A 144,179-nucleotide genomic window follows, 5' to 3' on the forward strand; every position below is an offset into this window, starting at 1 on the left:
GACCAGAATGATGGAGGAGGATAGTGAAGGTTCAAAAAAGGTCTTATATGGGATGATTAAAAGTTAGAGGAAGAACAGTATGACAGATTATGCTTGAATGGTGAACAAAAGTGAACAAGATTTAGAGAATAAGAAGGAACTCAAGAATATGTGGAAGGGGTATTTTGAATAACTCCTGAACCCGAATGGAGACCTGGATGAGGAGGAACAAGCTGAGGAGAAAAAAGAGGAGGAACAGCAAATAGAAAAAGACCTTACATGGGGAGAAGTGGAAGAGGCATTGAGCAAGATGAAGGGAGGGAAGTCACCAGGTCTAGATGAGCTAAGTGTAAAGATGGTGAGAGCAGCAGGAGAGGTGGGGATACAATGGCTATATCGAGTAATGAAAATAGTGTGGAGACAAGATGATCCCAGAAGACTGGAAAAGGGAATAATTGTCCTCCTCTATAAGAAGGAAAATGGAAAAGAGTGCAAGAACTATTGGGGGATAACATTGATGAGTCATTGTCCAAAGATTTTTGAGAAAATTTTGGAAGCACGAAATCCGGGCAAAATTAGAAGAAAGAATGAGAGAAGAGCAACATGGCTTCAGAACAGGAAGGTCCACAGTGGGTCTAATTTTTGCTGTAAGAAAACTGCAGGAACAGCACTATGAATATGGAATAGATCTACTAAGTGTCAGAAGCCTGATATGGAGCAAGGATGTACCCCAAATCACTAAAAATGTTATATACCAATCATACTATATCCTGATCCTGACATATGCATCAGAAACCTGGGTTATGAAAGGAAGGGAGAAAAGCAAAGTACAAGCTAGTGAGATGAAATTCTTGAGAAACAGTATTGGAGTGACAAAGATAGACAGGTTAAGAAATGAGAGGATCAGAGAATTAATTAAGGTGGAACCATTACAGGAGGAGATAGAGAAATCAAAGCTGAGATGGTATGGACACATTAAGAGAATGGGGGAGAAGAGGATACCCAGGGGAATACACGAGATGAAACTGAAAGGAAAGAGACCAAGAGGAAGACCGAGAGACAGCTGGCTGAAAGGAGTAGAGGAATGAGTCCAGAAGAAAGGAAAAGACTGGATGAAGGTGAAGACGGAGAGATGGTGGCAAGACAGAAGACGATGGAGAGGCCTATGTTCCATACAGACCTGGCCAGAGGCTGGAAACTGTCCAAGATGATGATGTGACAGTGGATGAAACATGGATTCATCACTACACACCTGAATCAAAACAGCAATCTATGCGGTGAATAAAAGCCAGTTCTTGAGCTCCATAGGAGGCAAGGATGGTGCCATAGGTGGGAAAAATCATGGCATCAGTGTTTTGGAATACAAAAGCAATTTTGTTGATTGACTATCTTGAAAAAGGTAAGACCATAACTGGAAGTACTACTGTAAAATTCTAACGAAACTGAGTGCAAGCATTCACAAGAACAGACCCAGTTTATAGAAGAATAAAATCATCTTCCATCAGGACACTGTACCTGCCCACAAAAGTGTCTTGGCAATGGGAAAATTGAGGGATTTGCATTATGAAGTTCTCAAACGACCCTACTCCCCAGATTTGGCCCCCTCAGACTTCCATCTGTTCTCAAAACTGAAAACATTTCTCGCTGATCAGCATTTTTCATCAACTCAAGAATCCATTGTGGCTGTATATGAGTATTTTGCAGCACTTCCAGAGGAACACCACAGGGAGGGGATAATGGCATTGGAACACTACAGGGTGAAATATATTGATATTAGAGGAGATTATGTTGAAAAATAAAACTTCTTTGAAAGTATAAACTGGTTTCACTATCATGCCGAGGACTTTTCAGGTCACCTTTGTGTTTCCATCATGAGTAGGCTTCTGTACTATCAGTTAAGGTAGTTTTCAGGAAAAAGTATTTAGTATTGTTTTATAGGATGTCTTGTCATTCCCATCAGTTATAAAACTGTGACTTTCACATTCAAATGTTTGATGATTAAGACCTTATGACTGGGGAACATTCATACTAATTAACTAAGTTTTTCTCTAAAGTGTTCATCTGGGGGTGAGTGTGGATGTTGATAGATGGAACCAGTTATAAGTTTATGCCCATCCTTGATGCTTGCCCAATCTATCTCTCACTCAGCTTCTGTTTCTACCTACATGGATTTGAGTTTCTTGTCTACTGTTGCAAAACATCACCTCCATTACTCATTAGCTGTTATTTCTATATATACTTAAATTTACTCCAACAATTTCACTGCTGTCAGTTTTGAGTTGTAACCAGCTTTGTGTACCTAGTGTTATATGAGCTTCATCACTTTTTAGGACTGTTTCAAACTCAAATTCTGGCACTTTGTTGTGAATACTTTAGCATTTAATCACTGGGATTTCGATAGTCTCATCTGTGGGAGGTGGAGAGGTGAGGGATTTCTTCGGATCTTACACTAATACTTTGGTTCCCCTTAAATTATCTTTATATTTGCTGTATTCAGTTGCATAAGCAGAGAAACCCTCATTTGTGACCCAACTTGACAGTAGCCTCTTGTGCTAGCACACCCCTGACCCATTTAGGGGGACCCTGCAGTTCTAAACCCTCTGTCACCTGTCTAGGAAGTCACAGCTTAGCTTATCTCATCACTCGTTCAAGTTTTCCAGCTGTCTCAGAAAAGTCACAGCTTAGCGTACCACATAATCTTTGGAGTCTCTGGTTCAAGCTTTCCAGCTGACTCAGAAAAAGGCAGGAGACGGGGAGAGGGATGCAGATGCATGGCTCGAGGCTCGGAGGGAGGCAGCCAGTTTGCTGGCCAGGAATGTGGGAGGGAGGGGTGGCAAGTACATGGGGTAAGCATGTGGTGCACAGTTGTCACAACTGGTGGGGAGCAGCACACACTGAAGGTAAGATGGGGGGAGGAGTTGACAGGATGGAAGACAGGGAAAACTGTTGGGTGGAGGGTGTGGGGGCATTGGGTTTCCGAAGATAGAGGCCAGGATGATTACTGTATTGGAGGATATGTTGCAAGGATACTTCCCATCTGCATAGTTTAGAGAAGCTGCTAGTGGATGGAAGGATCCACATGGCCCAGATTGTGAAACAGTCATTGAAATTGGAGCATGTTGTGCCAGTGTGTGGTCAACTCTGTCCTTAGCAACAGTTTGGTGGTGGGCACTGATTCGGGTGGACAGTCTGTCAGTGGTCATACTGACACAAAAAGCTGTGTAGAGTTTGCAGCAGAGCTGGTGTCTGACATGCCTGCTTTCATCAATGGCCTGGCCGCTGATGGGGTAGGATAAGCCTGTGACATGCCTAGAGTTAAAAGTGCTGTCAAAGCAACTGTGTCAGATATCAATTCTGCTACAAACACTGTACAACTTTTTATGTTGATATGAATACCAACCAGCTGTCCACCAGGATGGATGGCCACCACACACTGCTACCAAGAACAGAGTTGACCACACAATGTACAGCTGGGAAAAATAGGCTCAATTTCAATGGCTGCTTCACAACCCCGGGCCAACTGGACCCTCACTTCCACTATCAGATTCTCTAAACTAAGCAGATGGGAGTTATCTTTGCAACACATCCTCCTTTCCTGTAACTATCCAGGCTTCAATCTCCAGTAACTCACTGTCCCCACTCCCTCCACCCAATAGTTTCCCCAAGTTTGTCACCCCATCACAATTCATGTCCTCACATAATGTTCAGTGCACAATGCGCCCCATCATCTCTGACAGCTGTGCATCACATGTGTAGCCTATGCACCTGGCACCCCACCCTCCCCCAATCCTAGCCAGCAAATTGGCTGTCTCTCTCTGAGCTGCTAGCCACCTACCCTGAGTCCCTCTTCCTGCCTCTTTTCCTACCCACCCCGCCCAACACAATCTACACTACTGGCCATTAAAATTGCTACACCAAGAAGAAACACAGATGATAAATGGGTATTCATTGGACAAATATATTATACTAGAACTGACATGTGATTACATTTTCACGCAATTTGGGTGCGTAGATCCTGAGAAATCAGTACCCAGAACAACCACCTCTGGCCGTAATAACGGCCTTGATACGCCTGGGAATTGAGTCAAACAGAGCTTTGATGGCATGTACAGGTACAGCTGCCCATGCAGCTTCAACACAATACCACAGTTCATCAAGAGTAGTGACTGGCGTATTGTGATGAACCAGTTGCTCGGCCACCACTGACCAGACGTTTTCAGTTGGTGAGATATCTGGAGAATGTGCTGGCCAGGGCAGCAGTTGAACATTTTCTGTATCCAGAAAGGCCCATACAGGACCTGCAACATGAAGCCGTGCATTATCCTGCTGAATTGTAGGGTTTCGCAGGGATCGAATGAAGGGTAGAGCCATGGGTCGTAACACATCTGAAATGTAATGTCCACTGTTCAAAGTGCCGTCAATGCGAACAAGAGGTGACCGAGATGTGTAACTAATGGCACCCAATACCATCACGCCGGGTGATACGCCAGTATGGCAATGACGAATACACGCTTCCAATGTGCGTTCACTGCGACATCACCAAACACGGGTATGACCATCATGATGCTCTAAGCAGAACCTGGATTCATACGAGAAAATGACGTTTTGCCATTTGTGCACCCAGGTTTGTTGTTGAGTACACCATCGCAGGCCCTCCTGACTGTGATGCAGCATCAATGGTAACCGCAGCCATGGTCTCCGAGCTGATAGTCCATGCTGCTGCAAACGTCGTTGAATTGTTTATGCAGATGGTTGTCGTCTTGCAAACGTCCCCATCTGTTGACTCAGGGATTGAGACGTGGCTGCACGATCCATTACAGCCATGCGGATAAGATGTCTGTCATCTGGACTGCTAGTGATACGAGGCCATTGGGATCCAGCACGGCATTTCATATTACCCTCCTGAACCCACCGATTTCATATTCTGCTAACAGTCATTGGATCTCGACCAACGCAAGCAGCAATGTCGTGATACGAGAAACCGCAATCGCGATAGGCTACAATCCGACCTTAATCAAAGTTGGAAATGTGATGGTAACACATTTCTCCTTACACGAGGCATCACAACTACATTTCACCAGGCAACGCCGGCCAACTGCTGTTTGTGTATGAGAAATTGGGTGTAAACTTTCCTAGTGTCAGCACGTTGTAGGTGTTGCCACCGGTGCTAACCTTGTGTGAATGCTCTGAAAAGCTAATCATTTGCATATCACAGAATCTTCTTCCTGTCGGTTGAATTTTGTGTCTGTAGCACGTCATCTTCGTGGTGTAGCAATTTTTATGGCCAGTAGTGTAGTTCAGCTGCCAAGGTGAAATACTGGCACTCTTTGTTGAGCTAGCTCCATGTAGAGGCTTAGGCATGTATATGCAAGCATGTGTATGTGTGAGTATTTTATTTCAGCTCAAACAAGGATCACTCCAAAAACTATCAAGTTTTCTTTCTTTTTGTGTGTGCCTATCAATGACTCAATGCTCCTGCTTTTTGGTGAGCAGTCTTGTTTAATCCAGAAGTATTTAAATTCCAGTTTCTCTGAAATCTCATCCTATACAGTGAGACAGAGATTAACATACATAAGTGAAGGGTCTTAATACTGTTGATACTGTGTGATGAAACATTGGAAAAAGAATTCTAAATTATATGTAAGGGACTGTTAGTTAGCGTTAATTCATAATTGTAGATGAGAACATCTAAAGGCACTACTGGCCAGACTACAGTTTTGGTGGAAGAAAAACGCATATACCCTTTATGCACAATATGTAATGGTGGCATAAAAATTGTATTTCTTATGGCCATTTTGCTCAGCATTGTGTCCTTCCATATTCATCTGTTCATTGTCACTCTTGAAAAAATTCTAGACCCTTGCAGTGTACCCAAACACATTGTGTTACCAACTAAAAGAGATGTTTAGAAGTGACAGTAGCATACAGATGTTTTTGGCATGCAGTTGGGTTGGCTTGTATTTAATTTTGATGTGAGAAAGATTTTTGCATAAGTGTTGCTTAGCTCTTTTAAGATTTTCTTGGGTGCAACTTATCTTCCACCTCTACATATAAATTTAGTTAATGTTTTGCTCTTAAACATCACTGTTGCATAGGATCTTACATGGTCCAGTCACATTAATGTGACCACTTCCTATGTTCATTGTCAATGTGCAGTAACCACTCAGATGGCTGGTGGCAGCTTAGGAGAGGAGGGGCGGCAAGGAAAACAGTGCATTTCTCATTGTAATGTGGAAACGGAGTGATTTATCTGACATCTAAAAGGGCATGATCACTGGCTTTTGGGCCAAGCGTGGAAGTGTTTCTGAAAAGGCTAAGTTGGCAAATTGTTCGCATGCTGCATTGGCAAAATGATACTGACTAAAATCAGTGCCAAGCCGACTGTGGTGCACCATAGGCTGTAGATGACAGGGATGAAAGACAGCTGTGGAGATGATACGTGTGAATAGGTGTGCAACTGTTGAGCAACTGACCTCCCCAATGAATCAAGAGGCTACCAACAAAGTCTCCTCAACGACTGGTCAGTGAACATTGCTGTGTATGGTTCTCCACAGCAGGTGCCTGATTTCGTGTGCCCTTACTGACTGCCACTCATTGACAACAAAGGCTGAAATTTGCATGCCAGTGTTGCAACTGGAAGTCCACCGAGTAATGACAGGTGGCCTTTTCAGATGAATCATGTTTTATGCTCCATTCAGACATATGGTCATTGGCATGTGCAACATGAAATGTCAGAAAGCAAGCTCCCTGCATGTGTTATACACTGGGGAATGTTTTTGTGGCAGTCCCTGTGTGATATCATTCTGGAAGGCACAATGGATTAACACAAGCATGCATCTATCCTTGGAGACCATTTCCACCTCTATGTACAGTTTGTTTTTCCTTGCATGATGGCATCTACCAGCAGGGCAATGGACCATGTCACACAGCTGACAGTGTACACATGCGTTTTGAGGAGAACCAGGATGAGTTAAGTGTATTCCTATGGGCACCAAACTCTCCATATTTAAATCCAATTGAGAATCTGTGGGACCACTTCAATCGGGCTGTTCATGTCGCAGATTCTCTACTGAAAAACCTAGCACAGCTGTCCACAGCACAGGATTCAGCATGGCACCACATCCCTGTCAGTATTTTTGAAAACTTCATTGACTCTTTTCCTGCATGTTTCACAGTGGTCTCCAAAAGGTGATTATTCAGGCTTTCAACAGGTGTTCACATTAATGTGAGTGAACAGTGTACTATTATGATTATTATTCAAAATACACTGCCAGGAAAAAAAATGCAACATCCTTAAGGGCTGTGATCAGTGGCACCAGTGCATACTGAGGGGTTTTAGTGTTAGTGATTCATTTCTCACAGTCTCCAGTGACCAAATGGTGCTCAGGAGATCTGTCTGTGTGCCCTGTGTTTTGACTCTGCAGGCAGTAACTGTGCTGAGCTTAGAGGTGAACAGTGTCTGCAACATTCATTTTTAACATATAATTATGCAGCCCCAATGAGTACATAGTCCTGTTAAACAGCTTCAGTCATTGAAATGGGGCCACATTGTGAACCTGCTGGAGGCTAGATGGATGTAGCGATGGGCTGCTGCACATTTTTGGTATATTGTGTAAGTAGTGTGTCACTGCTTTTAATAGTGGTTTGTGGAACATTCCTACGCCTGTATATCAGGTTCTGGACTTCAAGATCAACACATTGTGCAAGCAGTTGTGGACAACTGAACATCACTCATGGACAAAATCTGGGTACATGCACCTGCTTTGTCATCAGGGACCATTGGGAACTGCATGCTTGTAGCAGGATTAAGATCATGTGTACCTCTGGCCAGGCTACCACTGACTCCATGACACTGCCAAGGAAGGCTACTCTGACGTTGTGGAAGAGTCAACTGGAGAGTGGACTGGCACTCTGTTGTCTTCAATGATTAGAGTAGATACTATCTGTATATGAATGATAGACATATGGACCTGGTGAGAATTCATTAAGCCACAACATGAAGGTCCCATCACATGCTACATGGCATATGAGCCATCAGTTAAACTCATGTTCCCATTTGATGTTTCTCCAGGGAAAGTAACCAGTGCCCGCTATGTTGTACAGGGTGTTATTCTCGTGCTACTATCACATCTTTGACAGGAAGGTGCAGAGCTTTTTCAGTAGGACAATTCACATCTGCATACAGGTGATGCAATGATGCATGCTCTTCAAAGTCTATGAGAACTGCCCTGGCCAGCAAAGTCATCAGATCTCTCACCAATTGAACACATATGGGACATGATGAAGCAGCAACCTACTTGTTTTCCAGGGCCTGTAAGAAGCATTGCCAAACTGCAACAAAGGCACAAGATGCTTGGGACAAACTAATGCAGGATCTCAGTTGGCATCTTTATAGTGATTTGCATGTGAGAATACATGTTTGTTTTGGCACCAATGGAGGGTACACTGTGTATTGATGTGACTGTTTGGGCATCCTTTACTGTGATGTGTGTTTCATTTTGTGTGAATTTGTTATCATATAGTCCTACAATGATGAAATAATTGTCACATTGCTTGTCAATAAAATGACATTGTCTTTGAGGGTGATCTAAGTTTACATGCTAGGAAGCATGTAAACTTAGATCCAAGACAACAGTCTACAAGACACACTCCCTGCAGCAAATGTGTTTACTGTATTTACAATATTAGTGCACAAATCATGAATAATACTTGTTATTTAAATCCTTATTGGAGGAGCTAAAGACATTACTTATCTGTTAACCAATAATGTTCTGGATCATGAGTAACCTATTGATGAATATTGTGGTTGAACATAAGGAAAGGTTTGTGCTTTGAATGATATACTGACATAGAACAAATAGTGCACTTGCAGATATCACTCCATTCATTGTTGTTATCCAATAAAGTGCGCTATATGATCAAAAGTATTAGGACACCTATTAGTGTACATTAATATGAGATGTGTCCACCCTTTGCCTTTATGAGTACTTGAATACTGTGGGGGACACTTTCGACGAGATTTCTGAATATTTGTAGAGGAATGGTAACCCATTCTTCATCAAGAGCTAAAACCAGAGGAGGTAGAGATGTTGGATGCTAGAGTCTGGCATGAAATCGATGTTCTGATGCATTTCAAAGGCCTTCCATTGGTTTCAGGTTAGGATTCTTAACAGGTCAGTCCATTTCAGGAACCAGTATGCATATGACAGTACCCAGTATCAATATGTTCCAGAAAGCTGTGTGTAAAAATGGGATTTTTACGGAGCTCATACCTCGGATTCTACTGGTGATAGAATGATAAGGTCAAGTGTTTTGAATGGCCTTTGGGGAAGGGACTACTGATATACCTAACAGGAGCATAATCTTACTGTAGTTATCCTACAGTACAGGGCCAAAATTTGAATTACACACTTTCTCCATTACGCAAATCATTTGGTACTTTTTCCATTAGATGTGGTCTGTGGTGTGCTTTAGGGGTCCTATGGAGGCAACATTTAGTTCATGGGCAGTTCCTGCAAAAAACAGATAAAAGCATTTTTCGTCTTTTTGTGTGTGTCAGAAGTGGATATCTAAATAACTTACCCCAGAAAACTGATCAGATTTTAACAGTATATTCTCTAGGCATTTATGTGCAAGTACCATCTTCCAACTTTTTTTTTTTAAAAAAAAAAAAAAAAAAAAAAAAAAAAAAAAAAAAAAAAAAAAAAAAAACACACCTGTTATCAAGAGCCAATCCAAAAATATGGTGTTTGGATACCAAAACCAAGCTGCAGATTCCAAGATGGCTATGCACAGCAAATGGCTTAAACTTTTATGATATATTCCTAAGATCCCAATCCCATACAACATTGAAAATTTTCTTGATATCCTTATCCATTTCCGAGATATAGAGGGTCAAAGTTACTGTTACTTGTATATGTAAAATATGCATATGAAATCCAGGGAGAGGCAAAAGCATAGTTCATAAAGTAACATAGCATGGACAAATATGCTGCACAGTGTCTCAGTTATCATCAGAAGGATTCCAAGAACCGCATATTTTAGAAGCAAAGCACAAGCAAAATTATTGTGCACATAAAATAAAGTCTGAGGTGTAAAATTAGTTTTGCATTTCAGTTTCACATAAGTAAACTGTCAAAATTTTACTCACCCATAAAGTTCATTTCATGTGAGTGACATGCCCTGCTGTAACAGGGAAAAGAAGGGAACCAGAGGAAAAATGCTTCTGTCAAGAGTACAAAAAGGTGGATATTCTCCTGTTTAAAGGACTGACTGAAAAATGGGGTGCCAGCTGCGTCATTCTACCTTCCTCAGCAATTTTAAAAATTTTCCCAAAATTTTGGCATGCGAACATATTCACACTTTTTATGAGAGAAAAGGAGACAGCAGCAGTGGGAAAGATACTGGAAGATAGTAAACAGTGGTTGGGTATAGAAATCGTGAAGCAGAGTATGGCAGAGAGAAACAGAGGGATACAGTAGCAATGAAACATAGTTGACAGTGACAAAACAGTGCTAGGAAAAGGGGACAATGCCAGTGGGAGAGGAATAAAGAGGAGTGGAAGTGGGTGAGAGCCAGTGATAATGAGAGACAGAGTCTATGATAATGACAATGAGGCAGAGACAGCAGCAGTGGGAAGGAAAGAAAGAAACAGTAGCAATAAGAAAGAGCAAGAGGGAGACAGCGACAGTGAGAGGAGATGGAAGTAGTAGTACAGAGTGAAGGAGACTGTAATTATGAGATGGGAGACAGTGACAGTTAGAGACATAAGGAGATAATGCCAGTGAATTGGACTGAATGGAGCAACTTACAATGGCAGACTAGTGGGTGTGAGCGAATTAAAATTAGGGGAGCTTCTGGGACTGAGGATTGTGTTGCATGTTAAAAAGGTTCAGGTATGTTCAAACGCCAAAATTGGTGGGAAAACTTTTAAAGGTGTGCAGGAAGATAGAATGAGGCAGCTGGTAACTCACTTTTCAGTCAGAGTCTTTTAAACAGGAGCATATTCCCCTTTTCTGTGCTCCTATAAGAACATTTTTCCACTGGTTTTATTATCCACAAATATTTACTTCACATATCCAGCTTTATGACAGGGTGTATTGTCATGCTGATACAATCATTTCTGGCAGCATTTTCTTAACTGTAATAAGGGAATCATGGTCCAACCACGAATAACACACCCATACTGTAACACTGGCGTTCTACGGATCGGAGTGTGGAATGTCACATCCCTTAATCAGGCAGGTAGGTTAGAAAATTTAAAAAGGGAAAGGGATCGGTTAAAGTTAGATGTAGTGGGAATTAGTGAAGTTCGGTGGCAGGAGGAACAAGACTTTTGGTCAGGCGAATACAGGGTTATAAATACAAAGTCAAATAGGGGTAATGCAGGAGTAGGTTTAATAATGAATAAAAAAATAGGAATGCGGGTAAGCTACTACAAACAGCATAGTGAACGCATTATTGTGGACAAGATAGACACAAAGCCCACGCCTACTACAGTAGTACAAGTTTATATGCCAACTAGCTCTGCAGATGACGAAGAAATTGAAGAAATGTATGACGAAATAAAAGAAATTATTCAGCTAGTGAAGGGAGACGAAAATTTAATAGTCATGGGTGACTGGAATTCGGTAGTAGGAAAAGGGAGAGAAGGAAATATAGTAGGTGAATACGGATTGGGGGTAAGAAATGAAAGAGGAAGCCACCTAGTAGAATTTTGCACAGAGCACAGCTTAATCATAGCTAACTCTTGGTTCAAGAATCATAAAAGAAGGTTGTATACATGGAAGAAGCCTGGAGATACTGACAGATTTCAGATAGATTATATAATGGTAAGACAGAGATTTAGGAACCAAGTTTTAAATTGTAAGACATTTCCAGGGGTATATGTGGACTCTGACCACAATCTATTGGTTATGAACTGTAGATTAAAACTGAAGAAACTGCAAGAAGGTGGGAATTTAAGGAGATGGGATCTGGATAAACTGACTAAACCAGAGGTTGTACAGAGTTTCAGGGAGAGTGTAAGGGAACAATTGGCAGGAGTGGGGGAAAGAAATACAGTAGAAGAAGAATGGGTAGCTTTGAGGGATGAACAGGGTGTATACGTGGACGAGAAAAAAAAAATTCCCGGATTTTTCCCGGATTTCCCGGTTAAAAATGGAATTTCTCCTGGATGAAAACACAGTTTTTCCGTGTTAAGTAGGAGCACAATTTTCCTCAGAACTGTGAAACTTATCAATCCTTTCAGTGGTTGTGGTTTTATACACTGGAGTAGAATTTCCAGGCACTTTAGAAAATGAAACTCAGGGGAAAAAATACATTTTTGGAAAGATGTCTGATGTGCAGCAACAGCCATACCGCATATTTTCGTATTATGAAAGTATAAATTCAAATTCCACCAAACACCACATGTTACTTTCTGAAGAACTGAAATAGAGATTACTATGCGCTTTTGTAAGCCAGTCGTAGCTCATCACAAACAATGTCGCCGGCCAATGACAGCGGATATTCAGAGCATAGCCAAAAGCAACATCACTGTTAAGTAGCGCTAACACACAAATAGGAAAAGATAATAGTTTAAATGAATATACATAGTGTTGCTACAAGAAAAGAAAAGCTTTTATGTATAATATTGGTCTCTACATAGTGTTACTACAAGAAAAGAAAAGCTTTTACGTATAATATTGGTCTCTAAGATTAATAACCTGCAAGAGAAGCTAAGCTTTCACACACAAATATTTTTTTTTTTATTTTTTTTTATTTTTTTTTTTTTATACATGATACACTTAAAGATATATCACACAAAGTGCCAGTAAAATTTTTAACAACGACATAAATGTCTGATCTTCTGGGCTTGAAAATATTGTAAATGGTTGTACTTTGAAAGTAACGCTTTTCAAAGAACCATTCCAAATATTTTCCCACGACCTGTTAGATTCGTTTCAGCAGTTGTCAGAGTGCCAGATAACAGGCGTCACCGTGCTTGCGCAGCTACAGTGACGCAGGTAGCCCGTACGTTCGTACGTGTAAAACATTAAAAGATCTTACATTATGTCATAAAAGAAATAAGACATTAAAGGATACTCCAAGAGCATCAGAATTTTGTGAACCACACTAAACTACATCATTCGGCTTAAAGTGCACATTTGTATGTCCAGATTCAGATGTAAATTTTCTTGGAGTACCAGTACTGTATTAATGTTTGGTTCCTTATGAAGGCATAATGCCACATGTGCTAGAAGATGAAAACGTGAACTTTAAATACAGTTAACAGTTGAAACTAGCCAATAGTGTGGAATTAAACACTTCATTTCAAATAAATTGACTGCCTCAGCAGAAAAGATCAACAAAAGTCAAATTTCTTTGACAAATCGACAAAAATAACTTCATTGTTGTGCAAGGCACTCAACACGTGACTGTCAAAAAGGTGGAAAGAAAATAAAATCTGAAACTAACAACATATTTTAGCCCTCTGTAATTATGTGAATGTATTTTAATTCACTTGATAGCTCCCGGCCAAGACACCCGTTTTGTTTTCATTTGACGTGAGAGCAATAAACGAAGAGGAAACAGCAAAATCACTTAACGTAAACACGGGTCACATGGAGACTACCACCTCCCCACTACCACTCAGACTGCTCTGTGCATCAGGTCCGGATCGACGATATTTCCAAACCGGGGCAATACTAGATAGTGGCGCTCCCCCTCCCTCGAGCGTTTGAGGTTGGACGCCAAAAATTTTAAAAAATCGACTTTTATAAAATATCTTCATTTTGTAGTGCACATATTTCTGAAGAGTCTGATACATGAAACATATATGCTCGAGGGAAAGTAAGACATGTTATTTGGTCTTAAGTGTGCCAAAGTGCAGTGCCATGGCTCTTCACACAGCATTCTTCTGTCGCACGTCTCTGAATTTCGCTCTGTGGAATTCAAACATATAATATTTTGTAATGGGTGTCATCAAACTATATTCAGGACAGTGGAATTTGCAATGTCCTGTGGTGCCTCTCCTGCTCCCAGTCGGCCAGTTTGACATCCTGCCCCTCTTTAAAATAATCTCGCAATTAATACGGGATGGGATTATTTGTAACCGGCAGAACAAGTACTCTTCAGAAAATTTGCAGTCTTTACAGCCTATTGGCTAATAACTTGCTGTTTTGTGTGACATAAAATTAAATATTGGATACATAAAATGAGTAAAGACAAGTGACAAGCAAGACAGTACACATTTCTTCAGTCCTTAATTTCTCTCTAACCTTGCTGCAGCTTTACATGGTGTCCTTTCCTTTTTGTGAAAGGATCTATTATCTCACCAAACTTCATCAAACGTTTTGCCACTTCAAAAAACGAAATTATGTTGTCTAATACTAAAAAAGCTGTTAATACAAATTGAACCCAAGACCAGGCGGAATATAATTCACGAAGTACCAATATCAAATTCCTATTAGGCCAACTACAAGCAAAAAGTTTTATGTTAGGAAATAGTTTCACATTTCATTCATACTCTCTAGCTTCTGAAGCATTAGATCGAGAAGTAGTAGTGCGAAATTTTTATATAAATTTGGAATCGTCATATTCTTCCATAATTTGTGTCCCCCCCCGTTTCTTCTCCTTCCTTGTTCTAACAAACAATCTTGTCATCTCTAATTCTGTAACTATTCCTGCCAGTGTCAAAACTTCTTCTCTGGTTAACTTCACTAACCCTGCCACAATCACCAGTTTAGTTAACCAGCATTTATTCTCCGGTTAGGCGTTATTACGTGTTCGTACAACGCGTTTTCTGCACTACTCCCAGAATAGAACTTTGGCGGCTGCTAGCTGGGGACTGTATAACTGGCCCTTAGTAGTGTGGCGGTCTGGCCAAAACTTTTCTGTCAAAATTTCATTTTCTTGGATACACGGAGGAGACAACACACAATCTTTGTTGCCTGTTATTCCTTCTATTCGTTTATTTCCACTCTGGTAGTCTGAATCTATGGAATTCGGTAGTAGTTATAGCAATGCTGATCATTTGCAGACCCAATGAACCACATAGACAGCGATTGGCATTCACCCATTCGGCTTTATTCCGCCCAGCTTGTATAGACCCGTCCCCTTTGGTCTGCAGGAAAGTTTATTTCTAGATGCGATGGGAATTCCCCTGGCAGAGACATCACGTACACTATGCATGCATTCAAAAATCAACTTGCGATTATTTCAGAAATTTGTTCAAAAATGTTCAAAAACCAACAGGGATGCGTTCAAAATCATATGAGTAATCGATATACCAACGAGCGCTGGATGCTAGGCGCTTTGTGAAACTAGGTATATTTCCTCAATAATATGAATTTGGCGCCTCCCTCCCCTTCCCCCACTGAAACTGTTGCCCGGGGCAGATACCCCTGTTTGCCCCTGCCCCCTAGTTCTGGGCCTGTTGCGCATAAGTGAATCTGGCAGCTTAGGCGCACCAGTAAAATTTTTCCGGATAGCATCTGGCTGCTTGCTGCTATTGCTTATACTGCTAACTGCCACACTTCTGTAGCCAGAAGCGGGAGAGGGTACTACTGAAACGCGACTCAAGTGTACATGTGAGTAAGTTCGCTCACAACTGCTCAAATGAATCTAATGTAAACAATTGTGACGTCACACTCATCAGAGGCAATTTGTTGTCATGAATAGTCTTCCTAAAGTCTTTGACACGTTTTGCTGTTGGCAAACGCTTGTATGAGCAATGTGTTTTGTTGTTGTATATGGTGCATTTCCTTTCCAACTTAAGTTTTATTTTCTTTTTTTTTTCTCTCGTTCGTTTTTTAATGCTGCAGTATTATTCTGCAGTAGCGAGATACAGTAATATTCTTTGTTAGAGTATTGGTTCTTACCAGTCAAAGTTACAAAAATTTAACTGAAAACTAAAACAATGAAAAATTCCCGGAATTCTAAAAAATTCCCGGGTTTTTCCCGGTTTTCTCCCGGATGAAAAAATTCCCGGATTTTTCCCGGATCTCCCGGGTCGTATACACCCTGGATGAAGTAGTGAAGGCAACAGAGGACCAAGTAGGTAAAAAGACGCGGGCTAGTAGAAATCCTTGGGTAACAGAAGAAATATTGAATTTAATTGATGAAAGGAGAAAAATATAAAAATGCAGTAAATGAAGCAGGCAAAAAGGAATACAAACGTCTCAAAAATGAGATCGACAGGAAGTGAAAAATAGCTAAGCAGGGATGACTAGAGGATAAATGTAAGGATGTGGAGGCTTATCTCACTAGGGGTAAGGTAGATACTGCCTACAGGATAATTAAAGAGACCTTTGGAGAAAAGAGAACCACTTGTATGAATATTAAGAGCTCAGATGGAAACCCAGTTCTAAGCAAAGAAGGGAAAGCAGAAAGGTGGAGGGAGTATATAGAGGGCCTATACAAGGGCGATGTACTTGAAGACAATATTATGGAAATGGAAGAGGATGTAGATGAAGATGAAATGGGAGATATGATACTGTGTGAAGAGTTTGACAGAGCACTGAAAGACCTGAGTTGAAACAAGGCCCCGGGAGTAGACAACATTCCATTAGAACTACTGACGGCCTTGGGAGAGCCAGTCCTGACAAAACTCTACCATCTGGTGAGCAAGATGTGTGAGACAGGCGAAATACCCTCAGACTTCAAGAAGAATATAATAATTCCAATCCCAAAGAAAGCAGGTGTTGACAGATGTGAAAATTACCAAACTATCAGTTTAATAAGTCACGGCTGCAAAATACTGACGCGAATTCTTTACAGATGAATGGAAAAACTAGTAGAAGCTGACCTAGGGGAAGATCAGTTTGGATTCTATGGAAATATTGGAACACGTGAGGCAATACTGACCCTACGACTTATCTTAGAAGCTAGATTAAGGAAAGGCAAACCTACGTTTCTAGCATTTGTAGACTTAGAGAAAGCTTTTGACAATGTTGACTGGAATACTCTCTTTCAAATTCTGAAGGTGGCAGGGGTAAAATATAGGGAGCGAAAGGCTATTTACAATTTGTATAGAAACCAAACGGCAGTTATAAGAGTTGAGGGGCATGAAAGGGAAGCAGTGGTTGGGAAGGGAGTGAGACAGGGTTGTAGCCTCTCCCCGATGTTATTCAATCTGTATATTGAGCAAGCAGTGAAGGAAACAAAAGAAAATTTCGGAGTAGGTATTAAAATCCATGGAGAAGAAATAAAAACTTTGAGGTTCACCGATGACATTGTAATTCTGTCAGAGACAGCAAATCGACTTGGAAGGGCAGTTGAATGGAATGGATAGTGTATTGAAAGGAGGATATAAGATGAACATCAACAAAAGCAAAACGAGGATAATGGAATGTAGCCGAATTAAGTCGGGTGATGCTGAGGGTATTAGATTAGGAAATGAGACACTTAAAGTAGTAAAGGAGTTTTGCTATTTGGGGAGCAAAATAACTGATGATGGTCGAAGTAAAGAGGATATAAGATGTAGACTGGCAATGGGAAGGAAAGCATTTCTGAAGAAGAGAAATTTGTTAACATCGAGTATAGATTTAAGTGTCAGGAAGTCGTTTCTGAAAGTATTTGTATGGAGTGTAGCCATGTATGGAAGTGAAACATGGACGATAAATAGTTTAGACAAGAAGAGAACAGAAGCTTTTGAAATGTGGTGCTACAGAAGAATGCTGAAGATTAGATGGGTAGATCATACAACTAATGAGGAGGTATTAAATAGGATTGGGGAAAAGAGAAGTTTGTGGCACAACTTGACTAGAAGAAGGGACCGGTTGGTAGGACATGTTCTGAGGCATCAAGGGATCACAAATTTAGCATTGGAGGGCAGCGTGGAGGGTAAAAATCGTAGAGGGAGACCAAGAGATGAATACACCAAGCAGATTCAGAAGGATTTAGGTTGCAGTAGGTACTGGGAGATGAAGAAGCTTGCACAAGATAGAGTAGCATGGAGAGCTGCATCAAACCAGTCTCAGGACTGAAGACCACAACAACAACAACAACAACTGTAACACTACCTCCTCCGTACTCACTTTTGCCACTACACTTTGATTGGATTGCCTTGGGGTATAGTGTGATTCATCACTCCAAATCTCACATTTCCAGCCATCCACTGTCCAGAGGCATCGCTCTTAACACCACCTCAAGCATCACTTAGTACTAATGATAAAAATGTATGACCTATGAGGAGCTGCTCAACCACTGTATCCCATTCTTTTAATTCCCTGCACACAGTCATCATACTCCCTGGACAGCTAGTCGCCCTATGCAACTCACTGATTTCATGTGATTTTTTACAACTGTCGTCTGCAGTCCTCACTACATGAGGACTGTCTGGTCTTGGTTTAACTATAGTTGTTCCTTCATGTCACCACTTCACAATCACATCACCATCAGTCAGCCTGGGCAGTTTTAGAGAAGTTAAAATATTCTTGATGGATTTATTAGTCAGATGACATCCAATTATTAGCCCACATTCGATGGCACCGAACTCTCCTGACTCACCCATTTTGCTGTTACTGCTTCTCTGTTGGCAACAAAATACCCCCCAGCTGCTTTTATACTGGTGGGTCTACCTCTCAGGACATCTATTGGTCATTTCTGCATTGTGTAGGAGTGACCAGATACTTGTGATCAAACAGTGTAGAGCAATCACTATATCTAATACAGCACACTATTCTCCAAGGAAACTACCCACTGGTTTCACAGTTTGTCTGAAGTGATGGTATAAATGAGTTAAAAGCTTTCCTCTCTTGCCTTTGTCTTAATAAATCCCTTTTATGTGAATGACGGCCCTGTCTAAGCACAATTTTAGATTACATTTAGTGGCTATAAAACAGACAAAGCTGTGTGGCAATACTTTTTATGCTTCATCAAACTGCACATACATTCTTCCAATATTAGTATGATCTCTGTTGAACAATATGAAGATTTTTTCATACTCCAGAAAATCTGTTTTATTCACTTGTGTAAATATATATACATATACATGTCACTTTACAATTATTTACAGTCTAAATAACAAGGCTTACAATAAACAGTACAATAACAAATGCAAGAAGCAATGTAGCAAATCTCCAATATTTGTTGAGTGTGTGAAGCAAAAAGCATCAGTGAAAAGATGATTAAAAATACTGTGGGAAGAATTTTATCAAAATGTTGTTTGTAGAACCACCGGTCTGTGAAACAACATGCGTCATCCTCAAACTCTTTGATAGAGTTTGGTCGTTCGTTGTACACATTTTTAATATCTCGAGGACTCATGGAAGTAGAAAAATAGAAAGTATGTTTATAAAATAGTTTGTTCCCATAACAGCTTCCACAGTTTCTACATATAACTATATGCCCAAAACATTATTTTCAGTTATATTTTTTAAAGCATAAATTTGCACTCTCAATGGCAGTGACATTTCTTGACAAGTGTGGCTGCTGTTGTATATGCCATACTCATAATCCTCAGACCTCTGGCTTCCATCATAAAGAGCTTGTAAAATGTCTATGGTCTTGACAATGTGTTGGATGCAAGTACATTTGTAGGTGAAAGTTGAGCTGGATTGATTTTTTTTTTTTTTTTTGGTAAGGGTCATTCAGGCTTTCTGCAGATACAGCTGTAACTATAGGTACCCCACTATTTTGCTTACCTTGAGTAAAAACAAAAAAACTGATTTTTAAGCTCCTGGCTTGGACTGGGTAGCAATTACAATTGTGTTGAGTTGGGGCAGTCTCAGTCATTTTGTTTTGCAAAATTTGCCACTACTACAATGATCTGTAAAAGTGTACCTAACAGCTGCAAAACTCTTTGATAGTCAGTTAACAGGCAGAAAATGTGCATCTATTTCAACAATATTAGATATGGCTCCTATTCTTAAATGAAAAGTATATTTTTGTTAGTATTCTTAAAAAATCCACAACAATGCATTAATATATTTATGCTAAGTTATAGTGCATGTGCTTATGGTGAAAAGTGTCACTGATGAAGTCTGGATTTGTAAATTATTATTGTCTTATGGTATGTGCTCTAATGCTGTCATGATGTATTTAAGTTACACAGTATGGCTGGAAATGTTAAGTACCCCAGTCCATATAATTTCCTGATTGGCTGATGCAATAACACAGTACTGCATGAACAGCTTTAGTGGCAGGAATTCATATAAAACTGACTGTTTGTTTTTTCATTTGATGTCTATCTGGAATCTGTTGTTAAGAACTAGGACTCACATTCTAATCCTACTGAATATCAATTGCAATGTGATTATGTATGCGTAGATGCATAAGTGCATAATTATACCCAGTATATCTGTGTGTGTGTGTGTGTGTGTGTGTGTGTGTGTGTGTGTGTGTGTGTGTGTGTGTGTGTGTGTGTGTGAGTGAGAGAGAGAGAGAGAGAGAGAGAGAGAGAGAGAGAGAGAGAGAGAGAGTTTTAGCGCTTAGAACATGGTGGTCAGGGAAACTGAATTTTCGGAATGCACGAACCATCATACAATACAACCTGCCCCAAAACTACTGTAAAAATAAGAAAAATATACAAAAACTTCTATTCAAAAATCCTGGAATACTTTAAGCATACAGTCACCAGTTTACAAAAACAGTCAATTAAGCTTTCACATTCATCCACAGTTTTTAACTTTCACCTAGAAATCATTCACAAACACAAAAAAGGAAAAAAGAAACAGCAACATCCCGGCATTTTTCGTACAGATTCAAGTCTTCTGACCACCGTGGTAAAGCAGAGTAGGTTCTGTTTAAGTAACTGAAAGTGTGTGAAACATGTCAGTATTCCATTAGGTATTTAATACAAAGGAAGACTGTAATGTTTTTCAAAATGAAAATTAAGCAATCACACTTTCAAATTCAGTGTGAATAATAAAACTGGAACAGTAAATCATAAGCGTAGTAACTGCACAAACAGTTCCCTGTTATTCCCTGTAGTCTTCAAATGATAGAGTATGAAATATTACGCCGGGATGGTATACTGGTGCATACATAGGAACTCTGGAAGCCTCAAGCCATGGTCAGAGTACCAGCACCCATTCCAAATCCCACCCCTTTAGGTCCAAACTTCCTTCCATAGCACCCACGGCAATAGATATCTCCATCAGGGCCATCATTGAGGTTGGTTGAATCAAGAGAACGACGACACTCGCCGCAGCTGAAGCAACGCCGATGCCAAATCTGTAAAAAACATTCCTTATTAAGCTTTACCAGTAAACATTAACAGTAATAATCACAATTTTTCAGTAATGGAAAGTAATTGTAGAGTGTAAATAATTTAGGAGCATAGGTAACAACTCACCACATAGTAGAAGTGTGAAATCACTGACAGGCACTTAAATGAGATTGAAAATTTGCTAGCTTTTGGACAAGCCCCATACCACACCCTCACAGACCCCTAAACCTTTCTCCAGCCCTAAGAACCAACTACAAAGCTGTTCACCACCCAAAATCATCCAGGACTCAAACAGCTAAACCATATCCTTGCCAGCGTTTTGACTATTTATCATCATGCACAAAAATGAGGGACAGGTACGCACAATCTGTTCCATCCCTCTACCATGTGTCCAGTCTATGAGATACCTCGGTACGTCCTCATGCCACCCTTGCTTCCCACCCCTTGTACATGGGTCTCAACCCTGTGGAAGATGCAGGTGCACGGCCTGTCCAGTACACCCACCCGGCACACCTTACTCAAGTTCCTCTAAAGGGTTCTACTATTCCATCAAATGTGGGCCGCCTGTGATAGCAGCCATGTCATATACTAGCTCTGCTCCAATTTCAGCACAGCATTTTATGTGAGTGTGACCACCAATCGGCTGGCTAGCCACCAAGTGAATGGCTTAAATTGCGGCCAAGAGTGAAGTTCACAATCCAGGGGCATAAAATGCTACTGGGTGCACCAGGTGCAATTTAATGCAATTTAAATGGCTGCTTCACAACCCATTCCACCTGATTCCCCCCACCCCCCATAGACTCACCCCCTTCTTTATTATGTAGATAGGAGTTATCCTTGTGACACACCCTTCTTTACTGCAGTCCTTTCCATCTGTCTCTCTGCCCCCCCCCCCCCCCCCCCCCCAAAGTTCCTAACTTCTTTCCATCTGCACCCTCTCCTTCCTCTCTTCTGTTAGGCCCTCCCAATCTTATCGTCATTGTGTGCTGCACAGACTCACTTGTGTCAGTGCCCATGTTGCATTTCTATCCTGTGGACCTACTGACAGCCTCCAAGCTGTCAGCTACCCTTCCCCAGCCGTCCCTCTCGGCACCTCTGTCCTGCCCTCTCCACTCCACCCAGCACATAGTCACATCACAAGCAAGCTGCAGGAGCTGTACAAAGTGTGCATGTGCATGTGTGTATGTGTGTGTGTGTGTGTGTGTGTGTGTGTGTGTGTGTGTGTGTGTGACAAAGAAAAAGATAGATAGATAGATAGTGAGAGAGAGAGAGAGAGAGAGAGAGAGAGAGAGAGAGAGAGGGGGGGGGGGGGGTGGAGAGGGGCGGGGGGGGGGGGGGACTCTTGATGATTCATGCCTCTACTATTTGGTGATTTGATTTTTTACCTTTGCTCATAAATAACAATTTTTTTGCCTAGCTATAAAAATTTGGATTAGAAATTAAAAGTTCAGTGAGAAGAAATATAAACTTTGATATTTGCTGATGACATTGTTATTCTGTCAGACAGCTCTTAGCAGAGTATTTGAACAGAATAGACAGTGTCTTGTGTGGCAGATATACAACGAACATCAAAAAAAGCAAAACTATGATAATGGAATGTAGTTAAATTAAATCAGGTGATGCTAAGGGAATCAGTTAAGGAAAGAGACACTTAAAGTAGTAGATGAGTTTTACTATTTGAGTAGCAAAATAACTGATGATGGCTGAAGTTGAGAGAATATGATATGTGGACTGGCAATGGCATGAAAAGCATTCATGAAGAGAAATTTGGTAATACTGAACACTGATTTAAGTGTTAAGAAGTCTTTTCCGAAGGTGTAAGTCTGGAGTGTAGTCATGTATGGAAGTGAAACACGGACAGTAAACAGTTTAGACAAAAAGAGAATAGAAGCTTTTGAAATGTGGTGCTACAGCTACAGAAGAATACTCAAGATTTGATAGGTTGATCATGCAACTAATGAGGGAGTACTGAATAGAATTTGGGAGACAAGAAATTTGTGCACAACTTGATTAAAAGAAGGCATCAGTTGATAGGACATATTCTGAGACATCAAGAGATCACCAATGTAGTATTGGAGAGGAGTGTGGGGGGTAAAAATCATAGAGGCAGATCAACAGATGAATACAGTAAGGAGATTCAGAAAGATGTTGGTTGCAGCAGTTATTCGGAGATGAAGAGTAGCATGGACAGCTGCATCAAACCAATCTTCAGGCTGAAGACCACAACAACAACAACAACAACAACATCTTGCATTCAGCTTACAAATTAAGGAGGGGTATCTACTTATAAACTGCAGACACATGAATGAATGGCTCAGGGCCACTAGAAACACAAATTAAAGATCGTGATTAAGTCTCTAGCTTTTTCTTAAGTTTCCTCATTAGGAAATAGGATCCACAAGAAATATGGCAGAAAAAGGTGAGATTTGAGGGAAACACTCAGAAGTAGTAATGCACAACCAGCCCAGATTCACACCTAACCTTCCAGTGAAGAACTATCAATAGTTCAACTATGGCCACTAAATTCTAAATAAATTGTAGGCTTGTGTGGAACTGGACTGAGGCGAAGTAATCATTTACATTGCCTGGCAAAGGAAATGAAGCAGTCAGAAGAGATGATATAAGTTTGTACATGTATGCACCATCTGCAGGTATGTAAATGATTAGAGTTGCAATTTTCTCTGACAGGTAGAATGGTCACCAGCGTGCATTAATATTGTTCATGTTTACTGTTCTTAGCAGGCCTGACAGGGTATATAAGGGGCGCGAACAGCTTCAGATGTCGAATGCCAATTGTGAAGGACCTGAACATCCTGTGTACTTGTGTGAGACAGTATTAATACTACTTGAGAGAGTGTAAAAGTGGTGTCATTGTAGGTCTCCATTTAGATGGCTGGCCAAATTGTGCAATATCCAGATATGTAGAAGATTTGGATGTGAGTGTGACTGAATGTTGGAACTGCACGGGAACTTGAGGGCTGACATACTCATCATCAAGGTTCTGGTCAACCACATCTAATCATCATAAGGGAGGATATTCTTCATATATGTGCCTGCAGTTTGAGAACAATTAATGGACTCCCTGTAACATTCTGTGTGATCCCACACCATTTGTCAGAGACCAGCAGCAGTCGGACTACAGAATTACTGCCCCATGTGCAGCCTGCCATTAACAACACACCACAAATGGCTGCATTTGGAGTGATGGCATACCAGGAAGCACGGACTGCTGGTGAATGGTTCAGCAAAGAATAGTGGTTCTATATTACCTCAGATGACCACATTAGTAAGCATGCAGTGACCTGGGCAGAAGGTCAAATTTTTCTAATGTTTTGGAGAGGCATAGCAGTCTTACTCTCGGCATCATGGTAGCCACTGGGTATGACTTAAGGTCATAGCTAGTAAGGATTGAGGGAACTGTGATAGTACAATGGTACATCATGGTCCTGCTGTGTCCTCCTGCACTACCCCACAATATTGTGGTGCAATTTTTTAACAGGACAATGTGTGTCCACACATAGCATGTCTTCATGAACTGTTTGCAAGATGTTCAGGTACTCCAGTTCTGTTCCCATTGGTTCTCAACTCAGTTTCAGTGCCAGTGTACAGGAGATTGTGGACCACTTACAGCAGTTGTGGACCAGCTTGCCTGAGGTGAAGATACAAAGTCTTTACAACATCCGCCCAAATCAGATTGGTGCATGCATCCAGGCTGGAGGAACTGCAGTGTCATACAGGTAAGTGAGCTCACACTGACAAGTTCCTTGTAAATTTGACTTGATTTTGTAATCACTGAAGTAACATCATATATCCTCTACACCCATGAAGTGTCATGTCCTCCTCCCCTTCTTTGTGATTCACTTTTTTCGTCAGGCAGTGTATATCATATGCTATGAAATTTCGGTCAAAGTAAATAGAATATTTGATATTATACTTACTCTGTTTTTACTTATCATCTGTTCAGCAGCAAACACAGCATAGCCACATCTCGGACAGCCTTTCCCTTCAGCTGCTTTAGGTCCAGATGTTGGTTTGGCATCAAAGCTAAAAATAATTACACACAATGAAATTCATAGCAAAACATTATTTTACAAAAATCCTGGTTAGCTAAATCATTCAAAATTTCTGGACTGTAAGGTAGAAAAGTTGCCCAGAACCAAAGGTCAAGAAAGATGCAAAAAGAGAGAATAACAAGAAAATTACCACTGAGATCAAATGAGCAACAGCTGGAATGTCATTGTCAATCTTCTGTTGTCTGTGGCTTTTGGGAAGATGCCTTGAAAATATTTCCCTCTTAATCCTGGCAATGTTCCATTATCCTTCTTTCAAGAATTTCATGTTTCCCAAAGTTAATGAAACTGTCAGTTTTTTTGTTAGTATTGTAAATTTGTTACCTTTTAAACAGCCTACATCTTTTATTTTTATTTGGCTATAAATGTTGGGAATGAAGGTGTTTTGTGGTTTGGAAAAATGCAAGTTATGTATAAATATTTGGTTGTTGCCTTGCATTCAGTTAGCTACCCACAATTATATCCATGTATTTCTGAGATTATAAATGCAAATAAAACTTAAAGATGTCAGTATTATTAATCAGCTTGTTGTCTACAGATATGTTTTTCCTGTAGAACAATACCACTGCTACTTTTGAAATTATATTTGTCATTTATTATCTGTAAACACCAATTGTCAAACAGATGGCTGAACATAGCCAAAATTATTTCATTTTGTAATGGACATACTTTTTAATTTGAACCCAAGAAAAGAACATCTTTAAAAGCAAACAAATTTGAAAGAAATATACACCATTCTCATGTTATGTTATGTTATGTTAACTGGGGACCAAGAAACGACGGAGAGGCTCTGTCCCTGCCACAGCTGCAGTGGTCTGCAACCCCACAATGACTATTGCAATCCACTTCACCCCTCCACCACCCCACACCGAACCCAGGGTTATTGTATGGTTTGGCCCCCGGTGGACCCCCCAGGGAATGTCTCACACCAGACGAGTGTAACCCATATGTTAGCGTGGTAGAGTAATGGTGGTGTATGCGTACGTGGAGAACTTGTTTGCGCACCAATCGCTGACATAGTGTAGCTTAGGCGGAATAAGGGAAACCAGCCCGCATTCGCTGAGGCACATGGAAAACCACCTAAAAACCATCCACAGACTGGCCGGCTCACTGGACCTCGCCACAAATCCGCTGGGCAGATTCGTGCCGGGGATCGGTGCTCCTTCACGCCTGGAAAGCCGTGTGTTAGACCGCACGGCCAACCGGGCGGGCCACCATTCTCATAAGTAAAACAACAAATCATTATCTAAAAAAGAAGAAAAGGGAGAACTCTAAAATTCTCTATTTTTTGTCACAAGAGCATCATTTGGACAAGTGTACCTGAGTCTGAAAAAATATATAAAGCAGTTCTATCGCAAACACATTGTCTTTCATGACTTAGAATCATTGTTTCTTCTACTTCTTTATACTGTAGGACTTTGTCAAGATACTTATTTTGCAATCTGTCAACTAAGTTGGTGATCAATGACACTTAACCTGTTGAAATTGTGCCTTATCTTTGTTACCAAGGTCTGATACAAGCTTCATTGTTGAAAATGATATTGAATGCATTTATTATTCATATTTCCAACAGAGAAAATGTGAGAGAAGGCTTTAAATATCATTCACTAGCTCAAGTTATTTCGTATCACTGTGCTGTTGAAACAAATTTGTGATTACTTTATAGTTGCTACTTTAGACAGTTACACCAATTGTGTTTACTGTGGCAATTTTATTCCTGCAATTGTTACATCTGAGATAATGAGGCAATAAAATACACAACGAACACTGATGGGTCCAAGACAACATATTTTTATCTTCCTTTTGTGTCTCATATATGAGTATTAAATGAGGTGACACAATGGTTAAGACAGAGGATTTAATTTTTTAAACAATGGGCTACATGATGTTCTTTTTTGGACTAAACACATTTCTTATGATTCTCTTTTGAAGTGTAAGTACCAACATCTCATTCATCTGCACAGTTCTAAAATTCTACAAATATAGACTAGATGATGCATGACATGAGCGGTGACTTACTATGGTGTTGTAATTTCTCCATCGGACACCAGTGTCGGTGCATGACCATAGCCAAAGCCCTTAGGACCAAATTTCTTTCCGTAACAAGCTCTGCAATAGATTTCTCGATCTGGTCCATCACATGCCAGTACAGAGTCCAGAGGTCGATGGCAAGCATTACAGTTGAAACATTTCTTGTGCCACATCTGTTAGGAGAAATAAATTTATCTCTATAGGACTATTTAAACACCCGAAAATAAAATCATTTTTCTCAAGTCTGTACATCTGTTATTGATAGAATTCTAGCATTTCTCCAGCCTACACATGTTTCTTAAGGAAAGAATATGTCATTCTTTCTGTTGTGTACAAAAAATGGATATCATTTAATCCATTGGTATATATTATGAAATTAGCATAGTTTTAGAAAATATAGATAACTGTGTAACTCAAAGAAGAGAATGCATGCTAACTGAATAGAATGTACTAGTTGGAGGATACGTTCCATCTCTGATCAGTCACTTCCAAGGTGCATGCATAAGGATCTTTGTGGTGTGTCAGCTTTTAGAGATGAATCGTTTCATTGTAATTATGCTCTCCCTGCACAAAGTAATGTTTTTATGAAGCATAACAATGATAAATAAATATGAGGAAAAGCATAGCAGTACAAAGACTTAATTAGCTTTGAGCTATTACTCTTTATGCACACACTTTACGAAAATGACCACACAGTCACTCAAACACCTACAGGTCAGTTCTTTGGGTATCACTGTGGCTGTTCGTAAGAAAATATGAATTTGAAGAGTAGTAACTTAAAAGCTTCTAGGCATCAACATCTGGTTGCTTTTCCTGATTTTAATTTATTGTTCCCATCCAGGCATTCATGTCATTGAAGTGAAAAGAGAGAGAGATATCATTTATGTACTGCTGCCAAAATCTGAGCAATTTGAGTGGCAGAGAGATTGATTCTGCAGTCATTTTAGCAGATGCTATAGGCAGACTACCATTTTCTATCAAATCTTAAATTAATAAATTCTTCAATGGTTTACCCTTCACTGGCACTTAACAAACAAAATCTCTGTAAAACACCAGGGCCCAGACAAATAAAATTCAAAATTTTACTGTAAGTTATACAGATAGATTATGAAATTGGAAAATAAATTTCTGGCCTTTAAACCAACTTAATGTATCATACAGATTGCTCAAAATTAGCCTTTTCACAAACAGAAGTCTCCAAAGATGAAAAGGTGGCAGACAAGAAGCCGGAACATGGCTTTTGTCTTCACTCTTCTCTTTTATTTTTAAAGAAATTTGTGGTATATATTTCTAAATAGATGGGGCTCAGTATCACCTTCTATATTGTAATAAGACTTTTTCTCTCTGAAATTGTTAACAACAACCACCCAAAACTGAGTTCCCAAAAAAGAAACTTCCTCTAGCAGCATTCAAGCAGTAATTATTTCCTGTTGTCTTGGTCATGAGAAAGGGGTTGAGTTGCCACTTTTGAAAGTGCTAGAGTTCTTCAGCAAATATTGACTGTATGTCTCTTGGTACTCAATTAAGGGAATAACATTCTAACTAAATTAGCAATTTTCTTTTCAAAAGAACATTAATAAGTCTTCCTGGTTGGACACAGTAAAACTGAGGTGATTGACATGGCATGCAAGTAAAGGAAATCTTAGGATTTGGGTTCAAACTGCAGTTTATCCTGAGATTTTTCTAGCATTTAATATGAGTTTCACTGATTCAGAATCTTGTGTATGTCTAAAAAATTGCAACATGTTCTATGGTTGAGACTGCAAGTACCAATTTTGCTCATCACTTCCATCTGCCCTTAATACACACTTTGATGTTCAAATCAACCTCCAGTTTGATGATAGCTTAACCTCTTCTTTGTTGTTACTTTATTTATTTTTTTCTCTCATACATTTACTCAGTTTTGTTAATTTACTCCTTATCCATAACTATCAGTTTCCATTTTTCAATTACGTGCTTTCATCAGCATTTCATTTTAATATTAATGACAGTACTATTTTACATCTGATAATAGAGATTATTTGCTTTTAAGCAATTTTACTAGCATGTTGTCTAATACTCTTTGAATAACTTATAGGGGTAAACATTGCACAATTAACACAATTTGTTAGTATCCTCATTCCTGTTGTTGAACCTGACAATGGGAACAGAATTGACACTCCACAAATGAATCCTTGTTTCTTGGAACTCTGAAGGAGACACTTCTTCAGTGCCACACTCCTGCCCAGTTCCCAAAATTTCTGTCCTTCTCCTAGCTCTCTGCCACCCTTCCTTGACCCCTGCCCTCCACTCTGCTTCCTTCCCATCCCCACTACCTTGTTGCTCTTATTCATTCTCTCCGATACCACCCCCACTGTAGTCAGATTTCAGCACAATGACACCGAAAATGGAAGTGTTCATATGTTCGTGTCTCTGTTTGATAACTCTGAACAAGGACACACTGATATACAATAATAAAACATCTCATAGAATTAGAAAGTCAAAACATCTTGAAGAGGCAAGGGATCCCAGTAACATTCAGAACAAACAACACAGTTAAAAAAAAGGCTAAGACCAGACAAAAGAACCTCAGACAAATTCAGCAATGCTGGAATATACCAACTTACATGTATCTCCTGTCAAGCCAAATACATAGGACATAGAAGCACAAATTCCTGAAAGAGGTACATAGAGCACAAGAGAGCTCTAAAGAGTGACAGCACATATTCCACTTCCACAGAACTCCTAATGAACAAAAACAATAACCCCACTAATATAGAAAGTGATCTACACATTCTGAAATGCAATAACAGTTTATACCAACACCTAACAATACAAGAAAATTATTACATACAAAAGGCTATAGTGGGAGGGAAAAATGTAATAATCACAAACACAACACTTTACAATAACATACTATTTACTATTCTGAGAGAACTGACGCTCGAAACAGAACAGAAAACTCCCCCATCACACAGAGAGGCATATATAAGGGGCAGAAGTCATTAGAACTCTCGTTACAATTTTCATAGCCTTCTTACAACATGCGATACATTTCTTGCGACACATGCGAACAGCAAGATCGTGTAATGTTTTGGATTATGAACGAAATGCAAAAGTTTTGTTTTTTTTGTGTGTATAAAAGTAGTGGCAAACTGTCCAATGAACGTGAGCACATAAAAACTGTGTAACAACCTAGTACACACCAAAACTGTATCTGCAACACTACTGCAATCCAAAGTGTATAACACTGACATACATAAGTTCACCTTCTTGTATTTGTTTACTAAAAGTCACTCTCAAAGTTGCAGATGACATGACGTATGCCGAGAAAAGGGGCAACAGAAAATTACAGAAAATATGTCTCAGACAGTGACAACAATTTTAAAACCATGCTGTGATGTACAGTAAATAATGTATTATGAAAGTATCTGCAGAAAAAAACAGACACTACACATGTAATAATGTTTTACAATGTTGTATAATTATGTTATTTCTGCATGTTTTAGAATTAAAGAACCCACTGATGATGGTGATATTTGTTGCTGAAACTAGTTTGGGGTCTAAATAAATAACAAAATTGTTTTGCATTGAGGTGGACCCACAATTCGCATATTGTTGTTATTGCTAACACTCGGTTTAAGATTCACAAAAGAAGGTTGTGTAACTGACCACAACTTATTGCTTATTAACTGTAGATTAAAACTGAAGAAATTGGAAAAAGGTCGGAAATTAATAAGATGGGACCTGGATATGCTGAAAGATAGAGGTACTCAAGGTACCCTCCGCCACACACCGTTAGGTGGCTTGCAGAGTATAGATGTAGAAAGAACCAGAGGTTGCTGAGAGTTTCAGAGAGAGCATTAGACAGTGGTTAACTAGAACATGGGAAAGGAATACAGTAAAAGTCACATGGGTAGCTGTAAGAAATGAAATAGGGAAGGCAGTGGAGGATCAAATAGGTAAAAATACAAGGTCTAGTAGAAATCCTTGGGTAACACAAGAGATATTAAATTTAACTGATGAAAGGAGAAAATATAAAAATGCAGCAAATGAAGCAGGCAAAACAGAATACAAACATTTAAAATATCATATTGACAGGAAGTGTAAAATGGCTCAGGAGGGATGGTTAGAGGGCAAATGTAAGGATTTAAAAACATGGAATTAGGTGAAAGATAGATATCGCAATAGGAAAACTAAGGTGGCCTTTGGGGAAAAGAGAATAGCTCTATGAATTTCAAGAGCTCAGATAAGAGACCAGTCCTGAGCAAGGAAGGGAAAGCTGGAAGGTGGAAGGGGTATACAGAGGTTGAAACAAACTTGAAGGCAGTATTATAGAAAGGGAAGCGGACACAGATGAAAATGAGATGGGAGATATGATAATGCGAGAAGAATTTCACATAGCTCTGAAAGATCTAAGATGAAACAAGGCCCTAGGAGTAGACAATATTCTGTCTGAACTACTGGCAGCCTTGGGAGAGCCAGCCTTGACAAAACTATTACATCTGGTGTACAAGATGTATGAGGCAGGCAAAATGCCCTCCAACTTCAAGAAGAATGTAATAATTCAAATTTCAAAGAAAACAATTACTGTCAGGTGTGAAAAATAACAAACTATCAGTTTAATAAGTCATGGCGGCAAAATACTAACACAAATTCTTTACAGAAGAATGGAAAAACTGGTAGAAGCCTTGTAGTAGACCAGTTTGGATTCTGGAGAAATGTAGGAACGTGCAGAACAACACTGTTCCTACGACATATCTTAGAAGATAGGTTAAGGAAAGGCAAACCTACATTTACAGCATTTGTAGACTTAGGGAAAGCTTTTGACAATGTTGACTGGAATAATTTATTTGATATTCTGAAGGTAGTAGGGGTAAAATACACAGACTGAAGGGCTATTTACGACCTGTACAGAAAACAGACAGCAGTAATAAGAGTCAAGGGGCACAAAAGGAAAGCAGTGGTTGGGAAGGGAGTGAGACAGGGTTGTAGCTTATCCTTGATGCTGTTCAATCTGAACATTGAACAAGAGGTAAAGGAAACCAAAGAAAAGTTTGGAGTACGAATAAAGTTCAGCGAAAAGAAATAAAAACTCTGAGGTTTGCTGAGGACATTGTAATGCTGTCAGACATAGCAAAGGACTTGGAAGAGCAGTTGAATGGAATAGACATTGTCTTGGAAGGAGGATATAAGATGAACATCAACAAAAGCAAAACATGGTTAATAGAACATAGTCAAATTAAATCAGTCGATGCTAAGTGAATTAGACTAGGAAATGAGGCACTTAAAGTAGCAGATGAATTTTGCTATTTGGGCAGCAAAATAACAGATGATAGTTGAAGTAGGGAGGATATGAAACATAGGCTGGAAATAGCATGAAGAGAAATTTGCTAAGGCTGTAGAAGAATGCCAAAGGTTAGATGGGTAGATCACATAACCAATGAGGAGGTACTGAATAGAATTGAGGAGACAAGAAGTTTGTGGCACGACTTGACCAAAACAAGGGGTCAGTTGATAGGACACATTCTGAGACATCAAAGGGTCGCTAACGTTTACAGTAAGCAGATTCAAAAGGATGTAGGTTGCAATAGCTATTTGGAGATGAAGAGACTCGCACAGGATAGAGTAGTATGGAGAACTGCATCAAACTAGTCTTTGGACTGAAGACCACAACAACAAGAACAACAATAAACACTCAGTGACTCAAGTAGTTGCCTTTGCTCTTTCAATTATATGCATATAATTAATATTTTGTGACAAAATGTTTTCAGTTGAAATGTGTTTTGTCATGCATACATCAAATAGAAATAAAATATTCTTCATTAAAATTTATCTGACATATTTTCCGGGTAATGTTGGGTTCAGGAACTTCTGAAACTACTATGGTGTTATATCACTGGATCTGAGCATCAGATTAAAATTTGTATCATGGTTACTGAGTGACAACAAACATCTCAATTCAAAACATGTTGCATACCGTTCCCTTTGCCAGTTGTTGTTCAGCGGCAAATACTGCACCTCCACACCTTGGACAGCCTTGGCCAGCTGGAGCCTTTATTGAAGTTGTGTCTGGGTTGTAGAATGGCCTTGATGCAGATATCTCCTCTTCCCTGTTGTGGAAAAATACTTGTAGTTAACAAAAATAAAACATGACCCACAGACAACAGTCTTACAGAATGCACATGTGTGAAAAACAAGTATAACAGTAATATCCTGCAACAAATCCATCAAATTAGTATTTTATTCCTATGAAAAGCTGCCTATAAGACACTAACTGTTCACAAATAATATAGGAACACAAAGGCAGTATTGTTTCTGTGACTTACCTTAGAAGATATGTTGAAGAAAGGTAAAACAATATTTAAAGCATGTGTAAATCTAGAGAAAGATTTTGACAATCTTGACTAGAATGTTCTATTCAAAATTCTGAATGTAGCAGGAACAAAATACAAGAAGTGAAAGATCATCCACAGCTTATACAAAAACCAGATGGCAGTTATAGGAGTTGAAGGACATAAAAGGGAAGCACTTATTGAGAAGGGAGTCAGACAGGATTGTACTTTATCCCCAGCATTATTCAGTCTCTACACTGAGAAAATAGTAAAGGAAACCAAGCAGATAACTGGAAAGGGAATTAAAGTTCATGAAGAAGAAATGAAAACTTTGATGTTTACCGATGAGATTGTACTTCCGTTCAGATGGTAAATGACTTGTAAAAAAATTGAACATAGTAGATACTGTCTTGAAATGATGTAATTAGATCAACATCAACAAAATTAAAACAAAGGTAATGGAATACAGTCAAATTAAATCTGACAATGCTGTGGGAATCAGGTTACAAAATGAGACACTAAAAGTAGTTTATGAGTTTTCCTATGTGGACAGAAAAATAATTGACAATGGCCAAAGTAGAGAGGATATAAAAGAACAACAACATGCTGAAGAAGGAACCCCTAGTTTGAAAAATTATCATTTCCATCACTTTCTTGTGTGTGTGTGTGTGTGTGTGTGTGTGTGTGTGTGTGTGCGTGCGTGCGCACATGTGTGTGTGTGGGTGCGACCACGCACGTACGTGCACACACACGCACGTGCACACGCACGCATGTACACGCCTAAGCTTGTTGCTGTTACCTTACAAGTAGCAGTTTTGTTTATTGCATTATATCCCCTGCACAGATATACTACAACATAAAGTGCAAGGCATGTCCAGAAAGTAAGTTTCCAAATTTTTTTAAAACAAAGAGAACATAGTTACATGAGAAACTTTATCGGAAACAGGTACAGCAATGTTTTGCTATTTTTTGACATAGCCACCAAAAGAATTGAGACACATGTCATAGTGTGGGATCAACTTTTGTATTCCTGTGTCATAGCTGCGCAGGGTAGCCGCGAGGTCTGAGGTGCCTTGTCACAGCCCGTGCGGCTCCCCCCCGTCGGAGGTTCGAGTCCTCCACTGGGCATGTGTTTGTGTGTGTGTGTGGTCCATGGTGTAAGTTAGTTTAAGTTCGATTAAGTAGTGTGTAGGCTTATGGTCCGATGACCTCAGCAGTTTGGTCCCATATGACCTTACCACAAATTTCCAATTTTTTATTCCTGTGTCATAGAAGTCTACCACCTGTAAATGAAACCAGCATGTGACAGTCGTCTTCAGCTCTTTATAATTGTCAAAATGCTGGCCAGAGAATAGAAATTTATTGAGGTATAAGACAAGATGGAAATAACTGGGAGCAAGATCAGGACTGTACACTGGATGATTAGACAGCTCCCAGTTGAACTTCTGGAAAACAACTGCTGCACACTGATCTGTATGGGGATGAGCATTGTCATGTAGCAACACGACACCTGCAGCAAGCATGCCTCTTGTTCTGAATGGCACTTCACAGTTTTCACAGTAATAGTCAGCATTCACTGTTTCGCCTCTGGGTAGGAAGTCTATGAGTCCAGAATGAGCTTCCTGTCCCAGAACCCTGTGCACATCATTTCCTGCACTAAAACAGTCTGTTTGAATTTCATTTTGACCAGAGATCCACTATGATGCCAATGCATTGACTGCTGCTCGGTTTCTGGGATCAAGTGAGAAATCCACATATCATTGCCTGTGACAATCCTGTTGAGGAACTCATCATGTCATCATGATACTGCTGCAGAAATGTCAGTGCTGCTCCAAAGTGTTTCATTTTGTGCTTTTTGGCATCCCTCTGGCACACAATTTCTTGAACAGCAGGTGCTGAATGACAATTTCAAGCAACAAGGATCATGATATATGCAGAAAATGGCTGCTGAGCTCTGTTATCATGAAGTGAGCTCCAGGTTGCACTGCCACACCAGCTCAGCTGTGTGACCATTGATGAAGGAATGTTGTTTACTGTACTTTTCACTATGAACAGTTTGATGATCCTCAGAAAAAAACCCTACAACAGAGACACACCATCTGTTTGCTCATGATGTTCTACCCATAGACCTGACGATGAATTTCAATGGGCACTATGTTTTATGCATTAAGGAACCTTATCACTGACCGAATCTCAAAGGCAGTGAGAGAAGGAATAACAGACACCATTTCAGGGCACTGCTGCACTGCTACTGGCACCAGGTGGGACGTGCCCGACGGGCATCTGATTGTCACGTCACAGATCTGTTGCACACGCCCAATTTTCCTGGCTAAATACGTCAGCTTTAAAGGGAACAACATCAGGAAACTTACTTTCTCAATGTGCCTCATATAATAAATCATTAATGCTTACGTTAAACCATCAGTCTGCAAAAATCCAGAGCCACAAGCAAATCCATAACCATGGGGACCAAACTTTTTTCCGTAACAAGTCTTACAGTAGACATCACGGTCTGGCCCATCACAGGCCAGGATGGAGTCCAAGGTTTTAGTGCAGTCACGACATTTAAAACACTTCCGGTGCCATTCCTGAATAAAGAAAATGAAACATTAGTTTATTAGTTACAAGACAGTATAACTGACATTTAGCAATGAGTAATTAGCAATCATTTGATATATTCTTTCATTTTTAGTGTTTAATTTTTTTAAAATCAAGACAGTTCAAGCTCAAGCATTATCTCAGTTACACTTGTGTTCTAATGAATGAACAATTCCAGCACTTTCCTGAAGTTATTTAATAAAATCGGAAAAGATCTAAATGAGAACAGCTGTACAGGGATTTGAATATGACTTCTCCCAAGCAGTCCACAATACATCATATTAGTTATGATTTATATTAATACACAGCAGTTGCAATACTATCCTTGAAAAAATTGTGGGAATCCTTGAACAATGAGTTTTTGTTAAAGGAATCTTGATGAGGAAGCTCCAAACAAATGATTGCTTTCCATGATATGAAATTAAATATGTATTTTGTCTACCTAGAATCAAACTTTTCTTACATTCGATACCAGAATTCCATTTTTGTTCTGGGGTTAGATGGTGTATAATCTCACAAAATGCTATTAATCAGGCTCAAGAAGGAACTGGATTTGCTGTACGTACTGTGAAAATTAGTCTTATTCAGTCTAAAAGTGTACTTTTATCAGTAGCAGTCATTACACAACTGGTGGACAATAATCATTATCAGGAAATATCTCCAGTATACTCTCAGTCAAGTAACTGACTCCTTCCCCCTCCACCCCAAAAAAACAAAAGAGCTAAGATCTGCCTAATGCTATCAGCAAAAATTTATAAAACTTTTATTCTCAAACACATCAAAGATATCGTGCAAAAATGTTCATGTTTGAATTTCATAGATTCTGGAACTTGATTGTCACAAAACCCTTGTAGCCCACCTGATATTTTAAGAAAGAAACAAATCAGATGAATTATTGGAAAAAAAGTTAACTATAGACTCATGTCCTTGGAAAGGGATGATATACAATATAGCAGTTATTCTCTAAATTTTGAGAGTGACCTTCAGCTTTTTTTTGTACTGTAACTGCACTGTGTGACTTTACTATTAGTTCTTTTCAGATTTGGTTCCATAGTAAGTTGAAATTTCTTTGAAAGACAACAATGTTTCCATTGAGATTGTATGTGAGCATAACTTCCCAACTAGGCCCAGAGGACTGTGTGATGCTGACCAGTCATTATTTTATTTTATGACTTGACATGCACAAAATTTTGTGTGATAATCATTATTTTATTATTTGACTTGCACGCCATATTGTTCTTGCACTGCTACTGATTTAGTCGTGTGCTTAAATAGAGATATATTGCACAAGTAAATGCCCTGGTTGTTGTTTGAGTGCAACATGACATGTATTCATGGATGTATCCACCTGAAAACGGCTATACGGCCAAATTTTGCCTATAATGGTTTGAATAAATCTATTGTGCAAACATACAGTCTCAGTACAAATTATACTGTGTTTCCTACTCTTTTTCCCTCTGACTATTACACCCATTCTTTCCTTCCCATTTGAACTGCTTTTTCTAAGGTGAGTATAGTAATAATGCCATGATACAATACTTACACGGCCCTTCGCAAGCACTTGTTCAGCTGCGTAAACAACACCACCACAACGAGGGCAACCTTTTCCTGGAGGTGCCTTGATCACAGCAGTATCAATCACAGTGGTCTTAGGTGCAGTTATTTCACTGGAAATGTAAGCAAACAAGTTTTTAATTGGCATAGTCACTGAATAATGTTCAACAAACATAATACTTATACTGGGTGGTACAGACTCTATTCTGCTGCATCATAGTCACGCATAATATGAAATGTATAAAGTATCAAAATATGAAATGTATAAAAAGTATCAATCTGACTAATCATATATGTTTGAATTTTCTGAGTATGTGCCTATATGTTGGATTGCATTGGATGCAGTTTTGGGGTACTATATATGAAGAACTTCATGTTAGAAAGCCACTTGAGGAAACTCATGTATGAATTACACTAATACATTCATTGATAATCTAACTTAGAAACTGTGATCAAAAGTGATAGACTGCTTTCTAATCTGTGAAATAATGTGTGGTATTTCAGTCTTAATCTTTACAACTAGAACATATGATTCTAGTAGTTTAACATTTCAGAATTTCTGCACTGCCAGATTTGCATTTGCTACATAATATTTTAATAAGCAAATCATGTTATCTATTTCTAATGAAATTTCAACATTGCTTTATATATTCTTTGCAAATATAATATAATAAATTGGAAATAGCTGAGATTAACACTGCAAAAATAGTTTTCAAGAGGACAGTGTTTGTTATGTACATATAATTACAAAAATGTTAGTTTTAAAATTACAGAATATGATTTATAAACATGAGTAAACATTTCATAATGACTATATCACAAAAGAAAGTTGATGTATGTTGTGAAATTAAAAAAAAAAAAAAAAATTATATATTTTAGGTGAAAAGTCCTAAAAAATCATTAAAATTTATGGCTACCATAGGGAAAACATGAATGTACACCATATATACAAAAAACTACCACACACTGAAAGGGGAGGAACTAACAAGAGAAGTGCAAAATGCAAAAGGAATGGCTGCATGCTAAGAAAAATTGTGCACCATACAAAATGCCCAACTTCATAAAAACATGAGGTCTATGATACACAAAAACAAAACTGAAAATGAAAAATCAATCAGAGGTGTTGACAGCAAAAATTTCTGTGATCTTGTGCTTCTGATAGCACACACCACAGGGTCTCAGTAATGCTGTATCTACAGAAAAGATCGTGATGTTGCATCCATGCAGCTTCTACTAGTTCCTTTAGGGGATTTTATCACATGAGCTACCTCTCATCTGTTATGTCTGATGTAAGACCAATTGTAAACCCTCCTCCATGCCCGACCCCTCGTGGACCAAAGCGTTTCCCATAGCAAACTGTGTGACAAAAAAGAGAAAAACTGCACTGTAATATAACTGGCAATAAAACTGCCTTCAGGTTCAGATTAGATCATTCCAGCCATAACTTCAGTGTTGTGTATGATTAATGATGAAATTATTGCAAATACGTGTTTCCAGAAACTGAAAGTTTGAATATTAAAAGTATGAGCTACCCAGCTGGAGTCATCTTCTTCTGAGCCATGAAGGACTTTTCACTCTTACTTGCTACATACCCATTAGCTACAGCATCGCTCTGTAGAGCACCACCTCCTTGGCCATATCCATAACCCTTGGGGCCGAATCTCTTACCATAGCAGACTGCAGGACAACATGATGTACATTAGAACCAATTAATACACTGATGTTCCTTTATACAGTAAACTTCATGCAGAATTATGAACAGATTTGTAAGCACTTACATAAAACATGAAAGCAGGCCTTAAGTCTGCATTTATGCTTTAGATGTTTAACATTATTAATAAGTTCTTCTGGACACTAAAATGTAACATTTTTGTGCATATCACTAATCTTTAAATACTGAACAATGGAAAATCCAGCATGGAATGTAACAATGTTATGAGAAGGAAAGTTGCTACTCACCATATAGTGGAGATGCTGAGTCTCACAATTAAAGCTTTTGGCCATTAAGGCCGTCAACATAGACATACATAAGCATGTGCCCCCCCCTCACACACACACACACACACATACACACACACACACACACACACACACACACACACACACACACAAATGGCATATGCGTGTGTGTGTGTGTGTGTGTGTGTGTGTGTGTGTGTGTGTTTGTATTGTTGATGAAGTCCTTACTGGCCAAAGCTTTAATTGTGAGAGTCTTTTTGTTGGCCTATCTGCGAGTAAGCATCTCCGCTATATGATGAGTAGCAACTTTCCTTCTTATAATACCTTTAAATATTGTTGTTACAAAAACAAATTAAATGCAGGCAACAGACTACCTATGTAAAAATATGTGTATATCAAACTGTTAGTTTCACAGAAACCAATGTTATGAAACTGTAAACAGAACAACAAAAGCACATCATACAAACAGCACACCAACAATGATTTTACACTCTGCTGTGTTCTCAATTGTAGCCTTACTACATTAAATCACATGTTTCTGTTAATTTAGTCAAAAATATGAAGCAATGTTCATTTTGTGAACACATCTTTTACATTCATTAAAGTGATGTGTGATAGTTGCAGAACTACATTACACAATTAAGTAAACAATATTAGCTACAACACCCACAAGTAATCTATGTACAGTTCTAGGTCCTAGTAGTTACAATGCACAGCAACACTCTTCACTAGATGAAAATATTAGGTCATTTCAGCACTGAACAAAGAGTATACATTGATCATGGGAATCACAGCTCCTACTCCTTACACACCTTTGCAGTAAATGTCCTTATCAGGTCCTTCACAACAATTGACAGAGTCCAGTCGTTTCGAACATTCTGCACATTTGAAGCATTCCCTGTGCCAACCCTTGAAAATAATGAATTCAGGAATGATAATTTAATGTTGTGGCAAAGATGTAATCAGTTTGATTACTTTTCTGGTAATCACACTGTAATGCAATAAATTCAAAGGGAAAGGTGTAATGGAAAGCCAATACTGTCCTGTTGAATTTTTTCTAAATAAATAGAAAGTTATGATGTACTTGTAAGAGGAGTTCTTCATGTATGTCATCTCCTTTCTTGATGTTCCTGTCTCCTAGAATGCTGGCCAAAATACAGTGAAAAGAGGAAGAAGAAGAACTCATTAGAAAAGCATCAGCACCCTGTTATAAAACCTATGGCTGGTTCATGTGAATACTCCAGCTTATTTTTAATCTGAAATATGTGCAGAAAATTTAAGGAAAAAGTTATGTGGCACACACAAAAACAACATTCACGTGTAAAAACTGTAGCTAAGCTGTGATACAGTTTAATGGTATACAGCTAAATCCTCAGTGGAAAACATTCAATTAAAAAAAATCACAAAGCATAAAGAATGCAGTGTCAAGCCAAAATTTCAGTTCACTGCTGGTCAGGATACAGATGGCTTGCAGTAATATTTTAGCACAAATAAATTGTATCAAAACACTCTTTTCGTCAGTTTTTGTGATTCCAGAAAATGTGAATGTATTTGCAAACATATCCTGCTCTCATAATTTCGGATGAGAAAAAGGAAGCCATTCTTTTATATACAGGGTATTCCAAGAGATATAAAAAGTACAGCATATGAAGTCTTGAAATGTGATTGCAATATTTATTTAGAATGGTATAATGATAGCAGTCTCAGAACTGTAAAGTGAAACACTGGGAAACTAATACTAACACCAATTTCACACATGAAAAGTAGAAATATAAAAATGAAGAGTTGCTGTTGGGGCAACAAATTTTTTTGTAAGATAATATAGAAACTCTTCCAGGAAAGGAGTTTGACATTAGCAAAAATTATGTGTCTGAGTGGCATGAAATATTAAATGCATCATAAAAATGACATGGTTGAATGTTAGCCATGAAACTGAATCAACAACTTTTTATCTGTTTGATGAGAGCATTGATGATGTGCAACACGCAAAGTGTTTTCTATAGCAACCTGTATCCTGAGTCAGCTTATTACAGGCCACAGACTGCAGCCTACCTTTACAGTAAATCTCTTTGTCTGGGCCATCATTGTGCGTGGTGGAGTCCAAGGCACGGCTGCATTGAATGCACTTGAAGCAGGTCTTATGCCAGCCCTGTTGTGTGGGGGGACATTCACATCTATATTGCACATAATGAACAACACTTGCAGCACTTCACACACTGGAAATTCTCAAATTATATGATTACAGCCTTCCTCTGCTCTGTATTTAAAATTACAGAAAAAAAACCAGTTCTTAAAGTTGAAGAGACATTTTTGGATATTTTGTAATTACACTCTTCACCTGATATTACTAATGGTAGTAAAAAATTGGAACAAATGTGAGTAACCCTAAAATTCATTGAATGACATTTTCATAATAGCACAGAATTACAAGATACAAGCATAAGTAGTAAAAATATATTCCTTTGGGGAAGATAAAGAATCATGTTTTTTTCTTAGTTTTAAGACAACAATGTTTACTTTAATAAAGGACCACCGAGCGAGGTGGCGCAGTGGTTAGCACACTGGACTCGCATTCGGAAGGACGACGGTTCAATCCCGCGTCCGGCCATCCTGATTTAGGTTTTCCGTGATTTCCCTAAATCGCTCCAGGCAAATGCCGGGATGGTTCCTTTGAAAGGGCACGGCCGACTTCCTTCCCCATCCTTCCCTAACCCTATGAGACCGATAACCTCGCTGTTTGGTCTCTTCCCCCAAACAACCAACCAACCAACCAATAAAGGACCAAATGTACGAAATTTATGATTAGCTGTAAATAATTTTCCTTAACAGAGAAGCATTCAAGAATGAATTGAATATGAAAGGAGCTGTAAACATGGGAAGCATAGTATAAAATAGGATAGCATGAAATAGGAAAAAGTACTTAAGTATGAATACTGACACTATGCAACTGTAAAGAATGTAAATCTTCTTACCACTGTGGTATAGGCATTTACTTAAGAAAAAGGGTTGAACATTTTCCACTCTCCAAAATCAGTATTTTGTTCTCACAGAGTTGGATTGGAAAAGGCAGAATGTGACAGGAGCAGAAAGCAATAAAATATAGTATGAAGATGGATTCCACCATTGGAATGTATACTGCAGAGAGAGGCTGGACAGCGAAGGGGGAGGCATGTTTATAGCGATAAAAAGTACAGTAGTATCTAAGGAAATTGAAGGAGATCCCAAATGTGAAATAATTTGGGTGATGGTCACGGTTAAAGCAGGCTCAAACATGGTAATTGGATGTCTCTATAGGCCCACTGGCTCAGCAGCTGTTGTGGCAGAGCACCTGCAGAAAACTTTGGAAAATATTTCGAGTAGATTTCCCGACCATGTTATAGTTCTGGGTGGGGATTTTAATTTGCCAAATATAGACTGGGAGACTCAAACATTTATAGTGGGTGGCAGGGCCAAATAATCCAGTGAAATCTTTTTAAGTGCATTATCTGAAAACTACCTTGAGCAGTTAAACAGAGAACTGACTCGTGGCGATAACATATTAGACCTTCTGGTGACAAAGAGACCTGAACTATTTGAAACAGTTAATGCAGAACAGGGAATTAGCGATCATAAAGCGGTTACTGCATCGATGATTTCAGCCATAAATAAAAATATTAAAAAAGGCAGGAAGATTTTTCTGTTCAGCAAAAGTGACAAAAAGCAGATTTCAGAGTACTTGACGGCTCAACACAAAAGTTTTGTCTCAAGTACAGATAGTGTTGAGGATCAGTGGACAAAGTTCAAAACCATTGTACAATATGCATGAGATGAGTATGCGCCAAGCAAGATCGTAAGAGATGGAAAAGAGCCCCCACGGTATAACAACCGAGCTAGAAAACCGCTGTGGAAGCAAAGGGAATTTCATAGCAAACATAAACATAGCCAAAGCCCTGCAAACAAAAATTACGTGAAACGAAATGTGATGTGAGGAGAGCTATGTGAGAGGCGTGCAACGAATTCGAAATTAAAGTTCTATGTACTTTCTTGGCAGAAAATCCTAAGAAATTTTGGTCTTAAGTCAAAGCGGTAGGTGGATCAAAACAGAATGTCCAGACACTCTGTGACCAAAATGGTACTGAAACAGAGGATGACAGACTAAAGCCCGAAATACTAAATGTCTTTTTCCAAAGTTGTTTCACAGAGGAAGACTGCACTGTAGTTCCCTCTCTAGATTGTCGCACAGATGACAAAATGGTAGATATTGAAATAGATGACAGAGATATAGAGAAACAATTAAAATCGCTCAAAAGAGGAAAGGCCGCTGGACCTGATGGGATACCAGTTCGATTTTACACAGAGTAAGCGAAGGAACTTGCCCCCCTTCTTGCAGCAGTGTACCGTATGTCTCTAGAAGAGCGTAGCGTTCCAAAAGATTGGAAAAGGGCACAGATCATCCCCGTTTCTAAGAAGGGACATCAAACAGATGTGCAGAACTATAGACCTATATCTCTAACGTCGATCAGTTGTAGAATTTTGGAACACGTATTATGTTCGAGTACAATGACTTTTCTAGAGACTAGAAATCTACTCTGTAGGAATCAGCATGGGTTTCGAAAAAGACGATCGTGTGAAACCCAGCTCGCGCTATTCGTCCACGAGACTCAGAGGGCCATAGACACGGGCTCCCAAGTAGATGCCGCGTTTCTTGACTTCCGCAAAGCGTTCGATATAGTTCCCCACAGTCGTCTAATGAATAAAGTAAGAGCATATGGACTATCAGACCAATTGTGTGATTGGATTGAAGAGTTCCTAGATAACAGAACGCAGCATGTCATTCTCAATGGAGAGAAGTCTTCCGAAGTAAGAGTGATTTCAAGTGTGCCACAGGGGAGTGCCGTAGGACTGTTGCTATTCGCATTATATATAAATGACCTTAGGATAACATCGGAAGTTTACTGAGGCTTTTTGCGGATGATGCTGTGGTATATCAAGAGGTTGTAACAATGGAAAATTGTACTGAAATGCAGGAGGATCTGGAATAAATTGACGCATGGTGCAGGGAATGGCAATTGAATCTCAATGTAGACAAGTGTAATGTGCTGCGAAGACATAGAAAGAAAGATCCTTTATCATTTAGCTACAATATAGCAGGTCAGCAACTGGAAGCAGTTAATTCCATAAGTTATCTGGGAGTAGGCATCAGGAGTGATTTAAAATGGAATGATCAAATAAAGTTGATTGTCGGTAAAGCAGATGCCAGACTGAGATTCGTTGGAAGAGTCCTAAGGAAATGCAATCTGAAAATGAAGGAAGTAGGTTACAGTATGCTTGTTCGCCCACTGCTTGAATATTGCTCATCAGTGTGGGATCCGTACCAGATGGGGTTGATAGAGGAGATAGAGAAGATCCAACGGAGAGCAGCGCGCTTCGTTACAGGATCATTTGGTAATTGCGAAAGCGTTACGGAGATGATAGATAAACCCCAGTGGAAGACTTTGCAGGAGAGACGCTCAGTAGCTCGGTATGGGCTTTTGTTGAAGTTTCGAGAACATACCTTTACCGAGGAGTATATCTCGTGAAGAGACCATGAGGATAAAATCAGAGAGATTAGAGCCCACACAGAGGCATACCGACAATCTTTCTTTCCACGAACAATACGAGACTGGAATAGAAGGGAGAACCGATAGAAGTACTCAAAGTACCCTCTGCCACACACCACCAGGTGGCTTGCGGAGTAGGGATGTAGATGTAGATGCTTGTAGCAATTTCTTGCAAAGAATCACACAAAAACAGTATAGATTAAACACAGGAAAATACTATTCAAGCTGCTAGAAAGTTCTGAAGTTGAACTTCACAATAGAAAAAGTTCTTTGTTCAGAATTACAAATATGATACACATTAGGACACTCTATTTCCAAAGACAGCTTTTGCTTTCAAGATCAGCCTATTGAAACTGACACCCGAAGATAAGAAAATTTCCATGTAGAGGATATACAAGCTGGGCAAGACTGCAAACTACATAAATATTAAGACATCAGGAATTGGAATCTCATATGCTGTATTCAACTGTTCAATCTCCATTTTGGTGATAATTGTACCATCCTCCATTGATCAACGCAAATAATATCAATCCATTCAGAAATCTGCCTTTCTTCCATTTTCACTTTGGATAAGGACATCTTAGGCTCGTATAACTCTCAGCACTCTCTGTGCCTCAACCTTGATGATGTGGAATATGTCTGTATATGTGTGGATGGATATGTGTGTGTGTGCGCGCGCGAGTGTATACCCATCCTTTTTTCCCCCTAAGGTAAGTCTTTCCGCTCCCGGGATTGGAATGACTCCTTACCCTCTCCCTTAAAACCCACATCCTTTCGTCTTTCCCTCTCCTTCCCTCTTTCCTGATGAGGCAACCGTTGGTTGTTAAAGCTAGAATTTTGTGTGTATGTTTGTGTTTGTTTGTGTGTCTATCGACCTGCCAGCGCTTTCATTTGGTAAGTCACATCATCTTTGTTTTTACATATATTTTTCCCACGAGGAATGTTTCCATATATATATATATATATATATATATATAAAACCAAAGATGAGGTGACTTACCGAACAAAAGCGCTGGCAGGTCGATAGACACACAAACAAACACAAACATACACACAAAATTCAAGCTTTCGCAACAAACTGTTGCCTCATCAGGAAAGAGGGAAGGAGAGGGGAAGACGAAAGGAAGTGGGTTTTAAGGGAGAGGGTAAGGAGTCATTCCAATCCCGGGAGCGGAAAGACTTACCTTAGGGTGAAAAAAGGACAGGTATACACTCGCACATATCCATCCACACATACAGACACAAGCAGACATATTTAATATATATATATATATATATATATATGGTTATAATAGAAAGCTGTTGTCAGGTTGTTGGTGTAAATATGTCTGCTTGTGTCTGTATATGTGTGTGTGTGCGAGTGTATACCCGTCCTTTTTTCCCCCTAAGGTAAGTCTTTCCGCTCCTGGGATTGGAATGACTCCTTACCCTCTCCCTTAAAACCCACAATATGTGAATTGCACAAACATAATGCTTGGAGTGTCATTATTATGTATGAATGTTCCTACATTATGCTTTCTTGTTTTTATGAATTACTGGTACGTTATGATAATAGGCCTACAAATAATGTGAACTATAAAATTTTCTAACACTTGACACCATCATAATTATTTGGTTGAGTGTTATCTGAATCCATACATGGGTAAGCTCACTATTACTTAATTAAGATTAAAGACTGATCAACAGCTAGTAAATGAAACATAGTATGTGTATAAGTTAGAGATGTGCTGTCCTCATTATGGGTATTTGCAGGTAAGATGTTCTGCTATTCAGTTAAAACTGTTTGTACTATGTTTCCTTCTTCTATTTAAGACATTATCAGAAAAACCATATTACTATAGTGCAAGAAGTAATATTCTGTTGACATTCATCCATTATAAATATTTGAGTTTTATCTACAATAAACTGGCTAGTGGTATGTATATATCTGTGTCAGAGGATTGCTCCCACAAGACCCTAGTACATATAAGACATAAGCCTTATCAAAATTTGTGGTGTATATTCTTTTAGGTACCAAATGTTCACTTTACATCTTATGTGATTTACACAGATATGAACATCACATTGTCTTTGTTATGTATGGTTTTCCTATTAACAGAGCAAATGTTTCCAGAGTTTTCTTTCTCTTAATAACACTTCACACAGAAGTGATTAAATAACATAAATGTACAGTGTAAAATAAGGAACACTGCATTGTACACAATAAGAGTGCATGGTTTCCATTTGCTGAAAGTGCAATAACCAGAATGACGTTGTAAGAAATATAAATAGGGGAAGCTATCAGGTACCGAGCTTTTGAAACTGGGGCTTCCTGTGATGAGAGAGCAGAACAAGAGAGGGAACAGTAAGATTTAAAAAATATGATCACTTAACGTATAAATGGAAGTTGCCCAGAACGTTATGCTTGAGAGATGTAAGTGGCTTGTAATGAAATGGAACTAATCACAATGTCATTAATCATTACTTTTGCATACTTGTGTCAACTTATTTGTGACATTTTGCTCTGTGTGTAACTTGTGACTTCCACCAACTTTTTCTCTTCCCACATCTTTTTTCCTGATGAAGGAACTGCCAGTTTCCAAAGTTCAAGAATTAACACTGTTTTCTGTCTGATGTCTGCTAGTCTTGCTCTGATTCTAACAGTGTGTAAATAAATATTCTTATTTTCCTCTGTATAAGTATTCTTTTGTCCCACATATAATTAATTTTCTGACTTACATATACACCTACTGAATTTACATTTATACAGATTCATAGTTTTACAATATTTTTGTGAGTGTGATGTCACTTCAGTTACTCCACATCTGAAAGTTTTCGGACAGGAATTTTTGTACAGCATTGTATGCAAATATTTAATACTTCAAAATACTTACTTTGAGCAATGAATTAGTACACTCTGGTTTGATCAGTGGCTACATAAGATGGACACAGTAAGCCTACAGTGTCATTTTCTAGATTAGCCTAGACTAATTTTTCCTATTTACATAATGTGCTGTCAAATTTGCAATGTACCATACAAATTTTGTCCTTCATTTGACACAAATATGCAAAATGGAGGAGAAAATTGAACTGCATTATTCATTCTTGTCTCTAATAAAGGGCACATACATCAAAAGATGAAATTGAAAGTTTCCAGCAATATTTTTACTTTAGGTCAAATCTATATTTTGGACAATTATCAGCAAAAGTAAATGCAGTGACTATAGGCTGCTAATTTGAAATGTGTATGATTGCGAATAGTCTGCTCTATAAATAGAGTTTGAGCAACACTGTGGTAGCAAACTTATCAAAGTACAATTCAGCCAGAAAAAACTCAATAGACCTCCGAAGATTTCTCTACAACAAATATATTTTTAGGTATAAAGCTTCACTCATAAGTCAATTTTTATGAGCAGTATTTAAACAACTAACATAACTATTACGCATACAAATGGAATTTTTACTCTAGCTATATGACCTAAAAATGCAAGCTTCTATTTCAAAAGGCTTTGGTTAGAAGCCTGAAAAAATCCACAAACTCTTGCCACTGAGCCCATAAGGATTTTATAGCACACATGTCTCATGTATTATAAGACATGTTGTTTGACCGACAGGTTGTAAATCTAAAGTAATTTGCTTTAGTTAGAAAGTAGTGTCTCATGCACAGATCTGTTGGAAAGTGAAGTGTTGTTGTTCTTATAATGACATACGGGTACTCATTTATACTAAGTCAGTCTAAATTGTGCTGACAATACTACATTTGTTATCTACACTCCTGGAAATGGAAAAAAGAACACAATGACACCGGTGTGTCAGACCCACCATACTTGCTCCGGACACTGCGAGAGGGCTGTACAAGCAATGATCACACGCACGGCACAGCGGACACACCAGGAACCGCGGTGTTGGCCGTCGAATGGCGCTAGGTGCGCAGCATTTGTGCACCGCCGCCGTCAGTGTCAGCCAGTTTGCCATGGCATACGGAGCTCCATCGCAGTCTTTAACACTGGTAGCATGCCGCGACAGCGTGGACGTGAACCGTATGTGCAGTTGACGGACTTTGAGCGAGGGCGTATAGTGGGCATGCGGGAGGCCGGGTGGACGTACCGCCGAATTGCTCAACATGTGGGGCGTGAGGTCTCCACAGTACATCGATGTTGTCGCCAGTGGTCGGCGGAAGGTGCACGTGCCCGTCGACCTGGGACCGGACCGCAGCGACGCACGGATGCACGCCAAGGCCGTAGGATCCTACGCAGTGCCGTAGGGGACCGCACCGCCACTTCCCAGCAAATTAGGGACACTGTTGCTCCTGGGGTATCGGCGAGGACCATTCGCAACCGTCTCCATGAAGCTGGGCTACGGTCCCGCACACCGTTAGGCCGTCTTCCGCTCACGCCCCAACATCGTGCAGCCCGCCTCCAGTGGTGTCGCGACAGGCGTGAATGGAGGGACGAATGGAGACATGTCGTCTTCAGCGATGAGAGTCGCTTCCGCCTTGGTGCCAATGATGGTCGTATGCGTGTTTGGCGCCGTGCAGGTGAGCGCCACAATCAGGACTGCATACGACCGAGGCACACAGGGCCAACACCCGGCATCATGGTGTGGGGAGCGATCTCCTACACTGGCCGTACACCACTGGTGATCGTCGAGGGGACACTGAATAGTGCACGGTACATCCAAACCGTCATCGAACCCATCGTTCTACCATTCCTAGACCGGCAAGGGAACTTGCTGTTCCAACAGGACAATGCACGTCCGCATGTATCCCGTGCCACCCAACGTGCTCTAGAAGGTGTAAGTCAACTACCCTGGCCAGCAAGATCTCCGGATCTGTCCCCCATTGAGCATGTTTGGGACTGGATGAAGCGTCGTCTCACGCGGTCTGCACGCCCAGCACGGATGCTGGTCCAGCTGAGGCGCCAGGTGGAAATGGCATGGCAAGCCGTTCCACAGGACTACATCCAGCATCTCTACGATCGTCTCCATGGGAGAATAGCAGCCTGCATTGCTGCGAAAGGTGGATATACACTGTACTAGTGCCGACATTGTGCATGCTCTGTTGCCTGTGTCTATGTGCCTGTGGTTCTGTCAGTGTGATCATGTGATGTGTCTGACCCCAGGAATGTGTCAATAAAGTTTCCCCTTCCTGGGACAATGAATTCACGGTGTTCTTATTTCAATTTCCAGGAGTGTATCAGCAAGAGTTGTACAGGATTTTGCACCACCTTTCAGTTTTATTTTTTTGTTGCTCTCTCCTCTATATAATTACACAAGCAACTCAATTTTATGTAAGAGAGCTGCATAACAGCATCACACAGTATGTAACTCACCCTTCCCCTGGCCAGCATTTGTTCTGCAGCATAAACATAGCCACCACATCTTGGACAGCCTTCCCCTTCTGGAGCCTTAGCTATGTTTTTCAATGCATACACTGCATTACTCACAGCCCTGAGAAACAATTAAACTGACATGTCACAACTGTAAATATAATAATGAGTCCTACTATATTGCATCATAATTCTTGAATTACAAACAAAAAAGGAACAGCAGAATTTCTGATTGTAAATAAGTGATCCAAATTTAACTGAAAATCTTCAGAAAAAGTTTTATGACAATTATAAATTTAGATTTTTGATTTTATTTGATTATTTATTTATGGATTTATCCTACTTTGAAAGTAAGTAAACATGAACTAGGCATGCAGTAAATAAAAATATCCAGCAACAGCACTTCAGCCAGATTTTCTTATAGGAATACTTATTTAGTCAAGCAGACTTTAGTATAACTATATAGCACTTTTGTTAATAACTGCTAGAATTCAAAAGTTAAGGTGAGTTTTGTCACATCTCCTGCAAATACACAAAGCAGTATTAGTTTAAGCACTTTTTGAACTCTGCGTCTGCTGTTAATGACATTAGTAGTGCTGTATCCGGAGAAATGCATTAGAATAGGACTGGATGTCCACCTCATCTGGATGCAACCTGAAAGAAAATTAGCTCTGTAGTGAAAGCAATGGGAGAAGGTTTGAGCCTGTACAGCTTTGCTGGGCATAGCTATTTGGACTAGGACAGCGCACGTATTATCTCACAGTTTTGGTTCTGCAAACTGGACAGCTATCAAAGATTACCCCACTTAAAAGTCAACAAAATGACTACATCTTTTGAGGGCACTTTCCTTATCCCATTACTTTTCAGCATGGGTGAAGGTGTAGATAACAGTATGTTAATACAAGCAAGCCTTTATATCTCCCATATCAGTAACTCATAATGTGCAACACTTAACTCAGCTGCAAAAGTACGACCCATTGGTCATAACCTGGAAGTGCCATTAATTTTTGAAGTATAGAAACTTAAACAATAGACAGAGTAAAAAATGTATGCTGTCAATGGAAAAAAACCACATTTATTAAAATGGTTTCAAAAATCAAAAAGTTAATAACATATGGCAGCTAAATCATCTATAGAAATGACTGCTAATGCTACTCAACAAAAATCATTATACTGCAAAAAACAAAAATCATTCGCTGGCCTGAATTAGTATGTTGCTGAAACAAATCTTTGGAGGGAAAAGCAATTTAGTATTTTAAAAATAAGACAAAAAAAGCAAGATAAAGTGATGAATAAGTGTTGCACGATCTAAGTTGTTCGATGCTTTGCTAAATTAGAGAAAAAAAATGGAAAAGTGATGTTATAAAGTTTGACAGAAGTAGAGATAAAACAATTGCTCTGGTCCATGCACCAACCAAACAATGCCATAGTGTCCTCACCGATTCTCGAAGGCCGGCTTTTGACTGCAGAAACTGCTATGATGGTAAAGCACCGTCCCTATCTATGTGTAACATGGGATATGTGTGTGTAGGAATTTGCAGACAAGGAAGCTAAACCATGCTTAGCCATTTGTGAATACTAAGGGACAGTATGATGTTAACAGACAATTCTTCAGCTTATATGATTACTAATGAAATGAAATAATGACACTGAAACATTACTAATAAACATTTATTTTTAAGGTATGATTATGTAAGAATATTGTGAAATATTGTTTCGTATTTTGCTCTGTGTCAGTTCCCTGTAATGTCAAAGACGTGAAATAATAGAATGAGAATTATGCGATGGACACAGAGCAGTGAAAACAAGAAAAAGTCATCAGTTCATGGTTGCAATCTTCATTCAGATTCAATCATACTGATTCCAAATTTCCATTTCTGCCCAAAGAAATATACACAAATAAAATTTAATGTTAGTTGTGTACTGTACTTCCCAACAGATAAGCATGATTTAGCAGTTTTGGCTATTATGTGTGTAGAGGGAAGCTAATATGGGACACTGGAAGCTAATACGGGACACTGGTGCTTCAGCACAGGGCTTTTTGCCAGCACAATGAAATAACAAGCTGCCAAATGCACCTTGCTTTATTTGGTCAGTATACATTTATTTCTTTTTATAAATGAAAGGATGGAGTGGACTTATGAATAGCTTGATCAAATTTAACTCAGTTTCAGTTTCTTTTCTTAATTTTATTAATTTCATCATTTTATACAGAATAATACAAATTATTATATTCATCTATAAATATAAATTTATGGAATTAGTGATGAATTCATATTTAATTTGTTAAAACTCAGACGACTGTACTAAAATTTAGGAATAAATGAAGTTAATTCGTTTGGTGGAAATTAGCCTACAAGCAGAGACTACTTTCAGAATGTGACACAAAAACTTTAGAAGTTTCCACATGACTTTGTACAGCACTGCTTATGACAGTGTAAATGCCAAAAATATGAAAATTACACATACAGTCAATGATTTTAAAATATTTTTTCCTTACATTATTATTCCTATCTAACAATGATTCTGCCACTGATGAGAGAGGAAATAGGTTCTGGCATATTTGTACTAGATCAAATGTTCCAGAGACATTACAAACTAAGGGAAGCCAACAGATGTGGCCAACTGAACATGTTAAAATATGAATCCATCTTAATTTGTAGTGACTTGTAGATGGTTCCTGAAGTTCACAAGAAAGGAACATTTCATTATATTCCACAGTCTCATCCCAAACCAGGAGGTACAGTATACCTACAGGTACAACGACATAGACTGCAGTAATCTTTAGGAATGTTGTCACAAAATTGATAATGAAGGAACATTTGATCTGATTGTAGGCTACTGGTTCTAGGGGTCTGTGTTCATTCTTTTGTGTAGTTTCAACTGTGGTGACCCACGGCTCACAGGAACGGTCCGACCTCCATGATGTGGGCGCTTGCTTGCCACAGTGCACTTGGGCACTTAGTTTCTGTTCGTGAGAAAAAAAAGACAGTGGAGGGTGTTTGGTCAACTCTGCAAGTGAAAACTGGAGGATACAGTAATGGGAGGGTCTCTTACATGATGGAGGGCCATGCAAAAACTAGCGCTACTTACTTTCTGCCCATAAGAGTTACAAATCAGTTTAAGGAAAGTTAATTCTCTCACAAAGACTAGATGAATAAATACATTATTTACAAAAATTGGCAAAACTGGAGAATCTAACTGCATATTTTCCAATCATAACCTTAAAATGAGGCATGCTGTAGAAAGGGCTCCTTAAGACAAAAAAGAAACCTCTCTTTAAGCACAACAGCAGTACAAATTCACATAACTGGTTTAATTTTTACTCTTAAGGTCCACTTTTTGTATAAATTACTAACAATACCACAGCAGCAGTAATTTTTGCATGACTCTCCCCAAAATATACACTTAAAAGGAACAAAGGAAAAAAGTTTCTCGTTGTCCTTAAAAGAGAAAGATAAAATTTTGTACTGCCATTGACTAGTTAATTTTGTTTGTTCTAAGTTGGTTATTACAGATACTTAAGAAGTAAAAATTATAAAGAGATCATAGGTAGCCACATGAAACATTTAGCCAACTAGTGTTGCTCTGCAAAGTCTCTAACAATTGATATTGATGCCAGGCTACATTTTATTCAAGTTGATGCAGTTATGTGGCAACCAGTGTCCTCTTTTCATACATGTAATGAAAACAAGTAATAATTCATAAACCATATAAAATGACAATTAATAAAAATGAGTAAGTTAATGATAAGGAAGCGCCCTCAAATTACTCCATTCTAAAACACATACAATCCCAGAACCCTCTATTTTTGCCTCAAACTGAAAAAGTCATACAAACTCAAATCTTATCCCTTTGCTTTGTAATACAGTATATTCATAGGAAGTCATACGAGAACTGCAAGAAAACTTCATTTCTGATGTGAAGTTTAGGTGTTAGGATGCTTTATTTGCTAAATTCTTTCTGGAATATTTGAATCCCTGCAATTTATATTTATTTTACGACTACCCATGGTTTTATTCTTATATTGTTTAATATCTGTGATCTGCAAACTTTGATTTGTTATACAACATGCATTTTGAATATCTCAGTGCAAATTGATGACATAAATCTTCTAAATGTACAACACTGCATAAATCATAGTGCATATAGCATTTAAAAAAATGAGTTCATTAATGGCCTACAAAGTAAATTTGTTAGTTTTGTTACTCTTTCACTTTAGAAACATATATACATGTATCGGTCAACTGTACAAAATAAATATCTTGTAACAGTAAACATCTTAATATCATAACTTAAATACAGCACTTTTTAGGTCACTGACCATTGTACTTACACTTTATATATTTTTTTGAAGAACAAAGAGCTCAGTGACATAAATTAAATGTAATACTTCTTATGTTCATCATATATTTGAAAGTTATTTTTCCTGTGTCAAAAATTGGCTGTGTTTGCTTATTTGATTGCACAAAATATGGTCTCAATTCAGCTGGCATTGTTTACAATACCATGTTAATGGGCACAAAATTCTCACAATACATTTGGCTTCATGGGAATATTGAAATTTCTGCATAGAAAAACATATGTAGATGACACAACACACCTTACTTAATGGGGTGATTTATATAGTGCTTCACTTGCAATTAAATCTGATGTGTTTCAGTCACAAGATAATTTGGGAGTAGGAGCTAAAAATGGCAAATTGCTGAGAATATTCTGTGTGTGTGTGTGTGTGTGTGTGTGTGTGTGTGTGTGTGTGTGTGTGTGTGTGTGTGTGTGTGTAGATGAGTATTTGAAACTTATGACAGAGGCATTCATATTTTGCTTGCCTACAATATTTCAATAACTGAATCTAATCAATTTTTTGTATATAAAATAAGAAGCATTACATTTAGACAATCAAGAACTATGTAGCCTTGTGATGTCTCACAGAGCAATTCAACAGATATCTGAATAAGAAGGAAAAAACTGCTTACTCTCAAAAGTACCAGCACTGTTATAATGAATTGGAAAGACAGCCTCACAATTAAATATGTGTGGTATTTATTGCTACATGCACATGCAGAGTAAACGAGAAACTTACTGTTCAGCGTCTTTCTGCAGGTGGTCTCCGGTGTCCATGCTAAGGCAGCCAGCGCCACCACCAAATCCATAGCCCTTGGGGCCAAACTTGCGGGCATGGCACACCTTGCAGTAAAGCTCCCCCTCGTGCTCGGAGCAGTTGGTGGAGTCGAGCAGCTTGTTACACATTCCTGTCATGCAGTCGAGTAAGATGTCAGAACACTGCACCATTAAACAAAACTAATACAATTACTAATTAACTTCACATGAGTCACAACAGTATTTATTTGTCTTACAGACTTTCCCAAATGTTTTGGTTTCCTTGCTTTCTTCTTATTATTACAAAAAATATTTCTGTTTTAGCACTTTGATAACAGCCTAATATATCTAGATTATGTGCAAGTGATAACGATAACATTAATCTGTTACAAAATACTTTTTCTACTATTGGTGGTGTGTGTAAATTTCAGTGACTTCCACGTCCAAAATAAACAGTTTTTTATCAGGTATTATCCCCTGTGAGAAACAATATTCAAGAAATAAAAAATCAAGTAGAAAAGATTATCTGATTTCAATATTTTTGGTCAATTGTCTGGCAATTACCTAAATATTTATTTTCAAACATGGTGCTCACATTGCCTTACGATCTGTTTTTCTTGAGTTTTACTCATTTTGATATTAAATTTACTATGTGTTATCTAGACTGAACCAATAACTGTTTGGAAGAGTGTGTTTATGACATCTGATATGAGACTATTCTCTGTATTATTAACATTATTGTGAAATCTTATATTAAAAAGAAGACAATACAGGTGGAGGGAAGGAGAGGAATGTTCTCAATATTTGACAGCCAATTTTGTGAAGCTAAATGAAATGTAGTTATCACTGGTGTGCAGTAGGGCAAGTTCTTAACTAATAGTGAAGATCAAATCAGTTACCATATGTGTTTAATCTGGTTACCATATGTGTTTCATGTGACCAGAATTAGTGCAGTAACAGTGGTGGAAGTAGGTTTCTTTTACTTTGTGCAATGCAAGAAGAAAGGGAACACATTCAACAACATGACACATATGCCCATATTTAGGATTCATTTGAAGTCAGTAGTACTATTCAAGATACTAACAATCAAATAGCTCACAACTATAAATAGTAAAGGTATATTCACACTGTAGTCTCACTGCTAGCATATTGCTGCTCACACAGGCACATCACTGTTTGTGCAGCTTGCTCGTTGGGATCATTTACCATGCATCTGTTAGTACTGCTAATTCAGTGGATTATGTGCAGTGGTGTGAAGTGAAAATTATGTGCTCTGTATCATTTGACAAGAGTGTATCTCATTCGTTCACCACAAAAATGTAGTTGTTGGAGTGGGAAATGGAAGTATGGAGCACACCTTTTCAGAGTAGAAAGTGCACACTATAGATATTTCTACAAGTTCTATCAACAGCACTTTTTTTCAGGCAGTTAAAGATATTGCAACAAACTTTATGATACACTGTATGTATTACTGAACCACAAACACGTTCAGCCTGACTCCGTGAATGCATTTTTTGTGGAAGAGAGATTGGTACACACTTTGAGGTAATATTTGTCAGGTTTTATCTATGTCTGGCTCGTGTACTATGTATATCACAACTAGATTTTTGTTCTAATATTTTACCAAATAGAAATAAGTTTACAAGAATTGTTACACCTATGTACTACTCTATAGGGAACAATTGTGATGTTCTGTACACCTTTGCTCAAGACTGCTTTGTGATAAAAAAGGGTTGAAATAGCCATTAACAGTTCTCTCTCTTGAAGTTATCTGGAAAGCTCATAACAACCCGTAATGTGTTTGTATGATGACCAAAGGAAACAAATAATGAGAACAGTTCTGTTAACAATGGAATGGTTAGACGGATCTTAAAGAAGTCAGTCACAGACCACGTTTCAGGAAACAGTGCTCGAAACACAGACCAGCTTGATATCCTCACCTGGTGCAGAGTCAATGTGGTCAGCAATGATACTGGAGATTATGTGCATTGGCAAGACTCACTGAGCTTGTTCCATTATTGGGCAGAAAGGTTGTAGTGTAAGCATGCATTAACAACTTCAGCTGCCGGGCTACAAAACTTTACATAAAGTCTGAAAAAGTCTATGGAACCCAATGACAACTGTACTGCAAGTGTATGGCTGTAAAATGGAAGTGTACATTTTAACCCTGTGAATGGTAATCAGTGGCTTTAGTATTGTAGGTGACTTGTAGGCATGTTCAGTGAAATTGAGGAGTTTTCTGGAAAAGTGACTTGATCTGATCAGTGACAGTTGAGGCTGAACAGTCACGTAATCTATTAGGTCAGGCAAATGCTCTCATACTTCTATAAATATCTCGACTACAGGGTAGGGTGATGCACAGAGCACATAGGGCGTTGCAGGGAAATTAATGGGTTCACATAACATCTTAACAGGTCTTTGTATCATTTGTCTGTGATGAGTGGTGGCAGATATGCTGCAGTTCATTTTCCCAATTACATATGCATTCCTCCTAAAGATAACGTCATTAGTCTGAAATGTGCCCTGCTGGCAAGACTGACCCAGTGCCTCACATGTCTTATGGCCCAGTCATATCCTGACACTCGACATTACTAAGACAAACCATCCCTATTTAGTCTACAAGGGATTTTTACATGCCCAGTGTCCTATGATAATATCTCTGCACCTGTGATGCACATCAACAGAGTTACTCATATGGGATAGTGGCTAGTGTACCCCTCAGTGTAGAATTAATTCCTGATTAAACGGTTGCTAATTTTACTGTTGTCTAGCAACAGTGTTTTGCTGAACTGTGGTTCATCTGTCTATCATTACAATCAAACTGATGTCAGTATATTGTTGACTATGTCAACTGACCCACACATTATGATTTTACCCAAGCAACATATTATTGCTTGACATTTGACATCATGGCTGCATAGAATTAGAAATAACTGCCCCATGTGTCTAGCAATTATGATATGGCTATGATCAAATGTATGTCTTATCTATGTTGTATGGGCTGGACACTCAGATGGCAAATACACGATTTTATCAGCATCACAAACAAATACTGTGCCAAACCCTTCTCTTTGTTGCTGCATTTACTTCCAACTCAAATAGTCATCCTTCCAGTTCTTTATAAAGTTGCGCAAGTAAAGTTTTTGTACTTATAAAAAGCATAAAGTAAGATATTATGCACTGGACAGTTCATATTGAGAGTAAATTTTCTCTTGTCGCTGTGTGCCAAGTTCTTAGAAAATGAAAGTTCAACCACACATAAGGATGGTAGAATATTCTCTTTGTTGCAACCTTACAGGTTGCTTCTGTCTGAAGTTCTTAGTTCTTTTTATATCAGAATGCTAAGTGAGTTCGATCTGAAATTACAACTGCAGTCAGAGAATATTATCCGCTTTTATCTGAATCTCATTTTCTCTCATTATTTAAATAAGGTACTTATCACACATAAAAATGGGTTTAGTATGCCATAAAATTCAAGTTAAAAGGAGCTTAGTCAAAAATTTGGCTAACTTTACTTATGCAACTATTATATTCTTAAATATGTTTGTTTCTACTAACAGATATCAAATAATTTATTTCTTATTGATTGAAATTGCAGATGTGAGTAATATGACTCAGCTTCAGGCATAAGTCTCAAACATAAATTTCCACACAGGCATAAATATAGCCACTAGTCCCAACATCAAGTGAGCATGAACAGTGTCCAAGTCATACAGTACACAAAAAATCATAAGCCAGATAGAAAGCATGACAGTAACATATTTTTTATGATCATATGGTCCAGATCGACAGTTGGATAGCAAATGTTATGTCCTCAAATATGCCTGATAACTTTCTGACTTAATTATCAGCTATAAAAAGCACAACACTTTTTGACTGTACAAGGTTAATCTCCTGTGTTGTTAATATGATAACAATTGTTTGTTTTCTGCTTACAGAATTTTTGAATAGTGTCCACTACCAGCAACAGATATAATACACACAGGCTCACCAATGTCACTCAAAGAAAGAACTTAACATTTATTTTTATCCATAAAAGTTTCTGTTTTCATACCTACAGTCCCATGTTCGTTTCACACCTCCAATCAGGTGAATATAGTAATCTTCGAATTTTGATTCAATCACAGTAAATGTCTTCATTCTTAAGAATGGTAATATGGCTTATTATGGCATCCATCACAGCCTAAGGGATTGAGATACGTTCGCTTTGACATTTAACTGCTGCAATTTTTGCAATTCCCTTTTTACAGGGAACAGTCATTCTTTCTCACAGTGACACTAATATTTTTAGATTTTTTTTTACAAAGGACACTGAAGCTTTGCCACTGTCAGGCACTTGTGCTGACAAAATGCCAGAAAAACTGTCAAACATTGGCTTAAGAATCCAAGTCAGAAACCAACAACCAACATGGCAACAAGCGGCCATAAAAGCCACAATAATTTTGTATTTCTTAGAATGTTTATAAAAGATGACAATGAAAACTTTAGGCCAATAAAGCTGAGAGATGAAAGTGGGAGCCCTTGACAGGAAACAATGGCGAGTGACTAGCTGAGGCCATTTCACAATACTCACCACACTTGAAGCACATTTTGTGCCATTTCAGCCCACCAGCTACTCTCTCTTCAGCAGCATACACAGATTTGCCACATTTAGGGCACTTTGGGTTCTCGATAGGCTTGAAAGGCATTTTGCTGGCCGGGTATCACTCACGTAACCTGAAACAATTAAAAAATCATTTTAATTGAAAGATATTTGCTACAAATAAAGGCAAATAAGTTTAATGTTTTTCTAATTCACATGTTCTCTGCAATGTAGTTGGAAATCTATGAGCAGTCATCAGTTATCAGTTCAGAAGCAAAATATACCATTGGGTGAATGGTTATCAGCCTAGTCCAATATTATTACGTGAGCATTAGCTGCACATACTTCTGCTGATATGGCAAGTGAATTTGTGTTGTCCAGTAGGAGCTGCCTATTAACACCATACAGTGAAAAAACTAAAATCAAAAACAACTGTCATAAACAGGAAATCTTGTGAACTGAATTTTTATGCTTGTCCCAAGAAGATCTCACAACTAAAATATTATTATATTGCTGTATCATTCATATTAGTTTAGTGATACCTAATTTCCTTAAGTTTACCTATAAATAATTTCCAAAAAATTGCTTGTACGGGCTACAAGTGTGGAATTTTCTTTGTGAAAATTATAGTTCAAATGCATTCTTCTGTGACTAGTACTAGGCACTGGTTTGTGCTACAGTACCCCAGGCCAATTTAAGGTCCAAATGACATAAACAGCTGCTTGGGGCAAAATTTGTATACAGGGTGAAAAATAATTAACAGTGAAAACTGACAGGGGTGAAAGTATACAGTAATATGAGCAAAATTTTTCCAGTATGCATGAATCTGCAAATAAGTCATTTGTGAGATAACTGTGGATGTGTGGTTATGAGCCATCACTAATTTCGATATCAAATATTTTCCTAGTTAGTACTAATGTATTTGAAAAGTAACTTTTTTGATTAAGGTCCCATTTAATGGATTTCAAATTTCACTAAAAGAAGAAGTTTGGATCCAGGCTTTTTGCTAGAAGTTCTTCACATAGCTTATTATCTCATATTACAAAAAGCAATTTTAACTGACAAATTTCCTAATATTTTTGTAAGGTTCTGAATTCTATTGACTTTACCTACATCTGTAAATGATAATGAGAGAAATTTCTCAAAACTCAATGTATACATTAAGTTAATACTTTTTTATAGAACAGTTCTGTGGACTGACAACTTTAGCTGCTGAAAGTGATGCCTTCATGTCAGTAGGTTCAGATCCTATTATGAGAAATTTTACTGAGTTAAAGGTTATAAAAATGTCTATATGGTGTTTTTATGAAAGGGGAAATTTGGATTTATACTGGACTTCATTAATACAATTTTGTCCTTTCATATCAAACAAAAACTTCTGTTTTCCTTTTCAGTAGTATTCATATAGTTTTTGAATATGTTAATCAATTTTGAATTACTTCCATGATAAATTTTCTCAAATTTAACTACTTACTGATGAGTTTTCTACACACAAAACTTACACAGTTAAACAGTGTTTTATCTTTAATACCTCAACACAAATTTAGGTGGTATTTTTGTACTTATGTCCCACTTTTACTGATGGAAAGTGAAATAATTTACAAATCATAACATTAAAAAATTTTGTTATTAGAGTAAAACAAAGAAATTTTGTTCTTTCATCCTTTTCACTCAGTTTAATCGACAGCACATAGTACTGAAACTAGGATAATACAACAGGTCTAGTTCTTTCAGTTTTCACTAAAAGATTTTAAAGATCTCAGGAAATATCTTACATATAAATGAATTTTCTTCTTTTAATATTCAGCACTGGAATAAGAAACAGAAATTTATTTCTGTTACAGAGGAATGCGTATTTAGAACTTATTTTTAAAAGGAAAGGGAAACCGTTTCCACGATCAATGGATTTAGATTTATTTTTAATCATATAACCAAGGAGAGGCGACTAATTTCTGAAAACGAGGAGGGGGAGGCGGACACAAAATGACATGTCACTTTTGCTTCCTACACAGAGTTAATGAAATGATACAACTTTCTACATAACAGCCTTCTAATTCACATTTATCCTTGGGAATCACAAAATTTCCATCCCCTCCTGATATCCTGCATATAAGCTTGATTTCTGGGAGTGCTATTATGCACATGCATATAAATCTGCTTCGCATTGTTTTATTTACGAAAAGATGTTATTTAAAGAAGCTATTTAAGGAAAAAGTTAAGAAAACTTACGGAACTAAATTGCGGGACACATCGTTACATTTTGGTTGGTACTGTTTGAAATAAGATTTCTTTCGCTGTACATTTAATCATGTCTATCATTACACACTGTTTAAGACCCCGCAAAGAAAGTGTTACCTAATTTTGTTAGAGGGCATTTTATATTATCGCTTTTTTATTTGAATTTCTACAGTCAATGCAAATGACTTTCTAATACAAGTATCGAGTTCATTATATAGCTTTTTGCAGCAAATCTCACGTGAGACGAATTTTTTGGATACCTTGTGAACATTTAAAAGAGAAGAAAAGTATATTTTTGGAACCACCTCTGTAGCCAGTATCAACAAACAAGTGTCGGTAAGATAATATTAAATTGCTGTGCGCTGTTAGCACTATTTAACATTTAAAAATTCTTGAAGTATGAGGAAGGAAAGCGCATTGTATAACCTCGAAATACTAAATTGTCGCTGCTGCTCTAGGAGAAGAGTCAAACAGCCTAGCCTTCGACATTTCTATTTGAGAAGTACATATACTGTAAGTACCGTAACGGACGGCAGATTTAACTTGTGGCAAAAAGAACATTCTCTGTACTATCTCTTGTAACACAAATAATAATAATTTTCTGAAAATCTGATACACCTACCAGCTACCGAAACAATAATGCCATAATTACACCCTCTTGGGCTATCTTTCAAATATCCCGCTGGCGTTGACGTCACAAAATAAACGAATGTTTACAATAAAAGGTGGCCTTAGTGTTATTCGGTGCTTTGGTTTTGTTGCTAGAAGCTTTTATGGTTTTTATTGCAGCAGAATAAGGTAAGTGTGTACCCAACAAAACGCACTTAATAGGCAAAAGTCCCGAGTTCGAGTCTCGGTCCGGCATACAGTTTTAATCTGCCAGGAAGTTTCATATCAGCGCACACTCCACTGTAGAGTGAAAATTTCATTCTATGCACTTAATAGTTGCCGAGCCAAACGTTGTTCGTCCATAAGTAGCCAAGTAAATAAATACTAGTGTACGCGTTACATTGTTTGCGCTTGCCCTTGTTTACGCAGAGGATATAGTGGATATAGTTTTCTATTATATCCTAATTAATGGCATTGCTACTCACATAAGTATTACTGAAATAATTGTTTAAATAATAAAACGCATTCCTGACTCCATCAATGTGGTTGGAGTGAACTCCAAGGAGATTGGAATAGGTTACCTACCACACGACTTCCTGTACAGCCTGGAGCTTGTGTGTGTTTAACACACGAACGGAGATTTGTCAAGATCGTGGAAGTAGCATATTGCATATGACAAGACAGCAGTAAATAAGTGGAGGAACCATACTTTCATTACAAAATTTTGAAAACAATGCCACTGGAGTGTGAAAATATAGGTCATGGCTGATCAAAGCCAGTGCGCAATCGAAAAAAATATATCGTATTGTTGTGTTGAAATAAACAATTACATATTCATTAGAGAAGGGTATTTGATATATTAGCATATTCTAAACACAGTCTAGTACTAAATTACTAAAAAACAAAAATTAATTTTATTTCTCGAAGAAATGCTAGTACTGCGATAAACATGAGCAACTAAAATGAGTACGGTACAAGTGTGTTCTGCAGAAATTGTTTTATTAAATATAGAAAGTAAACAAAGGCAACGCCACAAGCACAGCTGCCGACACAACCTTCGTTTGTTTTGCCAACTCTCAAGCAAATTACCACCTTTCAACTTAATCCAGGCCTCGGGCTACACTGGATGTGTTCGTTATCGCAACCAAATCAACTGATTTCAGCCGAAGGCCGGTTGTATCATACTCAGTTTGGCGATTTATCGATAAATTATCTTTCTTTTTTACTTTATTCAAGTCGATGCTGCCACCCACTGAGAACACGCAGAAACGTAAACAAGTGTTGCGTGGTAAGCACAGGGTGTGAAGTGTATGCTAGAATGGGGTATAGCGGGTTAAGTTTATTTATAACCTAGATGCTACGTAAATACTGCGTAGGTGAAAACAATGAAATTCAGAAACTTTTTTGTTAAGTACAATACATAATATGTGCAGTGAACATTATTCTTTTTTTCTCTTTTCCATGCGATATTACAGTGTCATGACAGCTCGATCAGTGGATGGAGGGAATTTTTTTTTTTCTTTTTGTAAAGCTTTGTTACAGTGAACCATTACAGCACGATTCTTCGGACGATGAGAAACCATTTGGTCGCAAGGACACATTGGAACGCGAGATGGCCAGCTGGAAACTTGAAACTGAGCTTCAGAGTTACGCAAGCGATGGCCACGGGCCAGGCTGGCCCCCCACCACTGTTCTCAGGCTGTTCCCCACCCATCGGCGCGGTCCAAATTTGGCGCGCCGCAGGTAAGGTTACAGCGCTTTCCACGATATTGTGCGAGACGGCCAAGCGACCCATATAAATAGGCCGACCAAGTGGGCGTGGTCCTTCATTGAGACGTTCACGCAAGGCACATTTTTCCAAACAGATTGCGCTAGTTTATTTTTGTAGAACTGTTAAGAACTGTTAGTTGCGGTGACGACTTTTTTTATGCATGCCTAGAATAGATCCAAAATCAATCATCATTAATACCAGCTCAGCAATCAAAGGCAAATTTTTTCGCCATCTCTTTTTTATGTTGCCGTATGTCGACATCCCGTATCTGCTCTTGGGTTCATTGATCTACGCGTGTTTTTTCTAAATCGTATTCAGTTTACAATTGTTTCGATCACTTCTCGTTCCCGTAACTAAAATATTAGCATAATACACTATTAATTGCTGGTGATAAGATTTTCTCCGAGAAGCTGAGTGGAATTCCAGCCATAATTTCTAAATCTCGGAGAGAATTCATTTAGCCTGTAGTTAGAACTAATTTTTAATCACTCGTAATACAATTTGTATTGAACACTGTCTAAAACTTTGTGTAATTTTCCATTCATGGCGAACTTCATTTTCCTATTTTCGTTTGAGACAAATGGGTAGAAACTGCGTTGTCGTAAGAAATTGTGGTATAAAACTCACAAGGCATTGTCAACGTGGTTACCGTCATAAATGTTTAAGAAACGTCTTGACTAAGAGCGCTATTGTCAAAGGTATTCGACATCAGCAGGTATCCTATTGTTCTTTCATCGCTCAGTAACAGTGTGGTAAATTTACCTTTAACAAGTGCTGAAATGCTTCAAGTGGATAGCTACATTGCTTTGATGATTAAATAACATGTGAAAATTTCAAGACGCTCTGTGGCTTGGAGAGCGTTTTCAACTGCATGTCGTTATACTGGTTGGTCGTAAGTTCAGAGAATGTACCTCCAACACACAATAAATCACGGTTTTAGAACCAAGATTGAGGCTGAAGGTTCCATTAAATTTCAGTTATGAACCACAGATTACGCAACTGGAACCAGCTGGAGGACGGTCACAGGTATTAAAAATTCTCTCAAATTCATTAAGTTGCAGCAGCATTTATTTTTAAAGTATACGACACCGCGTGTCGTCCACGGTTGTGTTGGAACAGTGTCCGGTTTCGATGCCCCGTTAGCGCTAAAATTTTTGTGGCTCTAGAAATATTTTGTTGTCTTTTGGGATTTTAGGGCGAAGTAAATTCTTCATAACTGTGCTTCTCAGATTGGAAGAAGGCTCTCTTTTATAGGAGACGTGTTAGTGAAGCTCTGACTTCGATTTGACGGGTGATTTAGTTTTGTTGACGCTGTCTCCTATGAACACGTGCAGGTTGCGTAAATCATTACGAGGTAAGGGGATCTGTATCTGTCGGAGAACATCATGTTTATATTCAACAACCATAAAGACGAGCAAAAGGAAATTCTTCTCGCTGAGAGGGAAGTATGCACACTTCACGTAAAACCCGAAGAATACTTCAGGGTTGACAAACTTAACACAGTAGTCGACGGCAGTGTTATGTCATTTATAGGGTTGAAGCATGGAACACACAGTGATTGATTACTCAACTGTTTCGAATGAACGCACCTCAGTTATAAAATACTGCATGCTTCAGTCGTTAAGACTAACATGTAGTATTCCTAGCATTCTGGCGCAGTCTAGCAACGTGATCCCTCTTAGATGGCACTCACCTTCTTTATAACTGCAAACTGCACAAATAACAGCGAGGTGGCCGTAGTGGTTGGCCCGCTAAATCTGCATTTTTGAGCATTCACAACCGGTTGTATTCCATTTTGCCTGCTTCATTTGCTGCATTTTTATATTTTCTCCTTTCATCAATAAAATTCAATATTTCTTCTGTTACCCAAGGATTTCTACTAGCCCTCGTCTTTTTACCTACTTGATTCTCTGCTGCCTTCACTACTTCATCCCTCAGAGCTACCCATTCTTCTTCTACTGTACTTCTTTATCCCATTCCTGTCCTCTTATGCTCCCCTGAAACTCTGTACAACCTCTGGTTCTTTCACTTTATCCAGGTCCCATCTCCTTAAATTCCCACCTTTTTACAGTTTCTTCAATTTTGATCTGCAGTTCATAACCAATAGATTGTGGTCAGAGTCCACATCTGCCCCTGGAAATGTCTTACAATTTAAAACCTGGTTCCTAAATCTCTGTCTTAGCATTATATAATCCATCTGATACCTTTTAGTATCTCCGGGATTCTTCCATGTATACAACCTTCTTTTATGATTCTTGAACCAAGTGTTAGCTATGATTAAGTTATGCTCTGTGCAAAATTCTACCAGACGGCTTCCTCTTTCATTTCTTACCCTCAATCCATATTCACCTACTATGTTTCCTCCTCTCCCTTTTCCTACTGCCGAATTCCAGTCACCCATAACTATTAAATTCTCGTCTCCCTTCACTGTCTGAATAATTTCTTTTATCTCATCATACATTTTATCAATTTCTTCATCATCTGCAGAGCTAGTTGGCATATAAACTTGTACTACTGTAATAGGCGTGGGCTACGTGTCTATCTTGGCCACAATAATGCGTTCACTATGGTGTTTGTAGTTGCTTACCCGCACGCCTATTTTTTATTCATTAATAAACCTACTCCTGCATTACCTCTATTAGATTTTGTATTTATAACCCTGTATTCACCTGACCAAAGGTCTTGTTCCTCCTGCCACCGAACTTCACTAATTCCCACTGTATCTAACTTTAACCTATCCATTTCCATTTTTAAATTTTCTAACCTACCTGTTCGATTAACCTACCTGTTCGCTTCCAAAGACTGATCATTTATTTTGTACTCATACATTAATGGGGATTTTCGCCTTGTTATACGCAGTAGGTTACACTTACTAATATTCAGAGATAACCACCAGCCATTAGGCTACACCACGCATTTATTTTCTACAGATCCTCATTGATTTGTTCACAATTTTCGTGTGATACTGCTTTCCTGTAGACTACAGAATCATCGGCAAACACAACCGCTTCCGACGACTTATGATTTAGGTTTTTAGTAGTTGCCCAAAATAGATTAAGGTGACCGGGCGTTAAATCCTAATTTTCTTTCCCGTTTTCGATCATAGACAATTGCCAGACCATGTCATCGCGTCGCAGTGCGATAGTGCATTAGTTATTTAAAAAACAGATTTATTTAAGACGTCGTTTACGTTTCCTATTGGCCGTGGAGATATTTAGTGTAAAGGCCGAAATAAGTTAATCTAAAGAGCACTTGGCAGTTTTCCGCCGCACACCGTCATCTCCAGATATTTCATTTTTAAAAATTATGGCAACTGGTAGCTTTTTCCCCAGCGGTGGTACTAGTATCTCAGTATTACCTATTTCATGTAGAATATTCCGTAAGTTCCTGTTTTTATTACCTATTTCATATAGAACATTCCTTAGGTTCCTGTCGAAACACACAACACAATTGTAAACACTATTTTATGGGAAACTCTTCATTTATTGCTACAAAACACCAACTGCCGTGTATGGCGACAGAAATGTTTCACACATACAGCACAACATTAAAAAGCTTTCTTGACATGTTGCAGTAAATATGACCACCTCTCCTCCTGTCACCCCCCCCCCCTCCCCCCCGCCCCCCTCCTTAGCTATTCGTCCGAGAGGGCGTCTTATAGCCATCACAACCGTCATTCTATGAACTCATCTGTATTCTGTCACGTTTCGACAAATCTCGTCATAATTTTCAGGTTATAAGACGTTACAGGTTAGAGAGACGTTAATGTGCCCCTTTAATATGGCGTGTTGCAGAATACACTGATCTTTTTATGCTTCCACACTTCAAATAGGGCACACGATGCGTAGTGGCATGACGTTGATTTGGAAGCTTAAATGACGTTTGCGTCGTTCCTTGCGAGGTGGCGCGGAGTAAACTTCGAAAGCAGTTATTTCATGTTCGTGACTCTGCCTTTTGAATTGTTTATTTGCATCTTGTCAGCTTTTCTCGTTTAAATGAAACGTTACACTACATCTCCGTTAAAATTAAAAGCTGAATCATTTGTTAAAAAAGTTTTACTTTATAAAACGATACCCATCTGTTGAGACCGTTAGGAATTCTGTAACTTGTATGGCTCTGAAATTAGTAAAATATTGACTTTAGATCGCTCAAGGACAATCTTACAGTGTTAACAATTTAATCTTAAGGTTCTACGATGGTAGAAAATGAATTTCAACATGAAATAAGTGAATACTGTTATTAAAGTAAATTTTCAGACATCCATATCTTTTCTTCCGAAACTAACGATCCACGCAAATGCTTTTATATTAATTTCCCGTGTTTTGACTGCAATTTATCGCCAAAATATTATGTGTTTTATGACTCTTTATGACACTAACGATTGAGACGACCTTCGGATCTGACTTCCGGGCACTGATTAAGTCCAGTTATGTGCACATAATAAAATGAAGTTAAAAAAAAGAGTGAGAGAAGTGTGGCTTATTCGGGTATCATTAGTTTTTTGCAGATTTTTTTATAACCTTCTTCCCTTAGATTTCACCTCAATTGATTCGATTGATGAAAATTCACAAACAACACCATCTGTAAAGCAAAGCGCTAAGGGTGTCCAACTTTCAATCATTTCACTCCCGTCTTTTTCAGTCTCTCGCACCATGTACAGAATACTGTATATTTAACGGACGGAGTCACTGTAGAACATTCTGACATTAAAAGTTGGTTTTCACATTGATTGCAAAAACCCGCTAAATTTCCACCTGGCTGCATTTATAAATGCGTTAATGGTGGTATGTCTTACATTCAGTAAATAGAAATATATTGCAAGTACAAGGTGGGCAAAGTAAACCTGACACATAATGTATTTCGTGCTCTGTACGATAGGTAACCCATTTTACATCATCCGCCCCGTGTGCAGATGAAGTAACTTGGGCTGCCTATCTTAAGGTATGGTAAGGTAACGTTCCAAATTCTGGCCCTAGACGGGCCATTCGAAACTGACCGACCGTTGTGTCATCCGATGCCAATGGCGTCATTGAATCCGACATGGAGGGGAATGTCGTCACCACATCGATCTCCCGGTTGCTGTCGGGTTTCTTGACGCTGTAACCGCTGCTAATCGGTCGAGCAGCTCCTCAGATGGCATCATGAGGCTGAATGCATCCTGTACCAGTCCTCCCACGAAAGAAAAATCTCTGACCATACCGGAAATCGAACCATGGTCCCCTGCATGGCTGTCAACCAAGCTGCCTACTCAGTTACGAAAGCGGACCCTGTCATAAGGTGCATGAAATATTTTCTGGACCAGTCTATTTTGGGCACCCTATAAATTAGAGGATGAAAGTTCCAAGTAGGAACTCTGACATACGAATTATACACCTGGGTGTTTTGATACAAAAGAATGTGATGTGCAACCAGGTACTAAAACTGGTTGTAGCAAGAGCTAAAAGAAGAGTTTCCTTTGCAGGAAAATTTTGGAAAACACATCACACCGACAAAGATTCTCGTGCTATCTGTTAGAAGGAGGAAGGAAGGTTACAGCTTTATGTGCAGTCGTCGGCGAGGTCATTAGAGACGGGGCATTAGCTCGATTATGGTAGGGACAGGAGAAAAGAAGGAGTGGATGAGGGTGGAAAGTGCGGGTGCGGAAAGCGTCTGGCTGCAATGACAAGGAAAGCACGGGAACACAAGTTTACCCCGACCGGACCATGCTGAGGACCTAGTTGCTCCCACATATGGGTTCAGTGCGTGCCCAACGACGAGGAGGGGTGGGCAATTGCCCCCTTTTTCCCTCGAACAAAAAAAAAAAAAAAAAAAGAAAATGCGCTAGAGAAAGTTTCGTCCTGCTACACCACATGGATAGACATATGAAATCAATATCTGTTTGAAGAACGCCAAACTTGTGATAGATTCCGACGAACAGCAAATGGACATGGCACCATTTGTCAAGAAATTTCAAAATTATTTCGCCGTTCGCAGCTATTATCCTTCTGACTGAGAAGGAGTTCTAAAAGGATACAGTAACATTATACTTCCAATTCGCAATTTTTTCCTCGTGTTACCAGCGATTGCACAAAACCTACTAAAAGTATTCACGTGTACGTGATAGTTCGGTGCCTGACGGCAAAATAATATATTGAAATCTCATGCAAACTCCACCTCCCGTTTAAGTACGTTGTAGGTAGAGGGTGGGTAAAGTAAACCTGGCCCAGAAAATATTTCATTTACTTTAAGGTAGGCAACCCAACTTACCTCTTCAGCTCCCACGGTGGATGATGTAATTTGGATGTACTCAAGGTATATGAAATATTTTCCGGACCATGTGTACTATGTATCCCGCTCCCCACTGCTAAGATCCTGGGTACGCTCTTAATTCGTTGTCTGAACTTCTTCGCTGTTTCACTCGTTTACTATTTAATGATCTGATCGAATAAGCTGAGGAATGTGATGGATATATTGCAAAAGTTCTCAGGCACCCGAAATGGGAATCTCTGGAAGGAAAACGACGCTCACTTCGCGAAGCCTCGTTGTGTAAATTTAGAAAAGAGGTTTACGGTGGCATATCGTCATTTTCGGATGCTGCTGCGTACCCGGGCTGAAGAGGACCGAGCGATGCTAGGGGCCTGGAAGCAACGAATAAAGATACAGGGTGCTTTCCGCTATTCATTACATAGATGGTTGTTGATATACGTGTAGACGCTAGTAAGAACTTACACGAGGACCTGATTTTTGCAATCATTATTGTGCACATTGTAACGTTTTTTCTTCGCGAGCCAAGTCTCGCAGAGTGCTGTAGCCAAGGCTTTGACTCATATTCGCTTACAGCTGTTGTTCACTAGGCACGATGTTTTTTACGTGATAAATTCTGCGAGCTATATTTATCCCGAGTTGCACCACTAGATAATCACGACCGACTCTTCCCTTGCCAAGTACTGGACTTCTTCACTTTTTCTTTGAGATAATTGCCGCTCTCTTGTCACAAACGACGTAACATCTCTGGTAAAATAGTTTCATCATCTCATGATTACCACTACGTGAAAGGATGTCACGCCATAACCGATTTCCACTCTTGTTTAAACTTACCGAAATTCATCTCTGATGATTTTGGAGTGATACCCTCTTCAAATGCAAATTTGAAAGTCGTTTTATCCTGGATTCAAGGAGCAAGAGGACTAGCCAGTAATAGGCAGCTGAGACATTCAATTATTCCTCAAGTCGCGTTTCCCGATGAGTATTTCGTACCAGGAAGAGTCATCTTTAATTGCAATATATTATAATGATTAATGAATTGTAATATAAACTTTTTGAGTACGAATATCAGCAGGTCACAGCGATCTCTTTTAACTATGCGGAATAAGACAAAAATATTCAGTTTAATACATAAACTGGCAGCAGAAACAATGAGATGTAATGTCTTTGTTTTTCCACGACTTGGTAGATAACCACAACCGAAGTCGTAAATAGGACACTGTTTCTTATTGCCCAACGTGTCTGTACTTTTTCTAGCTTTCTCGCGTAGGTATTATTATTGTACACCTGTGATGCAGCGCACATTTCATTCCCAGAATTTCCCTCCGACTCATAAATATTTTACATTTAGAAGTTGCTTACGAAAGTGTTTAAAAAAGTGTGTTTGTAGTTATATTCGGCGTGGCATTGTCATTTTACCGCAACGTACTCAATACATCATACATTACCACCTCCTACCGAGCCCTCTAAGTGCCCTGTATTCTGTACGTCGTGTATTACCGGCTGACTAGCTGTTACAGAGTTTCAGCAATGCTCCCGGTGTAAGGCTTTCGGTTATGTGATACGAATGCTGGAGGTTAGGCAACACTGCGCTACAGAAGCAGCGTGTCCTAGGGAACTCTCCGTGAAAATTCTACGTTGTAAAAAGAAATTTCCATTTCCATTCGTAACAACAATCCACTTTGCTGTAGCAGCGCAGCAAGTCTTCAAAGATAAATATTGCCACTGTCCCGTCAGCGTTAGAAGTAACTTCCACGTAGTATGTTCCCATTGAATAACAAATTACTGATGGAGGCGTTCACAAGATTCTTCACAAGTCGAAACGAATCCAGTTGTTACTATTATTGGCTGCCCTGCACTTGTTAAGGTGTTGCTAAGTCTTTATTAAAAGAAAAGTGAAAGTTATTACAGGTTATCGGTAACTCTTACTGAAAATAAGTATAATGTTGAATCTGCGGTCTACCTCTGCCGCAAATTAGTCATAATCGAAGTTAGTATTTTCGAGGCTGAGATTACTGTTCACTGATATGGAACTTTACTAATCGGTCTCCAGAAACTAAACTACTCTAGTTATACTTTTTGCGGGGCTGTTGTTTCAGAAGGAATATGCTGTGTTAAGTTTCTGTCAAAATTGAGGACAGTAGAGATGGAAAGTTAGTTGGTAATGGGTAGAGATGGGTAAAGATATCTGCAACGGCTTAGAGAAGGAGTTGAATAGGTATTCATGTGAACTGATATAAGGAAACCATGGCAAGCCTGGATAATGATGGTCAGAGGGGAATTTGGACTCCGCTCCCCTGAAAGCTTGTGTTGTCTAAACACTGCACTACCTTTATCGGTTAATGTTATTCCCTTCGTGAAGTGTCCAGTGTTTTGCGAATATAAGAGCGATGTCTTCAGATAGCTAGGGTATGCCATCGTGAAGTCTAGTAGAGGAAAGAAACAGGTGAGACATGGTGAACGTTTTCCTCAGACGGCACATTTGCTCTATACTGAATAAAATTTTGGAAGGAAGGCAGTAGCACAAATGGAAGTGTGTGAGAGACAGAAACGGGTATTCTAGAGGGAAATGAAGTGTAATAGACGAAAAATATTGCAACCAATAAATGCCAAATCGAACCGATCTTGCCCTGTAGATTCGTAGCAGTAAGTGTTGAATATGGAAAAGGCAATTTTGATGTGTGATTGTTCGGATGGACTTCATCCGAACACTACCGCCCTGCAAACAGACCCGGTTCGCAAGGTGCACGAAGAAACGACCGTGGAGAACCCTTTAGATCACTGTATGAGGTGGCTATTTCTTTCTGTGATGCTGTGAAGGGAGAGGAGACTACACGACTTCTCTACGGATAAATCTGACAGCGACGAACAAAAACGAGAGGAAGAACTGTTTATGGAAAGACCATAGGGTGCACACTGCGTAGACACTACGTTAGAAACTCTGCTGAATATTTCCCTTACAAAGTTTATTTTTCCCTTTCGTTCTCTTGTAGAGATTGCTAGTGGTGTATTATTCTGTTTCACTTTATGACTTCAGACTTCCATCCAGAGTCAGCTCTGTAACAATTCTGCATTTGTGCTGTCTTACGCGAAGGCTCTAGTAAGTAGAGAACCTAACACGTAGAAATAGCTAGAGGGCTCTCTCTTTGCAGCACATCCCAACCGGCGTGTGTGTCTACCGTTTCCTATTACTCAAAAATAACTTAAGTGACGTTCGCTGCACCAGTAATTCTGGACTACGTATTCAGCTACTCTGAAAATGACAAGATTTCATCGAACTATACAGAATTATCCCGTACATCTTCTGGAAAATGCACTGAGAAAATTTTAGTATTCCGTACGTTTTTTGTTAACATTAGTCTGACTGCAAATGAAGAACGTTATTCAAGGGTGACGACATCTAAAAAGCAGGAGCTGTGTGCATGGAATAATTACGGAAGTTAGGCCAACCCCATGGTTGGCAAGAAAGAGAGTTGGTGGCGCTTTTTTTGCGAGATTTGGGTAGAGTGTCAGGGAGAGGGGAAAAGAGTGGAGAGGGGGGGGGGCGGGGAAGTTCGAGCGCTATCCAGTTCTAAGCGGCCAATGGGAGGAGCGGACGAAACGAGCAGACTATTCGTGGAACACAGACTGGTAGCAGCTGTGACGTTGCTGCGTATATAGAGTCACTCGTCTCCCCACACTGCTACTCCTCCCTCACAGCCCACAAGCGAGACACACAAAAAACATCGATGTCCTCCACACACCCCACAGTGCAGTGTCTAAAAAAACCGGCAATATTAAAAAATGATTTCGCCGTCACCACTTTTGCCGCTCGTCGAATTAGAGGTGCTGATTTCCATTCTCATCCAAAAAATAAAAGGAACAGACGAGACACTGGTGTGCCGCGGACGCAGCGTAGCCGAGGGCGGTCGGAGCACCAGGGCTGTCCTCGCGGTCGGTGTCGGATTCACGAGAAAGCGGCAACTCCTGCGAAGGGCGCCGGCGTGGCGGCGGCCGGAGTCTGCAGTCGGCTACGGCTAGCGCGCCGCGGCTGGTGGCTGGTTAGTAGGGCGCCGGGGCGCACGTACCTGTTCGGCTTTCGTTGGTAGGCGAGGCCGGAAACTAGCGAGGGGGCTGCTTTCCAGTCACTGGACTACCGCGCGTATTCGAATGGAGGCGGCGGGCGCGCGGCCGGCCTAGTCTTTCCCCGGTTGCACACGGCACCACGGCGGCGGCGGTGGCGGTGGGGCGCGCCCCCGGCCGCCAGGAATAGACGACTCGGCCGCCGCCGCCGCCGCCTCCGCGCGGACCACGCCGGGACGCCGCCGCCGACGCCTTCGCTGACGCCGGTATTTTGGAGGGCGAGAGCGACGGCGCTGCAGGTGCGGCCGCTGCACCGGCACGCCCAAATGCAGCTCATTTGTCGGCCGCCACGCTTATAGAACATATTCTCATCTCTGACACTCTCCGCCTTTGTGACTCAGGAACTTCGACTGTGCAGCGGAATGGCCCTGTGACAAATCCCTCTCCTTCCCCGTCTCCTTCTCTCTGCCTCTCTCTCTCTATTTCTGTTTCGCTGCGATGAAGATGCTCTGAAATAATCTTGCTAGCATACTGTAACTGATTTTTACGCTATTACACTCTCTGGCCTAAAGTATTCCGGCACTCTGTATATGCTGGGAAATTAACCATTAGATATCACGAGAGACTGACTCGCCAGTATAAAATTAAGCAGACAGTATTGTGTTGGTAGTACAGAAGCAGTAACAGCGAAATGAGTCGGTCAGGATAGCTCAGTGACTTCGAACGTGGACTAGTCACTGGATGTCACAAGAGTAACAGATCCATAAGGGACAATTCAATCCCTCTATAGCTGCCTAAGTTGACTGTTTTTGATGTGATTGTAAAGTGGAAACGCAAAGCAAAAATCACAGCTAAACCGAGACAGATCTCATGTTCTGACGGTCAGTGACCGTCGAGAACTGCGGACGATGGCTATAAAAATCGCGTGAAATTAGTCCAAGGACTCACTCGTGAGTTCCAAAGTGCTGGCAACAGTCCAGCTAGGTGAATGTGCGTAGGGAGTTACGAAGAATTGTGTACAATGGTCGAGGAGATCCTCATAAGCTACAAATTTCTATAAAAAATGTGAAGGCACGTTTGAGATGGTGTAAAGTGCGACACCACTGTACAGCAGATGACAGGAAATACGTGATTTGGACTGATGAATCACGCTATACCCTTGTGACAATCCAATGAAAGGACTGGAGTTTGGCAAATGCCTGGAGAACGCTATATGTCAGTATGTGCAGTACCAGCATTGAAGTCTGGAGACGGTGGTGTTACAGTGTGAAGGTTTTTTCTCGTGGTTATGATGTTGTCCCCTTATTGCTCTTAAGAAAACGCTAAATTCGGATGGACACGAACAGGTTTCACAGCATTATGTGCTGCGTATAATACAGCAGCAGTACGGAGGTGGTGTTAGTTGGTATCAACATGTCATTGTACTTTGTCATAAAGCATTATCTGTGAGACGTTGGTTTGTGCACAGTAACATTCCTGAAATGGAATGACCTGTCCAGAGATCCAACTTGAACCCAATGGAATATCTTTGGGACGAGTTAGAACGCCGTCCCTAGCGTCCGACGTCACTACCGTGTCTGGTTTTGGCTCTTGAGGAGGAAAGAGCTGCCATTTCTTCACAGACATTCAGGCACCCCATTGAATGGTTGGTTGCTTTGTTGATTTGGGGGAAGGAACCAAACAGCTAGGTCATCAGTCCTGAGTTCGAGTCTCGGTCTGGCACACAGTTTTAATCTGTCAGGAAGTTTCATAGCCGGCCGCTGTGGCCGAGCGGTTCTAGGCGCTTCAGTTCAGAACCTCGCTGCTACTATGGTCGCAGGTTCGAATCCTGGATGTATGTGATGTCCTTAGGTTAGTTAGATTTAAGTAGTTCTAAGTCTAGTGGACTGATGACCTTAGATGTTAAGTCCCATTGTGCTCAGAGCCATTTGAACCATTTGAAGTTTCATATCAGCGCACACTCCGCTGCAGAGTGACAATCTCATTCCTGACACATCCCCAGGCTGTGGCTAAGGTCTCCGCAATATCCTTTCTTCCAGGAGTGCTAGTACTGTAAGGTATATAGAAGAGCTTCTGTGAACTTTGGATGGCAGGAGACGAGGTACTTGCAGAATTCAAGCTGTGAGGTCGTGAGTCGTGCTTGCATAGCTCAGATGGTAGAGCACTTACCCGTGAAAGGCGATGGTCCTGAGTTCGAGTCTCGGTCCCGCACACAGTTTTAATCTGTCACGAAGTTTCATATCAGGGCACACTCCGCTGCAGAGTGAAAATCTCATTCTGGAAGGATGGAGAAGGAAGTCAGCCGTGCCTTTTTAAAGGAATCATCCTGTCATTTGCCCCTCATTGAATATGTCCCCAATAGAGTCCCATCGATCATAAAGGTGAAGGATGGACACGGCCGATATTAATGTCCGCTAGTAGGTGTCTGAGTGCTTTTGATCAGATAATGTATATACAGTAGGTAGTCATAAAGTTTTAGTTATCACCTCGAAAAAAATTAAGCTGGGACCGTGAAACTTGGTACATATTAACCCTGTAATGCCACACATTTTTCCCAGCGATGGATGACTCGAAAAGTCTGCATTTTGCCTGTTCGGGGAAAGTTCTACCTCGAAAATCATCTCTGTATCATCCTGTAAATGTCTGCTACGCTATAGTCTCTTCACCAGAGGAAAGAGGGAGATGTCGCTGGGTGCCATGTCAGGAGACTACAGGAATCTGAGATAAAATCTGATAGCCTAAAGAAGTAGCATGTGTGACTGTGTCTTGTGCAGAATGAGCATGGGAATGTTAGCGGAGCAACAAAAAATATCCTCTTCAACAGCTTTCCGTATAGCCATATCTTAGTTGCACCAATGTCAGTATGAAGTTTCCTACACCTAGGAAAAACGTACGTACAAACATTAATTTGAAAACACAGCAAACAGTTATTCTTGCGAGCGAGGACTACACCCTTCCCAGTTTTTTTCCCATTATAATTACTCCATTCGTGAGGGTTGACAGGCGGTAATACATCGCACCTCTTCAACTATGAGCGTGTGTAAAATATTCAAATACAATTTTCTAAAAAACTGAAAAATATAAAATATACGTGTTTTAAATGAAACAAACTTGATGATGACCCTTTTAAAGACGGGCACTCTACTTTAATGGAGAGACTTAGAGGGACTGATCAGTTGGTGAAGAGGACTGTTAGAGGCAGGGTGTTCTAAAGAGGGTGTTGGGTGGAAAAGGTGGGAAGGAGTGCACCGAACTAAGTTTTCGGAAAGTGAGGGATGAACGTGGAAGAAAAGAGACCCCTGAAATACCGAGGAAAGGAATACTCCATTAAAGCTGAAAGGCTCTCTGGGTGGATCTTGTGGTTAGGTGGAGGGACGGGGGGAAGGAGGTTACTCTTTTGTTGGGATGGGATGTGGACAGTGATTGAGTGTAAGGTTGGGAAGATGTGTTGGTACAAGCACAGGAGAATATGAAGATTGGTGATCAGGGTTGAAACAGTAGGGCCGTTGGTGTTAAGTTTGCGGCAAATGTGGGAAATCGGGTGTTGAGTGTGGCAAAAGAGAGGAATGCTAGTGGATAGGGGTAGACGGTTATGGAGAATGAGGCAGGCTACATAGTGTTTGAGACTTTGCAGGCGATGGTAAAATTTTGGTGAAGCGGAAATTTAGGCGACGTTGGCATAAAAGTGGACTGATTGATACAGGCTTTGTAGATGTGGAGTATGGTGGAGGAATTCATTCCACATGTTTGGCCGGTTGATAGTTTAAGTCTACATATTGTAGGTTATTTGTTGGTTGGTTAGTAGGTGGGATTTTCTACGTTTGTGTACAATGGAAGGGTAGTTCAAGATATTTTAGTGAGGTACTTAATTGAATAGGATGCTGTGAATGGTGAGAAGAGAAGTCATGGTGGCGGAAACTGCAAATAGTGATTAAATCACCTTATCTTTCAAACGTGAGCCAGAGAAAGAATGTCATAAAAGCAACTCGCGAATTGGAACGCTAGGGATAACCTGTTGTGATAGCGTTGAACAACTGTGCATACCTCAATTGAATAAATAAATCCAGCAAGTCATCTACAAACAGACGCTACTCTTACTGCACAGATGCACAATAAGTAATACCTTTACAGCAGTATTTCCATGTCAAAGAAACGTAATCTTCACCTAATTTTTCGTAAATTGAAAGCATCTTCAAAAATATTCGATTATGTAACAAACATATGTAAAGATATTGACAGTATCGGTGTAACTTGGTACTAGTGATTTAACTTGCAGATTAAGCAGCTCTTATGAATGTCCATAGTTCAATCTCTGTATGACACTTGGTTTAAATCACAGTGGATCCTAAAATATTTCGACATAAGTTATTCTATGTTACGCATGATGTTTGTCAAAAAACCAAAAAACTCTCTTCTCTCTCTGTCTCTCTCTCTCTCTCTCTCTCTCTCTCTCTCTCTCTCTCTCTCACACACACACACACACACACACACACACACATATATATATATATATATATATATATATATATATATATATATATATACGAGAAGGGTCCTGGGTTCGAGTCCCACTGGTAGTACATCGTTTTCATCTGCCAGGTACAATCCCCCACGCTATTACTACACGATTTCTCTACAATATCCTATCATCCAGGAGTGCTAGTCACGCAAGTTATGCAGGAGAACTTGTATATAGTTTGGAAGGTAGTAGATTTGGTACTGGCGAAATAAAACTGTGAGGACAGATCGTGTGTCGCGCTTGGGTAGCGCAGTCGGTGGAGCACTTTCCTGCGAAAGGTAATGGTCCTGAGTCTGACTCCCGGTCTGACACACAGATTTAATCTCCCAGAAAGTTTCATATCACAACGCATTCCACTACAGCGTGAGAATTTTACTCCGGAAATAACCAACCAGGCTATGGCTAAGCCATGTCTTGGTAATGTCCTTTCCTCCACGAGCGCTTGTCCCGCCAGTTATGCAGGAGTACTTCTGTGAAGTTTGTAACGTACGAGATTAGAGACTGGTGGAAGTTAAGCTATGAGGATGGGCCGTGTGTCGTGCTTGGGTAGCTCAATAGTTAGACCGCTTGCCCAGGTAAGGCAAATATCCTGGGTCTCCCACAAAATTTCACCTGCTTAAGATCTTTTTTGTGACAATTTAGGTATCGAAATAGCATTGGGGCTGGGGCATTTAGTTTGAGAGTCCACAGTCATGTTTTAGGGATCATATATGGGAATCTGAATGAAAAAGGGGAATATATATTAGAAAACTGCAGTGTTACCCCAGTCTCAAATAACGATGCTGACAAATAAGTATTCACGCATATTATGTCATATGGGACCCAAATGGGGGGATGGGTAGAAGACCCAACATTCACTATCCCAGTTTACTGTCAAACTGTAAATAGGCTGGGTGGTGCCATCGGCGTTCCCCGAAAATCGAACTGCTACCTACAACATAATCATAGCGAATATTGCACATTTTAAAATAGATATTTCCCTTTTTTGTTCAGATTCCCACCTGAATATGTGGCTTCAACGAACGAAACTGGTTGTGGTTCCAGGTAAAGGATCTTACATGCAGCTGTCTGCGGTTTTCATTTCACGAGATGTATGTGTTGTTGTACACAAAACCTTCTCTTATTTTGATAAATAAGTGTACTTTGATGCAAAGATTGAATGTTCTTACGCTATCAGCGATCTGTGGTGAAAGGAGATGTCGGTGTTTCATCTGTGTGTGTGTGTGTGTGTGTGTGTGTGTGTGTGTGTGTGTGTGTGTGTGTGTGTATAACATCGTTTCATCGTTGTCTTTGACCTTGTTTACATTCGTATTACATGTGTTATGAAAATAGGTGAGCGAAGTGTTTCAATGAAATAAAGGTCCTATCGGAATGCCTTCTTCCCAACTAAATTGGTACTTGGTCAGTTCATTTGTCTTTGGTTATGTTGTGAGTTTTTACATTTAATATTTTGAGCATTATGATTAGATTTTGGTATTATTTAGTAGCTTATTATGTGAGTACAGTCTTTAAACGTTCTGGAGAATCATGGCACAGCAGTTATATTTGGTAAATGTCACAGCCTTGATTGAAGGTTTCTCTTTGTACATAATCTTGAGTGGACAACCTTTGACGTACTAGGTGGTTATGAGTAAAGTTTAGTTCCTCACAGAGATCCATTGTGGACTGTAACTATAATATGGCAGTAAAACTTGGTAGATATTATAAAGCGTTAATGCGAAACTGATTACGCTTTGTTAATATGCTTGCAAAAAGTTACTTTTCTATCTAGCTGAAGGGAGCTTCATAAATCTGGAATCACTCTATTCCAATTTTTGCATGCCAGCAGAATTTTTGAATCAGGGGTCTCAGACTTACAGTGAATATGATAGCAAAGCTTTCGTCGGGGTCAGTTTTGAACCTACAAATTTAGCACCAATTTGTGATAACGTCAACATGTTTCTGGAACTTTCGAGTAATAAAATTTAGGTCACAACTACTTTTAAACACATCTGGCCGTCAGCGAGCAGCAAACTCTCTGTGCCAACCAACTTAGTTGCCGAAGAGCATGTACGATATGGGAACTTACTAGCACGTTTGGGCTTCCCAACAAGATCGAGCTACTTTTGCATATCATGTGTTGGAATATTTAACTGGCACACTTGGTTAATGAACTACCACGTCGACCTTATAAAGAGCTTCCTCGATGCCGAGAAAAGCTTTTCTCTTTCTACGTTTTCTATCCTTCGTATATATATATTTTCTCCACTAGAAGCAGGAGATCTTGATAGGCTGTCCTGCTCGTGGTGTATTCTTTAACGAATTGGTTAAGGACTCGTAAGATGCGACAGAGAACTTTCCTTAGAAAGATCGCCATTGAAGTGAAGCGATAGCTTGGAGGAGGGTTAGGTTATTGTCAGGATTAGGTAGGGCTCTTACGTGAATAGTTTTCCCGATTGCCAGGATGTAGATTTAAGATTGGGCACTGATGGGTGTCCTTCAGATGTGTGCCGCGGTTCTTCTCAGAGTCCGCCAACTTTTGGTGTCTATACATCTGATGTACTACTCGGAAGGTGTTTGGGAACGGCTTAGTGCCGCATTAAAATATCGTTGTGTGATAATGAGCGAAAATATTTCAGAAACAGTAAAGCTGTGATCGACCCTGGGACAGATTTGACCAGCACGGTGCTTTACTAGTGACGGCCCTCTTGGTGGTGCTGTGCCCTTGCCTTCCCCTGACTTATCCAGCCAGTTATGGGTTATACAGTTCAATGTGGACTCCGAAACACAGTGCATCACTGTATTTTTCACATCAACAGACACTTTCAGGAGGTGAAAGAAGTGATAAGTGACAGACTAACCGAGGATCAAACCCCAGACCTTTGGATACGTAGTCTTTCTCTCAACCACTTTTCTGTTGTTGGTTTTGCTCGCTGCTGAGCCACCGTGTCACACTTCTGCAGTGCGATAAACATTCCTTCCAAGCCGACAGTATTTGCAATGGGAAAAGTCGAAATGATTTAAAATTAATCGAGGCCGTGAAACGCGTTTATTGGGAGACGGAGCATGCAGCAAGTACCTTTTGACATGCAAGTGTCTGCTTAGCCGCGATAACGACATTTCAGGGCTTTTGTCCGTACTATCCTGTTTCGAAGCAATAGGTTTTAGGGAAATATTGGAGTATTTTTTTCCTGTCATGGCGAGTGAAGTAGTTCGGTTGGTCACGTGGGTGGGTTCGGAGACTGTGATTGCCGTCGACTTGATGACAGCAGATCGCACAATTGGCAAGATACGCAGTATCGATACTTTTTGTCGCGGCCAGATCATGGTTGCTCCACTCATAGCCCATTTCGTCTCACGTACCATGTCAAGAGTATACCGTAAGTACCGTCATGGAGATAACTGTGTCACCGCCGGCATCCCCCATGGAGAAAAACCACCTTCTCAATTCCTCTTGAACAGGACATGGTTGCTAAGAATTTTTGAATTATTCCATACGGCCTTCAACTGTCAAGAAACTCATAGTACCAGTAGAGTGTTGTATGATCATAGTGTCAAAGGTACTTTAAATGACCTAAGGCTTAAATTGTTCGATAGTGCTGAAAATGAACAAAAGAAACTGACTGTTGCGGGCTGTAAGGAGTTATTAGAAAAAGGTCTCCTTGTTAAATGTTATCAAAGGCACCCCCACGCGCGCAACTCTGTTCACCACACTTCACAGGTCTGAGAAATTGTCAGGGGAACAAGAACATCGCAATTAGATGCTCAAGCAGTAACCTCCCACAACCCCCAATTCATTAAAGAGTCAATCTCCTATGTATAAAACAGTCTCAGACGCCTGATTGCTTTGCTTGAGTTTTATGCTTATATTTTCTTGGCACATTACGTTGAGTCTAGCTCTTGTTGCATGGTCATGGAAAGAACTGTTTGTGCAGTAATTATCAATGTTTTTTTGATGTGCACAACTGACTGGAACAGTTAAAATCCCCATTGGTTTGAACAGAACTCTACAATGAACTCGACTACCATATTCGGTTATGGATACAATTTTCAAACTCCAGAAAAGAGCTATAAGAATCCTCATGGCTCTTTTCTGGAGTTTGAAAATTGTGTTCATATTTTGTGGATTTCTTCCCCAAAAAAGAATGCCATAGCTAAGAACTGACTGTACAGATGAATAGTATGTAACTAAAAGACACTGCATGTCATACTGATGATAGGATTCTAAGGGAATAACATGCTGATGACTTTCTGTTTACAAGTACCTTTGTGTGTTCATACCACTTCAACTGAGAATCAATATTCATTCCTAGAAATTTTACATTTGTTACATAGTCTATAGATGTGCCATCTACATTTAATTTAACATTGTAATTTTCCCTCTTCAAACTGAAAATCATGGCATTAGTTTTCTTCATGTTCAATGACACTATTGCTTATTGGCCAATTGTAAACTTCCTTGAGAGCTTCATTTGCTTTTCTCAGTGACTATAATATTGGTGTTATCAACGAAGAGAATTTTTTCACCATGAGTAACACTACTGGGAAATTCATTGATGTATATCAGGAATAGTATTGGTCCTAATATGCTACCTTGTGCAACCCCTATATTAACGTATTTTGGTTCTCGTAAGTGTTTTACTAAATGTTTAGACCTTTTTGGAGTACGTGTTATCTATAATCTTTGTAACCTATCTGCTAGGTATGATCGAAACCAGGCATTAGCAACCCCTTTTATTCCTAATAATAATGACAGAGGCCCATCTCATAACGAAACCCTAATGATCGTAACAAGTAGTATCTGTGATGCAATCAGCCTAATATCTGGATACTTAGGGGATTATCAAACGCTACAAGAGTGATAAACAATAGTTTTGCTGTAATTTGTTTCACAGTATCGGTGTTTTCTTGCATCACTGTTGTTGCACGTGGAGTAGAAATATCTCTGGAGTGAGCATTGTGATGCGCAGAATAGATGCCATCGTGGTCACCCGATTTCGGGACTGCTTAGGTTTGTTCTGCGTACAGACGAAATAAGCGAGACTCTTAGCTTTGAAGAACAAAACAAATGGCATTCTGTTTTTTCGACAAGTGTCAGAGCTCAGATGCCCCTAATTTTTGCTTACTGGGACAGCCACAAGTTTTTGGGTTTTATATGACACTTTATCGTATTGCCGAGTCTGATCCAATATATTATTCTGTAATGGCATTGCAAAACGACTTGATGGCAAGCTAGTACTTATGAAAATGTCTCGAAAAACACAGAATTTGCCGCACATTGGCGATGATACAACTTGCTTCTTCATAACTTTTTTACTTTTTTGTGTACTTTCGTCTTTTTTGGAGGCTTACGCATTATTTTGTCTCCTGTTAAATCCGACATACATATTTAGCGCGTTCTATAGATGTGCTCTCCTACTACTTAACAGAATATGTAAGTGGAAAATATACTACAAATAATAAAAATGTATAGGGCATATTTCACTCTCCAGGGCACAAACACACACACACACACACACACACACACACACACACACACACACACACACACACACACACACAAGGACGCACAGACAGATAGGGAGAAAGAGAGAGACATTTACTATAGCCTTTCAGTGTCATTTGTTTAGAAGATCAATGTAACAGCATAATGGTAAGTGGACAGTATGATACACATGAAAAAGCTAGCTGTCATGTTATGTACTATTATTTTATAGTTGTCAACCAAAGGAGCTGAATTTGTACTAAAGTAATTACATACTGGGTGGATGATTGTATTTTATTATTGTGCAAGACATCCTATCAGACAAGAGTGGAAAATTTCACAAACATTTTGCTTTTGCGTAAAACACTAAACGGTTCCTTCATGATACAGAGTGCCATATGGTATGTATATTCCGATTTCAAACAAACAGACCCATACATCACGAAGGTATGACGTATCACAAATGTATCAAGAGGAAAAAAGTCGAACTAGACAGTCTCCTTTGATGTTCGCCACTATCATATGAAGTGGACATTTTTGAAGCTGTGGGTCTCAATTGACTTTTGTGTGTGTCAATACTAAGAAGGAATGCGCTATTACAAATGACTGCATCAGATAACCAAAGACTTTGCTCAACAATCCTACACATTTTTCAAACATAGTTACAAATTTACAACATTTAGCCAAAATGCAACCAAAGCAGCACAGGACGTCAAAGTAGTCATACAAAACAAACTTTCTTCTTTCGTATATTTCTCTTTGCACCTGTAGCAACAACCGTAATTCACCAATGCTGTTATGAATAAACAAATGGTAAAAAGTCAACAAATACGTTGTGGCGAAGCAAGCAGTCCAACTAGTAACCGAAAGTGTGAGCTATATTTATGTCTGCGTGATAGACGGGTTAACAGCATCTTCGTGTTCTCCTTTTTTAAAATCTCCCTTTTTCCGCTGGAGAGTATTTCGTAGCTTGGTTTTCGCGTTTGACTAAAGTAATAAAATCGTACGTTATAGTTGCCACAAGTGGGGACTCCGACAATGGCAGACAATAGGCTAATCAGGAGTGAGACTGTTTCGCCTACTAACGTGGAGACTGTGCCTCCAAGACCATTTTGGGTTGTTTCAAAAGACCTCCAGACTGTTCCACAACTTCCGAGCATGTGTCGGCCACTTCGAGTCGCATACAGTTCGCAGACAAGCTGCATCACGCCTTTCGCGCCGCGTACTAAATTCGCCGTATCGTCGTACATACCGCAACAGCCTGATCTTAGTTCCGGCTTCTTGAGCTATCCTTCCAGGCCTAAGGCGTCCCAGATGATAACATTGGACTCACAGACTTTACTGCTACTATCGGAACAGAACAGTGTACTTTACAAATGCGCAAACAGACGGACATCTGCGTTCAGCCAGTGCTGCAAGGTGAAACTATGGGTGACAAGGCACCTTCTGCTTTTTGGCGTCAGCAGCGATCACTGGTTTCCACGATCACGGTTTCTGACGGCGTGCTCAAACAGATTTGGATGAGCCAGTTAAGTTGCGCAGTGATTTTCACTATCCCCTCACAACACGGCGTCGTGGATATGGCTACGGACGCCACCGCTAAGAAGCAGCAGGTCTCACAGAACAAGTGAGTGCACTACGTTGCAGCGTCGACGCTCTTCAGCGGCAACTGCGAGGAACTCCAGCCACCTACAGAAAGCACTAAATCTACCAGACGGCGCAGCGCACGGACTAACGTCATCTAACAAGCGAAACTGTGTTGGTACCTTGCACGCTTTGGACAGTTTGCTCGAAAATGCATGCAGCCATGCGATTACCCAAATGGGGTCCCCGCGGGGTAGCCGTGCGGTCTTGGGCGTCTTGTCACGGTTCGCGCGGCTGCCCCCGCCGGAGGTTCGAGTCCTCCCTCGGGCATGGGTGTGTGTGTGTGTGTGTGTGTGTGTGTGTGTGTGTGTGTTGTCCTTAGCGTAAGTTAGTTTGAGTTAGGTTAAGTAGTGCGTAAGCCTAGGGACCGATGACCTCAGCAGTTTCGTCCCATAGTCCTTACCACAAATTTCCAATTTTCCCAAATGGGGACAGCAATCGTAATAAGACACGACAGATCGCTCAACTCTACAGTGCCTACCCACTACCGCAAACACTAGAAGAAAGTGTGTCGCCAATACTCGGCTACGTGTTAACAGCGTTCTCCCTTGTGCTGGCAATGTATCTGTGTCAAACTCTGTTCTTCACAGTGATCCGACGTCACATCGACTGTACCTCAAGGAGAGGTGGACTGCACACATCAGTGTCCTACCTGCAACACCAAGAAGACGTTCATCTGTCAGATCATTGTTCACAGTAGTGAACAATTCGAGAATTCTTACTTTCGGTCACGGAGATGCAGCAGTGAGTTTGAGATTCTCGCAGATTTTCGGTGGGCATTCCCGTTCTCCCACGTCGCTGAGCCCATACCCGGTGCGGATTTTCTCCACTGTTGCAACATAATGGCGTCCATACAGGACGCTGCACATCACCTGAATAATGATATTGTACACGGATGTACGATAATTCCATGCCACGCTTCCGGGTCAGCAGCAACCACACTGCCACATGAGAGGACTTCAGAATGTTCAGCAAAAAGCCATCCCGTACAACAGTTTCAAGTAAATCAAAACGCCATACACCATATTCCTACTGCGCTTGGGTCGCCAATTGCTTTCAAGACCCATTGGTTGGTTCCTGGTAAATATGTTGCTGCAAAAAAAGACTTTCAAGATTTGCTGACTAAGGCGGTTATCAGACGTTCTGACAGCTCTTGGACGTCGCCCCTACATCTAGTTCGAAAGAAAGACGGTTAATGGCGTCCGTGTGGGGAGTACTGCACCCTGAACGCGCGCACCAGGCTGGAGTGCAATCCTATTCCCCACTTACATGATTTTACGGTGACTCTGGCATGTTCGCAGATATTTAGTGCTATTGACTTTCACCTATCATGGTATTCCGGTAGCATCAAAGGACGTACGAAGGATAGCAGTAGTCATGCCTTATGGCCTTCCTGAATGTGTTCGGATGCCATTCGGCCTTAAGAAGCCCTACCAAAACCGTATGGGCAATTACACCATTTCTTAGGCGTGGATAATTTTCACAGGCGCCACCTTCAACGAGCAGCGATGGTTCAGACATCGCTTACAGCAGTGCTTTCCGGCAACACATCACCAGGTAAACACCTCATCGTGTGGACACATAAATTGTTGTGTGCTTTCTACAAAGTCAAATCCTCCTTTCGCCGCTGGCTGTGATCATACACTCATGACAACCCCTCGACTTTTTCCCGCAAGTTGCCTGGCGCGCGGGCTAAATGGAGTGCCTACGACTACGAACTGTTAGCAGTCTACGAAGCGATGAGTCATTTCCGACCACAAGTTGAGGCACGCCATTTCACTAACAGACCATAAACCTTTCTCTGCCATACAAACCCTCGCAATTTATGCTCTCCTCCTCAGTTTAGTCAACTAAAATTCATCGCACAGTTCACTACCGATTTCTGTCACCTGCGGGGAGCTGATGACGTAGTTGCCCACTACGTCTCAAGAATCAACGCGCTCTCTGCAGGAGTATATCCAACCCAGATGGCCCGGCACAGGAAACGGACGAGGACTTCAGTTCCTTATGAAACAAACGACGGGGATGCAACTGAGACAAGTACCTATGGGCAACTTCCTCATCTGATGTGACGTTTCGCAGTGATGACCTCAACCTTCCGTTCCTTCCTTTTGTGGGCAGCAGGTTTTTGACACGATTCTCGACCTCGCACATTCTGGAGCCAACACGATTATTCGTATGGTAACGGACACATACAGTATGTGATCAAAAGTATCCGGACACCCCCAAAACATACGTTTTTCATATTAGGTGCATTGTGCTGCAACCTACTGCCAGGTACTCCATATCAGCGACTTCAGTAGTCATCAGACATCGTGAGAGAGCAGAATGGGGTGCTCCGCGGAACTCGCGGACTTCGAACGTGGTCAGGTGATTGGGTGTCACTTGTCTCATACGTCTGTATTTACTTTTACTGCCTATGCTGGTATGATATGTGTGTGCGTGTTTTGTAATGGAAAATTCTCCTAGTCGAGAACAGGGTAGACGATTTGGCAATAGCAGAGTACCAGTTTAAAGAGTGTTTACTCGTGTTCTCACTAAAATGCGTGAATGTAGTGCACTGCCTAGCACTCACATTTTACCTGAACGTGAAAATGAACAGAATGTGTGTGAAATACAAGAAACTATTCGGTTGATAGAACGTAAACCGTAAACAGTTTTCCCGACGAGGAGTATGGCTTGGTGATTTGCATTAGTGTTTTGTAAACGTTTCCCAAATTACTTCCAAGTTTTCCACTGTTTTGGAAGTTGAGTTACTATTTCTGCAAGTGTCTACCGGAGCTCTTATTTAAATTAGCCTGAAATTGTTGTCGCCGTATTTGAATCTTATTGTATCATACGCCTAGCGTTTACGATCCGACCACCGCTCATACTACCAGGTATCGCGAGTCGCGATCGCTGCACGGGCTCCAGATATGCATGAGTATCCAAGGGAACATTACATCGTGCTTCGGAACAACACAGGCACTGCAATATCGTATTTATCCGCCGACACCGTGATTGCGGCAGTCAAGTAAAAAGTCTCCCCTGTACTGGAATATACATAATTGATGTATACGTACAAGTTACAGACACATGGTCGACGACATATGGAAGTTTGGGGCTGGCCATGAGTCGTGCTCGGCTAGTCAAATGGGTTAGCCAAAGCGGGGAATCCGGGTTCGAGTCCCGGTCTGGCACAAATCTTCATTGTCGTCATTCCATTTAGCAGCTGATGATTGTCCACATTCGCAATGGCGAATACATTTAATGTACGGGAAAATAATCCGTTGTAAAGAGAAACATGAAAGATTGTTTTCTTGCAAGTCTCCAGCAGTGACCGCGTCTCATGGCGGCGCCAGCTTCGCTACAGGCTGCGCCGGCGCTGCATCGCTGCCACCAGCCACCCACCAGTCGTGTGCCTCCCACTGCTGGGCAGTGTACCCAAGCGCCGACCGTCTGCGGTCCCTCAATACGGAGCTCGCTTGGCCGAGCACACCAGGCTCTCTGGATCAACGCCGGCCGCACCTCGCGATCCTTCCAGCTAGAGACCAGTGCCGAAGATCGGGAGCGTTTCACTACCGCATATCGAACTGCTGGGCCCTCACACTGTGCCTCCTCTGCATTGCTTCGTGGGACATTATCTCCGGCTTCAAGCTATGGTGTTGCGGTACACCACCGGCTGCAGGCTCCACCCATAACCGGCGACCGATGAGCGTATCACGTGCCGTGTATAGAACCTTCGGGCACTTGCCGATTGACTTCTTTGCTCCATTTCGTGGGATGTCACCTCCGTCATCGTCCCCAAGTTATCGCCTCGCGCGACATCGCTTAGTACGGACTCAGCTTACAGCTGCAGACCGCTGAGCACTAGCAGGCGACGTGCAAAGCCACCAGGCCCTCGCCGAGTGCCCTCTGTGTTGCTTCCGTTATCGTCTCCGAGCTCTCTACATTGCGGGCCCTCCGTTCTGACAGTGACTGCAGCCATCTACAACCATTCCAGACTGACTAAGCTTCCTCCAAGGTACGCACCTAGAAAGTATTGTGAGGTTTGTTCATTGACATAATAAAGTTCAGTTGTTCTGGCTACATGGGCTCGTGTCGTTGCCACTCGTTCACGAACACAAAACGCAAGACTGTCAGCTACGCAGTGACCCGTTCTAGAAGTGTCATGAAATGAATTCTACCAATGCACCGAATAAATAATTTTCCGTTTCATCAAAATGACGCGAAAAACCACGCAAATAGCAAGTAATTTGTAGGTGAAGCAGATGTAAAGTCTAATTTAGAGTATCTATTTCTTTCAAATGACGCTCGTATACGTGGGCGCAGAAGAATATGAAAAAACGAGAACGTACACTCTGTCGTGGAGAGAGGGAGGAGGGGGGGGGGGGAGAGGAGGGGAGATGTAGAAAGGGTAATAAGAATGTCATAACGTTTTACGTCTGAAGCTGTGGCCATAGCTTTCTGAGCCTCTCCGTACATTTTGTTTTTGCCGTTTGCGGTTATTTTAGGACTCACATAAATGACGTCAAGCATCTGCTGTCCGGAAGCCGTCTCTCTGCTGCTAGGCCGACCGTTTCCGACGTTCCGGAAATGCTGTCTGCTCCTGTCCAGCGACTCCCCGTACTGTTTACGCTTCTTATTTCTCTTACAGTGAGGTGGGACTTGAGTGCACGGGAGACACGAGGCTTCTTGAGCGAAATTCATCTGGCGCGTCGAATGTGTTTTGAAGTTGTGTTCTCGTTTATAGTGCTAACCCTGTAACTCGCCCCCTTCCATTGCTTGATATCTCCACGGGGCATTTTCAGGTAACAACCTGTTCTGTTTCCATCCAAAATTTCATTTTTTGCTTTTTTTGCGTTTAGCTATACTGTCGGTACTTTTTCTTGCTCACGGCATGCTGCTTTGCAACATGCCGTGCAAAGGTCCTTCAGGTCAGAGTTACAAAATACTAACCGGTATGAGGGTGCGAAGCACTGTCTCATGCGTGGGGGCTGTAGCGTCCGTGACCCCAGACTAAGTGGTCACGCGTCGTGTGAGCAATTGTTTATCGCTACGCTCGGTTTATTGCGAGCGGTTCCGAATTTGTCGCTGAATGGCACATTTCAAACCAGCGTCTTTCGGGATTCCTAGGTTCCACAAAAACCACGTTGTGCTGTACACTGTATATGCGTTTCACTATTTATTTGAGCCAAGAAATCTATGGCAGCTTAACATGTAATAACGAAATGAAATGCATTATTGGCCTCCAGATTCCTTCTCGGGTTGTTCGTCTGCCTGGCGCATATCACTCTACTTCACTCCAGTTCGGCTAATTGCGCGGTGGTGAACGTGATATGAAATTAATAGAAGATCTCTGACACTGTCGGGAATCGAATTCGGAATCCCACGATCTAGAGACAGCGAGGCTAAATGGTAACCCACGGGCTGTGGACTAGTATATAATAGTGAAAGACCGCGTATGATGTCTGACGTGGTGCGTTAACAACACAAGAGTGTTTTCTACCTTTACAGAGAAGTTCGTGAGATCGAATGTACCGGGAATGTACAAACGCTGTGTAGCAGAGTTTTGACTCGAGTTAAATGATAGTAGCAGCCAAATTATTAAGGATGCTGCAGAAGGAAAGCTAACTATGTTCGGAAGTGCCAGTATCGATTCATTCGGATAAAACATTCTGTATGACGTATGTCCAATTTTTATTCGTTACAGAGATACAACTGTTAGAAGTAACTCAAACAAACATTCACAGTAAGTGTTAAGCAATGGAAAATTATTATGTTCAATGTGGACTTTCATAAATTCGTCATCCAACGTAAATGCACATTTTTGTAGCTTCTCTTACGTCATCTTGGCGTTCTTTCAAGAGCAGTGCCCAAATCAAGTATTCCTGCCGCCCGCCGTTCTCAACGGGTTCCCTCAACTAACAGCCGAATCCAAAAACGTCAACTAACGTTAAGAACTTCGTAAGAATGTAGTTTTCATTCTTAGTAACAAACAAAAATACACAGACAGTAATAATTCAGGACGCGTTAAATTTTAATTGACATTGGTTCGTTTGGCCGTGAGCTGATTAAAACGGGCCACTTACCTCAGGGCAGGGTGATAAGTGACACAGCTGACGCAGGGTTAGAGGGTGTGGGAGAAGGAATGTTTTATTGTTTCTCTTCCACTACTGACTACTCACAGGTGTGTGCGAACGTACCAAGCAGCTGGTATGGTATAAATTTTGACATGTAAGTGACGTGGATTCGTGATTGCACATTATTGAGACTATAATCTTCAAATGCGATTAATATTTGTAGCAAGAAATTTCAAATTAAATGAAGGCTGTTGTAATACAGTGCAAATCGTACAAGAGAAATGACATTCAAAACATTTAGTAAACATTTGCGATCGTGTCTCATATTGCATAAGGCATTTAAATATACGTATTAAGGTACTGTTGTTAACCACATAGACAGCACAAAATTTGTCAGTGTCACAACTCTGGGGTCGCTGTGAATGGCAGCAATCTTAACAGACAACGATCGAGACACGAACTGTTAATAGCGGTGCCAACTTTCATCGATCAGTACTAAGGGGATGGCGGCCAATCTTATCGAGCCCTTTCTGTAGCTAGTCCATTGGGGGCTCATAAGATACTAATTTATGTTGGTTACCAGTTAATAACAATACTGGTACATAAGCGGCGCAAGCAGTCGTCCTACAATGTCATTATTGGCTGTTGAGCAAAAAAGTTCCACTACACAGGCTTCCTCACAGGCAAAAATCCAAAGAGGTAAGCCTAAGGTCTCGGAACCTTGGTGAGTTGGTGACCAAGAAACGTGATCATTTTTGCCGGTCCATCTTCCGAGGATTCTTAAGTTTAGATAATGTGTCACACGACAGAATGAGCATGGGTCCCGTGGTGTTGGTAGGGACATACCCTTGTTAGTAGCCAAAGAACACTCTTCCAGTAATGCTTAAAGCTCGTCACCAAGAAAGTCTAGATAACGGGACCTGTAAGTCGATGCGGCAACACAGAAGACCTAATCAACTGATTGTCTGTCGTACCACAGCAGACATTTGCCGAAAAACGTTCTTGAAAATTTGTCTCCACTAAGATATATGGGTTTTCGTCGGACTAAAGGTGTGGGTCACGAGTGTTATTGATATCGTCAAGAGTCAAAGGGACTTCATCCGTAAACAATTTTAATGGGACTGCTCGGCAATTTGCAAATAGCCAACGACAGAATTCCATTCGTCTGCCCACATCGCCTTCTCGAAGGTGTTGAATCCACTATAAATGGTGAATATAGAGGCTGTGCGTTGGTAATGTCATCCATATTCCTGAACATGGAACACAGATACGTATAGAAATTCTGCGTGTGCTTGTTGAAGGACCACGTTCAAACAACTGCGTAATGTCTTTAGAGAAGCGACAACAGTGATTTCGCAGTCATGCCAATAACTGAAGAAAGGATGCGCAACGACGCTTAGTATGGTGCAGACCGTACCGTTCGTCAGTGGAGCAGTGGAGCAGTGGAGCAGTGGCGAAAGATATTTTACTGTCCAGAAGCTGAGCATGCGTGGATCTTTCGGATTATTGGTGAATGATATAACTCCAGTGCGTTGTCGCGACCGTGTTATCTAACAGAGGTAGCGTGTTGCTGTGCGATTGTTTTTCCCTGTTTGTTCGCGAACTATTAGTTTTGTTTGAAGGAAACTAAAAAAGGCATTCTACAAGGAATTGTACTAGCTCTTACATTTTTTAATGTGAACACTAATGATCACCCCTAAGTATAAGGAACAAAGAGCTTTATTTACGCAAATGATGTCGTCCTCGCAACTCAGGAGGCAACTTTTGAAGATTGTCTCACGTGCTCTACAAGTTCTAAGCAATTATTATCAGGAGAACACGCTGAAACCGAGTTCATCGAGAGCACAAGTTTCTGCCTTTCACATCATAAACAGATATGCAGCAAGACATTTTCATGTGATTTGGGAAGGAAAGCCACGTTGACAGTGCTACACTCCCAAATATCTAGGAGTAGCTCGTGACCGAGAAATCACATACGGAACACACTGCTTGAACATCAAAAGGAGACGTATCAGCAAGGAACAATGTTCTCCGAATATTATCTAGAACAAGTTGGGAGACGCACTTGCGCATCTTAACAACTTCAGCTACAGTCCTGTGTTATTGAGATGCAGAGTACGCCTAAACAGTCGGCTGCAAATCTAATTACGCGAATCAAGTCGATTTCTCCTTAAATCGTACTTGCAGACTCATTTCAGGTTGTTTGATTTCTGCATCACTGAAAACGCTTACTGCGTAGCAGACATAGCCTCCTCCATATGATAGAAAGCTTCGCTGGCATTCCAGATCCAGCCACTTTGCAAGATGGGTGACGTAGTCTGAAAGCGTCCATTCAGGCCACGAGGAAAGTTGGTCTGTATGGAAGACTTTCAACAGGCTGCGCTTTGGAGTTGGAAAAACAGTCAGCATCAGAAAGTGTTATGTAAAGGTGATGAAGAAGAGACAGTGAATGCCACAGAGGAAGCATATAAATTACCAGCATACTGGTCATACCATATTTAACATGTATTTGTGTAACATATAGTTAGCCAAAGTCACTGGCTTTTAGTAGAAATGGTAACGCTTATTTTACCAGTTTGTTAGGAGTATTTTTGTCAATGTTTATGATATCCTGTAAATTACAATGTATGTTTCCGACACAAATAAATAAATTGTGACATTACTATCACATATTGGTAAGCGATATTGTTACATTTTCCACCCCTATTGATCTTGGGAGGAAGGCTTTGCGTTTCTCACACTTGGAACGTGCACCCCCAGTGTGGTGTCAGGGTCATGTTGTCGGCAGATGCAGTCAGTGATTGTCATTAGGAGAGGTGAGCGTCCCAAGGGAGATGTGCAGTTTTTGTGGAAGTGAGGCTGCAGCCAGCTTCTTGCTTTTGTGGGCAGAGCCGGGAGCTGGCCTAGCTGCGGGCAGCAGACACTGTGCCGCAGCTGTAGTCCTCAGAGAATAATTGAGTACCACACTTTGGCTTTTATGCACGAACATCAGAAGTCGAGAGGGTGCGGAGCAGTCCAGCCATTTTGAGAAATCTGGTTGCTTTCGATCCCAAATTTTGGTCATCAAATCTAATTGAGTCTCCCCACCACCGTGCTTAGACCAAAGAGTCCGAGTAATCGAGGAGACACTGATCTAGGCCAATACCAACATTCTCTTTGTTAGTGTGCGGTTTGTACGCCAAGTGTGGGAGATTTCTGCTGTATTCCCCTGTTTTTTCATGAAATAAGCGATATTCTTATCCGTCACACCCACATTTGTATTGAGTTATCCCCTCCACGTAGAGTTTTTTTGAAAGTAGAAAGTTAAGGAGGGAGACGTAAGTTTGGTGAAGTTGGTGTTCCAGCTGCCGTGCGGCTGGTCTCCCGGCCGCCGTCTGGTGCTGATGGTTGCCTGCTTTGCTTATTTTGGGGAGATGCGAGTTTTGCAATTAGCATTATTAATGTTGAATTCTTCAGCTGCCCAGACAAGGATAACTTGCTGTGTTTGCTCCATGCAGTCTTCCATATAATTTGGTAACTCCACACAGTTCTAACATCATTTTGTGTGAATTTAATCCAGAGTTTTAGAAAACTTTGCTACCTTTTAAGTACTTGTGTATTGTGTCCGATACTTAAGGCAAATCTAAATCTGTTATACTTGGACTTGATTTAAATTATGAGATCCTTTAAATTGTCCTAAAACTTTTCCAAGGTTAAGCGACCCATTAATAAGAAATATAACATGATACACACCTAAGGCTGTTGTTCTCACTGTGCACAGCGGTCAAGTATAACGACATTTTGTCGTTATTCAGTGAAGGTAATGAGCATTACACTCGCTCGTCTTGCTTGATTATAAGTCTGTTTATGACTAGGGAGAGCTGTGTCCATTTCTCCACGGATTATAAGTTTGATGTGTGTTATTTCAAGAATGTTTGGTTAACGACCTTGCGGTATTCAGACGTGATAAACAGCAACATTTTATAGCAACGTGATACCATAACGCAGATTCAGGATTACCTTCCACATATAAATCTGAAACTTCCAAAATAAATAAATAAATTCGTTTCGCTCGTCGGCAAAATCGACGTAAGTGTGGATTAAGATACATTAGTCAATAGCTTTCTTCCCTTAGTGTGGTAGCAGTTAGTAATCGAAGCTTTCGGTTTCAGCGTGATAATCCTGTGTACAAGGCAAGCACAGTCGGGCATCAACAATAGCTGATGTATCAGGAAAAATCGCAACAAATTGTTCCTGTAACGTGTCATAACTTTTCTGAAAGCCTCAATCATTAAATTTTGTAACATAAGCAAAAGGCAGTGTAAACACCTTATTAGTTAAGCTCTAGGCCGCTTTGAGGGGAACTGAAATAGCTTTCCGGATACATCCTGTAACTGCCACCTATGGAGATATTATTTTTCATTTACACTGTTGTGTTCGTATGCATTTATTAACATGTTCTTAATTTCGAACAAAATATTTCTACACGCATAAGATTGCGTATTCACTTAAAAAAAAATGTAAAACATTGTAATCTATGCAATATTTTGTGAGAGTGGCGAACTCTGAAAAGCATTGAGGTTATGTATCCTACCAGATCTGGTAACAAAAATAATGCATCGTGGTGACTGTTCTACGTGTCACAGAGAACTGCGTTTCTAATCATTTACCCATCCGCCGATAGTGCGTGCTTCTTTGAAGTTACATTGACATTCGACCGTATGTTTTGGAAGCTTCGCTTATTTTGTCAGGTTGTGTATAGTACATAACTTGAACTTGAAACTCAGTCTTTGCTGCACATTTCATCACAAAATATGTAAAAAAAGAGTTATACAGACATTACTGTGAGCATAACGGGAAAATTACCAAACCCGTTTAATAACTTCAGTAACACGCATTTCTGCAACTCATATTACTTAAAAAGCTGCTCCTTGAACTTCGTGTGAACAAGAGTCCAACAGTACTAAAGGCGACGATCATGTTGGAGCATGTCAGCAACGTAAAACTGGATTTTCAAGTTGCGGCTATGAAAACAGAGAAACTCAAAAAATTATATATTGTACAGGTTAACATAGTGCGCCAGTCCAGGGCTTGCACTTCGACCAATTCAATGGTTCTAGCTGCCATTACCTCCACCCCACCGCTTTTATGCTGCACGACTAGAGTGATACGTATTCGGATATTTCAGTGGCAGGCACCTTCAGTAGGGACCATTTTTAATTTGCTGCCAGTGTTTAAACCAACCAATACTCAGGTAGCTGTGATGAAACTATGTTGATCACAGTTTATCGTTTTTGGCAAAAAAAATTTTACCGCGGAACACACAGCACCACGATGATAATGCATATTCTGCTGTTAACCGTATCTTCCAATTTATATCGGTTAATTTCATTCCGTAATGTTATGCGGGATCATCTTTTTGAGGTAACTTACCAAATCAAGTTAAAGGTTCCCTAGTCCGAAGGCGTGTAATACGAGTTACTTTTCGTATGAACTCAAGAACGTCTTGCAGAGACCTTTTCATGGAACTAGGGATAGTAACTATTGCTTTCAAATACATCTATTCCTCAGTGAAATTTCTCATAAATGATATATCTCTTTTTCAAACAAACAGCTCGTTTCACGGAATCAGTACTCATACTAGGAAGAAAAGTAACCTTAATAAAGCCTTAACATCACTCAGTTTCACCAGAAAAGTGTACATTATTCAGGGACAACATTTTAAATAATTTGCCGGCAGTTACAAAATGTTTAGCTTCTAATACGACTTAGTTTAAGAGGAGGCAAAGGATTTACTGGTGCCTAATTCTTATTCCATTGAAGAATTTCTTTGGAGAACCGATTGATGTACACATTATTGATAATATCAAATAACATGAGCGCCACGTAAAATCTAACTACTGCTCATCTTCACTGCAGTAATGTGATGAATGTAAATAAGTGTTGCAAACTGATTTTCTGTTTGGTGATGCTTGGTTGAAATTGCCTAAGGACTGTCATACGCACTTCATTGTATTGTAAATTTGCTTGTTTTGTGACACAGTTGTTATTACCTCGTAAATGAAAATAAGTTAAAGGTTTTTTTGGCTTTGTCAATAACCATGAGGATCATTTCACTTAAGATCTGTTGAAAAGAGATGAGCATATCACTTTTTTTGAATATATGTTTTATATATTCGTGTTTTATAACGCGTTCATGAGAATCCTGTCACTGTGTAAAAACCATCCAAACAATAAAACAGGCGAAAAGTGTTGACATTATAAATCAGTGCGGCACGTCAAGAGACTTGATCGGAGAGTTCAGTTGGTACAGGGTTGATACTATATGGTATAAATGTAAGCTCGAGGTTCTGTCCGGCAATGTATTATGACTTCCCTGCAGATCAACATTAGTGAACATAATTCCAGCGAGATAAAGTATTGAGAATAAATTATCATTTCAGATGACGTTATATTAAAGCCGACGACATAATCCCAGATTGCGATTAGACCCTTGTTTTCACATCACGCCCTTATCGTGCCACACACTGACAGAGAAGATCAAAATTACTGGAGTCTCATTTTGTTAATCGGCAGTGAGCTGTAGTTTGTTGGCAGCTGAGCTTTAACACCACACTGACTTTCTTTTTCAGCGACGCCATCATTTCAGCCATCTAGGCGCAAATGATTTAGTAATCTGGTTTCCATGCCTCTCCTCTGAGTCTGCGTATAATTAGAGCGAGTGAAAATGCACGACTAGTTATCCCTCTTCTTGGCAGCAGTCTTATTTCGGGGCGACGTTAATTCAACCTGGTCTTGGATGGCACACAAAAGATGCCGTACGCAGGACACGCAGCACATTTTAAGCATGGTGTAGATTTTCTACGAAACTCTTAGTACCCTGTTATATTTTTAGGGCAACGTTATTAACCCCGGTTGATCATCTCGTCCATCACCCCGGACGTGACGCCTCCAAAGTTCTTCCTGCTTTCACACTTTGCGCTTTAGAGCTTCCGTTCTCGAGCAGAGCACTGGAAGTTTAATTCTAAGATAAATTTTAGATTTACGGTATCATTTTTTTAGGAAGCTATGAAATACAAAGGGAACTTACTCACAAGAACTTTATAGGTAACAATTATTGTCTTCTTAATTACGACTGCAGAGTTACATATTATGTAATACACAATACAACAAAAATATGTGTTATATAGGATTCCTGACCTCGGACACCACAATGCGATTCCGAACATACTGACAGTGCAAAACTGTCTGTACCAAAATTTCGTCCCGTTCATATTTTCGGTAGAAAATAGACGTCAGAGAAAGACAATTTGGTGACATAGTAATGACATCAACAACAAGTATCTTCACTCAGTCCTCTGTTACAGTGGTGTGCAGGTAGTACACTGCATAAATTTTTGGATTAGGATACATAAGTTCGAGCGTTGAATTACGAGTGTAGGTGTATTTTTTTCTAATTTTGATCTGAAACGAAAAAGGAACTAAAAGGGACAAAGGATTGGGATGATTATTTAGTGGTTTACTACGGAGTGAGCCCAACAACTAGATAAAATGTGGAGTAGCAATATTAATTGACAATAAATGGAAAAAAGATTCACAGCTATATAAATGAATGAGTAATGTCACTAAGTCTAAAAATTGATAGACTATCTCACAATAGTAGGTCAATAAGTTCCTAAAGAAGAGAGGGGAGAAGAAACTGAAGTGTTCTAAGACTACCTTCAAAAGAAGAAAGTTTCATCCGATTATCAGTGGAAAAGAACAATAGGAACAGTTGGAGAGCAAGTAATAAATAACAATGAACACGATTACGTCACTTTCTAACGTGTAATGAAATGAAAACCACCAGTAGTTTCTTTAGAAAGAAGGATATTCATAAATTCACATAGAATATATGGAGCTATACATCGATTATTGACCATTTGATAGTGAATAGGAAACTCGGAGGACTAGTACAAGAAGTAAGAGTACACTGAGGTAGCGAGATGGTTCCAGATAATTTACTGCTGATTCCCAAGGTAAACCTGATTATTGGACGGAAGAAGCAAACAATTCTGAGGAGTAAACTCGAAGATAAAATTTCAGAAGTCTACCTTTTGCAACATGATGGTGTAAGAAGTCTGTTTCAATAACGACTCGCGGATTATTTACGAAATAAATTTACAGAAAGAATATAACTACAGAATGGGAAAACATAAGGCCATGTGTGACTTGAGGGACGACGGAGGCAATAGGGATGAAAAAGAAATTCAGGTGGAGGAAGGGTGTCAAAATATGGGATGAATATATATCAAATGCAATTGGAGAAAAACAAAAAGCATACACTAAAAATTTGCAACACAGTACAGAAGAACCGTTAGTGCGTTAGAAAAGGCAACTATGCAAAGAAAATAGTGAGAGAAGCCCATCAAGTATCCTGTGATAGAATGATACCAAACACTGAAAATGATCTACGTGGTAGACGAGATGGCTTATAAACTCCTGAAACGATAAACACGGAAAATTTTCTGTACGATTACACGTAATAGACAAACAGACTCGGACAAAACCTCGTCTGAGATTATGGGTAGAAAACAATAATAATTTGAACAAGCAAAAATAGAACTGCATAAAGGACTAGGTGATGAAATGTATCAAGGAGACTGTATTATATTGGAGGAGATGAAAGAAGCATGAAAGCAGGTGAAGAATAGAAACGCCGTAGGCTGAAATAATATTAGTACAGAGCTTATCAAATGTGGAGGATAGCTTAGAACTCAGGAAAATGTTGGAAATGGGAGGCGAAACCCAACCCTTGGAGAGGATGAAGTAAAATTAGTCTATGAAAAAGGAGCTAGAAATGCTTGTGAAAATTATAGAGCATTAAGTCTGTTTAACACTGGCTGTTCATTATAAGCACGAATAATTAATAATAGACTGAAAAAAATAGCTGACGCCCTCTTACTGGAGGAACAAAATAGTTTTAGAAAACGACGATCATGCAGTGACAGTATGTGTATTCTGACGACATTGTTAGAAAATGGAAACAAGAACTTACAAAGGAAAAAAAATTCCTCTTTGCTGCAGACCAAATAGTTTTATAAAAGACTGAGGATGATTTACAATTTGCTTTACATCGCTTGGACTTGGTAGGCAATCTCTGATATTTTCATCAGAAAAAATCCAAAGTTACGGCTTTTAAAGGAAAATTACCTGTACGATCTAAAGTAATGCTAAATAGAAAATCGGCTAAATAGTTATTGCACTTTTAGCTGTCAGGATGCGATGTAAGTTATGAATATTATCATGAATTACCCAGTAAGTCAAATAAGTATCAGATGAATGTAGAACATTAACAGGAAAACCAGGAAACGCACAAAGACAAAATTCTACAAAGTAATGGCAACATTGTGGTCATCTACAGAAGTAAGGCTTCGGTACTAACTAAGTAAGACCGAAGAAGGATACCGTCAGCTGAAATGAAAATCTTAAGAGAAGTAAAAGGATTTACTCTGAGAGATCAAGTAAAGAATTCTGAAATAAGTAAAGAGTTAAATATATTTTGCATAAATGAAAAAGTGGTGTACGGGAAATCAAAATGGAAGAAGTATATTGAAAGATTTGGGACAGAAAGAATGGTCAGATACGTAACAGAATATAGATCTAAAGGAAAGAGAGATACAGAAAGACCAAGGGAAGGGTTGCTTTTGTGAAGACGGAATAGGACATAAGCCTACTCCTCGAAGTGACGACGAAGAAAAAGAAGAAGAATTTTTATCTGACAAATAATACTGCAGAATACACTTTTCTTAAGCGGTACCTATCCTACAACTACAGTCACTGATCAGACAATAGGCAACATTCATAAAGAATGATAATTAGTTAAAAATAAATTACCCATCACAGGGCAGAAATAACTACAAAGTTTATCAATGCAGAGGTGTTAGACATAGACACTACATTCAGAAAGAGGCGTTCTTTGTATATTTTAAATACACTATCAGTGACAGTATATCAGTGGACCGGGAAACGTTGAGATTTGCTGTCTGTGGAACAGAGTAAACGTTTAAAATATGCGTGTTAGTATTAAATAATTGCACCTATTTCGTATAAAACCTGCTGTAATTGCTGTATAACGATTAACTCGACAGATAGCATATCACGGAATCTACATTAGAAAATGTAGGAACAATTTTATTTAGACCCGGACTGGAACTCGAGTGTACTAACGCAAAAATCTACTTACTGCACTAACTGTACAGCACAGCTAAAGAGTACTGAATGAAAATACTTGTCGCAGATGTGATTACAGTGTCGTTAAATTGCCCCTGTTTCAAGTTCATTTTCTACCGAAAACATGTACGGGACGAAATGTAGGTACAGCCTTATGTTGTCAGCGTGCAAAGGAATCGCGCGGTGATGTCCGAATTGTGGTTCAGCCTGTATAATAAAATGTGGCGCTTTTTGCCAAAATATTGTAAGTGTACCGCGGACACCAGCACTGTGCCAGTATCCGTCTTTGGGCCGCCGCACGGCTGGTGTGTCTTGGGTACTGTCGTTTCGCGTCACGGCAATGCGGGTTCTGGAAGTTAGTCATGTGAAACCTTGGAAGCGTGAGTCAGCATTGTGTGTCCATATGTTGACGGGAATGGAAAGAGTTACAACATGAACATCTCGATCAAACGCTACCAAACGAACGCTCCAGAATTTCTATGCCTACAGCATATGTTGATTAAAGTTTCATCTTACGCGAACTTGTTTCCAGTTTTTTCATTACAGGAACAATCAGTTCTACATACGAAAAAAAGAGTGAGTACATAATGGTCCTGGGGTTGGCTAACGGTACTGGAACGTCTCAGGTCGAGATTTGCAACAAAGCATGGACTAATGGCTTGCAAGTGCAACTTGTCGCCGTGTTTTGCACTTTGGGAAAAGTTAAATCGTTGGAAAGAGTGACCCGTTTGCATTATACAGACCGATGGTACAAACATTTCGCTGTGCTTCAATGACTGCAGAATGAGCGACGTCGAGATGGATTCGAGGCAACAGTATGGCAAGAAGAATGGCCACAGGTCCTTCCAGCAGAAGACCTCGAGAAGATTGTGGGACTGGTCGACTGGCTTTGACGAATAGATGCATGACAAACAATGATATGCGGGCAGAGGTTACGAGCAGATTGTCACCATTGCAGAGGGCCAAATGTATACAGGGTCCAGCTTACTGCTGTAGCCTACTGAAAGTATGGTGAATTTGTGTGTATTTGTGTTGCTTCTGTTGACTGAATTGCATATGCATCGTCTGTTATTCTATATGTATATTTATGTGTCACTACAGAAGGAAGTATCAAATTTTTCTGCTTTATGTGGTTGGATAACGAGGGAAACACACAGCACATCATGGGGCTGAACTGGGCCCTGTATATCTGGCCCCCATTTACTGTGTGACGGGATGGGAACCAACGCGACTCCGAAACGTGCGCTCGTTGTCCGCGGAATGCACGAAAGCAGTTATTCAAAGAAGTAAAAAATTGTTATCAGAACTTCTCTTGTTACAACTAATACAGGTGTATTCAGTCTTCGTCACGACGTTGATGACTATCCATCAAATTAGGTAGTCTAGTGTACAGTAGATAGCTATGCTGAACGTTAGTTGTGGTGTTCTTACTGTTGACACAATGCAGTATTAGCTAATCTGAGTCTAACTTTTCATTAACTGCTGAGGGAAATTTAACGTTTTCCTAACATGCAGATTATAAAGAAAATTATTCGAGATACTTTAGGAAGAGAAGATTGGTAGTGAATGAGTAGAAAATATTTTATCTACAAAGAAAGTTATTGATGTTTCGGAGTGTATATAAAATCTCTCTGCCAAGGCTGCACTTTTGCTGGAGGAGCGAATTCAGAGCAGAACTAATCTGGTGCCTGTGCGCTCCCCCGCTCTGAAGCAGTAGCAGATAGCGATGCCGATGCTGCCTCAACCCGCAGTCGCAACAGTCAGTATCCTCTGTACGGTATGGATTGGGACTGTGCTTGTTGTGAGTGGACCAAGGAGAATTGGCTACTGTCCGTAAACAGCTTGACGATGTGCTGACTAAAGTCAACAGACTTCCGGCTACGGCTCAAATCTGCGGTGGCATCAGGGCGTTGGTGACCAGACTTGCAAGACCCTTGTGCAACTGGGACCCTCTGGTTGTTGCTGCAACATCTGACCAGTTCATGTCTCACTGGGTGGAAGGCGAAAGAAGGAATGGGCCACATGGCTGGTTCTTTATGGCTTAGCAGCAGCTACAATGTGCTACCCAGTGCTGACAATAAATCTGAAGCACCGCAGGATGCTTCTCCTGTTTGGCCAGTGCCCGAGTTTCCGCCCCAGTTCGGACAAGTGCAGAGGGCAGTATGCTAGTCTTTAGGAGCTCCAACGTCATGCAGGTAATGGAACCCTCCAAGGAAATAGCATGCTGGATGGGAAAGAATGTCAATGTGGGCTAGGTATGTTTCCCAAGGGCTCTCGTCCATGATATGGAAGAGGTTGTGCCACCGGCTATCCAGCGCAACGGACACAATTAGCTGCATATAGCGGCACATGTTGGCACCAATGATGCCTGATGCTTTTTTTATTGTTTTTATTTATATAGATATCAATGTGCGAACATTCATAGTTAATTATGCCTGGAAAACTAAAACAGAATGAAGAAAACATAAATAACATGAAAATAAATATGCCACTTCGTTGTTAGGCTTCCCAGCGACTGCGCCCACTGATAATATAGTTCAATGTGTGATCGTTTGTAGTTAGTTTTGATCTCATCTAGCAGCGCCTGGAACATTCCAGCTACACGGCGGGCTATGAAAGGCACTCCATAGGTACTTTGCGAAGCACTGTCGATATCTGGTATGCCCGGAATTAGCATGAGGTCTTTCTTGCAAATAGAGCCAGAAGTCAAGGAAATTGTTGTGTCCGTCACAATAGAGGTAATGGACCGCATGTATACGTATCCAGGTGACGGACTTGGGGTAAAATGTCTCATCCAGAAACAATAACGTGCGTGCAGATATATGCTCCGGCCTAACTCGCAAGAGATAAGCCAGCATCTGTCGCACTGGGTGCCAAACCGGCTCCGCCTCCCCACAGCTGAGGCGGTGCTCGTCAGAATCTACTGTATTACAACCCACACAATTGGGAGATTCTGCCATGTGGATATTGTAGAGACGTTCTTGCGTCACCAGCTTCCCATTAACGACTACGTACCATTGGGAAACAACATCGGAATCAAGCATGGCATCGTGTACAGTCTTCCACACCACGCGCCACCATACATCAGGATATTTTAGTTCGACCACACTGAGGGAGCGGCGTTGCAGCACGTCGCGATATAGGCGTCAAGTTGTGGCCATTCGTGGTCTCGTGAGCGCTACGCTGGAATAATTTTGTTCTAAATAGAAACATCCTATACAAAAGAGGGGCTCTGGAATGTACTGTAGCGGCACCGGCGCTCTTATGGGTTCTAACGGCATCTACGGCTCCTTTCGGCAGATTGATTTGTGAAGGCAACTAGCATCGCACGAGGGTGCAGGCTATACTGGCCATTTGTAACATCATAGCCAGGTTCGATCGTGGTCCTCTGGTTTTCAGCGGAGTCGAAGGTCTAAACGACAGGCTCTGACGAATCTGCGACGGTATCGGATGCGAATTTCTCGCTCTCCTCTATAGGGGGTAGAATCGTAGGTTTCCCTTTAATAGGTCAGGTGTGCACTATACGTAGGCAGAGGCTACTAGGGTAAAGGAGTAGTTGTGGCGTGCACGTGCCTTTTTTTTTTTTAGGTTAGAGGAACCCCACCTTGGGATCAAATGCCTTCTGAACTCGATTTTACATCAGAAACAAAGTTCTCGCAGATTGATCGTCCTCACAGATTGAATATAGAAATGGTTCATCATCATCAGTTATCTGCTATATTAGCAGGTCCTTTGCCTCTCCATTTTCTGCGATCCATTGCTTCCTTCTTAAGGCTGCTGTATGTTGTACCGTTCATCATGTCATCCAGTGTCTGGAATCTCTTCCTTCCTCGCTTCCTTTTCCCTTCTACATAACCTTCTAAAGCTGTTTTTATCAGTCCGTCATTCTTTCTTAATATATGCCCAATCCAATTTCTTTTTCTTCTCTTTATTACATCTAGTAATTGTCTTTTCTCTCCCACTCTTCTCAGTACCTCTTCATTTTTTACTCTGTCCATCCAACTTATTCTTTCCATCTTCCTCCATGTCCAGCTCTCAAAAGCATCCAGCCTTTCTCTGTTTTTTTCCCCTCATAGTCCATGTTTCAGCACCATACAGAAGAACACTCCATACGAGACATTTTATGAGTCTCTTTCTGTGTTCTCTGTCCAGACCGCTGCAGAAGATTCTCCTTTTCTTATAAAACGCCTCTTTTGCCATTGCTACCCTTGTTTTAATTTCTGTGGTGCTCTTCCAGTCGGTGTCTATCCTGCTTCCAAGATACTTAAAATTTTGCACCTGTTCTAGTGTTTCTCCATTCAGCATAATTTTTATTTCCTTATTTAGTCCTGGTGCCAATACTTTTGTTTTATTTGTATTAATTTTCATTCCATATTTTTTCCGTTAGTTGCAGTGGTGTCCACCAAAAGGTTAATAGTATATTAATAAACTGCTGGAACATCTTAGGAAAGATTCCAGAATCAGTGTCGCTTATTAAGGGTTGTAATTCACAGATAGTATTACGAAACAGAAAGTAGGCTGAAATCGGAAGTGAACAGCAACTAAATCCTAAAGTTCACACTGGAATATTTATCGCAAGGATTGGGTATTTAATAAGGTAGTTACGGATTCTTAATGTTAACTATTTTGTGTGAAATTAAGCTTCAGAGGTCGGTCAAAACTGGTAATCTGCTGCTTTCATAAACCGCAAGAGTCGGGAGCTGTAGAGATAGCGCACTTCAGAGAGAACGTGCATGGGGAATGTCGCAAATACACTGTCCCGTCACGTTAATGAGACCACCCGTCAAAAACCTGAATAACCCCCTTTTGCAGCGCCCACCACTGCGAGACGTGAAGGAGGGTTCCGGAAGGCAACGGCAAGGGCGTGCAGCCGTGCCACCTCCACTGCCGCGGCCGGCTGCGCTACGTTTCCATGGCACGAACAGCCAAACTGAGATGATCCCACAGATTCTCTATTCGGATATTGCTGTGCCTGTGTAATTCCCAATTACGATGCTATGTTCCTTCGGACATGGACAGTGATTTGCGTTAGTATTTGTAAACATTTCCGAAACCACTTCCAAGTTTTCCTCTGTTTTGGAAATTGTTATTTCTGGAAGTATCTACCGGAGCTCATATCTAAATTAGCTTGAAATTGTTGTCGCCATATTTGAACCTTATCGTATCATACGCCTAGATCCGACCACCGCTCACGCCGCACGGGATTAGCCGAGCGGTCTTAGGCGCTCAGTCGTGGACTGTGCGGCTGGTCCCGGCAGAGGTTCGAGTCCTCCCTCGGGCATGGGTGTGTGTGTTTGACATTAGGATAATTTCGGTTAAGTAGTGTGTAAGCTTAGGGACTGATGACCTTAGCAGTTAAGTCCAATAAGATTTCACACACATTTGAACATTTTCGACCACCGCTCACACTGCCATGCACCCCGAGTCGACGGCCTTCTTCGCCCACTCACTGCACAGGCTCTGAACATGCACGCACGTCCGAGGAAACTATTAGTCCTACAGAAAAAATGAAGAGGACCTTTTCGTACGAAATTTCATGTAGTTAAATTTTGTACTGGGATACGTTTCGCTAGAGGACGTAGTTTTGGCCGTAGTTTTTGAGTGATTCAAGGAAAACGTACAAAAACAAACGCTCCATCACTCTCACACTCGGTCCCAACAGGGCAGTCTTTGTAGTATGTTGTCCGTGTTACTCCCTCCTGCCACTGACAAATATTTGTGACGGCACGTACTATATCCCACATTCGTTCGTTTTTGGTCTTCATTGGCTGGCGTTATTAAATAAAACTTGTAAATTTGTGGTAAGACCGTATGGGACCAAACTGCTTAGGTCATCGGCCCCTAAGCTTACACACTACTTAATCTAACTAACCGACGCCATGGACAACACACACACCCTGCCCGAGGGAGGACTCGAACCTGCGACGGGGGAAGCCGCGCGGACCGTGACAAGGCGCCTTAGACCGCACGGCTACCCCGCGCGGCTGGCGTTATTAGCTATCGGCTTAATCGAACACTTACAAAAAATGGTTCAAATGGCTCTGAGCACTATGGGACTTAACAACTGAGGTCATCAGTCCCCCAGGACTTAGAACTACTTAAACCTAACTAACCTAAGGACATCACGAGGCAGGATTCGAACCTGCGGCCGTAGCGGTCTCGCGGCTCCAGACTGCAGCGCCAGACTTCGGCCGGCGTGACAAGTTGGACGCTTTGTGGTACTGCAGCGTCAGCGGGGAAAATTCAGAATGTTTGCTACTCGTTGTGGGCCTATCATCTAGGACAGAGCGAGTAGTTGTACATTTTGGGAGGGAATGTCGGGAATGATTAGTTTATAGTATGGTGCGGCATGCTATACTCTGTCAAATGCCCTATCGATGTCTAAAAACTGAGCTGATGTGAAGTCTGCTATGTTGATTTTGTGATGTTGCTACATATTCTTACTATAAGATCAATGGTAGAATGCTATTTTTTAAAGACTGCCTGTATATCGGGAATTATCTTTCATTCTTCCGCAAAACATTGTAGGTCCTTATTTAGCACTGTCTAGAAGCATGTACTTATTACTGATAGTAAAATGATTGGTCTGTATGAGCTGATAACGTGGACTGTTTTCCATTGGTTTGACACTTATTTCGATTTCAAGGCTACGTTGAAAATGCATAGTTGTTTGTTTTCTTGGTGTTGCATGTAGTTGATTTTTGCAGATGCCGTCAATATGAGGAGCGGAGTTTTTTTCCGCTCATCTCCCGCTATGTTCAGGAGGATAATGTGTTGTTAATGAAAACTTGTGCTACTGTTAGAATTCTGCTTATGTTGCTTACTATTTTGTTTTTGTGTGTCTTGTCGAAGATATTTTGATGTGTCGCTATTATAACTTCTCGGAATATGTGTGCTTTCGTTTGGCCGTCTGTGACAATATTTCCCACTTTACGTTAGAGCCGGTTATTTATTGAACGAGTTCCACGAACGGGTTGACTGTCTGTGGAGCAATGTTTCACATGTTCGAAACCATCTCTGTGAGCGAAAATCGGCTACCTGTCTTTTGACTAATGTACTGAGTTTATTCCTTTCAGTTCAGTACGCGGTAAGTTATTCGTTTTTGTTTAACGGATGAATATATATACGACTATGCTCGAATTCGTGTTAAACCCGATTTGGTTATTCGTTTGGAGCATTTTATAATTCTGCGTTTTTTGTTGCTGCTACTATATATTCATTATATTGATTAGGTCGTTCGACTGATGATATATTTTCTGGTGTTGGAAGGCCGTGACGATAGTTTGCTGATATTTTTTGATATCCATGTTTTTTAGATTGTAGATGGATTTTGTTGTTCTGTGTAGGTTAGTTGTGTTTTAGAAGATAGTCGCTGCTTCTGATCCAGTGAGCCTTGATATATTTTTCTACAGTTGCAATGAATAAGATATGATCAGGCATTGACGATCTTCCGTGTTTAATAGAAGTTGGAGCTGTGATGACGAGTCTTACGAACTAATTTTTCTGTAAGAATTTTCTAATGTATTTCCATTTGTGTTCGTTGTAATAACTCCAAAAGCGGTTGTTCGGTCGTGAAAGTCACCCATGATGATACAGGGACCTTGTTTGTCAAGGTACGGTAAAAATTCTGTTGGCATTCAGGCACTGGGCGGATTGTTCGTTGTTGCTATATGTAGGACTTTTTTGTGTTGGTTTGCGTTTTTAACTGTACGAGTTGCAGTAGCTGGAATTCCCAAGGGTAATCGGCTCTAACGGCAAGAGCGTGTCTGCTATGGAAAACCGCCACGCCTCCTCCTCTGTTCCCTTCAGTATCGGCGATATTGTTAGTTATCACTTACAAAGCCTGAGAGTATTGTCGGTAAATGGCTCCTATAGGTTTAGCAATAAGTATATTTTAGTCTTGGTGCGTTAGCTTAAACGATTCCATAATAGTACTTCAGTGGAAAAGACGCATATATTTATAATCAGAGACCACTATATCGACTTCAAGAGACTTGCAACAAATACTGTGTAGTTCCATTTCCTGACCGGGTCTCGCTACAGCGAGTACTGCAACAGAATTTACCCTAGTCCCGCCACGGCCTAAAACGTGGCTCGTGAATCCAGTTGGAGGCGTCGTCGGCTCATCGTGTACTAGCGGGTTGCCCATGTAAATGTGTCGTTGTTAGGGCCTTTATTTATCGCAAATCGTTTGTTGTACGTTATTGCCGTCTTACCATTTCATATGTTTCCACTGTCTGCGTATCTTTGACATCATTTCGCTGTGTCGATTGGGAGCTATTCAAGGTTTACACTGTCTTGCTTTCGGTGTCCACATGTACGAGCTATTAGCATATATTGGGTAGTAGCGGGATTCAAACCCTCGTTCATCCAAGAAGATTTTGGTTTCCTTTGGATTCCCTATATAGATGGAGGTGTATTTCAGCGAACGATTCCTTTTAACAGGCCTGCCGATTGTCTTCTTCGTTCTTGTCCAGTCAGAGCTTGTTCATAATTTCTCATTACCTTGTCTACGGAACACTGAGCAACAATTTTCTTACGTATTCGTTTGCCATTGCCGTCATCCTCATTTGGTTTATTGGCAGGAGTATTGCAGTATTTGGATGGTTCAAATGGCTCTGAGCACTATGGGACTCAACTTCTAAGGTCATCAGTCCCCTAGAACTTAGAACTACTTAAACCTAACTAACCTAAGGACATCACACACATCCATGCCCGAGGCAGGATTCGAACCTGCGACCGTAGCGGTCGCGCGGTTCCAGATTGTAGCGCCGGCTTAGTATTTGGACTCTTTTGTTCTTTTTAATATAGAGTAATTGTTCAAAAAGTCACTGCTGTCTGTGCGGAGAATTGACCTAAGACATTTCAGTTGGGAGCGCTCTAGCTGCCGTGCCTCCCCGTGCATTGCGTGAAGTCGGAGATTGGCAGCGTTCCGCCCTGACGGAATCACCAGCTGCTCGACTTGCCTTTTACATTAGCCACGCCGCTGCCAGGGTGTTTACTATGCCTGACCAGCAGGCCTGCTTACGCTGCGCGCGCCGACGTCACGGCTACTTTGGGCGGCGCGCCGCTGACTCACCTCCACTGTGGGCGCAGCCAGCCTACGGACACCGTCTACAATCTCCCCTTCTTTTCTCCGTTCTCTGCAGAAGTCCCATTAACAGGAATGCACTGACGGGCAGTAATTGCAACAGCATAAGAGAATAATCAGAAACGTATTACATAGGCATCGTATGATTAACTGAAATTTTCATCGCAGACTACATACACAATTCCTGCAATAACTAGTATCCTTAAACAGCGCTCCGAGCTTCAATAAGATGTCCGTAAGGGAAGTAACCAAATAAGAGATCTTTGTAATTTGTTTCTGAAGCATTAGCTACCATGTACTAACAAAATATCTGTAAAACCGTTGTCGCCAAAACTACTGGACTGATTTTTATCGGTTTTTAACTGGTAACTGCAGTGTAACTAGGCTATATTTCATCAAAATCGGATCACGTAAAAATATATTCATTTATTATAAAAATGATGAAGTGAAACGAAATAAAATAATTTCTAACTCGGCTGCAATTAAGCATTGAAATAATTTCGGTGGCGACAAGTGAAAATGTGTGTCGACCGGGACTCGAAACCGGATTTCACGTTTATCACGAGCGTCACACTGTGCAGATAGTTTTCATCACTGAATGTAACTGTAAAATTATGTCTATGTACGACACATAGTTGAGGATATATGAATTCACAAACAGTGGGATGCTTGAAAACTGACTAACAAACATGACTTATAAATTCGTTGTTACTAACCCACTGAACCGATTCTATGAAATTTGGTAAGGAAGGGAAGAACATAGTAGCGTTCTCGCTTCCCGCGCCCGGGTTCCCGGGTTCGATTCCCGGCGGGGTCAGGGATTTTCTCTGCCCCGTGATGACTGGGTGTTGTGTGATGGCCTTAGATTAGTTAGGTTTAAGTAGTTCTAAGTTCTAGGGGACTGATGGCCATAGATGTTAAGTCCCATAGGGCTCAGAGTCATTTGAACCATATTGTAGAACATAGTGGTACTTTATAAAGTGTGTGTGATCTGAAGAATATTGTATCGTATTGAACAGGGGACCTAGAAACGACGGAGAGGTTTCGTCCCCGCCGTAGCCCTCAGTGGTTCACAACTCCACAACAGGCCACAGCAGTCCACCCACCCCACCGCCGCCCCACACCGAACCCACGGGTATTGTGCGGTTCGCCTCCCAGTGGAAACTCCCCCCCCCCTCCCCCCTTCCCCTCCCCCTTCCCCGCCCCCGGGAATGTCTCAAACCAGACGGGTGTAACCCCAATGTTTGCGTGGTAGAGTAATTATGGTGTACATGTACGTCGAGAAAGGGTTTGCGCAGCAATCGCCGACATGGTGTAACTGAGGCGGAATAAGGGGAACCAGCCCACATTCACCGACGAAAATGGAAAACCGCCTTAAAAACCGTCCACAGACTGGTTGGCAAACCTGACCTCGACACCAGTCCGCTGGGCGGATTCGTGCCGGAGACTGGCACATCTTACCGCCCGGAAAGCAGTGCGTTAGACCGCACGGCTAACCGGGCGAGCTTATGTGAAGGATATTACGCGAATTAGGGAAAATATCTATTCTTTGGAAAAGTTATTTACTCTTTGACTTCTTAGCTTTATCATATTTGTGAAAATGCTTTTCGTGTTTAATAGGTGCTACGTGATACGATTCAAAGTGACGAATACAATACTTATGCAATCTTCAGAGTGTTTATTCGATACTTCCACACTATTTGTTGCTTAATGTATAGCTGCTAGGTGCACTATCCAGTGTTTGAGAACGAGAGCACTTAGTAACTTGCAAGAAACCCTTAAGAAACTTTTTCTCTCTGGCAATCTTCACAAAATGATGGAAGGATAAAAGTTTATCGATTGCTTCACTTTCGCTGTTCATGCAGTAACACTGTCGACTCAAGCACGACGTCATGACTTTTGCATGTATTGCTTCTGTTCGTAGCACATTTATCAGATGGTATCCACATATGCTGCGGAATGGACAGAGAGAGGGGAGTAGAGAAGATGGACAAATAGAATCTAAATAAATACAAATCAGGGTTGCGCTGGGTATTCAGATAGTAAAAAAAAAATATTTTCTTTTGCCAATTATACCCGTCTGTCTGCGTGTCCGTCTGTTAAGATCCTTTTTTCTCAGAAACGGGTGGAGGTATCAAGTTATGTCAAATGCTAAGGTATGCACTCCATTTGCGGTTTAAAGCATTTAAGCTTGTAAATTAATGCAGTCAACGCGTATGGCCACATATGTCAGATATTTCGATACTCACAAACTCACTCATCAGAAACCGTAGATGAACTAGCGGACACGAAAGTCGCTGAAGCGCTGTCCAGCAGAAAGGCTTGCACCAGGCCATTGAGCCACATGAAATTATTATTATGTGTTAGGGTGGTGCATAAATTCGTAGCGTTATTCCAAAAATTTAATCACAACAGATATACATAACAGAGACTTTAGTCATCAATAATATAGTCTTCTTCACTATTTACAATAGTCTGCCAACGCTGGGGTAACTTTTGGAATGGGTGAGTGTAGATATCCATATGGTTTTAGAGCGAAGAACTCATCGAGCCGTGTTCGAAGCGCATTTTTCATCCGGAAAGGAAGTTCCTTGAAGGTTGTTCGATAAAGAGCGGAAAAGGCGATAATCTGAGGTCGCATGATCAGGTAAGTAGTACGGTTACGGAAATCACTTCCCAACCCAACTCGTGCATAGTGTTTTCTGTCAGTCTGGCAGAATGCGGGCGGGCGTTGTCGTGGAGCTGGTCTTTGTTCTCGGATTGAGTTTGCATGACGTTGTTGACAGTAAAAGTCAGCAGTGATGGTAACATCCCGGGGAAGTAATTCGTAGTACATCACACAGGGGGTGTTGCTGCTTCGTTTAGGCTCAGCCACGCTTTTTTTTACCTTTAGCATAAAGACACCTTTTTCGTCACTAGTAACAATACGGGATAGGAACGATAAGTGTTGTTCACTAGCCAATTGATGACGAGCGAGCAGAGATGTACATATGGCCACCCACTGCCACCTACTGATTTTTGCAATTTCGGCTTAGAGCATGAGTACCCATACACCTGATTTTTGAACCTTCGCCAGTGCATGCAAAAGTCGCACGGTGGTGGGATGATCGCAGTTCATCACATTTGCCAGTTCTCGAGTACACTGACGTGGGTTATTGTGGATTAAACATCTCCACCAAACCCTGAAGGTCTTCCTGAACATGGAGAGTAACTAATGTTAAAACGATCCTCCTTAGAACGAGGAAATCCATTTCTTGTCGCGTTCGGCCCATTGACATTATTACTATACACAGGGCAAATGCTTCTGGCTGCCTGTACTGGTATCACCCCTTTGTTCAACAGAAATAGAAAAATATGTCGGAAATGTTCTGATTTTTCCACGTGGAGTCCATTTTCTAGCATCTACAACTCCACTCACTATCTCCAGGTGAAGAAATTACAGTATGTGAGCTCGGACCACAAGAACAAATTACAGATAAAAAATGACAATCGATAAATAAACCCACAGAAGGAGTGGGACAAAATGGGTTCCGGCCCACTTTCCATGTCAAATTGATATCAGATAAACTATGCAGATTAATTGGTTCAAATGGCTCTGAGCACTACGGGACTTAACGGCTGAGGCCATCAGTCCCCTGGAACTTAGAAATACTTAAACCTAACTAACCTAAGGACATCACACACATCTATGCCCGAGGCAGGATCGAACCTGCGACCGTAGCGGTAGCGTAGTTCCAGACTGAAGCGCCTAGAACCGCTCGGCTACACCGGCTGGCGCAGATCAATTAATTGATCAATTAATTACCCCAACCCCCTGGTGACATCATGGGTTTTCCCAGCCAGCACGTGGGTCCCCCTGAGGTAACTCCCAGCACCCTCCCATCCCCCGCAACTCCCTCTTCCTGTGAAGTAATCCAAGATGGCGACCCAGGGAAAAAATGGCGGGAAATTAGTTCAGTCTGTGTCGAGCTGCTGAACTGGGAGGACTTCATGACAGTAGGCTAATATAGCGTGCATAAGGCATTGTTTAAACAATTTGTTTAAGACTATTGTTTATTTATTTCTGAAACCGCAATACACCTCGAAATTGACGCTGGTGGTTAGACAATTTAGACGGTGTTAAACAATTGCACATGGATACTCCTTGTCATTGAACACAAACTGCTTCAGGAGTTGCTTAATCTGGCGTTTAAACAATGTGCAGCATGTTGTCACATACATATCTTGAAGATGTCACAAAACTTGCAGATGCTGCTGTTTCAGAAGATGTGCCACAGGAAATATCAATTAAACAATTCTCTTCACAAACTGAATATATCACAAAACTACTACTCGAAACACACTTGCACACGAAGCACTGTGAGAGCCGTAGTTGGAGCTGCGATTTCTAAAAGACTCTGAAATTACATGAATATTTACTTTCTAAACTATGTCAATGAGAAAAGATTCGTCAATCGAGGATTAGTTTACTATACTCGAAACTGATATAAGCTGCACTATTCGATTTTACACGCCAAAACGTAGAGATTTGGAAGTTGCAATAAATATCTCTGTAACTCTAAATAGGAAGCTCACCACTTTTCGAGTTTTAGCTGCTTGCCCTTTGAAGGCACTGCCAGAGAGAGAAAACTTTCTGAGTCGTACAGCTGCTGTGGTGTTCGTCACTTTCCCGAAACGCTGAGTGGGCTTAGTTTATATTTGATGCTGGTGTCAGGGATGTTGAGGCTCTTATTTTATTTTATTTTTTCCTCATATTTTGAAGCACACTAGAGTCTAAGCACAGACACGAAAATCAGAACAATTACGTATCTAAAAGTTCATGACGTATTTAGAATCCCGCAACAGCCTGTGAAGAAAAAAAATACAAACAGAATTCGTAGCACTGAGCTACAGACGAGAAAAATTGGCGGAATTTTCGGTAAATTTTGGATGTCCTACAAAAGCTGGTTCGGAGATTCTCTAAAGCCACAATGGCGAATGGGGGATAGCATCCCATCCAGAGGAGAATGGTCTTCTTGGACTTGTCTTTGAACACTCGAACAAAGAAAACGTCACATGACTCTCAGACATCACAGAACTTTCCATAAATACCTCGCCCCTGTCGTGTTCAAATCAGTCGGTAGAGGCTCCTACGCCCTGAAGAAAGGATGTCTTCTGACACTATGATGTCATGGGACATTCTGTGAATGGAGCATTCTGATTGAATTTACACACCAAATTGCTGCTGACAGTGTGGAAGCACTATGCACCACTTTCAGCAGACAGACAAATTACGAAAAGTTCACTGGAAAACTATTTTGTTCAGCTCGAAAAACATATGGCAGTAATATTACACTGACAGTGAACCACTTTAAAGGTGGTCTACATATCATGAGGAAACTACCGCCAAAGACACTTCCCCATTTGTTCTGCATTACTACTGTCGAGGAAAGCTTTTCTGGGTGAAACCGATCTCCAGCTAGGCTATATCGCCAAAAACGATTTACCACAATACCATATCGATGTACACAAAATTGGTGTCCTGCACCATAGAAAATCATCACTTCTGCATCCTGCATATAGCTATTGACCACTATACACTCGTGCCTATACTGTGAAGACAGACAGATAGCAAAAAAACGTAAGCACAGGCATCCTATATAGATCACAGCACTAGATATTTCCCACGAAGTCGGTCATCCACCGTGGCCAAGTGTCACGAGGCAACTGCCTCCACACACGCTGGCCTAATGCGTGATCAGAGCGCCCTCTGCGGACAGCGGTCAGTCTCCGAACTGGTGTACAAAGGCTGGGCTGGTTCCCCCAGCACAAAGGCGTCCGCTAATGGCACTGTTTCCGATCTGGCCTTCTTGCTGCTGTGGTTCCTGCAACGATTGCGATCGTCTCCAGACGCTGGGAATACAAAAATATTTACTTTCTGAGCCCTGTTGATGAGAAATGCTTCGTCAATTGCAGATTAATTTACCGCATTCGAAACCGATATCAGCTGCAATATCCGCTTTTGCACACCAAAAAGTGATATAGTTATAACAATTTTATGCTGAGATCATCGAGTAGCATATGAAAATTTCCATAATTTCATGTATTTTCACATGATTTGATAGAATATCATGTCATTTACGAGACAGATCTTGATATCAACCACATAGCAGTGTGCTACCGATCGTTGCACAGTATAATTCCGAAAATAAAGAATGGAATTAATGTCTCTAGAAACCCGAAACTTCAGCGAGGTCACTATGTGGGATATGCTGCAAACCATTCAGTAACTATAAACATCTCATCTGCGGAGATATTTACTTGAAAATTAACATAGAGGAAACTGATATTTCCACTCGTATTTTTTAACGAATACCGATGTCAATGATATAACAGATTGAAGAACATTTTTGCATTTTACTAAGTTAAGTAAGTTTTTAATACTTATAATTGTATGTGTTTGTCATGTCTAGAGAACCAGCAAACGTCTCTTCCACCATCTAGATGCTAACAACACACATCACAATCGGTGTTCTCTCAACCAAATAAAAATGGGAAATGTGTAGAATGGCAGTAGAAGCAGTCAGCCAGTCAATTTACATGGGAGCGAATAAATGTCTAACAAACACTCACCCTTATTGAATATTCTCAAATTTACATGGAGAATACTCGCAACACATGCGATCACAAAGGCTGCCCAACACATACATGGTATTAGTTTGCTATTCACCCACCTAGAGGCCGACACGGTTAGGTCAGCCTGTTTAGTTCTGGTAGCTCTGTGATGTCTCATACACTTTAAGCCAGAAATCTCAATTCGTTCTGTTCACCCGCTATCTCTGCCACTCACATGCATGCTTGGCAGAATTGTCCAAGGAAACCAGCCACACATTTATCAGTGTACTTACAAATAAATATTACATTCAACAATAAGCGAAGCACTGGAAATACCTCCTTTTGACAATTGTGCCTCTGGAAATATCAATATCTACACTATTCTTATGACTGGACATAACTTTCCACATAAAATCTTTCACCCCCTTACAGCTATTGCTGCGCTGAAATCGCAATTTTCCATGTCACATCCACAGTTCCCTTATGACTGGACGGACGCATTTGCTTTGCACACATTGGAACACTGACCACAGTAACTTTCCACCTCAACATATACAATATAAGCCTGCTGATCAAAGCGAATCTATCACACATCCGTTACTAAGTACAATACTTCGCCTATAATGGAATGCTGGTGACATCAGACAATACTGAGCGAAAACCCGCGATGGATGCACATGCCTCATTTCTTTTTCTTGCGAGTGGTACAATTGTGTCTTTGGAAGATAGGCGTAATTGTTTTATAAGTGGCCTGCTATTAAAACACGATCACAACGATTATGTTACTGTCACCCTGCATAAAGACCGGTCTTGGGTCTACAGGCGCACATAACTTACGTTAACGTTAATAATACTAAAAGCTATACAACGTTTATAAAGCGAGATATGGTACTGCTTCCAAAAGATGTGATCTTCCACACAAATACCGTGACATTGAATATAGACGGCGATCGCTGAGATGTTTATTAAGATGCACGTCGCCGGTGGTGTAAGCTCGTAATAAAATCACCATTCTCATCGAATTTAGAAGTGATCCACGGCACACGCACATGCACAGGTACAGGCATACATAAAACAGAGCAAATGCACTGAAACTGTAGAATATATGCTTGGAAATGTCGATGCATTCGAGTACAGTGCTATACTAAATCGTCTGACAAGCAAAAAAATAGTGCATTTGCGCTAGATATTGAGAACTGTAATACATTTACAAGCAATTTTAGAATATATGGCGAGAAGTGTTGTCATAATCACATGGGCAGAAGTGAATAAAATGGATAAAATTACGGAAATTGACAGAAAATACGTTAAAATTGAGTGAAAATACACCGAAACGTCGCGAAATTGAGGGAATAATTGCATATCTTCTGCCTGGCACATGAAAATTGTTGTGCATGGGGACAAGTAAGTGGGAGCAATACGAAAAATGTTGACATGGAAGCATCAGCACCCAGGGAAACAGTAATTTTTCGTCGATAGCAGTAAGACAGCTGGAATAAAATATTTAACGTGGAAGGCCACCAAATGTAGAGTAATAAATTTACATATGTCCGGTCATAATGCCAGGTGTGACTCCCAGAGTTATTGGCAACCACCTTGTAGATGTTTATAAAGTGTCCCTTGCTGAACAGCGTTGTAGTACCAGCTGGGGGACTGCAATATACAGGGCTATTGAAGCGATTTCATAAATTCACTGTAGCTCCATTCATCGACATATGGTCACGGCACACTACAGATACGTAGAAAAACTCATAAAGTTTTGTTCAGCTGAAGCCGCACTTCAGGTTTCTGCCGCCAGAGCGCTCGAGAGCGCAGTGAGACATAATGGCGACAGGAGCCGAGAAAGCGTATGTCGTGCTTGAAATGCATTCACATCAGTCAGTCATAACAGTGCAACGACACTTCAGGACGAAGTTCAACAAAGATCCACCAACTGCTAACTCCATTCGGCGATGGTATGCACAGTTTAAAGCTTCTGGATGCCTCTGTAAGGGGAAATCAAAGGGTCGGCCTGCAGTGAGCGAAGAAACGGTTGAACGCGTGCTGGCAAGTTTCACGCGTAGCCAGCGGAAGTCGACGAATAAAGCAAGCAGGGAGCTAAACGTACCACAGCCGACGGTTTGGAAAATCTTACGGAAAAGGCTAAAGCAGAATCCTTACCGTTTACAATTGCTACAAGCCCTGACACCCGATGACAAAGTCAAACGCTTTGAATTTTCGGCGCGGTTGCAACAGCTCATGGAAGAGGATGCGTTCAGTGCGAAACTTGTTTTCAGTGATGAAGCAACATTTTTTCGTAATGGTGAAGTGAACAGACACAATGTGCGAATCTGGGCGGTAGAGAATCCTCACGCATTCGTGCAGCAAATTCGCAATTCACCAAAAGTTAACGTGTTTTGTGCAATCTCGTGGTTTAAAGTTTACGGCCCCTTTTTCTTCTGCGAAAAAAAGTTACAGGACACGTGTATCTGGACATACTGGAAAATGGGCTCATGCCACAACTGGAGACCGACAGCGCCGACTTCATCTTTCAACAGGATGGTGCTCCACCGCACTTCCATCACGATGTTCGGCATTTCTTAAACAGGAGATTGGAAAACCGATGGGTCGGTCGTGGTGGAGATCTACATCTACATCTACATCTACATCTATACTCCGCGAGCCACCTTACGGTGTGTGGCGGAGGGTACTTATTGTACCACTATCTGATCCCCCCTTCCCTGTTCCATTCACGAATTGTGCGTGGGAAGAACGACTGCTTGTAAGTCTCCGTATTTGCTCTAATTTCTCGGATCTTTTCGTTGTGATCATTACGCGAGATATATGTGGGCGGTAGTAATATGTTGCCCATCTCTTCCCGGAATGTGCTCTCTCGTAATTTCGATAATAAACCTCTCCGTATTGCGTAACGCCTTTCTTGAAGTGTCCGCCACTGGAGCTTGTTCAGCATCTCCGTAACGCTCTCGCGCTGACTAAATGTCCCCATGACGAATCGCGCTGCTTTTCGCTGGATCATGTCTATCTCTTCTATTAATCCAACCTGGTAAGGGTCCCATACTGATGAGCAATACTCAAGAATCGGACGAACAAGCGTTTTGTAAGCTACTTCTTTCGTCGATGAGTCACATTTTCTTAGAATTCTTCCTATGAATCTCAACCTGGCGCCTGCTTTTCCCACTATTTGTTTTATGTGATCATTCCACTTCAGATCGCTCCGGATAGTAACTCCTAAGTATTTTACGGTCGTTACCGCTTCCAATGATTTACCACCTATGGCATAATCTTACTGGAATGGATTTCTGCCCCTATGTATGCGCATTATATTACATTTATCTACGTTTAGGGAAAACTGCCAGCTGTCGCACCATGCATTAATCCTCTGCAGGTCCTCCTGGAGTACGTACGAGTCTTCTGATGTTGCTACTTTCTTGTAGACAACCGTGTCATCTGCAAATAGCCTCACGGAGCTACCGATGTTGTCAACTAAGTCATTTATGTATATTGTAAACAATAAAGGTCCTATCACGCTTCCCAGCGGTACTCCCGAAATTACCTCTACATCTGCAGATTTTGAACCGTTAAGAATGACATGTTGTGTTCTTTCTTCTAGGAAATCCTGAATCCAATCACAAACCTGGTCCGATATTCCGTAAGCTCGTATTTTTTTCACTAAACGTAAGTGCGGAACCGTATCAAATGCCTTCCTGAAGTCCAGGAATACGGCATCAATCTGCTCGCCAGTGTCTACGGCACTGTGAATTTCTTGGGCAAATAGGGCGAGCTGAGTTTCACATGATCTCTGTTTGCGGAATCCATGTTGGTTATGATGAAGGAGATTTGTATTATCTAAGAACGTCATAATACGAGAACACAAAACATGTTCCATTATTCTACAACAGATTGACGTAAGCGAAATAGGCCTATAATTATTCGCATCTGATTTATGACCCTTCTTGAAAATGGGAACGACCTGCGCTTTCTTCCAGTCGCTAGGTACTTTACGTTCTTCCAGCGATCTACGATAAATTGCTGATAGAAAGGGGGCAAGTTCTTTAGCATAATCACTGTAGAATCTTAAGGGTATCTCGTCTGGTCCGGATGCTTTTCCGCTACTAAGTGATAGCAGTTGTTTTTCAATTCCGATATCGTTTATTTCAATATTTTCCATTTTGGCGTCCGTGCGACGGCTGAAGTCAGGGACCGTGTTACGATTTTCCGCAGTGAAACAGTTTCGGAACACTGAATTCAGTATTTCTGCCTTTCTTCGGTCGTCCTCTGTTTCGGTGCCATCGTGGTCAACGAGTGACTGAATAGGGGATTTAGATCCGCTTACCGATTTTACATATGACCAAAACTTTTTAGGGTTCTTGTTTAGATTGTTTGCCAATGTTTTATGTTCGAATTCGTTGAATGCTTCTCTCATTGCTCTCTTTCGCTTCGTTCAGCTTTTCCTTATCAGCTATGATTCGACTACTCTTAAACCTATGATGAAGCTGTCTTTGTTTCCGTAGTACCTTTCGTACATGATTGTTATACCACGGTGGATCTTTCCCCTCGCTTTGGACCTTAGTCGGTACGAACTTATCATGATCAGCAATTCATGTCATGGCCTCCACGCTCCCCGACTTAACCCCATGCGATTTCTTTCTGTGTGGTTATGTGAAAGAGTCAGTGTTTAAACTTCCTCTACCAAGAAACGTGCCAGAACTGCGAGCTCGCATCAACGATGCTTTCGAACTCATTGATGGGGACATGCTGCGCCGAGTGTGGGAGGAACTTGATTATCGGCTTGATGTCTGCCGAATCACTAAAGGGGCACATATCGAACAGTTGTGAATGCCTAAGAAAACTTTTTGAGTTTTTGTATGTGTGTGCAAAGCATTGTGAAAATATCTCAAATAATAAAGTTAGTGTAGAGCTGTGAAATCGCTTCAATCATTTGTAATAACCCTGTATAACTACAGAATGGATCACGTGTTTAACCATGTGCAGGACTGTTCAGGTGTTTTAAACCATAACGAACAGTATTTACAATGTGCCTCTGTGTACTCTTCACCAATCACAACCATCCGTTGTCAGCTAACAACCACCTTACAGAACAGTTGTTGTATGGTTTTTTTAACAACATTCTGCTGTATGTGTATGGAGATAATAGTGATATATACAAGTTAACTGCTGTCTTTGATGCTTGCCTGGAAAAGAGAACCGTCTGCCTCTAAATTGACTTGAATCTGGCTTAAAGGATGATAGGATTAACCGTTTTTTCCGTCGTTCTCTCGGGGTTTATCAGTTGTGTATACAGTTGTGTGTTCTGTGTGTGACTTCGAGCGCTACTCGTATACAGTTGTCTGTTCTGTGTGTGACTTAGAGCGCTACCTACCTGTGATCATCAAAAGCAAACCTTTCCATACCTCAGTCAGCAGAGGACTTCCAGCACACGTCTGATGGAACATTTCCATTGATGGAAAGTCTGTTTCGGCACCTTCCACTCGAGGAATGCAGAATTATGTAACTTGCTGAATTCGCCCGCCACATCTTGGACATCAATTGAGTCTTCACTTTCATAACTGTGCCGATCCTAAATTAATGGCAGGTGTTTGTGAGGCATTGCAATCCCTGTGTGTACATTTGCTTGACACATGTTATGTGTGGAAAAGATTGTGTCCTGTTCCCGGAGTTAGAGCGATGTGGCGTGTAACTTCACACGCTGCTATCCGTTTATCTGTTTCCATGTAAGGTGCGTCATCCATTGCTGATGATTAATGCGAGCATCGTATAATTTCTGAGCCATGATCGTATGTGAACAGTGGGTGCTATATACCTCTGGATAGCTATATTCTGCCTGTATCACAAAAAATGGTTCAAATGGCTCTGAGCACTATGGGACTTAACATCTATGGTCATCAGTCCCCTAGAACTTAGAACTACTTAAACCTAACTAACCTAAGGACATCACACAACACCCAGCCATCACGAGGCAGAGAAAATCCCTGACCCCGCCGGGAATCGAACCTGGAAACCCGGGCGTGGGAAGCGAGAACGCTACCGCACGACCACGAGATGCGGACCTTGTATCACAAAGACTATGTTTTTTTTGTATAGAAGGAAGTAGTTCTGTCATTTTTAAAGTTTGTCACCATAGTGAGTAGGATAAAAAACTTCCAGGGTGGATGTATGTCAAATGTTGGACATACACAAATCAAAAAAGTTTTGCATCACCTCGGTTCCAAGCGTTCCGGAACCTGTACAGAAAATTGGAATAGAGATCAACATAAACATCATTTGCGCCCTTTTTATTGCTCATGAAAACCGCACATTGCATGTTGTACCACCATACAGCGAGACCCTCAGAGGTGTTGGTCCAGACTGCTGTACACACCGGTACCTCTAATACCCAGAAGCACGTCCTCTTGCATTGATGCATGCCTGTATTCGTTGCGGCATACTATCCACAAGTTCATCAAGGCACTGTTGGTCCAGATTGTCCCACTCCTCAACGACGATTCGGCGTAGATCCCTCAGAGCGGTTGGAGGGTCACGTCGTCCATAAACAGTCCTTTTCAGTCTATCCCAGGCATGTTCGATAGGGTTCATGCCTGGAGAACATTCTGGCCACTCTAGTCGAGCGGTGTCATTATCCTGAAGGAAGTTGCTCACAAGATGTACACGATGGGGCCGCGAATTGTCGTCCATGAAGACGCATGTCTCGCCAGTACGCTACCAGTATGGTTGCACTATCGGTCGGAGGACGGCATTCACGTATTGTACAGCCGTTACGGCGCCTTCCGTGACCACCAGCGGCGTACGTCGGCCCCACATAATGCCACCCTAGAACAGCAGGGAACCTCCACCTTGCTGCACTCGCTGGACAATGTGTGTAAGGCGTTCAGCCTGACTGGGTTGTCTCCAAACACGTCTCTGACGATTGTCTGGTTGAAGGCATATGCGACACTCATCGGTGAAGAGAACGTGATGCCAATCCTGAGGGTCATTTCGAATGATGTTGGGCCCATCTGAACCGCACTGCATGGTGTCGTGGTTGCATGGTTGCAAAGATCGACCTCGCCATGGACGTCGGGAGTGAAGTTGCGCATCATGCAGACTATTGCGCACAGTTTGAGTCGTAACACGACGTCCTGTGGCTGCACAAAAAGTCTTATTCAACACAGTGGCGTTGCTGTCAGAGTTCCTCCGAGCCATAATCCGTAGGTAGCGGTCATCCACTGCAGTCAAAGCCCTTGGGCGGCCTGAATGTGGCACATCATCGACAGCTCCTGCCTCTCTGTATCTCCTCCATGTCGAGCAACATCGCTTTGGTTCACTCCAAGACACCTAGACACTTCCATTGTTGAGAGCCCTTCCTGGGTCAAAGTAACAATGCGGATGTGATCGAACCGCAGTATTGACTGTCTAGGCATGGCTGAACTACAGACAACACGAGCCGTGTACCTCCTTTCTGGTGGAATGACCGGAACTGATCGGCTGTCAGACCCCCTCCATATAATAGGCGCTGCTCATGCATGGTTGTTTACATCTTTGGGTGGGTTTAGTGATATCTCTGAACAGTCAAAGGGACTGTGTCTGTGATACAATATCCACAGTTAACGTGTATATTCAGGAGTTCTGGGAACTAGGGGGATGCAAAACTTGATATGTGTATATATCTGCATTAATTAAGAGTGTTGCACTCTGCATAAGTAATATTTCAGAAACCACATTATTGCACATTTAAGTGCAGAAGGGAGTAGCCTTAGGAGTGCATGAGTTTATGTTCTATAATCATTTGTCTCTTTCCAACACGTTCTTGGTACTGACACCAGACACTACAACAATACTTTAGCGTTGGTAGCGCAGTTGATTTACATAAAATGCTTCAAACTCTGTGCATCTGGAGCTCCATCATGCAAAAACCACAGGTTACTTCTTAACTGTCTGTTGTATCATTACAACACTCTCCTATGCACTATGCATCGATTAAGGATGCTAAACTTCTCGACATGCTTGCATCTGGAGAGATCTTGTGCACTTGGATGGGTACTGTGAGTAAGACTGGGCGGAACAGTCCTCACTGAGCAGCAGTTACGGACTCGACTCACTCGGTTCCTTCATGAGATGTGGAATGTAGCGCACATAATATCCTCCTACTTCTGGTCAATTGCAAATTAAATCATGGACAGTGTTGCAGGGAGTGTTGGTCAGAGACAATGTGGAGAGATATTTCAATCTCCAACTTTATCCTAAGAACGTGAGAAGTCTCTGTAGCTCCCATCCACACAGGGAAGAATGGGCAATCGTAATCATAAATTATGCATTATGATCGAAGTGCTAGAGGTATTTAGATAACCTAACTGCATCGGTATAGGACGCTGTCTAGTACACTTTGGTATACATGTTCGAGAATTAACCATGAACGGACGTACTGCACAGTTATCTATCTACATTCACGATGTAGTATATGGTACTCACAAAGTAGTTAAGAACTGGCTTAGCAATGTTACAGAAACTGCTGCCATGTCAATGGTCGGCATTAAAATCACGGAAAACTGGTAAAATTGCTAAAATTGATAACACTATCAACTGTGGTGCTTATTACAATACATTAGCCCATATTGACAGTGTCTTTTCCGTCACATCCAGCCACTGGTACACTGTTGACTGCAACATATGATTGACTGACATCATGTGGTTGAGATGGAGAGAGTCTTGGTGGGAGTAACACCTTCCTGGGGTGGCAAGCACCGAAACAGTGACTGTGTACATGACTGCAGCTTGAAGAATCAATCAGAACAGGATGCTGAGACAACTGCTATTCCATCACTATGGAAGATGAGATTAAATGTAGAGGTGATCACCTTCAGACAACTGTTTGCGAACGCTCCACAATGCCGCAAACTCTTCTAGTTTCCGTATGTTTAAGTGCCTTCCCCATTTTTGTCAGTAAGAAACCGCCTCTGTCTTTTATTTCAACCACCCTGTAGTCATACACTGCTTGACTGTGTTACTGCAGAAAAACTATTTATCAAACAACAACACAGGGATCCCCTCTTGCGACTGATAATCTGTGGGATATGGTCCTCATACAATATGGATGATGAAACTGTATGCTGGTCTGTGCAAGCAACTTCGATTACTAGCCACCTGCTTCAGTGGACTAATAGATGTGTATTTAATGGGAGCACAACACATGGTCTATGTCAACATGTAGCCAGTATTTGTTTCCAGATATATCAGGCGAGAGAGATTGGTAATATCTTACTGAGTTTTCTACTGGATGACGTTAGCCGAGTTTTTTTAGTTTGTATTTCTTCTGTGTTGGATGGTACAAAACAACAAACATAGAGGGAATGATTGGGTGACAGATATGAATGCACCCTGAGGGACACATATCTCCTTCAGATTGCAGTACCTGTATGTAGTTTGAAAACACTCTGCACTGCAGTAGCAAAATCTTCATCCTTCTTCCTGTTACCATATGATGTGAAGTCTTCCTAATTTTTCTGAAAAGAAACACCACCGTAACTGCTCATACTCTCTGCCTCTCAACACTACCTCGTGTTGCAGGGAAAAGCTTCGTTTGGCGCTGGATTTACGCATTGTACATGGTTGGCAGAGCTATGACAACGTGTTCACGTTTTCACCAAGTGGTCAAAACACAGCCCTGTCGCAGTAACTCAGCTCGCCCTGTTTCTCCACGGGTTAAAGAAGGTGACAGACATAGCACTCTCTAACTTCTGATCAGTTTCAACTTAAATTGGAATGATCAGATGGAGAAAGCTGCAGAGAGAGTGGGGCAGAGACTGAGGAACAGCTGCAAGATGCAGAGGGACTGTCTAAAACCATGTTGGAGTTCTGCTTAATCATTAAAAGACATAACCACAGAATCCAATCCAAGTATGTGATTGAATGGAGAAACTTGATTCCAGATCGCAGAGAGCATACCTACCAGATAGCATAACACCATAGGTCTGAAATACCAGTGAATTGATCATAGGATTTTGTACATTTCTTATTGTGGCGTTCGCTGTTTTATTCAGTGGTTCGTATTTAACTAATTTGTAAATGAAAATGATAATCTTATTTTATTACTTTGAGTAATTACTAAATAATTTTTCTCCCGGCTAAAGAATTGGTCAAGTTACTAAAGAACTTCAAGTTAACGTTGTGTTAAAGTGTTGTCTGTAAGTTTTGTAAGTGTCGCCAAATCACAGTTCATACAACAGATTCTACACAACTATTGATTATGATGGAAGCAGTTATCTTCAGCAAAATGATCATTAAAACCACCGAATATCAGCCGCGCGCAACACTGACGTATGTTACCTGAAACAATATTCTTCGCAACTGGTGCGTAATTAATTTCGGCTCCATACATCAACTAGAAAAGTTTCTTATAAGGATCGTGCTATGAGCACTGTTTTTAAAGAATCAATCTGATTCGAATTATTTTCATTAAAATGAGTTCGGAACCACTGGTGCACATTTATTTTTACACATTTGTATTACGTTCGGCATTTATGTCTGCAGAGTTGCGTAATTTGAATTTGCCGCTGAGATAATTGTTAAGATGGCGGCAGACAATTGATAGAGACTTTCTGTTATTAGAGCAAATAAGTAAGTATTTGAAATGCTTATTAAACTCTATAATCTCTACTTTCGTATTGTGCACAATTTAGAATTCATCAAGCAAACATTTGATTTGTAAGGAAAACACAGACAAAAACGTGATACAAATCGCTATCATCAATGGCTGCGCTCGTTGCAGCGGAAAGAAATGATTAACACAGATAATGCTTACTGAGAGAGGATTTAAAGTTACAAATAATTATTCACTCATATTTATAATAATAATGAATTCTATTTTCAAGTAATAATTAACAAATAATTACAATTTCTTAACAGATCTCAGTTTGATATGCGTCCGCAACCTCCAAAAGCCATCCAACAAAAGGTAAAAACAAAGGAAGATAAACGCAGATCATAAAAGGAATTTACAATTATCATTGTCTTTGTATGATACACATCGATATATCCAATTACATCGTAAAATATTATATAAATAATTAATATTTATCATCGTTTTCACTATTTTTTAATATGTCGAATAGATAATGTTTATACCTGTTACAGGCATAATTTCCTCTCGTCGCACTGTAGCTAAAATTTATCTCGTGGATGTTACATTATGACTTCTATCTAGTGTTGCATTTTTAAAGCAATTCGTCATATAGCACACCAGCTACAGTATATTATTATTCTCAGTCAACCATCATCCTCCCTCGCCTGTAACCCAGTGGATATATCGCTGTACCTCTGTTACACAGCGTACGTTGCATCAAGATAGAACACACTAGATATACTGTTGATTAGCATAAGAAATATCTAGTGGCAGCATGAGGAGTTGCAAAGATGGCCTTAATAGCATAGTCCACAGCCAAATCATTCTCTAAATTCCTGTTAGTTCACACTCCAGTGGTCACCATCTATATTCAATGTCGTGGGATTTGTGTGGAAGACCTCTTCATTTAGAAGCAGTGCCAGGCCTCGTTTTATAAACCTTGTATAGTTTTTAAAACGGATATATTTAGTAATACCGGTACTTGTTTGTGGCTGCAGAACCAAGACGCTTTTCAAGCAGGGTGACAGGGTGATAGTCATTGCAATCATGTTTTTAATAGCAAGTCAATTATAAAACGATTATGCTTCTGTTCCTAAGACATACTGGCACCACTCACAAAAAAAAAAAATGAGGCATGACCATCCATGCGGATTTTCGCTCAGGATTGTTTAGTATTACCAGCATTCAGTTATTGGCGAAGTACTATGCTTAGTAGGGATGTGTGATAGATTCGCTCTTATCAGCAGGATTATATTGTATATATTGGGCTGTAAAGTTACTGTGGTCAGTGTTCCAATATGTGCAAAGAAAATGGATTTGTCTGGTCATAAGGGAGATATAGATTTGATGTGGAAAATTTCGATTTCAGTGCATCAATAGCCATAACGGGATGAAATACTTTATGCGCAAAATTATGTTCAGTCATAAGAATGGTATAGATATTAGTACTTCCAGAGCCAAGGTTGTCGGGAGGAGGTATTTCCAGTACTTTGCTCATTGTCGAATGTCGCCGTATTGGCGCTAAAATCGTAGTATTTAACTGTAAGTACACTGATAAATATGCAGCTGGTTTCCTAGGACGATTCTGCTGGCATACGGGTGTGTGCCAGACATAGCCAGTAAATGGAACAAATTGACATTTTTGGCTTAAGGTATGAGACATCACAGACGCGCATGAACTGGACAGGCTGAGTTACAAACGCCAGATTTAGCAACTCCTGAAGGAGTTTATGTTCAATGACAAGGGGTATCCATGTGCCACAAAGAAGGTGTGCCAGGAATGAGGGAGAAGGCTGAGGTAATTCCAGCACAACAGGAAGTGCTTAGCACGGACCTCATGCCACTGCACGTCAGGGCCACGGCCGGTGCCACGAGCCCAGTAACTGTAGCATTTTTCAGTCTGCCAGGCAGAACATGTGGAATAGAATTCCTTTTGCTGTTGGAATAAAGAAAAGTACTGCAGTTGTTAAAATCATCTAAATTGTTTAAACACCAGCATCGGTTTCAAGGTGTATTGTGATTTCAGAAATAGATAAACAATAATGTTAAATAAATCGTTTAAATACTGCCTTATGCATGCTGTATTAGCGTATCAGTACAGGAGCTGGACGCAGACTGAGCGAATTTCCCGCCAGTTTTTCCCTGGGCCACCGCATTGGATTACGTCACAGGAGGGGAGGGTGAGAGGAGAGAGCCGGGAGTGCCCTGAGGGGGACCTACACACTGTCTTAGCATAAGCCATAAGCCATCAGGTTGTCGGTGGTTAATTAAGTCATCAGTTAATTAATGTGCATAATTAATTTGATATTGGATGTCAAAAGTTGGCCAGAAGCCGCTTTGTCCCACTACTCATGGCAACTGGGATACCAACATTTAAAACAAAATCGCTATGAACCAACCAACCAACCTAATATACACTCCTGGAAATTGAAATAAGAACACTGTGAATTCATTGTCCCAGGAAGGGGAAACTTTATTGACACATTCCTGGGGTCAGATACATCACATGATCACACTGACAGAACCACAGGCACATAGACACAGGCAACAGAGCATGCACAATGTCGGCACTAGTACAGTGTATATCCACCTTTCGCAGCAATGCAGGCTGCTATTCTCCCATGGAGACGATCGTAGAGATGCTGGATGTAGTCCTGTGGAACGGCTTGCCATGCCATTTCCACCCGGCGCCTCAGTTGGACCAGCGTTCGTGCTGGACGTGCAGACCGCGTGAGACGACGCTTCATCCAGTCCCAAACATGCTCAATGGGGGACAGATCCGGAGATCTTGCTGGCCAGGGTAGTTGACTTACACCTTCTAGAGTACGTTGGGTGGCACGGGATACATGCGGACGTGCATTGTCCTGTTGGAACAGCAAGTTCCCTTGCCAGTCTAGGAATGGTAGAACGATGGGTTCGATGACGGTTTGGATGTACCGTGCACTATTCAGTGTCCCCTCGACGATCACCAGTGGTGTACGGCCAGTGTAGGAGATCGCTCCCCACACCATGATGCCGGGTGTTGGCCCTTTGTGCCTCGGTCGTATGCAATCCTGATTGTGGCGCTCACCTGCACGGCGCCAAACACGCATACGACCATCATTGGCACCAAGGCAGAAGCGACTCTCATCGCTGAAGACGACGCGTCTCCATTCGTCCCTCGATTCACGCCTGTCGCGACACCACTGGAGGCGGGCTGCACGATGTTGGGGCGTGAGCGGAAGACGGCCTAACGGTGTGCGGGACCGTAGCCCAGCTTCATGGAGACGGTTGCGAATGGTCCTCGCCGATACCCCAGGAGCAACAGTGTCCCTAATTTGCTGGGAAGTGGCGGTGCGGTCCCCTACGGCACTGCGTAGGATCCTACGGTCTCGGCGTGCATCCGTGCGTCGCTGCGGTCCGGTCCCAGGTCGACGGGCACGTGCACCTTCCGCCGACCACTGGCGACAACATCGATGTACTGTGGAGACCTCACGCCCCACGTGTTGAGCAATTCGGCGGTACGTCCACCCGGCCTCCCGCATGCCCACTATACGCCCTCGCTCAAAGTCCGTCAACTGCACATACGGTTCACGTCCACGCTGTCGCGGCATGCTACCAGTGTTAAAGACTGCGATGGAGCTCCGTATGCCACGGCAAACTGGCTGACACTGACGGCGGCGGTGCACAAATGCTGCGCAGCTAGCGCCATTCGACGGCCAACACCGCGGTTCCTGGTGTGTCCGCTGTGCCGTGCGTGTGATCATTGCTTGTACAGCCCTCTCGCAGTGTCCGGAGCAAGTATGGTGGGTCTGACACACCGGTGTCAATGTGTTCTTTTTTCCATTTCCAGGAGTGTATATACATAATTAAGCTTGTATGTAATCCTAAAAGTGCGAGTCCTACTCCCACTTGTTCGTTTTTTTTGTCATTTTATTCTTCTTATTAATGCTTCCCGATTTTGCGAGTTACACTAGCGCTGGCGCGACGCGAATCCTCTCTGTATCGTTCTAATTTTAGAGTATGTGCTGGCAAAGCGAGTACACCCACACCGACTAAGCTATCTACGGACCACACACGGGCCCAGCCTTGCAGGTTTACTTCTGTCAGTACGTCTCTCCTACCCTCCGTACTTCACAGATGCTGTCCTGCATAACTTGCAGCACTTCGAAGGAAGGATACTGCGAAGTTATGCGTTTGTGGGGGAGTAAGTCCTTCACTCTGCGCAGAAGTGTGCCCTGTTTTGAGACTTCGTGGCAGATTAAAACTGTGCCAAACCGGCCCGCTGAAGCTCCTCAATTTCATATCACAGGAATAGTTTTACAATTTATTTCGCATAGGAAATTATTCAGTGCTTGTGTCCGTTATCGCTTCCTGAAATATACATTCTTTTTACATTAAAAAAAGGTAATTGTATATTAGACTCGATTTACATTTCTCGTGCCGGCCGGAGTGGCCCAGCGGATCTAGGCGTTACAGTCTGGAGCCGCACGACCGCTACGGTCGCAGGTTCGAATCGTGCCTCGGGCATGGATGTGTGTGTTGTCCTCAGATTAGTTAGGTTTAAGTAGTTCTAAGTTCTAGGGGACTGATGACTTGAGCAGTTAAGTCCCATAGTGCTCAGAGCCATTTGAACCATTTGAACATTTCTCGTAGAACGTTTTTCTGCTGAAATGGACCGTTGTGCGAACATATCTGGAATAGCGTACAAGCTGTTCCACATTGTTTTTGTAGAAAATTCGAAAATTGAACAATGAAGTATACAGGAGTTACATATAAAAATGAAGTACAAGCCTGTGGGCTTGGCTGCAGCCCTTCTTCGTGCCGGCAGTAGGAGGGGGAGGTTAGCGGGCCCGTCACCCTCTCCACCCGCATCCGGGACTGACACGTGACGTCCAGTGCAGCAATCCACTGCTCTACGCGCTGTACCTCGACGGGCACACAATTACGTATACGATTTTCAGATTAAGGAAATGACCTGTCATTTATATTCAGTTATGTGAACTTCCTACTACCCAGCTGACTGAAATACCATATTACTGAGAAGGCAATGCCTTACATTACGAAAAACTCGGGCGTCGCACCCTTCGGTGACTGCGGTTTCAGATACTACGCCAGCTGCCGCCCAGGCCTCGAGGGTGTCCACAGCGCGCTCAGTTGGCTCCGTGGTGCCCCACATGCAGTCGGGGTAAGACGAAGCGGCCTGCCCAGGTCTGCGGAGACTTTCTCAAACCATTCTGTCACGCCAGTTCAGAGCGGTGTGATGGAGAGTTGTCTAGCCACAGTTGTACGTCTCTTCATGGATTTGTAATTGAGGGTTGGTCATGATTTTTTGAAATTCTCTAACCAGAGCGTGTTCACGGCGCAGGTTAGGAGGGGCTGTGTTACTGATAACGGGCATCCAAGGAAACCGACTCCGGTCTAGGCATCCTCCACTAATGACCGCACAGGCTCTGCACCGAACCAACTTTAAAATAAATGACCGATGGAAAGAGGAATGGGAGAGCAGAACAGCAGTAAACTGCCACAGTATGCCATGCATCTTTAGTAAACCAAAAGGATTTGATTGCCCTCGCAAAGTTTGGTCAACTCTTAATCGCATCAGAACCAACTGTGGGAGATGCACCGACTCCTTACACAGATGGGGTAAACTTCCTTCGGCCGCCTGCGACTGTGGTGCTGAGGGACAGACGGTCAAACACATCGTGCGGGAATGCCCACTAAGGGCATACGAGGGTGACCCACAGGATTTCCTAATGGCGACCCAAGAGGCAATCGACTATTTATTATCTAAGGTGGACGTCTGCTTGTGATTGCTCTTCTGAGAGTGTAAATTTACAATTGGCGGTGTCCTTATATACAAACTGTTATTTATTGCTCTGTTTGTACATATGTGTTTTTTTTTTTAAATCGTGTTGTTTCTGTAATTTTTACTGTGATGTTATGAGCCATACACTAAATAAATAAATGTACGTCTCTTGAGCGATTCTGTAAATGATGAAACAGGTGTTCGTGATCAGACGGTTGGTTACTATACAGTCGTCACTAAGAGACGAAGGGAAGTACCTGGGGCAAATTTTACAGCACGTAAAAATCATCCATTTCGCGTTTCCGTATCAACAAGCGAGGTGCATGTACCCACGCCGTTTTCGACGTGCGAGAGGTACTGATAACGTTATGAATATCACCTCAGAAAAACAGAGTTACGTAATTCATTTTCTGTTCGTTTGCAGGTAAATATTTGCAGTTCTGTTCAGGGATGGGGGGCTGCGAGTAAGGGCCGATCAACTGGCCTATACTATTATTTAAATGACTCAGATTAAGTTTGGATTAATAATCGATATTCGAGAAACTGTAATGCTGTCTCTTTATTTTTAAGTCTTGAAACCATTCCCCAAAAATGATTTTTTCTGATAAAAAGGTTTTTCTACAAAAAATAACACATTTATCTTTTTGTGATTAACAATAGTTGCCGGTTTTTATGAATTAAGTAACTGCCTATTTTGGGGTTCCGTGCCTCAAAAGGTAAAAAAGGAACCCTTATAGGCTCGCATTGTTGTCCGTTTGTCTGTCTGTCCGTGTGTTGTCAGGAACAGGTGGAGGCAGCAAGTGGGAGTTTGTGTCAAATACTAAGCTCTGTGGTTCCTTGGCAGTATAAAAGAATTAAGCTTCTAAGTCAACGCAATTTGTGTGACATATTTTGATACAAATTCAATCACCAAAATCTATAGGGTACTTTCCTTTGACCAACGTTCATGAAATTTGAGAAGCAGCTGGGTTTCACAGTTCAAGAAAACAAAAAACTCCGAAAATTGTTAATATGTAATTACATCACATAAAAAGTATTTTTATGTTTACTTGTCTGACTGTTCGTATGTTAAGACGCCATTTTGTCAGTAACAAGAAGGAAAAAAAAAGAGAGAGAAGAAGGAATAGAATATGCGCTATGACGTGCCGTGAGCAAGATCTGGGAACGTTTATCATCTGAGAGAAAGTACATCTGTCTGGGAATGGACGAGCAGTAGTTCGAAAACATCATAGCACCACGGTGGCAGAGCTGCTTATTCCGAAGACAGGATACAGCAGGTAGTTTGACACAAGGAGAAGAAGTGATGGTATCGTGAATCAACTCACATGCTTCAATTTTTATAACACTAACTGAGCTTGTGAAGATGAAGAATTAGTCGTCACAGAGGATTCCATAAAATGTAGTGAGTTATAAATTTTTTCAACTATCGTTGAACGTCTGGAGGGTTTGTAGCTTGCTTTGGAAAGAAAGCCAATCCGAGAACAGAGTTGTATAAAATTTTTTTGTGCGTTTCGAAATCTTTCATTCCGCAACAATGAAAACAGCATTGTAAAAAATTTGAAGAAAGCTACTTACAATTATGATATAGCTTTATGTCGATCATCCTTTTGGAGATATAATTCCAAATGTGTTAGCCGTAACATACACCTTCGATGTAAGTGCGTGTCGAGTGATGACGTACAGCCAACGAATAATTACCTAGAGTATAAAGAAAGCATTTATAAGAAAAGTTTTTTTTGTCATAAGTCTATAGAATCAATTGAAATGCTGTCCACGAGGTAACATATATTTACGAAAAGGCAAGAATAACCAAGTCATATTCGCTCGTAATTGCGCAGAGTCTTATTTACTCGGGCATGTTTGTTCGAGAGCTCTCTTTTTCTACCATTTCTTGGTGAGAGTCTTGAAAATCGCAGTAAATCAGAAAGGTTATTCTCTGTACGCAAGCATGTTGTCAACAGCAAGCGCAGACATTTAGTGAGTTGTTTGTTAGTATTTAGTACTTCCTTCTTGACATCAAAGGTCTGCTTCGGCCAAGATATTACAAATATTAGCCTTTAAGATTACCCTAATATCTATTAATTGAGACATTGTTTCATGTAAACGATGTTAAGTTCAAGCAAGTGTCGCGGGCTGACACCGTTTGGCAAGTGTAAGCGAGATATTTTTGCAGAGTACGTTTGTTTCAACAGTGGGGTGAGTAATTATTTGTGAAGATGCGAAATGAGTGTTACACAGCATAGGTTGTAGCAGAGAGAGTTTTCTGGGTTTGCCTGATTTCGGGGCAATTCTGGTTTGCTTTCTTTGGATGCTGTATTCGCTGAATACTACGCCTCCTTTCCTACGCGTGATTCAACATCTGTCCAACAGGATACTATTAGTGAAATCTATTATCCTCGGTCAGAGATTTAGTTTGTACCTTTGTATTTATTTTCTATAGTTAACCCTCCTTTATCTTCTGTAGGGTGTTCAAAAAAGAGTGACGAATACATTGGGAGGTGGTAATGCTCATCGGAAAAAAAAACTGGTTCCAGTAAACATTGGCCCGAAAACGCAAACTTTCCGAAATAAACACGAGTTTATAGGAACGGCTGCATGACGCTTGGTTGCAGATATTAGCACAGTCGCGTCATTGGCGTTCCATCAAATGTGTCGCCAGCGTATTATGATGTCTTACTCATAGCGCTTCACCTATTAGGTGGTCTGCAGTCAGTTTTGGGGTTCGAGTCGTGTTGTAGGCTACGTTAGTTTACGTCGTGTTTTGTGTGCCTTATTGTACAGTACTGTCAACCCCAGGTACGTATCATGGTGTTTTACATTCTTCCAAAGGCATATTCACTTATGGGTTTACTGTTATTCCGTTGTTTGTACGTACAATTGGTGTAGTACATTTTCTGTCTTCCACAACTTGCTAGCAGTATAAGCCTACTACTCGACAAATGAAGGGCGGTAATGATATTCTGTTATGGTGCAGCTAATGGACGTTGGCCTTGAGCCAGTGCCCTCTACGCCGAAAAACATCCACGGCGCAGAGTGTCCTCTGACTTTTCCAGCGTCTGAGGACACAGGTGCCCTCGCACGTCGGAGGACTGACATTGTAGGGCTCCACACATGGCAGAGCGTGTGCTGCGTTCTGTGGAGGAGACCTCTGGGGCGATCAGCAGCAGCAGAAGGCGTGTCTCACTCTCTTATCTGGGGGGGAACTTCATGAACCATTGCTGTACCCATATCACCTGCAGCGCGTTCGTGCCCTAAGGGCAGATGGCAGTTCTGTCAACGGCTGTTGCAGAAGTGAGACACAGATCCATAGTTCACATTCAAGAATTCATTTACCGATGAGGTGGGGTTGATGGAAGTCATTAAAGCAAAGACGTTTTTCGCCGCGGCGAGATCTATTTACGAAATTTCAGTCACCAACTTTCTCTTCCGAATGCGAAAATATTTTGTTGAGCCCAAGCTACATACGTAGGAATGATCATCAAAATAAAATAAGAGAAATCAGAGCTCGAACAGAAAGGTTTAGGTGTTCGTTTTTCCCGCGCGCTGTTCGAGAGTGGAATGGTAGGGAGATGATTGTGGTTCGATGAACCCTCTGCCAAGCACTTAAATATGAATTGCAGAGTAATCATGTAGATGTAGATGTAGATGTAGGGTTCATAAGAGATGTGAATTTCGATAACCAGCCCGTAATGGCAGATGTAAATCCCCAAGCAATTCAGGTAAAGGGGAATGAAACCGATTCTGAATCAATGAAAGGGCAGGTGTACTTGGCGATAGATTAACAGAGCCATACCTGCTACCACAAACTGAGGCGCATTGTCTGGACTTTCTCATTAATGTAGCGCCAACCTTGCTGGAGGCTTTGCCATTGCAACAACCAATACACATTGCTTCATGCATGATGGTGCACCAGCACGCTTTCGTTATAATATGCCAGAAAATCTGATGCAGACATTTCAGGACAGCTGGATTGGTCGGGGAAGGGGTGGGGGTCCCACATCTTGACCTGCTCGTTCCCCAGACATCAATCCGCTAGACTTTTCGTTATAGGGATACATGAAGGAATTGGTCTGTGCCACGCCAGTCAACGATGTGCCGACACTACAGGGTCGCATCTTCAAGGCGTTTACAACAACTGCGAATGCGTCAAATGGTGCGACAGTCCTTACGGCCGGAGGGCAGACTGGTGCATTCTCATGAATGGGCGCTGCGTTGAACACCTCGTGTAAACACGTGTTTATCGCAGAAATTATGCATTTCCAAACCCATGTTTATTGGACTTATTTCAGAAAGTACGCATTTCTGGAAAGATGTTAATTGGATTGATTTTTCTTGTTTCGATGAGTATTACCAACTGTGCAAGTATTCGATACATTTTTGAACATCCTACATATACACGAGTGCTTGATTTGTAGAAAGTGAGGTTCCGTAACTGTGAACTTCCAGGTCGTTTTTCTGAAATTTAGACTTCTTAAAATGTTATTTTAACGCTTTTTTAGTATTTTAAGTGTGAATACAACATTTATTTTACGTAGTTTCAACCACAGCAAAACTCTGTCGTACCGATCTCAAAATCTGCAGTTACGATTTTTTTTGTTTCGTGGGAGGTACCCCTACAGCGTGCTGGTGCATACCATCACAAATCAAGCACTGTATATATACAGTGCGTTCAATAAGTAACTGTGAAGTTCATAAGTTGTCGTATTAAAGTCATGGCACGTTCTTGACGACGTTGTGCGGAACATCGGGAGTGATGTTCGCAATGTGACGTGTCAGTGCAGCTTGGAGTTCTTGAATGGTGTGCGGATTCCCTTCACAGGACGTTCCCTTCAACTACCCCATAGAAACTAATCCGGTAGAGCCAAGTCGGGTGAACGCGGAGGCCAGCGTCCTTGTGGGCGGTCTGCGCAGTCGCCCCATCCTGTTGGAGCCAGTCATTCTCAATTTGGTCCTCATTCAGTTCACCTAGGGAGGGGTGCAGAATGCAGGTGCAGTACCGTTCTGCATTTACCGTGTCCTGAAAGAAGATCGGCCAGGTGATGCGTTTACGAGTCACGACGCACCAAACACCAACCTTTTGATCATGAAGTGTGGACACCTTAAATTCATGTGGAATCCCCGCAGCCCACACACGACTGGCTATTCACGTAACCGGAGAGGTGAAACCACACCCCATCCATGAAAAACGTTGTCTCATGAACCCCCTCACCATTGTCCTGCAAGGAAGACAGAAACCAGTTGCAAAAGTTCACACGCGCCTAGCGATCGGTGTCTCACAGTTCATCCACGACCGACATTTTGTACGGATACATGGACAGTGACTTGCAGAATCTTGTGAGCGAAACCCACGGAGAATTGTTCGCTGTGTTGGATATCGTAACACAGCTCCTGCACTGCTTAAGATCGCACACAGCGTCCAGCATTCTTAGCCATGGAAACAGAAACTTCTTCAACAATTTGTGGCGCAATTGGCAGTCGTTCTCTCCCAGGAGCAGTTCCCAGGTCGCAGTCAATTCTAACTTCCGAATCACGTTCTTCAACGCAGGTGAAAAAAAGGGACGGTATTTCTTTAATGCGTCGATACTCGTGAAGCGTAGAAGCACTATTGTTGTCGTTTTGATAGAATAGCTTTATGCATAACGCCCTGGTCACCTTGTCCATTGCACACTAATGCTTACGTTTCAGACCTACGTCGTTGTATTAGTGCCGGCGCCCAACGTCAGGTCGTCACACTAACACCACTAACAACGCACATACTGCAGCGCACAGTCTGGACATTACTCCTTTGAAGTTGGGTACCCACACGGGGCAAAGAGTTTTCCGTCTAACATTGTCTCAAATTGCGAAAATTTAATAATAACCACCCTCTACATGTTTACATATGGATGTTTGTTGTTAGTGCTGTCTTCATCCCGGTAGGTAGTTGTCTACAGCTGAAGATGACACGGTCGGTGTTGCTCTCCGTATTGCAGTCGCCTAATTGTGTGTCAGCCCGTTTTAGACGATACGAATGCTATTTGGACCTTGTACGGTTAAAGCGGAGTCGAAATATTGTGACGAGGAATTTTATATGATACATCCCAAAAGAGTAGTACAGTCGTGCAACGATGCTCCGTACCATTTCTGCGTAATGTGTTCCCCCGTGCCGTATAAGTCCCACTTGTTATTCCATAAGGGTCTGATATGTCACCGCACATCTTACAAAACGTCTGTGTACGGAACATTGTCGTACGTCCTTGTCCCAAGGTCAATAGCCCTTAAATTGCATTGTTCCAGAAATTATCACAATTGTCTGTGTTATATGCCGGGTCTGTTAAGAAACAGAATCGAGGTTGGAAGTCCTAACTCGAAGTAAAAAGAAAGTGTGAGATCCTGATAATGGGTTTTGTTTGCCTCCTCAACTGATTAAACTTTTAAGTGTGATGTGCTCTAAGAAGTTCTACATCGTGCCTACAACGAAGACTAAGAGTCGAAACAGTTTTTCAGTAGCTTGGCCGGGGCACGATGTAAAATTGGCTTCTCCAGCCGGCGAATCTCGTGTGATGAATGCAGAAGAGGGCGAGTCCTTGTGCCACCTACTAAGCCGTCATCAGAGTTGTCTAAATTTAGCCGCCGATTAAAAAAAGAAATGCGGTGCGCTGTACTTTATCTCGAGTAGTATCATAACAGCAGCGATTCTGCATTAATTTACAGTTAAAATACACTGAAGCGCCAAAGAAACTGGTATAGGCATGCGTATTCAAATACATAGATATGTATGTAGGCACAACAAGGCTTGCGGTCGGCAACGCCTATGTAAAACAACAAGTGTCTGGCGAAGTTGTTAGATCGGTTACTGCTGCTACAATGATAGGTTACAAGAGTTTGAACGTGATGTTATAGTCGGCGCACGAGCGATGGGACAGAGCATCTCCGATGTAGCGATGAAGTCGGTATTTTCCCGTACGACTATTTCAAGAGTGTACCGTGAATATCAGAAATCCGGTAAAACGTCAAATCTCCGACACCACTGCAGCCGGAGAAAGATCCTGCAAGAACGATATGTCACCGCACATCTTACAAAAGGTCTGTGTACGGAACATTGTCGTACGTCCTTGTCCCAAGGTCAATAGCCCTTAAATTGCATTGTTCCAGAAATTATCACAATTGTCTGTGTTATATGCCGGGTCTGTTAAGAAACAGAATCGAGGTTGGAAGTCCTAACTCGAAGTAAAAAGAAAGTGTGAGATCCTGATAATGGGTTTTGTTTGCCTCCTCAACTGATTACTGAATAGAATCGTTGAAGGTGACAGAAGTGCAGCTCTTCCGCAAATTGCTGCAGATTTCAATGCTGGGCCATCAACAAGTGTCAGCGTACGAACCATTCAACGAATCATCATCGTTATGGGCTTTCGCAGAAGGCCCACTCGTGTATCCTTGATGACTGCACGACACAAAGCTTTATGCCTCGTCTGGGCCCGTCAGCACCGACATTGAACTGGTGAAGACTAGAAACATGTTTCCTGGTCGGACGATCGTCGTTGCAAATTGTATAAAGCGGATGGACGTGCACGGGTATGGAGACAACCTCATGAATCCATGGAACTTGCATGTCAGCAGGGGACTGTTCAAGTTGATGGTGGCTCTGTAATGGCGTGGAGCGTGTGCAGTTGGAGTCATATGGGACCGCTGATACGACTAGATACTACTCTGACAGGTGACACGTACGTAAGCATCCTGCCTGATCAACTGCATCGATTCATGTCCTGAATGAGTGGGCCCTAGTCATGGTATGAAGAACACCCCTTAAGCATCACAAAACCATCTCTGGTCTAAACTACACCGCCCACATACTGCCGGTTAAATGTCCTCAGTGAGTCGTTGGAGCAGTCGACGCCTTGCATGGTTTGAAAAGAGGCGCACTAGGGACTCTTCCGGTCAACTAATGCTCATTTTCTGTGTTGTTTGGCTTCACCTTTAGATGCTACTGTGAGTAATGGCCTTTTTAGATGTCCTCTGTATTCCCTTCGCTTCACTGTGTACTCTCGGAAACTGGTTATGGACGTTCATTCACTTCAAACTGAAGAGTTTGAAACCGATTGTCCTGGACGATGCGTGGCGCTAGTCCCTAAGTTTGGATATCTTACGACCACTGTTTTTTACGCCGTTTTACATGCCTGCATTTGGTGCACTATCCCTCGTACTCACGATAAACAGTCGCCGTAGATACGCAAACAACTCGGGCATCTTTATTCACGATGTGGTCGTGGGCACGTTCAAACATGATGAGCGTCTTTCTACCATTCTGTTACATCTCCACGTCAACACATTTTCCTGTGCTGATTCCGTGTTACCCACTCCACACATACACCACTTCACTGGCATGGCTCACATCAGTGGTGGAAGGTCAAATAATCGCGGCCCAGTAGCCGCTCCGCACCGCCTACTTCATTCCAAATTAAGCGTCCATGAGCTCCTACAGCGTTCCAACACGAGCAGTGTTTCTTTTAAGACGATGACTAATATCTTGTTCAGTAGCTTACATCTTTATATTCTACAGAGTTACTGAACGATTTCATAATGTGTGTTCACCAGCATTGTACTTTTGAGCATAGTCTCACCATTATCTCAGTGAAATAGGTTGAACCTATTTACTTTGGCCTCACCAAACCCTAATCTAACATGACAAACGGCCATGCTCTCTCGAGTAGGTGTACTGCGACGTCCTCCATGGCACAGTAATTTGTCTTCTCAATTCCAGCGGTGTCACAGGAGATAGTTCGATCTAAAGGTTTTGTGATATCTTCGTGTAGGGTTACGCCAAGGAGCGAGAGATGCCGCGGGTGATACGATAATATGCTGAAAATATTGTCTCCGACCAATGGAAATGTGAAGGCCCTGTATTTTCCAAACTGAGCAAGTATACGTGCTCTTCGACAATTTTCCTCGAAGAGAAACTGTCGTACTACATGTCGTACACAAACAGCACGCACTACGTTTACTTTTCTGATTGTGAGTTGTCGCGTCTCATCTCAGTGATACGATGGAGTTTTTTGGCGCTTCGAGCCCGGACTCTGCACATA

General features: G+C 41.1%; 1 protein-coding gene across 4 annotated transcripts; it reads right to left on the reverse strand.

The window, feature by feature from the left end:
* Positions 1 to 20,266: 20,266 nt before the first annotated feature.
* Positions 20,267 to 75,307, reverse strand: LOC124805139 (muscle LIM protein Mlp84B-like). 4 transcript variants are annotated; one of them, XM_047265602.1, is made up of 12 exons: positions 75,155 to 75,307; positions 60,218 to 60,360; positions 55,628 to 55,796; positions 50,548 to 50,665; positions 40,472 to 40,568; positions 38,969 to 39,056; positions 37,690 to 37,813; positions 35,961 to 36,136; positions 33,194 to 33,326; positions 27,223 to 27,407; positions 25,072 to 25,177; positions 20,267 to 21,138 (listed from the first exon to the last, which is right to left on the reverse strand). In XM_047265602.1, the coding sequence occupies exons 2-12, from the start codon at positions 60,330 to 60,332 to the stop codon at positions 20,968 to 20,970; spliced, it is 1,482 nt and encodes a 493-aa protein (XP_047121558.1). In that variant the 5' UTR covers positions 60,333 to 60,360; positions 75,155 to 75,307; the 3' UTR covers positions 20,267 to 20,967. The 4 variants fall into 4 exon arrangements, with proteins under 4 accessions (XP_047121558.1, XP_047121561.1, XP_047121559.1 ...); XM_047265605.1 differs by lacking the exon at positions 38,969 to 39,056 and adding an exon at positions 39,293 to 39,377; XM_047265603.1 differs by lacking the exon at positions 40,472 to 40,568 and adding an exon at positions 41,712 to 41,808.
* Between the last annotated feature and the right edge of the window lie 68,872 nt (positions 75,308 to 144,179).

Source organism: Schistocerca piceifrons, chromosome 7, assembly GCF_021461385.2.
Source record: "Schistocerca piceifrons isolate TAMUIC-IGC-003096 chromosome 7, iqSchPice1.1, whole genome shotgun sequence".
NCBI classification, from domain to species: Eukaryota; Metazoa; Arthropoda; class Insecta; order Orthoptera; family Acrididae; genus Schistocerca; species Schistocerca piceifrons.

Excerpts from the sequence above, each read along its gene's own strand:
- LOC124805139 (XM_047265602.1), bottom strand. The coding sequence starts at position 60,332 with ATGCCTTTCAAGCCTATCGAGAACCCAAAGTGCCCTAAATGTGGCAAA. Across the intron at positions 33,327-35,960 it reads TTGCAGACTGATGGTTTAAC|GGAAGAGGAGATATCTGCAT; the intron begins GTAAGCATTAAT and ends TTTCCACAACAG. Across the intron at positions 27,408-33,193 it reads AACAACTGGCAAAGGGAACG|ATGTGGCACAAGAAATGTTT; the intron begins GTATGCAACATG and ends TTCTCCTAACAG.